Genomic DNA, 144,179 nt, shown 5'->3' on the forward strand with positions numbered 1-144,179 from the left:
CCCTCAGGTAAGGGGGGCTGTCATCACTTTTCTGTTACTTCTGTCTTCAGGAGTTGAAATGATACAGTAATTTTAAGTACTTTTGCCATCAAATTTGTCTGCTACCAAATCATTAAGAGGTAAAAAATTCTCAATTTGGGAAGGGAGATACATAGCAATAAAACCAGTGGATGAGTGAAAAAAAAAGTTTATGCACAATGAACATATTAAGATTTGTTTGGAGCTAGTATAGTGTACACATACACGCAAGAGATATAATCATGCAATTTTCAAAGGCAGTTTAGCTGAATATGTCTCTGAGACATATCTCAATTATTCCTCTTGCATAGTCTGGGCTATGCACTTATACTAGAGATTTTAGTTCAGCCTCATTTCCTAGAATATGAGAAACCTTAGATAGTGCTGCTGTTTAATCTATTTAGTATTATTCTCTTAAGATTTGGCTACCATCCCAGGAAAAGTACATAGATAAGGGAAATATTTGCAAAATGAAGGTGAAACTGTGGAGGAGTTCATTCAAATAAGCTAAACTGGGGTGTTTTCTACAGGAATATTACAAAATACAGTTGCATAGGTTCAAGCAACTTTAACATATAGAAATTGTTTTTACTGTAGGTATGACAGTACTACTTGCAAATAAGTCCATGGATAGTTTTTCAATTAGCTATCTGGATAACAGTAGCAGTGGAAACAACCCTTAAACATGATCAGATTGCCTGTACACAGGGCAATTGCATAGGCAGAATCCCTAGGCACTTTGTGTTCTGGTTCTTGGCTCACAGTGAAACCCAGACTACTAGATCTTTACTCTGCTGTTTTCCCTACTTGCAGTCATTCCTGAAGCTTCTTATCCAAACATACTCCAGATCTCCTCAGTGTTGTTACTTTTACAGTTACTTTCTTCTGGAGGGCAAGAAAAAATATCCTTATTTTTGCACTGTGTGCATATAGACTTGCAAAGATGTGCACTCCAGAATGGATGGTCATTAAAATGCAACTCCAAAGAAAAGTGCTAAACTTTTGTATAAGGCAAAAGACTTGAGGTAAAATCTCATAACTCAAAATAACTTTTACTTGTCGCTGTTTCCAGAGAAGACAGAATGAAGTATTCTGTATTTTCTGCAAATAAAGAATGGAAAAGAGAAACAGGTTTCGTTGTTCTTTTGAGGCCATATGTCCTATCACAAATTCCATTTAAACAGGCTACAAGAGCCCTGGTGTAATAGTCAGGGAGAAATGGAACCTTCAATCATCTCCTTTTCAATCAAACATTTTAATTTAGAAGCAGAAGACTGAAGTACAGGAATATACAGAAACTCATTCTGCTCCTGTATATCAGATAACTAATTTGTAAGGGTGCCACATCTGCTATATGCAGGAGGAAGAGGGAGTGTCATAAAGGCAGAGGAAGCTGTGAGTGTATTAACTAGCAAATTTCCATGGATGTTCTCAGATTTCTATCAATCTGCATATGTAGACTTCCTCTGAGCACAGCTTCTGACATTCAGATCAAAAATAATGGTCAAGAGAGGTAAATGAGACCACTTGCATTTATTTTCATCAGCAACAAGTGGATTTAAATTATCACAGTGTCACTGACATGCTAGGAAAACGTCTGAGACAATCAGGAAGTAACAGGAAGTAATCAGTAAATTGAGGGGGTCTAAAAAGTGAAAAAGAGGACAAGTTTAGCAGGGAGTGTGTGAAACTTGATATGAAGAACAATTCTCTCCTCAGATGCTCTCACTATTGGTATAAAAATATCTTATCAAAAGTTAGTTTCATCTACTTGACTACCCCTTAGGGTAGGAATAGGGCTTTCAGGCATGATTGAACTAACCATACCAACTAAAAACCATATAAACTGAACAAAAAAATTCCAAAATTTGCCTCACTGCTTCATTAGAACTTTGCTAAAAAGCACTAAGAGAAATCAGTCACCCAATAAATGTCAGAAGTACCACTTTGAATTGGAAAAAAAAAAGGCAGAATTTGTGATTATTGTATCTGAAGACAGATTCTTAGAACTCAAAGACAAAAAAATCCCCAACAAAAGAGGTTGCTGACTAAAGGAATATAGGTTAGAATGTAAACAAATGAAGAGTACAAAAACCATTGCATAGCCTCTTCTATTCTGTAGCATGGTAGAGCAATGGTAGAAAATGCCACATAGGAAGGGGATATTTCTAGCCTGAGATAGCAAAGACTGGAATGACATATTGTAAAAAATACCTTTCTTTCAAAAAGGAAGGGAATAGTCTGTTCTCCGTATTCAGCAGAGCTCAAATGCAAACAATGTGCCTCAGCTGTAGAAAGGGAGAGTTAAATTAAGCATCTGGGAAAATGTTTAAAATTAAGATGCTCTGCAATATGTTGCCTGGGACAACTGTGAAATCTCTAACACTGGAAATTCATTAGAAGCATGATAAAGTTCTCCATTTTCTTATCATGGCCTGTGGTTTGTGGATTCTAATTCTTGCTATTGCACAGACCTATTACATGGCACCAAACAAGGACCAAATCTTCTGCAAATATGGTGAAACATTTCTGTTGTTTCAGTTGTTCAAACACAGGGCCTTAAAGCCTTAGGCATCCAAAGAAGGTAAAAGAATGAAGGGTAGGGATAGAGCTTTGAATAAAGAAGCTTAAAACCTGGCAGATTAAAGAGGGGTTTTTTTTTTTTTGGAGATGCTAAAATATCACAACACTTGTTTACCCTATGCATATATGCTGCAATCTGAGGAGGTGTAAGCTCTGTTTGACACCTTCTCAGCTGATGGGGCATTCAGAGCATCATTCTCTTTGTGTGCCTCACTTGCTTTTCCTCCTGACCTGCTTTGGGTAGTATATATACCATGGTATATTTGGCTAACAGAAGGATTTGATGGCATGAGAAAAAGATGGAAAATGGAAAGAAAAAAAAGAAGGATCTTGCAGGTGTGGACTGAGAGAAGCTGAGGGAAAGAACAAGCTGACACAAGCAGTCAGCACAGAGCAAAATCTACCCTTGCAAAACTGCAGGAAGTTTCAAGGAAAATGCTTTATTTGTCAGAGCTTTTTCAGCTGAGGAAATGAGTGACTACCAAACAATTATTAGAGATAATAATCTGGGTACTTTCAATTTTAAATTGGTCTTCCTTAGGAGTATGTTATTATTTTGTAAACCAAAAAATGGTTCCTGGGCAATAACTTAAAGCAGAACACAGCACTGCATGAGTAGAATTGGCATTAGCACAGTTGGTGGTGAAAGCAAAGCAAAAAGCTAGTCACATTTCTTTGGACTATTTTGTAAAGTGAAATTAATTCTTGTGAAAAATGCCAGATAAAGAATCTAGAAACAATGTCTCCATTGATTTCAGTAGAGCAGAATCCATTCCTGAGTGAGAACCCAGCCAAATCCATCGTGGAGAGCCAAGGTGCCATGGATTGCTTGCCAAAAGAGTAATATCCCTGCCCAGGAGCCTAGGGCAGACTGATTGACTGACCTTTTCAGTCCTTGCCTCTCAAACAAGACTGCCAACAGCAATGATACCTAGGGACCAAAATATCCAACTACTGTGTGTGAGGCTGAGAAAAGCAGCTGTCTGGATGCTATTTACAAAGAAATGTGTTTAACTTAGAGGTAAGTATTTGCCCAAACGCAACAGCTCAGAGGAAGGGCTGCCACTTTCTGTTAGGGGTGGTGGTTATTTCATGCAAGAAGGGCACTGCCAATGCACTGTGAACAGAGTGCAAAAGAAGCATCACCCAGCAAACTACAGATACTTGCACTGAGATGGGCAGAAACTAGCTAGGCCTGTTTTGGCAAAGGGTTTGGAGACTGGATAGCATCTAGAGGCATCTTCCATGGTAAATTATTCTGTGAACCTCTGAACTGGTGGTTCTGGACAGCATTCTCTGTCTGCTTCTGGCCCTGGGGAGTACAGGCAGACCAAAGGACACCCAGAGGTTAATGGCCAGCAGTTGCTGCTACTGCAGCACCAAGGACTCTTCTGGACACTACACAGCATCTCCCTGATCATTGCACAGATGAGAACAATGGTGATTCCAGCCCTTTGAATGCTAAGAAACTTAGCACAGCAGCCACAATTCAGACCATCAGCTCATTGCCGCATTTAAGCAGATGAACAAACACAACTTTAAAGTTCTTTCATTTGAACTGTAACTACTCACTAATGAGACCAAACCTCTTTGGTGAGGAGGATTGCAGCAGCTCTAAGCAGTACTTGTAAACGTTATGTAATATGATTTTCATTTCTCCTCATGTGCATCATTTTCTTCTAAAGATATCAAAAAGTAAGGTTAATTTCTGTCAGATAAGACAAACAGAAAACACTGACAGCATTCTACAGCTTTAAAAGGGGGAATAGCTTTGAAAAACATTTCAAAAGATAACATTTGAAAACCAAGCCATCTTGCCTTTCTGGGAGCTTCTGCGTGTACCTAATAGGAAAACCACTTGAGTTCAGAAACTGCACCCTTGCTTGGAAAGAGTTGATTCTGCCCTTCCACCAAAGTTCCCTCTTATAGAAAGCTAGGCAGCCTGTGGAAAAGAATATTTCATTTAAAACATATGCCATTATTGTGCCTCTCAAAATCTTTGCATATTTGTATTTATTCTATTATCACATATAATTTCAAATAATTAAAATTGCAGGCACATATTAAGAGTGAAACTGTAGAAAAACAAAATACATCATAATGTATCTATTCCACAAAGTTGTTCTTAGACTTACTATTGCTCTTAAAAGTGTGCAGTGATGTGTTTCTTGTCTGGTTGGACATGAAACAGCTCTATAAACATAGGCTATATCAAAAAGCTTCTGACTATGTGGACTTGAAGAATGACTATGTCATTCTTTGTGTTCATGCTGTTTCTCCTACATCTAATAAAAAAATAAGACTGTGTTTGTCCACCTTGATGAGCAATGACTTTAATTATCCTAGAGAAATGTGACCTTTCATGTAATAAGCAGTGTATTGTGTAGGTATTGCTGCCAATAGATGTAGGGAAGGGATTGTATTCTTATTTCCTGGATTAAGCAAAAAGCTACTGAGAACATCCTCAAAAAGACATATTGTACTTGTGGTTTTGGCAGTATTTTCTGCCCAGGGGAAAGAAAACAGTAGTTTTCCACAGCTTGTACATGAAATTGGACGAAATAACTTTACTACTTCTTGAAGAATCTAAGAAAGTACTGTATTAGCCCAGTGTTAGTAACCTAAATCAAAACAACAGAAGATGCCAACTGTATTACTTGGAAATGCTGACCCTTCTCTCAATTAAAGCTCACTGAGCTTCTGTTCCCAGCGTGGGGACATCAGCAGGTCACACAAACAGTTCCTCTTCCATAGCTGTTGGAGAGGAGTCATCCAAACAACTGAAGATCCTCCACCTCCAGAGAAACTTTAGTCAAATATGTTAATCAAGAAGCTCTTTTCCCAACTTGATCTCTTTCTCTTGTTTAATTCAGCTGGCAAAATTGAGCTGGTTTGTTCTTCATGCCTAGCCCAACCTTCTCTTTGTTCTTCAATTTGTAAATGTGTCAAATATAATTAAAATGGACAGAGGCCAAGATTAAATCAAACAAAATGTAAACATTGTTTGTCTTATTTGGTTGATGCAAAGCTTTCACCACAACAGGCTTTTAGATAAATGAATTCAGCTATTAGAGTACTGCAGCACTGAAACCTTGCTCCAAGTGTTTGAACTTTTCAGGGACACTGTCAGGTCAGCTTAGATTCAAAGCCTAATACATGGCTGGGATTTGGAAATTGTCTAAGAGAATTAGGTACCTGACTTCTACTGAAAGTCAGTGTGTGGTGGGAAATGAATTGACTTCCAGCAGAAATTAAATGCCTTTGAAAAGTCTATTCATGTCCTTGCAAAAACAGTCCCATGTCCTTCACAGAGATAAATGAATTGTAGCTGCTTCACCTTTCTAGCTTTCACACCTACAAACCAGCAAAGTGTGATGCACACATTTTACAAAACCTAAACTAGCAAGAAAACCCTAAGAGCTACCTCTACTTATTTAATTGTATTTTGGTTAGCAGTAGATATTTCCTTTCAATGAGCAATAATTATACTGTTCAATAATAATATTTTTAAGTTGTGGTATAACTAAAAGGCTAAATTTCAACAGATTACTTCATTAGGGACTTGTAGTTTCAGCCTGCCAGGCTGCAACCTGCAGTTTAACCCACTGACTTTAGTGGTACTCCTGACCTCTTAAGTGTAGATTTAGAATCTCAATACATCCAAGGTTTTCCCCCAAACATTTTGCCTTAAAACCCCCACCCCCACATCTCAATATCCCCCATGAAAATTCATGGCAGGCAGTAGGGAAACTCAGTACATTTGAAATCAGGTTTCTCTCTTGTTGACTGAGATTTTAGAGTTAAGCAATACAGCATTAAAATTCACACAGCTTTGAAAATAGATCTCTATCTCCTTTAATTCCTCACTGCTGCTTTAAAAAGTAATGTTAGAAATGTGACATTATCTGTATTTTTATTGTAACTTACTTTTCACACAGGATGGGCATTTTTCACTCCTGTTTTAAATTCTGCTCTTGTTTTTGGTACATGTAAGTTTGTATCTCTACTTGTTTTACGAAGTTAATAACTTGATACCACATTATGAACAGCTTTTGGGGATTTCTCTCTTCAATGCCTTTAGGAAAAGCAACAGTAGTAGTACCATGGGACTGGAGTCACAATTTTTTCTCTCTGATCTTAAAAGTTTTATCTATCCACAGATGTTCTCTAAGAATTCTACTGGTCTGGTCTCCTTGGCAAAGCTACCTCATTCAATATTGAGTAGTGGCTGCCGTAAGGGGAACTCAATGACAAAGCCAGAGGTCCTTTAGGGACAAGATGACATCATGATACAAGATGGCACAGGAACAGAATACTCCAGTCCTTCATCTCTGGCAACTGACATCTGGATAGAGACCATTAGTGCAGCTATTCCCTCATTATCTTTAGTGGACATGAAATCCAGCCACAAAATCAGTGCAGAGATCTGGCATCTGGGCAGGCTTGGGTCATGAGGAAGGCAGTGCTTGAGTGAGCAGAAGGTCAGGGCTGATCAATGAAAACAGAGCTAGTGTACACCAAAGATCCCTCACAGCCTTGCCAAATCTCTTAGATAAAGACTATTTATTAGTCCCTTGCTTTCATAACCACAGATGTTTTTGACCTGTTGTTTCCTCTCTGGTGATTAACCGAGGCTTGTTACCAGAAAGAACAGGTGTTCTTTACAGAGCAACACAACTGTCTCATGTCTTGAAACCACGTGAAGACCCTCTTAATGATTGCTTAAGCAATGGATTATGTCCTATACTATTTCTGCTGGTTGGCAGAGGAACACATTAGTAACAATGATATCTTAGGGTTACAGGCAGTGAACAGAGGCATTTCTGAATAAATTTGGAAAGGAGGCTTCAGAGCAGTATTTTTCTCTTTTTATATCCAAGTATTTTTATTCAGTGAGATTGAGACAAAGAAGGCCTTGGGATTAAAAAAAAAAGGTGTAACAATATAATGTATCTTGGGTACTATAATTTCATCTAAAATAACTCAGTGGCAATTTTTGCCAATACATAGGCCCCCCACCCCCAATCAAATAAGATTGCTTTTTTCAGAAGTTAGGGTTCAGAAGCTGATTCAGATTTTACATGGATGCAAATATGAAGGAATACTGTTAAGGCTATTCCATTTCTGCACAGCTAAGTTGACTGGTATCAGAATTTGGACTAATGACTTCAGCTTGAAGCTTTTCTTGTAACTAAGGTCAGGAGGATTTGACTTTAAATCAAGATTTTTACCTCTAATAATGTCAAAAGAGCTTGCAATTTTTTTAAATGTTAAGTACATTTGTTGAATATCTGGGGTTAGTTTCTTATATGAAAGGATTCCAAGCTTTTGTTTTCAAATTCAAATATTGATAAGATGTGTATAAAAATGTTATTCTACAGTATTAGAAACCTAAGTATAACAACTTTTGGCCAGAATCAAGAAAAAGGACATGATATTAATTCCTAACAAAAATTAAACCAAAGAGGCTATCTGCATGGTTCTGTATGAGAGAAAATGCAAACTCCAGAATGGTATTCTAAATTTCCTAAAATTGCAGTATTCTGAAAGGCTTTCCAGCTGTGAGAAAACATTGAGTCACGATGTGCATACTATTCTTTTCAGGGGATCAGGTCCTTTGTGACCAATTCTGCTTATTTACACTCTCATATATTGTTTAGCTTTAATGCGCTGCATGGTTAAAGGGGAATGAGGAATTCAGCCCAGTCTTCCTTACATTCTTGCTAGACTGTATGTTAATTTAATCCCTTATTTCTCCAGCTACCTAATTCAAAGGATGATTTGACTGTCATTAAAGATTACTCCTTTCCCCATTTTCACGTTCTTCTCACTGTTATTATTCTTAACATTGAAATTTCCTTTCCAGTCATAATGAACACTCAGAGCATTTCATTGAGAAAAATGAGGAGTTAAAATATTTTCTATTTCCCCAATCAAGACCCTGTCATTATCATCACTGAAAACCAGAGGAAGAGGTGAAGAATGACAGAGTTACATGAAAGAGAAAAAGGACACTGCCAAAGTGATTCTGTGATCACAGTCATTTATAAAAACACACTGGATGCTGTAATGGCAATCTAATTGCATACTAAAGCCTGTTGTGTAAACTCAGTTACTGGTTGCATTACACAATCCTGATGCTTCAGTCACAATTAAGGCAAATATGAACAGAAATTTGGGAAGTCTTTGCTTGCCATGTGGAATAATTCATACCACTCATCAGTATGTCAATTTTCAATTTAATTTTATATTTTTGAAACAGAAAGCCACGGTGATTCAATTCTAGAAGAAAAATTATCCTTGAAAAAAATCATGTTTTGCAAATGAAGAAAAGAAAACAAAAGTAGGATAAATTTTTATTGTATCACTTTTGACAGTATCCTCTTACAGGGAAGACTAAATTAAATTCTAAAGGCAAAATTCTCTCCTCATTCACATTCACAATAGCTCCAGAATATACCTACCAAATTACATGCTATTTTCCATTAAATTAGATCTGCAATATCATGAAGGCTGATTCATCATTTGGTCTCAGATAAGTTATTTCCAGGAAACAGGCATGATGAGAGTAAGACAGAAAGCTTCAAACAATCTTTGAATTAAGAATGTGTTCAGTAGACACACTTGGTTTCCTCCCATCCCACAGATTTCTTATCCTGAAATCTGTATTTCACATAAATGGAGAAGAACAGGACATGGAAATTTGATCTGAAGGCTAAATTAAAATCCTCCTGCAGTAACCTGCTTGAGGAGCAGAAGGATGGGGAAGAAGGAAGGCCAGGACTGGTGCAAAGCAAAAACATTAAGTGACAGCCCCAAAAAAATGTCAAGAGATCCTCCATCAGGAGGTATGCCCTTCACATCCATCCCACCCTCCAGCTGCACTCTCTCTCTAGCTATTTCACTTGATTCACATGGTTTCAATACCTGTTGAAATGGTCCACACTGTTTCACTGTCATTACTGTTATTATTTTATCTCTCCACACTTGTCTCTGCCAGTCTATTGTTCATAATTGCTAGGGCTCCAACCCCACCAGAGAATCCATTTTGCTTTGAATTAGAGCTCATTTGCCTTGGATACCCATTAGCAGTTTCTGACAGCTGTTTCTGCATGATGGCCAGTGAGACTTTATTGGAGGCCAGGAAGTCTTTCATGGAGATCATCTCTCCTGACAGACGGCGTCCATCTGTGTCACTCTCGTTGACAACGTCTGTCTCGATGGAGATGTTTCTCCGGCTGCGCACATTTCCTGGCATTACCACATTCCTCCGTGAATGAAATAATCTTCTTTGGCATCTGTGGCAGCACTTGCAGGCCAACTTCTTTAATATCCAGTTTATTGACTGTTTGATGACGATAGATATCACATTAAATAAGGAGTAGATGCAGCACACCCCCATGAGTATGAAGACAAAGTTGCCAAAGCGATAAAGGCCTTGGCTCTCATACCTGACGTTCTGGCTACTGACCAGATCACCGAAACCAATGGTGCTGAAGGCCACAAAGCAGAAGTAAAGTGAGTCAAAGTAACTCCACCCTTCAATTGGTGTGTACATTGCAGAGGCACAGCAGGAAATGATGAGGGATGCTACACATAAAATCAGCATAACATAGTACACAGAGGGCTTCCAGCCCGCCAGGCTGTCCACCTCAGAGCTCCCTGAGCCCCGCCGGCCATCGTGAGGGAGAACCCCTTTCCTCCTCAGCTGTCTCTCATGGCAGGACTTCATGACGTAAGCTATGACAGTGATCAAGCGCTCCAGGAACAGGTTAAAGAACAAAATGGTCCCTGCACATCCTATAAGGCCGTAAAATATCAGAAAAATTTTGCCTCCAACGGTGGCTGGGGTGGTCATACCAAACCCTGGAAGACAAAACAAAACAGTTGAAAAAAATAAACCTCTAGGTACCACATTAGGATTTTCATCACATGCAAGACCGATGAACTGGTAGCAAATCCCTGTGCTTTAAGTAAAAGCTCAGATTTAAGTAAAAAACATTCTCCCCAGCTGTTACCCACTTGTAATTGACTATGTCTAAGCCATAAGGGGAAGGAACACATGCCAGCATTTGCTCCAGAATCAGAATGAAACAAAATGCAGAACAAAAAACACAGGAAGGAAAAGAGAGTTTAGATGAGGTCTGAATTTTGGTCTGGTTGCTAGGTTCACTCTTTCCTTCTTTGTGCCTCAGATTGCTTCTGGGCTTCAGGGTTATCGCACCCTCTTTGTTCTCTCTGATTCTGCTCTACACCATGGGTCTGTCCCAGGGGTGGCTCTTGCCTTCCAGAGATCCACCCACACCAAATATTTGTAACACCAGGTGAAATTTCTCTGAGGCTCACTTGACTCCTGCTGTTAGTGCAGGTGGCACATCACCCAGCACTCAGCACATGCTGTAGCCTGGCCATGGAAGCCCAGGCTGGGAGCACACACCAGAGGATGTAGCCCCTAACAGGATCAGCAGCTCCTCATGAGGGTCCCAGTAGGAGTTAAAGATGCCCTGCACCTGACGCTGCTGTCTCTCACCCATTATCAACTCATTATTTTAAAATCAGCATTGCTGAAGCTTTCCTGTTTCTCAGTATCCCACTCCACAGCTCAAGTCTGCATGTGGATCTTACCTAGAGTCTCCTCTGGTCTGATTCCCTGTCATGGGATTTCTCAGGCCAGAGGCGCTTCAATCTACTCTCAAACCCTTCCCATCCTAAAGCCTGAAAATAGTAATTTTGTTTTGGTTAAAGCTGTTAATAAGACAATCTTGCTTTAATAAGATATTACTAAAGAGCATGTCCAGGACATCATTGAACAAATTGGAGTAGCATTCATGATAAATCTTTGCCAGTGTTTTATTAGGATTAATAAAGGATTACATAACTGATGAACTAAGCAAAAACATTCTTGTTGTGAGGTCAGAAAAGAATCACAAGGGACACTGTTTTTCTTTCTGTTTGTAACTATGAGATGCCAATTATGAAATAAAGACATTAGGCTCTGAGAAATAAAGGAAAATGTAGTTAGTGTGATACACTTGTGCTTTGAAGATACTACAAGAGCAGTGTGAAAAGACTAAGCTTCCAGCAGTGCTGAACTGCACCCCCCTTCCCTTCACTGGCAACCTTCTACCTAGTCTAGCACAGCCTCCTCTCCAACACTGGTCCTGCCTCACACTGTGAAGGACAGCCCTCACCCTCACCCCTCCAGCATGACCCCCACTAACAACAGCTCCAAGTGTGGGCTCTCCGGGGCTGCTGCACTTCTGCCTGCATCCACAATCAAATGTCAAGTTTTGAGGTTTTTTGAGGAGGATCCAGCCTCCTCATTATATTTCTGTGCTAGAGAGAGCTGAACTGCAGCTCTGTGGTGTGGAAAACAACACAAGTGACAAACCACACAGACAAAACACTTTTCATGACAAGAACTTTTCGCTGTTGCTCCCTTTGGCACACAAATATTTCCTCTTGCTTTCTACCCTCCCTTTCTGTTCCAAGCCCTGATCCCTCTGTAATTCTAATTTTAATGCTTATTTTCTGTGCAGGCTGGCTTATATGCAAGTCATGACCTCCACCCTGTGGAGAGACACGTAAAAACAAATGGACAAAAGGAATCTCTCTGCAGCTGGTGGGATCTGCCCAAAGCACCTGTGGGGACAGAAGTGAGGGGCTGCTGCATTCCTGGCCCACCCTGTTCCTTGAAGACGAGAAGGAGCTGCAGGCTGGGCAGAGATGGAACGATGAGAAGGCAGGCCCTGTCACAGGGTGAACAGCATTAGGGACTTGCAGGCATCTCCCACAGCATAAAACAAGTGCCCTGGAAAATGAAATACAGTTAAGGCTCAGGGTGGCTTTATGCCTTTGGGATCCTGCTGCTGGTGTCAGTGCTACAGCCTGATCTCCTCGTGTTGGTTTGTTTCATTGACTCGATTTTGTTGCTAGGTCTGTTCTGTGACCCACTGGAAAAGGCTTTACAAAGACACGCAAAAGGCATTCTGGGGAATCAGGGTGAGCTGAATAAATGACTCAGCGAGCAATTAGGGCACCAACGTGTCCCACAGAGCACAACAGTGAAAGAGCAAGAAGTTACATTGCAGATTGGGACAATAGAAGAATGAAATGATGAAATCATATAAAAGTGGAAATAAAAGCAGTGGCTGACACTTGGAGACTATTTGAAAATACAAAATTGCTTCTTGTGATGAAGAAAAAACCAGGAAGCATCTGCAGGAAAAATACCAGTGATTTTATGGTATGAGAGAATGCTGATTAAGTTTAGTGAATTTTAATTTACAAGTTGGGTGATAGTTCTTGAAAGCACTGTTTCAAGTAGCAATTGAGATTATAGTTACTCAAGTGGAAATCAGATCAATCTGAGTTGGAAAAATAGAATATTTTTAAGGTACTAAAAAGTGTTTCAATCAATTTGTTAGACATATCTGCAGATATGGCATTCGACTATCACTGATAGAAATGCATGACAAATCCTAACATTACCAGCCCAGATATGAAGGCAGCCTTCTTAGTAAAAATTTCAGGGTCCTATTTTGGAATTCGTTTAATACTGATTTGCCTGTCCCATGATCCATTGACTATCATAAACTAGTGTAATCTTTCCTAATATTCAGCTGAACTGAGCAAGTATATTCCTTAACTTCAATTTTCCTTCAAATATCGTGAGGTTTTTTAACCTATTGCTTAAGCAATAATTCAGGGGGTTTTTTTGTGAATATTCGTATTAATTCTGAATTTCTCTGTAGCAGAGGTACTTTCTCAGAAGTTGGAGGAAACTTAAACTCCAAGTAGTATCATTAAAAGTTTTCTAAACACACCTCCTATGGGAAAAAAATTGATTTTGTTTTGGCAGCAAAATTTCTCTTATGAAGTCTGTTACAGCAAAGCACTCTAAAATTCACCTGTGTGTTCAGATTATATTGTGTGGATATTCCAAAAAGATACATTTATATAAAAACTAATTAAAAAGTGAAATCGACACATCGACAGTATAATATCATCGTGCTTCATTATTTCTTGAAGAAAGTACTGGGTGTAAATGGAGAAAAGCAAGCAGCTGTAATTCTTATCAACAGCCAGTTTGATAAGAAGGACTGAGGTCCAACAGGAAGTTCTCCTAAAGCAGAATGCTCCAAGAGACAGTAAACAGTGAAAAACATCAAGCAAATATTAATCTCAATTTAACAGTAAAATGATTGTATTGAAATCTAACAAGAGGAGACAGGAATCAACCTCCTATTCCAGGCCAATATTAGGTAATTTCATCTTTTCTGTTGCAAACTGCTCCAGTGCTAGCAACTGCTTTAAGTGTTTCTCCTGGGTCATTACCCACACTCATCTCCCTCTGCCTGGTGACACATGGTTCGGCATTTTATGTTTTAATTCTAGATGTCCTGACATTCACAGGTTTCATTAATGAAAATCTCAGTTTTTATTTCCTGGTGGACCTGGCACCATGAAAGAGTAGGAGAAATAGTTCATCAGTCATAATCCCTCACGAATGAAGCGTGGAGCACACCACATAGCGAGTGTGTAGGGACAGTGGGACAGACACAGATTTCACAGTTAATTTTAGATCATGCGATTGGGTCTTTCTATTGTTCTCCAAAATATCTCTCTTTTCTGAGAGGTCTCATTTCCTTTCTGAATGTTGCAGTTCACTGCTCCTGCCCTTCCCACAAAGAGGAAGTGGGTAGAAAGAGGGGGCAACACTATAGCAACAATAATGAGTCATTGTGATGTTAGAAATATAAATATCAACACAAAATAGAGTTCCAGTTTAGCCTACAATCAGAGCTCTTTGTGATGTGTCTGTATTCCTGATATATTTTATATTTGCTTCTTTTTCTCTGTCAGCTCTGTTTAAGACACAACTCACTGGGGAAATGATGAATTTCCATTGAAATAGGCACTGGATAATAACTGAGGTTCATGATAGGTGTGAACCAAACTAAATAGGACAAAGACTTTCAACTGCAGTGAAAAAAAATCAAGAAAATAGTAATTAGTAAAGAGAAATACAGGAAGTCTTAGATACCTGCAAAGATACTGACCCTCCTTCTCTCAGACACATTCTGTACTGAACTATCTACATAAGGTTGTTCTGTGCTACTAAAAGAGACAGAAGAAACAACTCTAACAGAAGCTGTACTTCAAGGACTTCACTGAGAAAATGTCCTGTATTTTGCACTGTTCCATTAGTGTGCAGACACCAATAATTTGGCAAAATTCACTTCTGCCATGATAGCCTACTCTGGAGCCCTCTAAGCCAAATAAGTAATCCTAACAAAACTACTTCTACTGGAATAATTCTCACCTGTAAGGACTCTTGTAGGCACAGCTAAAAGACTCTCAGATCTTGTCACATGCCTGCCCTTATGACACTGCTATGTCAGCAAGATTGTAAAAGTGTCCTGTTCCAGAAACAAAGAAGGATATTAAGTCCTTCTTTCCAGAAAGAGAAGAAAAAACTTAATTTCTGTGAATACTTCCACTCTATGAGAGGATATGTCCATGGAAGCAGGCATGGTGCTGTCATAGCTAGCTGACAGCAAACCTACACTTGGGTCCAATTTCTGATATGAAAAAAATCTCTAGTGTTGTTGATTTTGCTAAGTCTATGCAGAAAAACACACACACATGCACATGCATGCAGACACCTCTGACTTCCCACCAGTGGAAGAACAACATCTGAACTGTGGCTTGCTGGTGAGATATACAGCCATGCATGTTGTCTCAAACATTAATTTCAACATCTTGATCTTCTCTCTTATGAGGAGGGGAGAATGAGCAAGCCAGGAAGCTTTCCTTGACTGTTACAATTATTTGACAAAAGAATATTTTATCGGAACAGCCCTGGGGTGTGGTAGCATTAACTTAATTGCCAATGCTATTTTCTTGTGCAGATGGCTAAGTGGCAGAGAAAGGCTCTGCCTGCACAAGGAGTCAGGGATACATGGCTATAACAGCACTCCTTTGAGCTCTATGCTCTTCTGTTTCCAGATATGTCTGCCCAAGCAACCTCTGCACCTCCTGCCTGGCATCTCCAGCACTGCAGAACTGTAAAACCTGGAAATGTCTCCAGGGCTATTTGAGCTGAGTCATAACTGCAGACAGACTGCTATGATGTGTGCTCAGCTGCTTGGTGACCTGGGGCCTGCCCTGAGTGCTGCTGCTTCCATCTGTGCCAGTGAGCACCTGCTGTGTCATGCACAGGCAGGCTCAGAGAGATGGAATCTTCTGCAGACCTCCTGGCAGGGTTCAGTCCATTCCAAAAGGACAAACACGGATGCTGAAATTAATGGTGCAAGATGTCTTGGTGAAACAATACATATATGAGACTTTTCCCCCTCTCTAACTTGTCTGGAGACCCAACAGCACTCTTGACACTGTTTCAATGAGGCTGAAGGGCTGGTTGGAGATAATTCTTTGAGGACCGCATGAGTACCATGAATGGTCGGTGCCACCATGGGGACAGAAGGCATGTGTAAGAGATTGTGCATATCATTTCTTGCCCTCTGAGAAAAGGCTTCTGTAAACCCAACCCTGTGACACAGATGTAGGTTAGTGTCACACCAAGTGTGTGAATGGGACTTCACGGTTAAAAATAGCAAAACATTGGGTTTTCACTGATTCGTTCTGGAAAGCATGAGAAACTGGTTTTGTATTAAAGTGTGTGAGGCAATGTTTATATCTAGCACAGAAACATCACCTCACAGAGAGTCACTGTTAAACCCTGTCTGGAGAGCTGGATGCCTGTTACTGCCCTTCTCTCATTTCAAGTATAGAAACTGCATATTCTGCCTTGAACAGAAAAAGCTTCCAATGTTAAGGAATCTAAAAGACATAAGTAGAAAAAATGCTAAAGAGATAACATTAAATGAACAATGTCATTTACAAATGAGTTTTAATAGATGTCTTTACGGGTCTGTTGACACCTCTGTTATCATGTCTGTGTAGTCTTTAAATAATATATGACTCTTTGGGAGTCTTGAATTTCATTATTGCAAGATTTTCACATAAGGCAATTTATGGAAACCTTGCCATTCTATTTTATATAATTAAGATTTTATTTAAGGTTCACTCCAGGCCTTCTGTAAGAAATGTACACAGCCTTGTTACAGGTGCTGTGTGATCATAAATTCAATGTATAAAAGTTTCATGCCCACCTTCATGTTTCTATTTATAATGCTTATGTAGTTTTTGATGCTGAATGTGCTATGTCTAGTCCCTTTCCATCTCCCCTAGGTAGAATTGTACCTATGTACAGCTTTTGTGTTACTACAAGGATAGAACAGGGCTCAGTTTTAAAATACCTTACAACTGTTTTCAAACTTTATTGTAACTTGTTGAACAGTCATTTAAAGGTTTTTATTTAGCCTTAAAACATATAAACATTTATCTAATTAAATAATATACATTTTATTAATATTTGTACATAATATTTAATCACATTTTAGTTTTAATATGTCATATGAAAATGTACTTGTGCCTGCATGTGGCTGGCCCCAAGACAGCCTGAACTCCTGTGTTCAAATGTGCTTAACAGCCTCTGCCTTGGTAAGGGTAGGGTAATACTGATGAATGTTAGGTCTGTGGACAAGAATTGCATATATATATATATATATATGTATATATATATATATGCAAAACTGAAAAATGTACATAATTACAACTGAATCAGATACATATATGTGACTAGCACAGGTCTTTCTCGTGAGAACATTTTGCTGTGCTTTATAAACAAAGATAAAGTTTGGATGTTTTTGCAAACAGGGTCTCAAGACTTGAGCAGTTCAGGCCTGGCCAATTAGGCCTAGGGGGAGGTTTTTGACTGACCAATCTGGGTGACCTGTGAGAAGTCTATATATATAGAAATCAAAATAATAAATTCCCTTTTCTTGCCTGAGAACCTGGGTTTCTACTTCTCTGCTAGCGTCTCAACAGCGACACATATACATGTATAGAAACCTTTTTTTTTGTTGTTGTTGAATATAAACATTTCTTTTCTGTTGAATAGTCCATCTTCCTAACAAATTGCAGTAACTTCAAGCCATAATTCATCTTGGCAGGGTAATAGTTTATCTGAATCATGAATGCAATTAACACTGTTTCAAGGGTTTGTTTGCAGTCATTCAGTCTGTGTAAACACAGTAACTCCAGCTATCAAGGAACAGGAACATAATGTTCAGTAAGCTATAGGTTCATCTGCACTAAAATTTTCCTTTAAAACAGTATAAAGCTGCCTGTATTTTAAGAATTTTCAAAGCTTAGCTTAAATTTGCTGTTACTTTTATTGTTGGCATATACAGTTTTTCTCTGGAGCAAAGCTTTAGCACATCTTCTCATTTAGGAGTAAAACTGTGGGAAATAAGGAAGGCTTTTTGACCCCCTTCAGGGCTAAAAAAACAAGTGGTGCCTGCTTGAATCCTCTTGGTAACATGAGCTTGGGGACATATTGTGGGGGCATTTTAATGGAGGGGATTTTGTAAAATTAAAGTTCTTCCCTGGCTTTAAATACCAACAATTTTATGTAACGTCACTTGTGATTCACTAAAGCAAAAAGACCTCAGCTGTGAGTACTAAGCTCAAAAAAACAAAGCAAAGAAAAAAAATCTGCAGTATTACAGGCCATAAGGAAGTTGGACACAGATAAGAACTTATTTTTGGTAAGCTGAAGAAACAGTATATGCGCAGGTTTGTTTGTGTGTGATTTTCCTAATCAATTTCAAGCCTTTTCTTGATGTCAGAGAGGAAGTTTGGTAGCCATCACTAACAGAACCACTACATGCCAAGGGCCTCAGCATCCCTACCTCCCAGAAAACAAAAAGCTCATCCAGAAATTTAGGTTGGCCTGATGCTTGGATATATCCAACTGAAGGATAGATCAAAGGAGCATAGCATAAAAGACAGTACAGACAATGATTTAGTTTCTTGGTGACTGACAGAGAAGCCCAAAAAGCTAAGAATAAAGGGGAAAAAGTCATAGTTCCCAAGCAGGTGCTGCAGAACTACAAATACAAAGCAAAGTCCACGAGCTCACACTGTATAGGAAAGGGTGTTGGTATGGTGTGTAGTAAGGATTTTGAAATACTCCATATAAAAGCTGAAACAGATATTAATATTGTGATTAAAATTATCTGAACTGGCAGATTAATGACTGACAACATTTTCAGAGATTTCTGTGAATATTCGTCACTGGAGAACTGATGATGGAGAACTGACAAATCTGTGAGTGGCTGCGAGGAGCATACAATGATAAACCAGTTTTATCAACTCTGAGTTTCTTATCTGTTAATCTGGGTCTCAAAAGCTAGGAGTAATGAAGGGGGCAAAGGGTATTTCTCACTTTTTTTACATTTTGAAAGCAAAAACTTATGGGGCAGGGTCAGATGGATGGACACTTGGGGAAAAAATCTGAGTTTGTCAAGTAATCACAGAATTACAGAATGGTCTGGGTTGGAAGGGGCCTTCAAAGATCATCTCATCCAATCCCCCTGTAATGGGAATGACACCTTCTGCTAGAACAGGTTGCTCAACCTGAGAAATGTCAGGCTACTCCAAAGGCTATACCACCTACAAAAAAAGTATTTTGGCACCAGATGCAAAAATGTCAACATAAATTTAAGACACCATAAAGAAGAAAAAAAAAAAATCAAAGAAATGTGACAATGGTAGAAAGCACAGTGAATTTTGGCTCAGAGAAGAGAGTAAGTCATTGCTGAAACATTGTGCTGACTTCTACCCGCATAGCCATAAGGCATGTACCTTTGTTTTGAAATGTCTGGCTTTTTCAAAACATAAAAGGACTTGCTAAGTCCCTGGCTCATGGATGTCTTAAATGTAATGCATGTGTCCCTTCCTGTGAAGCCAGAGATGCTCTTTTAGTGACAGCTCTAGTGGCAAATGCCTGTAAGACAAACATAAATTCAGTGACCAGGTCTACTCACTTGATTTTAACAGGTCCAAACATTTATGTGAAACAGGACCTATATGTAAAATATGACAGGGAGGTTCAACACTGTGCTACTCCAAATCCTGCACAGCAACTTTGGCTTGCTGTCTAAGTGTTGTGACACTGCAAATGCAAAAACACCCACAACACAATACCTATTACAAGGGCTGAATTTCTTCTCACCTATCTGGGTGATGATCAATCCTGCTCTCTGTACTTCAGGAATATTCAAAATCTCAGCATTTGCCTTACCCACGCAAACAGTTAAACAAGGACAAGACAGGCATGCAGAGGCGGGGAGAACTGAATGAGATTACAGCAAGATGTTAAGGAGTAGTTAAAAGCTACAAAACTAGGCATTTTCTGATGTAACTGAAGAAGTGATGTACTAAGGGCATCCCAAAATCAGACGGTGGCTAAGGTTGGAAGGGACCTCTGGAGTGTGGTCAGTCCAGCCCCCTTTCTCAGCATGGTAGGTATCCAGTCAGATGGGAATTCATCTGGAGGATAAAAGGGATCTCTGGCTTTCCAGTCAGGTATTTATAGATTTGTGGAAATAAAATCATACTTTAATGATGTCTGGAAACAGAGATGTTCATATATGCAAAGATAAAACTGCAGTGAATTCTTTCAGAGGTAGAATTGTGAAACTGTTTCTGAAATACTTTTGATTTAATGTTAAATGACCCATAGCAGCCTTTGACAGACCCACAGAAACTCTTTATTTACTTTCCCTCTGCTTTATGAGGCTTTTCTCTGCAAGTGGGTTAACTGAATTAACAGCTTTTGTTTGTGAGCAAACACTGTACTGCTGTTGGAAGTGTCAACCATTCTAGAGGAGCTCTCCCCTCTACCCTGAGGTATCTGCAGCTACATGGCCCAACAAGGGAGATTTCCAACAGCGTATTTGAGAGCCTCCAGAGAAAGTGAGCTCTTCTCTGAGGACAACCCCTGAATGGAAATCATAAGGCTGAAAAATATAAGAGTAAAAACTTTGTGGCTGAAATGCCTGGCTGAACTTTGAAGAGGTTACATGCACTCTGGAGTGCAACATATCATGCAACTCATTTTCTTGAAGCCAGAAGGCTCCAACTTAGGGCCATGTCCTGGCCTTCATGCTAAGGAGCAAGGACTTCAAAAAGGCCCATCTTTTCCAACATCAGTGTTTAAAGAAGGAAACACATTTAAAAAAGCACAAAGAGAAATTTATGACAAGAATCATCCCAGTGATTTCAGATTATTTTGGAAGATAGATTTTCCCAGTCTTTTGGAAGCTGTTAAACCTGGAAGCAGGGAGGTTCAGTGGTTGGCAACTTGTGTATGACACTCAGCTTTGTAAATAGCTTTTTCACAGATGTGGTGTGGTTTACTTGATACTGTTAATGATGATCAGTTAAATAACAACATTTAATTAAAATTGCTTTTGACATTCTGCTTATGAAAATGGTGAAGCTGAGAAAGCTTTTACTAAATATGTTTATCCAAAACCACAGTAGTATCACCTATTTAATTCATTAAGTAGTCTTACAGAGGAAGAAAAAATTCCCAATTTACACCAAATACAATCTACTTGTGAATTTTAAAACCCTTGAAAAAATGACAAAGTAAAGTCCTGTCTCTTTCTAGAAGTTTTGAAGATGCCACCTGTGCTAGTAATAGGTTTAAAGGTGTCTAACCTCATCATTCACAGTAGTTATTACCCAGCTGAACAGCACATTTTTCTCTGAAAAAGAAGCACATAATTAAATAATAGGATTTCTTAGGACTCTAAGTGTCCAGTGGCTAACTATGTGAAAAGAAATTTGAAAGTTTTGAGGCCATTTATGAAGCCCTTTCTGCACTGAAAGGATCTTTTGTGTGATCTTTTGTCTCTCTATAATGGCTGCCTGGAAGCCAAGTCCAAAAGAGTTTGCCATACATGAAAAGGCAATAGCGCTTTGATACAGCATATAATGCACAAGTTGAAAAATAGGCACAAAATCCTGTGCCACAAAGGACACTCTTCTAAAATAAAAAGCCTGCTAGAGAAGTAGTTGAAGAGAGGGACCCTATCAGACTTGTGAAAGAAAGGGTTTTTTTAACTACACAGAAGAAAAATCACCCAGCCAGGAGCTGAAGAAATTAATGCTTTCAAAGTCACAGCAACTTTTTTAACAAGTAGAGAAATAAGTCACATTCTCCAAAAGAGTTTTAAATGAAGAGGAAAAGATTATGCTTCTATGCGGTTTTTCTAAAAATTCTCAACACTTATGATAAAGAGTGATGTAGACAGAGAAAAAATAATCCTGTTTCAGCAGCATAGGCAGACTCCCAAAAAAGTACAAAATATAGGAAAAAACCCCCCATAACAAAACCACAGCAGGCTGCTGTTAGGAGTATAATATGACTTAAACATATTTTGACATTAGAATGTTGAATGACCAAATTCGCTGGTCCAGTATAAAAATATTTTGTGAAATAACAAAAGGGATATGTAGACCAAAAATTGGCCAGTAATTATTCCAAAGTACTTGGCTTCATCAAGGCTATTAGAGATCCTGAGGTGATGATACTTTAATGAAAACTACGGTTGACCTGGCGATGCCATGTTTTGCTGTGTGCTAAGTGTTGCTGCCTTCCAGGATCTCTGGGAACACATGAAAATCTGTATCACACATTGGATTTGACAAAACCCACCACTGTCCTTTCCTTTCTGGCCTCCTATAAAACGAAAATTGGCTGAACTACTTTTTGCTCAGGATATTTGTATGTGTGTGTATATATAAATATTTCGTATATATTTAAAGATGGGATTTTAAAGTTCGACTTTGAGTAAAATTTTGTTTTTAAACTGTCACAACGAATGTTTTCTTAGAAATGGTTAGAGAAAAACTACCAAAAAAAAAAAAAAAACCAGCCACGAGCTGTCTTGCAGTTCCAAGAGCGATGTTTTGTTTACAAACATGACAATAACATTCTTCACCAGATGTATGTCTGGGCTGCTGCTAAAACATGTTTTTATATAATCTTGACATGTTTACAGCTTTATGTTTTATCTTTTTTCAAAATGCACTATTAATTGTTTTCCTAACAGAAGAACTGGAACAACAAGCTTTAGGTAATTCAGATGCCCACTTGAGAGGTGGATCTGTGCAAACCCTATGAAGTTCAACAAGGCCCAGTGCAAGGTCCTGCACAGACCAGGGGTTCCCAAGCAAAAATACAGGCTGGGCAGAGAATGGATCAATATTAGCCCTGGGGTGAGAGACCTGACGGTGTTTGTGGATGAAAAGCTCAACATGACCTGGCAGTGTGTGCTTGCAATCCAGAAAGGAAACCAGATCCTGGGCTGCATCAAAAGACACACAACCAGCAGGTTGAGGGAGGTACTTTTGCCTCTCTGCTCTTTTGAGACTCCTTCTGGAGTGCCGTGTAATTTTCAACCCAAACCATTTGCTGATTCTGTGAAATGATAAATCCTTTCCAACCCAAACCATTCACTGATTCTGTGAAATGATAAATCCTCCTGGTTAAGAAATAAAGCATCCAATGCTGTATGTACATGAGTAAAAAGCATTTAAAGTATCTAGTTCAAAATCAAACATAAAATCCACTCTTACTTGAACATTTAATGACAATTCTGGAAGAGCATGTATGGTTCAGGGAAAGAGGAATGAAGACGTCTTGATGAGTGAATGGCAAATTAAATCCCATCCATCTCTGTGAATGTGCACTGACAGATGAGCCCAAAGACATTAAGACACCTTACCACCCTGAAAGTTTTCTTCTGTGTGAGATCTGTTATCACCCATCTAGCACTGATGGTAAGGTGTCACAAGACAAGATCTGAATACACTTGAATGACCTTTGGCTAGCAATGGCAACTGTTTCATTTTCATGTTATAGCCAATTCATCTTCCTTCTATCTTCTGATCTGCAGTTTTCAATATCAGGATCTTTTCAACATCCATTTACAAGCCTCACAACTGACAGCATAATGTTTAAAGATGAAGGTGTCTCAGCAGACCTTCTACTGAAGACATAACTCACAAAAAACCTGACACCAATCTTTGAGAAGTACCTCAGGAATTGTACTGCCAATAACTGGTCCAGCTGCCTGACCATTTGTGAGTCCTTGCCGCATACCCCATGCAGTATTTGTCAGTGCAGAAGGCCTAGAAATTCCTCCACCTCCTTCCCAAATCCTGGCACAGGTGCAGCCTGTAGTTTATCATGCTTGGTTAGATCTTCACTGAGCAGGTGAGCCTATTGAAAGTCATATTAATTTCCATTTCCATGTCATTAGTAAACTTGTCTTGAAAAAGATCTGCTGGACCAAGCGTCCATGAGCAGAGAAGATACCTTCTAACATCCAATGAGTGTGGATGCTGAGGGAGTACAAGAATGGACTGATTACTTTGACCAGGCTTGCATCCCCAAATGGCATCACCTCCTGCTGCTGTTGGAACATGACACAGGAGTAAGGGGAGCATTTACCTGGCTTTGCTGGGAATTCTTGTTTCTGTAGAAGTCCTGCTTCCCTGCTTGCTCAGTCAGGATTTGCACATTATTCCTACTCTGCTGCACTTTCTGTCCTTCCTCCCTCCCATTCTCTCCCTTCATTTTGGGTGAGATGTCATAATTCTGTTGTGTTCCTTCGCAAAATATTAATTCAAGCTCAGAAAATCCTTTTTACCTCACTTCATTACTTAATAGAGCATGTATATTAGAAAATAGTGACAATGAAACATCTTAGAAACATCTCGGAAATATCTCATTAATTAGCTTCCAGCATTTCCTAGAGATTAAATGTGACATACTTACTAACACAATTAAAAACACAGAGGTGAGGGAGACTGGGCTGACTGACACAATGCACATGACTGAATTTTCGGTACCTCCTCCCAAACAAGTCTTGATGTGAGGAGCAATCTGTTCTTGTAAAATTATTCAGAGATATTAGCAAACTAGATTTACTTTACTGCATGTCAATTAAAATTTCAGAACAAGATTCTGTGGTTAAATACAGTTTGAATGGCAAATCACTGTATTGTCTCCATACATTATTAAGTTACATACTTCCCTTCAACACAGAATAATCATGACTACATGTATTTCAGATTTTGTTCACAACTCAATTATGAAAACACAGAGTGCTCTGTAGATTACCTCCTACATGTCTTGCCACAGCCGAGGCCTTGGAGCTTGTGGGGAAGAGGATGTGCAGTTCTTCCACTCTTGTCTTTCTACAAAACATTCACAATTTCAGTTGAACACTTTGCCATTTTTACCTTAGAACAATTCTGTCTGAGGAGACCTCTGATTATTTAGGCAAAGACACCATTTGCTTTGCAGCCCATTCAGCACGTGGAATGATTTTTTTCAGGGATGTTGCTCACCTCAGGTTTACTGAAAACATCAATGCTTAGGGTATATTACTTTTGGTACATTAGAAAATGCAACTTTAAAAAACCCCAAACTTCCAGCATTTATGTATCACCATAAAAAGCATCCTTTTAAGGAGACTTTACAGTTATGCTTCTTATAGTACAATTGAATATTGCTTTATTTGTTCTACTCCGTTGGTAAATGCTGAGGTTTTATTATGGTATCCTCCAATTAATTTTTTTTTAAATAGGCTGAAGTTACTGTTTTCAAACTCAGCAATGTGAGTACAGGTAATTCAGCATAATAACAACTTAGTGATTGTGAGCAGGTGTGAGGAAATAACAGATTTATTCCAATGCTGTATGAGTAAGCACATGCCATCACAGACTGCTCAAGGATGAGGTCTTCCACAACACACTGATACCGACTGATAGATATCTTTAAAAATGAAACATGCTTTACTGCTTTGGCTCGTAAAATGCTGACACATAGTTTTAAAACTTCTGCATTCCCTGTTTTACACAACCATTTGCAGCAACAGTTCTGTCTTTGGAGTGAGCCTAAGCATACAGTGCTGCCTGTTCTGATCCCCGAGAGCTGGATCAGGCATACAAACAATTTCACAGGCTGAACAAATTTAAAACCTTATACCATGGGTTGGCTGATTTGAGTAGGAAGGTGTCTATGACTAATTAAGCTTTTCTACCCACTGCACTAGCTAAGGAAAATCTAGGTTCTTGCTACCATTTCCACAAGCTTCTCTTCCAAGATTTACACACCTACTGTGTATATTCCAAGTCTCCCTAAAACCCATGCTCTACATGACCAATAGAAATTCACTTTCAGTTTGAAAAGCTGTAATATACTGGTATTTCACCATTTTTATTAGAGATCTTCCATACACGCTTCTTTTCTAATTTGTATTTGGGCATGAGAACAGCAATAGCTGTAAGCACAGGGATAATATCATTCCCTCCTATCAAGATAAAGTAAGTGTAATGCACACCAAATAAGAAAATGAAGGCATTATTACCATTGATAGGTAGTAGGGGGCAGGCTCGAGGACTCTGAAGCCTCAATGATCAGTTCTGAGCTGCACCACTATTCTGAGTTACAACATACCAACTTCAGCAGTTTTTGACCAGAGACCTCACCATATCCAGCCTTATTATTTGCTGTTGCAGTTCTGCAAGTTGGTTAAATGGAATTTGTGTAATCAGATGGATCAAAAGCTACAGATCCATGGTTTCACTTGGCAAGTGATGGCATATGTTGGAGATGAAGAAAGAAAAGAAAGAGAATACAGAAGGAGCTTGGAGTGAGGATAAATGACCTGATGTAGAGTGTATATCTGAGTCCAAATATCCCAACATTAATGTTGAGACTGGGACTTGGATCTCCAGGAACAGACTTGACATGTGCTGACTTTGTAAAAGCATTATGCATCTTATACCAAATCCTTTATACATTCAGGTGACAGCAAATTTGAGTGCAGAACTCCAGGGTAAGTGGATCCCATCTACCAAGTTCTGCTTGAGCCCCGTTGCTGCAGTTACACTAGCAATGCCACATAAATATAGAAGTTGCCAGCTGCACTGACAAAAAAATGTAGCTTTCTCAATTTACAACGAAACTTGATAGGCATTTATCTCAGTGGCAAGGGCAGCAGAAGCAGCTCTTGCCGATTTGACCCTGGCATTGGCTTTCTTGAGCCAGTGCAACTGCCTGTAGCCTTACGTTGATCCAGAGGAGAGGTTAAAAATCATAGAATCATATAATTACTTGGGTTGGAAGGGACTTTAAAGATCATCTCATTCCAATCCCCCTGCCATGGGCAGGGACACCTTTCACTAGACTGGGTTACTCAGAGCCCCTTCCAACCTGGCCTTGAATCCTTCCAGGGACAGGGCATCCACCACCTCTGGGCAACCTCTTTCAGGGCCTCACCACCCTCAGAGTAAACAATTTCTTCCTAATATCTAATCTAAACCTACTCTCTTCCAGTGTGAAAATGAACCTTTTGTCAGACTATTTTTAACCATTTGAGCCTCCTGATCCAGCAAATTTCAAAGTCCCACAAGAAGCAGGCAGGTGTGAGAGAGGAGGTGGTTCTGGTCATGGAAAGGGTTTGCAGCACTGACTCTGAAGAACATTAGGGATAGGGTGTTTCCACCAGACCAGCTCCTAGTAGGTAAGCGAGTTATCAAATGCTTTTGGTGTTGGATATGCTGCCTTCTCATTCCTGGAAACTGTTGTTTTCTGGAGGTATGATTTCTTCAGTCCTGCTCACCAGGGGAGGCTCAGAAAGCTGAGCTCTGCCAGTTCTGCTGCTGCTGGCACTGGCAGAGCTCCCGTCCTCCAGGGGAGATGACAGCACCAGGGGCCTTTTCAAATGGGTGTTGCTATGGGCAACTGTATATAGGAGAACGTAGGCAGAGGCTGAGAAACCCAGGGGGATGGAGCAGAGTAGAAACAACAGCCCAGAAGGAACAGCTCTCAGAGCAGGTTGTAAGTGCTGATAAAACAGCACCTCAAACAGTCTTTAGCAATTGCAAAAAACCCACAGCCAGTGCACCAATGGTCTAAAAGTTATTGCTCCTGGAAGTATATGTGAGCTTTCATCCTTCCTAAAATGAGGGTGCTGAGGATGGGGAGCAGATGGAGGTGCACAGCAACAGCAAAACAGTCAGCTCTGCACCTTCCTCTGCTGTCTTCTCTCCTCTCCTGAAAGATACAGAGGAGCTAAAACCTGCAGAGGGAGACTTCACCATCATTTACATCAATTTACTACCTTCCTCACATCTAACAGGGCACAAATTTTCTAAATTTTGGATTTTGGAACCATCAGGGAAATTCACTTTTAGGTTCTTTCAGAGAAATTTAGTTTCTCTTGCAGAGTGTCTGACAGACATTTGTACAAGCCAGTTTAACCTGAGAGTTCAGCTGTCTAGGAAAAGAGCAGGTTACTCTTCTGTGCAATCCTCCATTGAAGAAAAATTTTCATTCTTTCCATTACCACAAAAAGTAGCAGAAACAGCTATTATTCATCTAAGTATAAAAGCTGACTTTTACTTCCAGATGTTTTGCAACTGTATTTAGGATGTACAATGGACAACTCCATGCATGCCACCATGCCTGAGCTTTGTAACCTTCCCATGACTATGGCAGTGAGCCAGAAAGCACTGTGAAAGCAAGATATCAGATATGTCAATGCCACTGCTGGAAACCTGTGACAGTGTTTTTCCTCTGTCTCCCCCAGCTTGCCTTTTCCTGATGTCCTGATCCTTCCTTTGGATCCTGGCACAGGGGAACTGGGAGTGCAATACTGCTGTTCCCATATCAAAGGCCACCTAGACAATCAAGTAATTGGTTTTTCTTATATTAATATTTCATCTAATTGCTGTTTCCTTTCTTTTCCCGGATCCAAGATAAAGCATTAGCTTGCTTGCCTGTTTTATTTTTCCTTAGGCACTTTGCTGACAGAAGTTCAGACAGTTCAGGAGGAGGGGGATGACCTAGGATGTTACACAAATAGTGTCCTTTGAGACACACTTGTTCAGATTAGACTCCATCCACCTCTGTTTTATACAATGGCAGTTTAGCTAAATCACGCTTTTTTCAAGTATGGCAACTTACTTTTTAACACAAACCCAAGTAAGACTAAAGTTGCCTGGGATCTTATTCAGCCAAACATTATTCATGTGCAGCTTTGAGTTTCATGCTTTATGGTATTTATTTCTAAGGCAAGATATTGACTGCAAAGATAAACAAGAACTTATTCTGAAATTTGCAAGGAGGTCTTCAATATCATATAATTTATTTTATTGTTCTATTTCCCAGAGGATAGAAGAAAGCCCTCTGAAGAAGTCATAGTGAAATAGTCACTGACAGTTTATATTTCACTGCCATTTTTTCAATAAAGGATAATTTTATCCAAGTCAAACTTCAATAAATTGAACTAAATCACATCAGGAACTGCCACATCTTCAGGTCTCCAAATATTCCCCATCATCATTAAACAGATACAGTAAAAGTCTCCTAGTAGCTCACAGAAAAACCTGAGACAGCTTCTAAGTCAGTGTGATTCTACCTGAAGACAACATTCAGCTCTCCTGCTCCTGTTTTTTCTCTTCTCACATTTGGTACAGGCATAATCTGCTAAAAATTAACAAACTCACATTCTTCAGATTTTAAAATTCTATTCCCTACTATTTATGTGCACGTAAATTAACTGGAATATTGCAAGGGAGAATTACAGCTTCATAGAACAGAACAGGACAAGATTTCACTTCAAAGCATATGCACAGCACATGCCCATCCACAGATAAAGTACTGTGTTTTAGCACATTGGGTAAAATGCAATACTGACACCAATAATTAAGATGTAATTGCTACAGTTTGCTGCTGTACAACAAGAGAACAGTTCCATCAATACAAGCTTGGTCTTGCCAATTTAAAGTAACAAGATGCAGTAAATTGCAACATTTACTCTTCATAGAAAGCGAAGTATCTCTTAATGGGTGATGGTCACTTTTGAGTTCTTTTCAGACACTAAAAATTCTCCTCTTCTGACAAAACTTTCTCCTGCTTTCCAGGACGAATCCGACTGAGTGTCAATGAGCAATATTGTACTGCTATGGAGAGATGCTTCGTTTTAGCTTGACAGCTAGAAATTACAGCCTTTCAATGGAATGTGCACAGATGGTGTGTGGCTTATGCCTTGCAAAAAGTGAAGTGAAGACAGGAAACATGAACTTCAACTCTTTTAGAAAGAAAAACAGTTGATGATGGCATGTGCAGATAAGAAGTGAGTGTGCAATGTGCGCAGTAATGCTGAGCCTCAAAGACACAGACTCCCTTGACCTTCTCACCAAAATGTGAATGACTGAAAATATTGTCACTGCTTTGAAAAACTTGTATATTTGCTTAGTTTATCCCATGGTGAGAAACTGCAGGCTTGAAGCCATGATAAATTGAAGTGCATGGATCTTTGCTTAGAGAAATGAGTAAACTGATGGATGGCCATGCAATCTCACTGATGATTCTTCAGTGCACTTTCAATTACAATGGATGGATCTGAAATTTTCTTTCAGTGACACAGAAGTCTGATGTTCTGTGCTCTTTATTTTTTTTAATCGTTTAAACCGATCCTAATATAGTTATAATTGCTTCTCTCAGAGGGAACTTTTTTCTCTGCAATACAAATCAAAACCAACGCAAGCATTTATTTTTCTTCTTCAATGTTAATTATACAGTCATAGACTACTGAAATTGACAAAAACAACAAGAAGAAAGCATTTCAGTAATTGCCATCTGTGGCCCTTCTGAGGGTTTTTTTAGTTACTTGGCAGTTAGTGAAAACAAGTGAGTTCTGCTTTTACATCTGGGCGGATTCCTGGGCAGCAACATACAATGCCATAATATTTTGGCTGCAAACACTACAGAAAAGTGATGATTTAAAAACATTTCTATTAAATAATTACCATGTCTGCTACAATAATGTGTTCATCAGCATATGAAGTGGTAATTAAAGGCCAGATTAAAACATCAGACTAGCTTTCTTTCTATTATTTAGACTTCTATTTTAGAAGCTGGAGACAAATACATTCCAAAGAGCACCTTCTCATGTATTTTGATGCCTAGAATACAAAAAAATATGGGAAGAGTCACTTTTCTCCCTGTGTATCACATGAAGTTCAGAAAACATGACAAACAAAAAAAGCAAAAACTGTTCATGTCTGAAAGGCAACACATTATGTAAAATAGGAGATTATGTTTAAAGTGACAAAACTGTTTAGATTAAGAAAGTAATATTGTTCACTTGGAATTATATCAACACTTTTGGTGTCAATACTCCTTGACCTGGGAAAATAATGAAATTTTCAGCAGAAAAAAAAACCCCTTCTTCATATATTCTGAATGAGTGAATGAATCTCTGTCAGCGCTGATGGACAAATTCTCCAACATAACTCCAACAGCTAAAATGAAAGAAAAACTGAAAATCTAAGCTGGTCAAATGATACAAACCCAACAGCTAGACTGGATGTATCTAAAATCCCTTTTCTGTTTCTCATGCAGTCACAAAAGCATCACAGCCCCCTCCTTTTTCATAAATTAGAATGACCTCTAGACTTTCCTTAGAAAACAAATCTCATGATATCCTATTATTTCCATGACTTTCCCCTAAAAATTTTATCTTCTCTCTCTACTCTTTGAATGTAGTTTGAAGCAAGAAAGACAAAGCAAAACTTGACCAAGGGAGAGAAACCTGGTCTCTTTAATATCCTTCAGGTGTCCTATTGAAGAAACAAAAGGACAAAGTGAAAAAAACCAAGCAATGAAGCAGGATATTAAAGAGAGTCTGTCAGAAAATGACTCAGTGCCCCCTCATTACTTACTCTCAAACCAGGTGAAGCACAGAATTTACAAAGTATTTCCTGTGTTGGGTAACTAAAAAACCAATTTCATAGGGTTAAGTCTACAAAATACCCTGCATTTGGAGTAAAATCTTGGCTTGGCTGAAATCAGTGGCAAAGAATTACTTTGAAAAGTGCAGAAGCTAATGAAATGATGATTCACAAGGCTTTAACACTGGTATTTGCTTGTACTTTTAATAACTCATAAACTCAAATATTATATTCCATTATGTATGTGATTAAACTGAGTCTCGCTGCAGATGTATTAGATAATTAAGCATTTTGGTGGATTTGGTGGATGTTTAAAGCTAAGACATAGGAGAAGCAAAGTCGACCAGCTAGAGGCAAAACTTTGACTCCCTTTTCTTTTAACAACTTACAGCACTAATTCTTTGACTAAGCAGATGTTCCAGGAGTATAAAATAGGTGTGTATTAGAAAAGCATATAAAAGTACTAAATGCAACAAAACCACACTGCAACTCATAGCACCTAACAGATTGCCCACTGGCATAAGGCATCTGCACGGCTGACCTCTAACTAACTTCCCATGGACAAGTTATTCTACATTTGACTGCATGTACACCTCCATAGCTAAAGCTGCAGTACACTGTTGCTGTGGTGGCAGAAAGGATGTACTGCAAAAGGCCACGAACAGCAATGGCCTCACATCTTCTGAGCCTTTCCCACATTTCCAGTCTCCCTAACAAGGCAGCATGTTAACCCTCCAGCCCAGCCCAAGTTTGTTGGCCAGTTTCAGTGGCTGCCCAATCCTTGTATGCTGCTCCCCATTTAGCACCACCTCATTACTTCTGCACTTCTGAAAGAGATAAAGGTGCTGACAGTCAGCTACTCTGCCTGCTACACAGTACAAGGCAATAGGCTCAGCATGGCAGCCCTGGGTCCCAAGCTGGAGAAGGTTGAAAATGGCATGAAATAGAGGCAAAAGCATGTTTTTAGAATTGCACTCACTTCACCACTCTTGTGTTACTGTTTGGTTTACTAGGGAATACAGATATGGCATTATGGTGTTTGCATGCCCAATATGGGATTTTCTATCTGTGAAAATAACCAGGTAACTAGCTGTTGTAAAAGAAAGGGCTGCTGCCAATTGCCTATAAGACAATATACCTAAATCAGTTAGAGAGCGGTTTAGTCCCCAAGCGTAAGTATTTATACAGCTTATAAAAAAAATTAACTCTATTTGTGTATACTCTCCTCAGCCATGCACGGATGTTCACAGAGGAAAATTTTACACTAGCCAAAGAGTTTGGTCTGTCCTATGTCACTTCTTTCTTATGCCTTTGTAACTCCATTACAAAAAATCTGTTTACACCAGGGAAACACAATGAGTCAGACACCAAGATAGAAAATTCAGTGACATATAAATATGTTGTCAACAGCAGATGCAAAAATTTACACAAATGACTCAGTATCTAGAAAACAAAATAAATATTATCTCATAAGGCTGAAAAAAATTGGGGGAAAGCATCAAAACCTCCAAATCATTTCAATAGCCTAGTAGAGTAATAAGCTACACAATGTTTCAGCTGCATTACTTTTATATTACGCAGAAAAAATATGAAAATATTTAATATTCTGAAAGCTACATGTTGGGCATAGCTTTTCTGCTAAAATAAAGTTACATGGTATTCCTGAATTTCAAGTAGGATTCTTATTATATCAAGATTTCTAACTCACTGAAGTTATTAAATTGGCTAAAATATATCATGCAGTAAGATCTGCATAATTTCTAACAAAATATCCCTCATTGACTCATAACATCATCAAAAATCTTTTCCTGTGCAAGAAGAACATGTTACTGGAAGAGATGTTACATAGGTGTCTCTTCTGCTTATGACTGATCATGTCAGTTCCCTCAGCATTTGCAATTGTAGTCCATCTCATGCTCAGCTTGGCATAATTAAAAACTTGGAAGAAAATAATGAGAAAACATTCACAAAAATTTTAATTGACCTAAACATAACAGATAATCCTTAAACAGTAAAACACTTAACAGTAAGCATTTTCCAGACCTCTGCTGATTCAAAATCACAATCCGATAGCTAATGACGAATAAAATTTCCAACTTTTTTCCTGATATTTATCTTATACTTTTTCTTGCTTAATATTAGTCCGTTACTATTAATCATGCTTTTTTCATGCTAAGTAAATCCACTCCTCCCATACATTTTCAAACACCTGTAGATTGTCACCAGTTTATCCTGTATTATCAAATATTCACAGGCTGTTACATAGCTCTTACCATTGCTCTTACCATGCAATTAATATTTCCCTTTTTTAAATCACCTGTCATCTATTTGCACCTCAGGCTGCTGGAAATCAGTGTAGCTCTCCCTTAAGCTCCCTCCATTTGGTAACAATTTTGTTTACAAAAAAATAGCCCAAAAAAATCTTTTGTGTTTACCCAAACAAAGTCATGATAAAGCACTACAGGGCCCCAAAAGACTCCTCCACTTTGGCCAGGTGTGTGAGGGACTGGTTGAGGTGGGACCTGCCCCAGGCTCATTGCCCACCCTCTGGCACCATCTGTCTCTCCTCTGCCTGGCAGTGGACAGGGACAGTGTCAGATGACCTGTTTGCACCACTGCCAAACCCTGTGCAGCCCTTTGATATCTGAACGAGTTTCTAGGAAGCTTCAAGAGGCATTGAGCCAAGGGTTTTCTAGAGAGGCTCTGTGCTAGAGAGGCTGTAAAAGAGCTGGCACTACCCTGCTACCTAAATGAGGGAAGCAGAGCTCCCGACTGCAGACATCTGCAGAACAAGAAGAAGGACATCTTTCCTCTAGTTCCTTGTTCTCTCCACAAAACTCAGTGAACACACTAAGCAATAACTGAGTTTTCTGGTTTGTAGAAGTACTGTGCATGAAAAAACTGTATTTTCCTTGCTACTAATGCATTCATCATGAGAACATGCCATTAGTGCTTTTAGTGCCTGTGACTCAGAGAGGGAAGGGAATTGTTGGGTTCTATTTTAAAGAAAATACTTTCTTAGCAAAGTGTGGGTTTATTTTAAAAGTCTGTAAAAGTCACTTTGATTCCTCAGAGTTCTTTCAAAATTACTGGAACGTGTGATGTATTCATACATGAAGATATTTGTTAGGAAACTCATGCTGTCTGCAGCCTGATACTGTTATTTGCTCTAAAACTCATTTCTACTGATGTTCGTGTTCTGAACAATGAACTATTAGAGTTAATTCAGGGCAGCTCTAATGAGAATTTAGGAGAAAAGTCTGTACATAGGTCCCTGTTAAAGCTCGTGGTGATTCTCCAAAATCCAAACAGAGGTTCAGTGGTAAACAGTTAACAGTAAATTTATCCCTCCAAGAAGCCTGTGCTGTAGATTAAATGGAATTTTTTCAGGGTTTTTTTCTGATGAAGACAGACGGAATTAAAACTTTATTTCTAAGCATCGATTTCAAACCACCATTTATATTTATGTGCTATGACCACTATCAAGGGTTACTTAGACTCTACTTTCTGATTTCATTATATATTCTAGCCACGGGCAAAATTAAAAGGCATACAAAGTGCTAAAACGGCAATAATACTAAGTATAGAGAGGCTGAGTTAATTTTATCACTAGCAGTTTTGCTGTTACTATGGCAAGTATGAAAGCATTCCTATTATTTAAGGCATGATTTTGCAGTGCTACAAGTCCTCATATCACAGATGCTTCAACTCTTTTTTCATTTATTAATTACTTCTACCATCCACCTTTGGCTTTTCCCTTGTGGAAAAACATTGCCAGCCCATGACCTCACACATCAGGTTGCAGCTTTCAAGAGCTTCAGCACAGCATTTGGATCTGATTCTGTCTAAAACTACATACATGAACTGGCTCTCCTGGTTATATCCTTGGCCAGGGACATCACAATTGGACCTTGAATTTTGCCAAGGGATTAGTTCAGTAAAGAAACTCCCAGAAGAAAGAGAAATCATCAGACTATGGGGAAAAAAAAAAAGGAAACTATATGGAAGACGCCACATAAATTATAATATAAAAAAACTATTTTAATCCATTAAATTAGTGTATGTATATCTCTTAACTAGCTAGTGATTTCTTCAGCAAACTGTGCCCAGCTGTTTCCTGACAATTTAAGTCAAACCCCATCCTTTGTCTTCCAGGGGAACAATATATTTTTCCCCTAATTTTCTGTTGCACTTCTAAACTTCTACCTCATAATTTTCAGTGGATAACTTCACACTCTTTTTGTATTTCTGTCATTTTTAGGTTCCAACTGAGTAAGCAGTTATTTCTGACAAAGCAAGCAGGAAAGCGATCACAAGAGGTAAGAGACAAACCTCCAAATGCTCCAATTTTTCTCCCTACCTGTTGTTCAAGGGCATACTATGAAACAAAATTCTTCATCCTTGCATGGGAAGATGTGTGATGACAACCTCATGAGGGTGAGCATTTTTCTCCAGATTGCTTTTTACCCTGGCAGAATATCACAAATTATTTCAATTTGGTTAAAGAGCTTCTTAGGGAAGTAGGGATGGTTACACCAACAGACCATTAATCCTACTGCCATCCATTAAGGCCAGGGACTCAAATCAACAGCATTTATGCATGTTGCAAAACATGAAGAATGTGTGTATGACACTGTGGTAAGATAGGAAAAGGCGGGGGGGGCAACCTAGACCTTAATAAACTATAGCTGTGCCCCTAATCAAGTGAGATAAATAACTTTGTAAGAGAATGAAGCAGAGAATGCAAATGTGTATGACTCATTAAAAAGGCACCTGCAAATAATTTGCTAACTAACTGTAATGTAATAAAAACCACCTGATATGCATGTGAAGAAAGGGTCTAAAAAGGTGTACCAGGAAATAGTAGGTGTTGGTGCCTGCCACTGTGGTGGGTGTCAGCCATGAGTCCACCATCAAATAGTGACCCTGATGTGATAAGTGTTGAGAGAGTGGCTGGCGGTGGAGGGAGAGCCTGAAGAAGTCCAGATTGTTTAAGAAAGAATAAAATAAAAGAAACATCCAACCCCAGGTGAGTGGCCGGGAACATAGAAATGGGGGCCTCAAATGTCAGCAGAAGAAAACTTTCTTTTGGTCATTCTGCTGTGAATTTTAAAAAATGTTATTTGTGCAAAGTGTGAAAGTTTTGGTGGAAAGCGAGGAGCAATACAGAAATCTTCTGTGTGTAAAAGAAGAGGAATTTAAGCTATAGTTCAGCAAATTGAACCTGGCATGATGCAGCAAATACAAATTGTGTGTCCAGAATACGAAGACTAAGGTAAAAGAATAAATCCAAAAAAGGTTGTAAAAAAAAATTGTAGAAGTTCACATTGACAAAGCTATGAAAGATGAAATTGTAGAAGTTCACATTGACAAAGCTATGAAAGATGAAATTGTAGAAGTTCACATTGACAAAGCTATGAAAGATGGTCAGACAGGTTTTTAGTCACCTTTTCTAATCTGGAGCCTGGTGATGTTATAATTGTGCTTGATCAAAAGAATCACAGTATCTTTCAAAGATGAGGGCATGACTTAATCACAAAACTGAGAATTTAACTCTTCAAAGCTTTATGTAGTTTCTAAAAGACAATTGAAACTCGAGGCAACAAAGTTCTTGTCTATCTGCCAGGCAAAGTAATGAAACATAGTAACCTAAAGTGTATCTACAATAGACAAATGCCTGTCTACAAATCTCCAAGGGAGTAAACCAGCCTGATTACACAAATTTTGGTTCTGTTTCCAGAGTACTACTAGCTTCCAAGGGAAAAACTGGTAGAAATAGATGTTGTTTGTAATTAAAAAACAAAAAGGGGGAAGTGTGGTAAGATAGGAAAAGGCTGGGGGCAACGTAGACCTTAATAAGCTACAGCTGTGTCCCTAAACAAGAGAGATAAATAACTTTGTAAGAGAATAAAGCAGAGGATGTGAATGTGTATGACTAATTAAAAAAGGCACCTGTGAATAATTTTCGAACTGTAATGTAATAAGAAACACCTGATATGCATGTGAAGAAAGGGTATAAAAAGGTGTACCAGGAAATAGTAGGAGCTGATGCCTGCCACTGTGGTGGGCGTCAGCCATGAGTCCACTGTCGTAACACCAATGTGCTCACCCCTCACAGATATATCATAAACTCTATATACACATATATATGTATACTATCTTACGTATCTCTTATATATTATTCCTTAAAATTATACAAGCATCTTACTCCTGCTACATTTCTGTAAGGCCAGAAGGCAAAAAATGCTTTTTCTCATGCTGAGAAGACACATTAGGCCAGGGCTTCTTCTATTTATGCATGGTTGCTGTGAAGGTGGGATGTGAAGATCCCACAGCATTTAAAAGGTGTGGGGAAGTCCTGCAGTCCTACCCATATGCCCACCTTCCTGTCAGCCAAGGCACTCATTGCTTTCACTCTGAGAACGGGATGCCCCAAATATCACTGTAGCATGAGATCAAATTTGGAAATACAGGAAGAGCTGCAGGAAAACATCACTTCAATGATAACTCAACACTAATTTTCAGCAGCTGGCAAATCATCCTTGACTTATATAAATGCAAACTGTAAGCAGCAACATCTTGGCTGCCACATCTGCTTAAGTGTGAGAATTAATTTTGGGGTCTAGCCTCCTGCACTGAGATAATCAAGTCCATATAGTCCAAAAGGGAAATTTAATTCTACTTTTCTACTGAAAATATCTTGTTAAGGGAGGCATCTTTGCAAGATGATGCTGTTTACAGTATCGTAAAGATCTCAATCAAGTCACACCTTTGAGCAATACCTGGCAAGTGTAGCTTGCTGATTTTGTGGTATTGTTTCCCATTTCAAAGCACTGAGCCAATCTTAAGATATTTCAGGACTAAATACAATACAAATAACCACAACTAACACAACTGGATGCATCAGCACGAAAACATTAAATTACCCATTCCTTAAATATATTTCTTTCCTTCCAGATACGTGTTTATTTTTTAAGAACAAAGCACCATTTCTCAAAGAATATATCAAGTAATACAGAGTTTGGAATAAAGAAAAAAATACATAATCCAAACTCACGTAGGTGAGAAACTGAGATATCATTTTTCTCCTTCCCTATTATAAACTGCCTACCAAGAAATAAAAGTGTTGCTGAGTTCTCAAATTCAGGACTTTCTAGGCTTAGGTAATTACCATCGGGCTCTAATCTAGGACAACAGACTTGTGGCTCAGAACACACTCAGTTCCCAGCAACAATCAGTGGCACTGCCTCTATAAGAGAGGCACTAGAATCACCATTAACAGCAAATTTCATATCCCATCACACTAAGCAAAAACATTACCACTGTAAAATGTGCAATTGCTATTTTTTTCCTAATGGCAGAGCAACTAACTTCACTGCAATACAGCTCCTGAAGACAGAAGTCTTAGGATGATTTGCATTTCAATATGGAAACAAGAACCTGAGAGCTGCAAACTCAGCTTCACACACTCATATTATTAGCACTGCATTAGCAGTGATCTTTTCCTAGCAACTGACAAAATTACAAGGACAGCAGACTTTCTTGTCTATGCCTGACATACTGTTCTTTCTAGCTGCTATTTTATGTTGGTTAGAAATTATGGTTCCATATTTTTAAAACTATGAACACCTGAGTGAATCAGTGAATTTTTCTCCATTCTTTACATTTCAAGGCTTATTTGTCCTGGATTTTCCCTACTGGGTACTGAAAGTTCTGATAATTTATGAGCCCCAGGTTTCTACTGGGGGATGGAAGAGTGAAAACCTCCCCCACATAATTTCCTTCAACTGACTCAAAAGCTGCTTTCTCCAGTAACTCTTTTCTTACAACTGCTAAGGAAGATCATTGTGCTCTTGATTTTCATTAAATGTGATCATGAGCAATGTGTAAGAGTCAAAGATGATTCACTGGATTTCATGGGGGAGAGAAACACAGCTGCTCCATTTTTACCCAGCAAGTTTTTTCACAGTCCCATAACAATAAGGAGAATTGGCATTTTTCAGCAGAAGAAACGATGGAGGCAACAATGTACTAGTGTCTAAATGATGAAAGTAAAGTTTCATCTCACTCATTTTCATAAAAGATTTCAATTTTGTCTTACCCATTTCCATTTCTAGCTCAGAAGTTGCTCAAGTTTTGATCCGAGTATGTGTGAATGTCCAGTCTATATCCTTCCTTCTTAGCCTTTATTTTCTAGTGTATTTAGACTATTATTCAGAGAGCAAAAGTACTTTTAGACAAAGATCATGGTTTCCCTGCCTAATTCTGTTATGAGAAGCCCTCTATAATTCTGTTCAACCTGTGTGTGTACATTTACCTACTACATGTGAATGCAAACCTATTCTTCTCATGCCTAGCTTGGTATTAGAACAAAGTAATAACACCCACAAATATGTTGTGAAGCTCAAAGCTTTCAAAAATCTAAAGAAAAAGTTAGCATAAGAAAATCCAGGAGTGATGGCATTAAAAAAAAAAGCATATCTGTAGTATTACTTGGGCTTTGCAATAAAATGAAGCTTATGTGCCCACTTGCCCCCATATTTCTGATTATTTGTCAGTCATACTCTGCTTCAGTAATTTTTGGAGTTGTTGATCAGTCTCTGTCAAATCTGAAAATGGGCTAGAAATCTTCAAGATAATTATGATCCTCCACATTTTCTGACAATATGAGTTTGGGTGACAGACAGAGATGCTAATTCATGTCATTCTAAAACAAGAGTAGTCTGATAAAACTTCTATATATTATGTTTGACAGAGACCAGCATATTCACATTGCCCAGCATATAGCAATGTAGTTTCATGAGACACAGCATGTGCTGACTTTTGGGAAATGAAGGGGATCAGAAAGTACTTAACAGTTTCCAAAGAGTGGGTTGGTGAAGGAATAAAAGGAATAAATTAAAGGAAACTGAGTTCAAGTAAAACTTAAACACAAAAAGAAATCTGATAGAATTGATACAATCTTAATCAAATTTCGGTAGATCCTCACAAACACCAGGCCATTTAGAATGTTAACACATTCACAGTCCAGCTGAAATGTAAGTTATAACCCTTGCTTTGTTTCTGAGAGTTATTACCATATGTGTGAGTGCACCAGGTACAGATAGAACCAAAATCACCCCTAAACTCAGCTCCTCTACATCGATGTGATAGTCATCACTGGTCTCCCTATGACTTTGATCAAGTACATACATTTTGATGTTCAGTACAGGGATATTACTCTGGCATTTTGATTGCCTAACAAACACAGAAGTAAGCTACAAGATATATATCTGGTTTCTAGGTGAAAACATCCTATCTGAAAACAGGAAAATCCCATGTCAAATACTAATAAATCTGAGGGAAAATTTCCAGGTTTGGTTCATTTTTATGTATTATTCAACTTTTTTGTGGAGGTGTGTAAATGAATACAGGTCTTCTACGCGGTATGTGTCAAATACACATTCACACAGAGGTGTCACAACAGCCTGGGCATCCTTCTCTGTAACTTCAGCAAGGAAGCCACCTGTAAGATTAGAAATTTTCATTTCTAAGTGCTGATGCACTGAAAAATGTAGTTTCTGCCCAAAACGAAGCCAATATCTCAGCCTTGCACCTGCAGATTAGCACAGTCTGCAGGCACGATGGCCCTGGCACTCTGACTCCCAGTGACACATCTGGACAACCCTTGGCAATGTGGCACCTTGTGCTGAGACCTCGTGGCATAGTGACAGAAAGGCTCCCAGTTTAGGGTTCACACTTCAGGCACAGAGTTTTACTAATGACCATGAAATTGTTATTGCCATGGTTCATTATGTTATGTCAAAGGGGACAATGACTGTTTTTCCAACAAAATTCTCTTAATTTAATGAAACTAAACTGGTTTCAATTGCAATCCAGAAAGGTTCAAAGGAGATAATAATCTCTAAAATGCTGCAGGGTTATTGTTTTTATTGTTAATTTGTGCATGTTTTGACAGTAATCACTGAACCCTGTGATGGTCCCAGAGGTTCCCACGGTGCTGCTATGAGAAGTTTTGGCAGATTCTGCAGTCCTCAGATCAACACTAGGAGGATTTACTCAAGAGCACATACTGGGTTTGTTCCTTTACTCTTAAAGCCTATATATTTTTGTCACTATGCTTTGAAAATTTTGAATGTAAAATTAAATGGACACTAAAGACTTGAAATCTGATAAATCTAAAAAATAGCTACTTTTTTGTCCTGAGATGGAGGTTTTACAGAACACTTCACTTCCTCTTCTGTTTCACCTTGCTGTAAGAAATGGCCCTATGAAGAAAAAAAGCTATACTTCATTATCCTGTGAAGAAATTATTGGGGAAAAAAAGGCAAAAGAGAAATTTTAACTACATTTATTATATGTTTTGTGTGCAGATGCAGAAGGAAAAATTAAAACTTATTTCTGCAGGCCTGTTTATATGTTTTACTTGCCCCAAGTAAGAAAGCAAGTAGTTCTGTTACTTCAGGATCATTACTAAGGATGCATAAGATTAAGCATTTGCATAAACTTTGACTGTATTTCAGACTGTATTTCATTGTTCTTTTGCAAATTACCCAAAGCACCTAAATATCAGTTGCTATGAATACAACACAGCAATTCAGCCAGACCACCCAAATCTTGCGTTCTAGGAATCGTGTAGAGAGATGTCCAAAGTCTCTTTGTATCCTTTACTACGCATTGGCAATTAAGAATTTTGTTCAAAATCATGCGTGGTGTTGCCGGATTTTATTGTACACAGTGGGCAAGGACTGAAAGAACCAAACAGCTGGGAAGTCAGAAGCTTCAACTCGAAGTCCTGCTTGGCCACAGGGAGGCTTCAAGCATTGCTTTCATTCCTCAAAGCAGTACCTAAACCAACCAACTTTAACACAAAGCTGGGACTGAGCCTTTTCTGTTGCTTCGTAGGGAACCTGTGCCATGGAGCATGGACATAGAGCTACCAGGGAAGATAATGATTGTGTTGCCTCCTCTTTCATTTTACTAGTATAGCAAAGTTCTGACACTGACTGTCACCACTTACAAATCCTGTTAAGGGGTCATCTTTCATCCCTGCCCTAAGAAAATGAGGTTCTCACATGAACCTCCTTCTGGAACAAACAGTCCTGTCAGCCCCCTAGCTTATCTCACAAGACAGCTGGCTCAGGTAAAAGCCAGAGGGAGCTTCTCCAGACCTCTGTCCTAGAAAAGCACTCTTCAGAGAAGCCAAGATCCAGCTCAACACAGCCTGACCCTCAGTCATGCCTGTGTTGTCATCAGGGGCAAGGTAATGATCAGGAAAAAAAGAATAAGTAAACAATGAAGAGGACAAAAGGAAGATCGGGTGCAAAGTCTGTGGTTGTTGAAACCAATTTCATATAAAGTGCAAAAACTGTTCATAGCAGTGTCTGGTGAACTTCAACTGACTTCAGACCCCACAGCTTTACTGAGTCCTGAAACAAAGAACAAGACCCAGGAAGGCTCTGAGAGATCTCCTTCTCTGAACAAACTAGTAGGCAACATGACATTCTCCATTTTAGAAAAAAACTTCTGAAATTAAAAACCCTGCTGATATTGCTGCTATTTAACATGAAACTGAATTCATTATTTCAGAATCCAAAACCTAACCAGATCATGTTGCTTCTTAGTCTGATCTAGTGTTTGATTATGCATCTACTCTGCTGGGTATCTTTTTATTCTACATTTCTTAGTTTTGCAGTATCTTGCATAGATTTACTTCTTTGGATTTCCTCTGAAAGGTTAAGTGCTAAAGACACTGGTTATAAATGGCTATAATGGCTATAAAATCAGTATTCGTATGTTTCAAAAGTATTTGTCATTCTTTTGATACGGCAAGTACATAAAAGCTGTCTGATGTAAGTGAGGCTTTTTCTTCTCTCTATATACATCTCTGATCACCTCCTAATTAATGCAGTAATGATAACCAATTACATTTACATCTAACACAAAGCATATTGTTAAAGTTTGTCATTACCACTTTCCTTTCTTGCATGCTAACACAGTGTTGTAACCTTAACATTTTCTGCCTCACTGCTGCTGGGAGTATTAATCAGTAAAGCTATTTATTACATTTTAACATTTTTATTAATTAGCAATTATGTATGAAGAGTTGAAATGTTTGCATAACTCATGACTCAGGGATGCTTCTTTCAAGCCAAAATACTTAAAATGCATCAGGATGCTATTGTTTTGCTCTGGACAAAGCCTCACTAAAGCTATGAAAGGGAGCTACACACCTCTGTTCAGGTCTACGTCCATGTTTTATCACTAGTTTGAAATATCTGGTCTCTGAGTCAGAGCCCTGCAAGAGCACAAGCCTCAGAAATGGTGGGGAAGGCTGACTCCATTTTCTTATGTTCATGTTGATCAGCGCTGTTGGGGTTTTTGCCAAGGAGAATTTGAACTAGGTTCTGTAGTTAAGATGTCAGAGGTTTCTGACATCCTCTATGGAACAAAAAAGTTTGTTTTCTTTTCTCTGGATTTAAGCAGGATTCTGTAGGCCACCATACATGAACTTCACCAGGCAGAACAAACTGACCTCTTACTAAGTCCCATAATAGTTCCTTGACGTGAAGAAAAGCCCATGTTGCCAGAGGCTCAATTCATTTCTAATGTTAAAAACAGAGCATCTTTGAAAAATTAAAACCAGTAAGGGACCAAAGAAAGAAAATTATTTATATTCCAATTGTTTCTACTGTGTAGTAGAATTAACTAGGAATTTTCTAACAAAACATTTTTTCATGGGACATAACAAAGCATGAAACCCAAGCGATCCACAGAAACATTTTGGTTTTGACATATTTTTCCCAAAACAGAAATGGGATTCTGACAATGGGGCAGCCATCATCCTTAGTGGTCTGCTAAAGAGCCCTGGTTTCTTTGCATGTGGCTCAGGGATAGCCCTGCTCTGTGGCTTGTGCAGTCACAAGTAACTCATAACCCCAACACAAGTTTGTCACAGAGCCAAAGCTCCATTACAGCCCAACTGTGGTGGCAGTTCTCAGACAGCACTTCTCATGCTCCCTTTGGCATGGAGAGGAACTACCCTTATTCCAGAAAAAGGTCCCCAACTGTCCCAATACCAGAAAGGTTCCAGAAACCACTCTCTTTTTTAGACTCAGCAGGTGGAGTCTTTGGAGCACTTGGCAGCGCACAGAACCCCAGGCATTATATATCTCTCCGCTCCATGCTGCTTTGAAAAATGAGAAAAAAACAAATATTCCTGCAGATAACTTTTTTGTGTATAATCTGTAGAAAATTTGGAGTCTCTGTGCAAATGGTATCTTGAGCCTGAACTAGATCCATGAGGTCACCTGCTTCCCATAACTCCTTTGAAGACGGTGCTGTTGCAAACTGTCCTCTAGCACTCTGAGCACCACCACTGTGCCCTGGAACAGTTGCAGAGTTGAGGGGTTTACTGGGCCAGTTACTGATTACCAGACAGCTCCTTTCTCAGTAAGTTGAGTGTCTGCTTTGTAAGCAGTTCTGCTAAGAAACACACTTCCAATTGATACCTTGGTCTGTATTATGCAGCTGTGCTTCAGAAATGAAATCACACATACTCCGCAGCCTAATTTACCATTAAAGGGTGGCAAAAATGATGATGAAATGTTTGGATTTACAAGAGATAAAAAGTAATACTCTTTATTCCATGTCAGAAAGTTAAATTCAGCTGGTGTCAGGAGTAGATTGCCCCATAACACCCACCTCTTTGTAGCTGGTTACCTGCATCCACAATTTTGGCATTACAGCAGAACAAAGGGCCAGGGCCCCCTAAGCATTACATGGAAAATAAGACTTGCAGAACAGAACCAAAGTATGAAGAAGAAAGTATTTTTGCCAAAACCAAGTCCATCTTCAGCTACAAGAGGCATAATTCCCAGTCAGTGAGGGAACAGTGGGCTGGATACTGGGAGCCAGTAAGATAGATCCCATGTAACCATCCCTGGTTACAGAAGACTCTTACAGAGACAGTATTAGATAAATGCTTTTACATACTTCTTTACTGAGAGCAACTTCCTTCTCACAAATCCCAGGCATCAATCAAGGTAAAAGGGTTCAGTTTTTCCAGTTATACAGTTTGGGCACAACTTCAATTAGTAGATAGGACAAAACAGCAGAGGGTGAGGAGAAAGAAGGGAGACTGCATTTGCAATCAAGGTGCTATTTAACATGAATGGTAAATAAATTATGTGATTTTAATGCTTCAGCCCAATCAGAGAAGTCTCCCCTGCTATAGATACTCATTGTTCTCCTGTAAATTTTGCCTAGCAAGGCAAAATCTGGCTTCTGATCCTCAGAGCCTCCTCACTGCAGAGAGCTGTACCTCTGACCATTGGCCTGCACTTTGCCTCTGCACATTGGCCTCAGGAGCATGTCCTGAGAAGTGCTTACGGAGGTCAGAGCAGGGCTTCTGCTCACCCATATTCCTTGCTTTCATTTCTCTTTATGCTGATAAGGTGCTAATTCTCTGTCAACTCAAAAATATCTCAAACTAATACTTAAACATGTTTCACACTTTTTTTTTTTAAATTACTCATTATGTCAGGAGTTGACATGATTTTGTCAGGATTGCAAACACTTGCCAATGCTCCCCTTTTAATCTGCTGGGGAGGTAATTCAAGGTATGAGACTGTTGTAACTCACAGCTCCAGCAGCAAATAAACACATAGAAAAATGAGCTGGTATTTTGGTATGTTTTTGAGATGCTCATTTCCATGCTAGATTTGGACTACTCCCTATTACTTTGTTCTTGTGAAACATGTTCTGTCATGAAAAAATCATCTGTTTGCAATTGAAAATGCTGCTGACATTACTCCAAGAAAAGGAAAAAAATATATGAAAAAACACTGCTTTAGTCATTTACTCTAACCAGCACCTGATTTACCCTAGTATGGACAGTTACAGATGGTCAGAGAGATTTGTCTACTGCAAGGGAATTTTCCCAAGAAGCTGAGTGGGGTGTGGGTGTGTGTATGGGTACATGTGGGTGTGCGTGAATGGCAGCAGGATCATCCCAGGGACCTCACTGAATCAGAGCAGTTTTGAATTCCAGCTAGGACTGCACAAGAGACTCTGACAAAGGATGCCCCAAAAGTATGCAGAATCAGTGATAATTAGCACACTTGTGCCCTTTCTTCATCGGCTTTGGTGACTCTAAAATACCAATCTGGCTGTCTCAGAGCTGAGTGACTCCTTAGCCTGGTGGAAAATCTCCTGCCATCAAGATGAATTTTGTCAGTGGCACTCATGGTGCAGCTGTAGCAATGTGAGCTGTATCTCTGTGACATAGATTGTACAGAAATCTGCATAATTTTCTACATCCTCAGGAAGGTTCTCAGCATGTTTGGGACAGCACAGGAGAAGGTCTGAGCAGGAATGCCAGGCTGAAGCTGAGACATGAGGGAAGTGATATATATATAGAGAGACCATTTTTATCCTAAATATGTTCCTAGATCACGTTAGTTCCTTGTTCAAGAAATTCTTACAATGGCCATAGGATGGGTCCCTCCCCTATCCATACATGTAGATGAAGTTTTAAATTCAGAGCTCTTGTCTACGATGAGATTATGCCAATTTTAAGCCTTTGCCACAGTCAAAGAAAACACACACCATACCCACTCCAAGTGACGATATTTTCTGCAAATGCTCTAAGGGATTAAAATACTTCCCACTGAAATGGTGAGAAGAAAAACAGGCATTTCCTGTGTGAAATAAATGGACAGACATCATTAATGAATGGATCCTTTAATTTTGTTAAAGGTCTTTTCCTCTTCAGGAAGTTAGCAGCAAAGCCGCAAGCTCTAAGTCATTAATAAAGAAATTAAATGCTGTAGGAACAAGCACCTGTGTGACGCCCTAATTGTCATGTGTAAAGGACAAAATCTATCTTAGGACAGATTATAGAATCACAGAATCATTTGGTTGGAAAAGACCTATAAGATCATTGAGTCTAATTGTTAACCAAACACTGCCAAGTGTGCCATTACACCATTAATGCAAGTAGTCCAGGGATACACAAGGCAAGAGATTTTGGAGCACAGCTTCATTGCTGAAAGGCAAGTGTTTACATTGAACATGCTCTTTATCCAGACCTATGTCTTCAAAATATCTGAAGCAACAATGAGGGCCAAAGATATGTAGCCTGGATAATATTCAGTGGCACTAAAAGACAGCTGGATCACTTCAGTTTTAGCAAGGGATAGTGAATACCTGTCCTACTGCTGTAGGTCAGCAGGTGACTCTAAGCTTGTGAGCTTTGTTCTGAACACCTGCCTGCCTACTGGCCCATTACAGGGAGGTCCTTTTTGTCTGCAATTGCCTTGATCACTTCTACTGGCCCTTCCCTCCTCATTTCTGCCAGCTTGCTGCCCAGGCATCTGCTTTAAAAAGAGTGATATCCAGATGCCTGCAGCTCTGCCTTTAAAATGGACAGATGATTGAAAGTAGGATTTACGTATTCTTTTACGATGTGATATTTAGGTCGATGAACCTCAGCGATAATGGGAAAGAACTTTAGGAAGAGCAAATACATGAACTAGTATTAATGGATGATATTTGATGTTTTTTATTTAATGGGAACAAAATTAAAAGTGCAAGTTTGTTATAAAACATTACTGTAAAATAATCTAGTAAACAAAGCAGATCTGTGTGTATTTTGAGTCATATAATGTTTTCTTTAGGGTGAGGAGGCTCTGCAGACAGGTTGTATGAAACACAGTATTTATCCCTTTGAATGACAGTAAGATTTGAAAAAAAAATCTTAAAATTATATGCAACAACCTCAATGCAAAAGCGTTCCAAGATAAGACATAGACTTGTAGACTAAATAAAATTTTACTTCCAAACTCAGTATTTTGTCCTTGAGTTGAATAGCATAATACTTTGCAATCTTTATAGAAATAAAGTGCAAAATACAACTTTTAAAGTGATTGAAAACTCACCCATCTTGTTATTTACATGCTCAATTTTAAACACATCAGGAAAATAGCTCAAAAGTTTCTACAATAAAATCTCATCCAGTTAATTTCCTTTTCCAGTACTCTCCTGAATCAGATCCTGAGGCAGGAGATAACTCATTCTAGGGGAGCAACAGAAAAAAAAACATCTCTAGTAGGAATATTTCTCCTTTAAGAGGACAATTTGCAAAGCTCTTTTTTATGCAGCTTCCGCTGCATAAATTACAAAATATTTAGTACTTTGTTATGCAACAAGCCTGTGACAAGCCTGCTACCTACTACCTTCTCTTTTCTGCTCTTTTGGATTCCAGACAAAGAAATTGGAAGGAATAAATGTAGGAGCATTGAAATTGTCACCAATGGCCCTCAAGTGTAACTAAGGACACCCCTGAGTAAGTTTTATTTCTTTCTGCAATATTTCAATGCTATAACTTCTGAACGTTTACCCCTGTGGGGTGTCAGGGAGCAGCCAGAATACAGTGTCCAGCTGAAAACATGGGGAAAATTCCTTTTGAGTATCTTTACGAGGAGCATAAAAATTAAAATATGGGTAAGGCTAAAGTCTTACATATGGTGCCAGGACTGTTCTAATGTTGCAGGCTTTTGGTTTACAGCTTGTCTGAAAGGCAGTAACTCCTTCAGCACAAGGGTGTGTAAATTTGCAGTGAAAGAGGAAGGAATGGCCAGTAATACTCCCCGGAGCACGCAGACAGTCTCAAGAACTTTCTCATTAAGCCACAAGCCAAACTTGAGCCTGCTGACTCAATGAACTAGGAATATTGCAGCCTGAGAGGGATGAGGCAGACTCTAGCTCTTTGAGCTGATGAGAATTCCTATTTAAAGGTTTATACATGAAAAATGAAAGGAAGAAAAGCAGCCTGTATAACAAAATTAACTCCTACTAAAGAGAAAAATAAGAGAAACTGGCCATTATGAACTATTTTTCTTAGAACAAACAGCAAACAGTGCCAGTTCATAGCATACAGGGAATGGAAAAGGGTTGTGATGTAGAAAGACTACAAAAGGAAGGTATATTAAAAAAAGGAATTATTCTGCAATATGAAAGAAAAGTTGCATGTATAGAGAAGATTTTACCCAAAAAGCACTGTCCTATTTATATTTTTATAGCAAGAACATTGGAAAAAAATATTTCTGTTTCTGATTAGACTCTAACATTTCCTTTTTTCAAAGCAATTCATGGAACATGCTGGTTTTGCTCTAAGTAAGTTGTTTTAGATTTTTGACCTTGACTACATAAATCACTTTATGTGTGTGCATAAGAACACAGAAATCAGTATCATGCCTGTTTGGTAGGCATTATCCTCTACAAGAGAGAATCAGCAAAGCTCAGCTGTCCTTACAGGCAGGTATGAATGAGAGAATCACAAGCACAGATGTACCCAAGGAACAGTCTATTTTAGCAAGAAGGCTGGACAGCTGTTCCTGTGGATTTCTGACTAATTACCACAAAAGAGTCTTGCAGAAAAGTACAAAATGGATACAAATACATGCTTAAAATAGAAAACTGGGGGTTTTTTTTAGCCTGCATGTTTTTTAAATTCAGTGTTTTGCTACTTGTATTGAGGTTTTTTTAAATAATGTTACATTTTTACACTGAAGGAATATACACTTTCCACTTCTTTAGTTTTCTAATAACTGGTAACTATCAGATTTTCAGCAGAACTGCTTCTTATTAAAAACAGTCACACTTAAAATAGGCATGATTAGTTCTGTGCGAATAAAATCACATTTAGGTTCTTATTAATATTCTCACTGTGAGAACAAAACCACCTCAAACTCAAAATTGGTTAGAGGTTGTAGAAAGCCTGGGCTATATTTGCAATCAACAGCACCTACTGATATATTGAATTTTCACTTGTCAAGAAGTCTGAAACACTTCCACAAGCCATATTCTGCCTTCAAGGATGGCAGTGTGAAATCAATGGAACACTGAAGTCTCATGAATGCTTTAAATATCTCCATGTTACAGTAATAAATATTTTCCCTGGAAATTTACACTATAGCATAGTATTTCACTATTTAGCTACAAAAGTTCTCTTTTTTCATTTTTAATATTGAAACAATTCTGGTTTTAAGTATTTTTAACTTACTGAAAAAGCTTTAATATGCTAACTGTTGATATACCAGTCACCTGAGCCTTTAACAGCAGAAATAATTCCACCGGACAAACATTACTATCCATGAGTAAATATAAATAGTAACAAAGTGTTTATTTTCAGTAATTTATATCTTGACCAAACTATACTAAAATTCAGTTAAAACAGTCAGCTAATGCTGGGATTTAAGTTTGCAAGCATTCCCCCAGAATTTATGGTAAAATTCAGAACAAATTTCTCCCTCTTTGTATACTTGGGTTAATCCCAGTCAAAATAACTATTTTGTATTAATAATTATAATACATGTAATTATTTTAACTGACTAGTTATTAATCACCTAAGTCAATACAGTCTTTTTAGCAGCCTCACTATTCAGCATACCCAGACCCTCTTTATTCCTAGAATTCAACCACAGGTCAAATGAAGACTGCTCCCATAACCAGCAACTAATTTGTTTAAATTAGTGTTTTTCTTTTCTCTGTCCAACTTATCCCACTTCATGGCATGTCTAATCTTCTCAGCCCTGATTCTGCTTTCAATTAAAAATGCAAATTTTCCTCCAGGAAATAGGAAAACTTGTACTACCACTCTAGTCAGAAAACTCTTATATGCTGAGTGCTACAGTCTATAGAACTGATCTCCAGCTCAGCCTCAAGCAGGCTCCTCAGGAAACTTCTGGCTTGGAAAATTAGAGATGCCTTAGAAGTGAGTATTAGGCAGAAGTAGTAGGATAATAGCAGGGCTATCAGTTCACAAGGTGAGTAGGCTGGAGAGTGGCCTGGCTGGGGAATAGATTCATTCTCCAGTTGGCCCATTTGGAGGAAGGCAACACCTACTGGAGCTTTCCTCAGCCTGATGTTTGTATGCCCAGGCTGCCAGGGAGCTGCGAAGGCCCTGATCTCCTCACCCTTCTGCAAAGGGCTGCAGTGCACTAGCCTGGGGATGGAGGCTTCCTCCCATGTTCACCCAGAGAACTGGCATCATTTCATTCAGAAACACAGGGCTCCTACGTGGTCCCTGCCGCATGTCACCTGAAGGACTACATTCCATTTTCAGCAGTGTTTTGTGCAAAAAATGCACAATGACAGCACTTTCCTCGTGCTGTTTGTCTCCAAGTCATACCAGTATATCAAACACAAGTAGAAGGAGGTACAGCTGCCAAAAGAGACTTCCAGCAAAGTACTTAACATCTTGCAGGACCAAGTTCTTCAAAAAATCGGTCTGTTTACTTTTAACTAGATTTCTTGATGACTGTTTTTTCATCCAGGTTTTTTTTTCATTGGAGCAGCAGTAAAGATATTGTTACATCTGATTTCACTGCTTTAATTAAGTAAGCGCTTCTCAGTCCATGATCAGCTCTATTTTGGGCTAGTTTAAAGTTTATTTAATTTGAGATGTATACCAAGGAGGGTAGCATAATTGCACATCTCAAAGCCTGCTTAATCCTAATACTAAAATGTTGTTTTATTTCCCAAAGGTTTAAAAAAAAAATCTGAGAACTTCAGTGTTAATATGTCGAAAAATTCTTTTTATCTTCGCTCTAAAAATACAAGCAAAAAATTGCCAAAGAACAAGACTCTATAAGCACTGTGATTAACACCTTGCCTTTTTTTTTTTTTGAAGATAACAGGAATAATGAATACATACTACCACAGAACCTGGGGAAAAAAGCCCTGGCAGAGGCAGAAAAAGGTCACCTCATCCATTCACTGCACAATGAGGGAATTAAGGATTCTGGCATAATTCTTGTGGGGTGTCTGGTTAACATGAGTGTAAAGGACTCTGGTGAGGAAGTCTCTATGTCATTCCTAGGGAGACTGCACAATTGCTTCACTTCATTTAGAAAACCCTTTCTCATATACAACCTGAATCTTCTTTCTTGCAATTTAAGCCCATTCTTTTTTTATTTCTTCCTCTCATCATTCCTTTTCTAAAGGCTGGAAAAATGTTTGTCATTTTAAGTTGCCTGGAATTTCAAACACTTCTATGAGTTGCCAACGTGCTCATTATTGCTTTAGTAATTTCTCTGAATATTCTGAATGTGGTTGATTTGGCTTAAATGATTTTAAAAGATCTGACACATTTAGGGATTCTAACCCATTCTTTTACTTTCCCCTTTCTTACAAGTGTTAATTGTACCACACATCAGTTCAGAGTTGACCTTTAGAAGACTGAAACAGAAAAGGCCATTACATATTTCAGCCTTCTTGGAATAATTTGTTGAGAGCTCTTCCTCTTTTCTATACAGAAAACCAGTGTTTTTCTTAGTCTTTCTTATCAGTATTGTGCTGATGAATCAGTTCATATCAGCCTTGACACCCCTTGCTAATGGCATAATTTTGTATCTGTTCCTGTATTGCCATTTTATTTCTCTTATTTGTCTTCACTGATCTACTTTTCTATCCATTTTCTATATGCTTCCTTCTTGTGATAGAAATTAACTTTAAATTTATATGTTTGTCTTTTACTATAGTTCCTGCCCTCCTACATTTCACATTTGAATCTCTTGAGGTGGCATCATTCATATCTTTTGTCCAGGAAACTGATAGACTGCCTTAACTCATTTTTCTTTAGTTTTGGTTCCTCTGAGATTCCAAACTGCAGATCTGTATTTAAAGTTTTGCTCTCAAAATCCCCTGGTTTGCTGTACTTCTTCCTTTCCCTCTAAAGCATAATGAACTCTGCCACTCCATGGTCACAGAAGTTGCCTTCTACACTTACTAGGTTAAAGTCAAATCCAGAAAGATTTTTTCTCAAGTTGCTTATATGTTTCAAAAACTTAGCAGGGAACTTGTGGTCAGGTCCCAGCATATCCACCAGCAAATAGGGAAATTCCCCCATTATGATAAAGTCGTGCTCTGACTCCCCACACAAAACCTAATCCCAATCTTCCCAAATGAGTGTAACTGATAATGTTATTTCCTTTACAGAGTTCAGAGTGCTTTTAACTACTTACTGATCTCACTTAAAAGAGAGAGAGAGACGACCTGTGGCAGAGAAATTACAGTCAGTATTGCCAACAGTGGAGTGCTGATCTGGTTCTGCTACTGCCTGGGTCCCCATCTGTACATTGCTAGGGTGGGATTTATTTCCCCAAAATTTCAACACTAATAGTAGAAGTATCAACCTTTGCACTTGGCAGATCAGTTATTTTATTCCAGTTAGGGAACAGGCACATTAGGACATATTAATTAATCTAATTTATTTTAGATATCTTCTGTAAAATTGGATGACTGTCACTAAGAGAAGTAAAAAAATATACATGTGAGAATGGACCTGGCCTTTTCCCGTAATCTTGTGGGTTAAAACCATGTAGTTTAATTTGTATTTTAACCAGTGTCCAAGAGAGAATATGCTAAACTATCACGCCTGTATGTTTTTTACATCTTGCTTATAAAAGCAAGATTTCCAGGTTGATTTAATTTTATACTTCCTTTCTATTACAAGGTTTGCTTCGAGTTTTCTACTTTGTTCTGTGTATAGCAGAAACTGGTGACAGTCTCTATCATTATAACCAATGTTCTCTTTCACATTTTCCCTACATTTTTGCTTTACACAGATCTGTCATATATAATAGAAAGCTTTTGGTAAAGTTAAGAGTAAACCATTCACTTGAGCATGTCTTTCAAAGGTGGGCAATGTTCTAGTTTATCAACAGATGCAGGCCAAGGCTGGTTGGCAATTACAACTTCAGTGAGTTGACAACTACATGGTAGTCTCTGTAAGGCAAGTAAATGGCCTCAGTTTACCTGCAACTTCTCTAAAAAGCCTTTTGCTCTAGAGATGCCTTTCCTGCTCTGATTAAGGCTCAATGGCTAAAGCAGATAGTTTTGAATTATTAAAGCTGTTTGTGGCATAAACAATATTTAAAGACGAAGATGTAAGTTAGGAGAACAAGGCACCTTGTGCAGTAGAAATTCAAATAAGCACAGCTTTGCCAACCAGTTGAGGGAGGGGATTGTCCTGCTCTGCTCTGCACTAGTGTGACCTCACTTCGAGTCTTGTGTGCAGTTTTGGGCACCACAATATAAAAAAGACATTAAGCTGTTAGAGGGCATCCAAAGGAAGACCATGCATATCATCAAGGACCTTGAGGGGAACTATACAAGGAGCAGCTGAGGTCACTGGGTTGTGGTTGGGCACTGGAACGGGCTCCCCAGGGAAGTGGTCACAGCATCAAGCCTGACAGAATTCAAGACGTGTTTGGACAATGCTCTCAAGGACATGGTGTGACTCTTGGGGTGTCCTGTGCAGCGTCTGGAGTTGGACTCGATGATCCTTGTGGATCCCTTCGAACTCATGATGTTCTACAATCCTATGATTCTAAATACTTCAGACACTATACTGTTAAGTAATGTCACATCATTTGGTCTCTGTGACACCAGGAGGAAGCTTGGCCGTGGCCCCAGGTGGAGAATTTAGTGCAGCTGACACCCTTTGCTCAGTCTATATACAGGAAAGACAGGATGATCTCAAGGCTACAAGCAGTAGTGCAGCTCCCTGGGTTTAATGACCTTGGTGGTTTGCTGGGCATTATCACACACACTTTTCTTTGCACAGCTGTAACTCCACTTAACAGACACTGTGCTGACAGGTGAAAATGAGGAAACAGGCACTTTCTGATACTGATCAGAACTTCCTTCACTCCATGACAGGGCTGTAACATGGACAGTGCAGCTGTTTCACCTCATGCAGACTTCCCCATTAGCAAACAACACTTCCGTGAGCAACCCTTTCTAAGAGGCTGCTTAAAGAAGATGCTGGGACTCTTTCTACCCCTTCTGTACAATATACCATGTGGTTGCTCATCACTCTCTATGGTAAAAATCTAAGCCTTCACTCCAGGCAATTTTACCTTTTGGACCTCAGGTAATGCATCAGTTGACAGATCTCTTTCCTCACCTTGTACCAAGGTTTTATATCTCCAGCCCAATTTGTTGCTGCTTTTTTGCAGAGAGGAAGGATGCAAATTTTGACAATTTTTCCAGAAAATATATTTCATTTTGTGAAGATGATATAATTTCCTCCTTTGTCTCACTGCTCACACAGCTCACACAGAGAAGACAAGAAGCAATAGGTACAAATTGAAACACAGGAAATTCCATTTGAATGGGAGAAAAAGACCCTCTTTTAATGTGAGGTTGGTCAAACACTGGCACAGGTTGTCCTGAGAGATTATGGAGTCTCCATCCACAGGGATATCCAAACTCCAACAGGACACAGCCCTGAGCAGATGGCTGTCACTGACCCTGCTTGGAGTTTGGGAGCTGAACCAGACAATCTCCAGAGATCCCCTCCAATTTCCAGCAGCCTGTGAAAAGGGCAGGGATATCATAAGTTAATTTGAGACGTTGCTTCAGGTTATGCCTTTTTAAAAAGATACATTTTATTCCATTTACAGTTAAAATGAACAGGTTCTGATCAAGATCATAATATGGGCTGGGCTGGACATAGGTATTTTGTGGGCTTTTTCTTTAAATAAAAAGGAAATGAAGTTCTTTCAATTTTCTGAAGTTATGGAAAGAAAAACAGCCGCACATGAGATGAGGGTATCTTGATGCATTGATAAATTCTTCCCTTGATGCAACTGAAGTCAACAGCAGTTTATTTCCAATGGTTTCAAGGAACAGAGGAGGAACCAGATGCTGCAAATACCCCAGCGTGCTAACTCTCTGTATCATTCAGGGACAATAATGTCCACCTATTTATATTGGAATTCCAGTGGAACTGAGGCTGCCCAGGTGTATGTCACAAAAGATAAGCATAAAGATCCAATGCATAGATGTTCAAATACCTGGTCAGCCACACCTTACTTCTTGGAGGCACTACTGTGCCAAAGTACCACAGGGGTCCTTGGACATCAGAGCACCTGCTGATGCCTGTGACCCTACAGTGTTCTGCTGTGTCTCTGAATAAAACACATAAATATTCACTGAAGTGCAAATTGGGACTTTAACCTTTTTTTTATTTTCTGGTCTGCAGAATATTTTATTAGGCTATGCAAAGTGGAATAGTTTCAACAAAAAACATTGAGAGTCCCAGCTTAAAATGATTCCCCGGATCAGTCATCAGAGCACTCTGCTGAGACATGAGAATTGCTCCAAGTCCTGATGGAGAAAGATGTTGCTTTGGTCTCTCACATCCTGAGACATTACTACTACCACTTATTTCTAGGCAAAAGGGACACTACATTATGTGACAAAGGGCTGATGAAAATCAAAGTGGGCTTTTGGAGAGCCCACTGCACATGTGTGGATTAGTTAGGCACCTGTGTTCATGGGACAGAACGGCTTTGACTCCACCTAATTCTTTGGGATCACTTCCTGGACAGTCTAGATAGTCTCCTAGTTAGGCAGGTATTTATGGTTATGTTCTTTCAGTTCTAATATTTCCACTTACTGCAAAGGAAACCTTATTGCTGGGTCACGCTGCACACATCACTGTGCAAAAGACACATCAAGATTAGGAGTTACAGGCTGAGCACTGATAGGAATAAACACTTTTATGGAACAAACTCTTAAATTAGTAAACTGAGAAAAGACAAATATGTTATTTTTTACTAGTTCAGCTCTGTTTAGCTTTGTATTTTCTCGACAAATTAAAACAGGCTGGTTATATTTAATTTTGACCTCTTGATGCACTGATACCATGTTCTGAAACCCATGTGACAAATATTTTAGACAAATCTTAATTAAAAAGACAGGATTATTCCCTTAGTTACTGCAAAAAACTCTCTTCTTTGCTCTGAAATACATGATGGTATTTCTTTCTAAATAAAGTACAGGAAGCAGTTGATGCTACAAGTAATGTTTGAGTAATGCTTTAGCAGTATATCAGAATTACTAGGTTCACTTTCATTACTGCAGAGAAATAAATTTATTCTGGTGGAGTAACAAAATAATTCCCATTACAGAAAAGAGAAAAAAAATATATAAAGTTTACAAAAGAAATAAAATTATTGGTTTTACAGCAACTTACCTGCTAAATATAAAGCTCCTATACCAGCACATAGTACTGAGCGTAGAAGGTGAGCTGATAGTAAGAATATGTCCTAAGCACCTATTCCTAAAAGACTGCTTTTAACTGAAGGCACCAAATTTTGTTTAGCTGTAGGAATGTACATAGCCGCCAGAAGTATAGACTGGAAAACACATGAAATAAGCCTTCTCCTTTCCTCAGAAGTAGCAAAGCTGCAGCTAGAGTAACACATTAACTTTGGGGTACTGTATTGGGGCATGAAAGAAGATGTGGACCATTTGGAAAGGGCTGAGAAGAGAGACAAAATACTGATTTTAGATGTGTAAAACAAAATCTATTGTTAGGATGCCAACATGGTTGATAAAAATGAGTATGTGGTTGCAGAGCCTGCAGGAAAACACTCCTGAGAGGCACATCTGAGGGAACTTGGTCGAAGCAGGATCCTGAGAATGCCTGGAGAGCCCAGCCCGCAGCACAAGCTAAGTTAAAGCATTGAAATGCAGTCTCACAAAGCTGAAGTTCCACTGAGAAGATTAAAACAGAGACATGCCACTGATAGGGTGAAAGAGTGCAATGCTGCTGACTAGATTAAGAAAGAATGATGCAATTCACAAAACACACTCAGAAAGTGCCATCATTGATAAGATTGAGAAAAGCAATGTCAGCTCAAAGGAAGGGACAGGATGTAAATTGCCAAAGCCTACAAACCCTACACAGTCTGAAGGACAAAGGAGTCTTGAGGACATTTCTGTAGAGACATTGAGAGACCTGTAAAATTTGGTCAATGGAAATCAGCAAGTCATAGGATTTACCAAAAAGTGTGAGTGGATAAGTGGATACTTGTGTTTGTACAAACATTTATCACAAAAAAAAGAAGTCATGTATAACTGACCTCCTCTAGGAATAGAGGCAAAGCAGGTGGACTTTTGAGATCTGGTCCCAGCTCTTTTCACTATGATTTTATGGCTGTAGCAAATGTTGGCATACACACTGCTTATTTATTTTGATCATAGAAGAAACACACTTCAAGGGAGATGTTACAATGGCAAATAAACCACAGCAATCCAGAAAACTGGGCTTAACAACATTATAAGTTACTTTAAATTACCAATTCAGTGGAACACTGAAGCAAAATTCTTGGGTCTTAGAGACTTTAGGTCTAAGGACACAAACCACCCAAATCTTGAAACCCTGAGGAAATACAAAATCAGCCCAATGACACCTTTGACAACAGAATAACCCGAGACCTAAAAAACCTCAGTATTAGGGAGGCGTGTGCTGCAGGACAGTGGAAACTCTTATACATCCCACATAAAGCAAGGCATCTCTAATCTTCTCTTCAGGAAAAAACTTATAATGGAGATTTCCTAAAAAAGTAAACAATCATACCTCAGTGTATATTTCACTTGTGGAGGGAGACTGATGTGAATTGAATATACCATTACTAAGATTTAGTGATCTCATTTGTCACAGTGATAAGTGCACACAGATTGCCTGTCTTTAACTAAAGCAAGCTCCATTCCTCCGAGGCTTTTAGCTGTCTGCAGCTGCCTGAATGAAGCCTTTCTGATGACACCCGTGGGCTCCCTGGGGTGCTTATGTCAATTCCTGGTGCTATCCCATTTCATCTTAATGTACACCTGTCAGACTCCTCAGAATTTCTGTTCAGTATCACCTTCCCCCAAAGGCTCCTTCATCCTGAAGAAACTTGGGTTTATTCACAAGTGAAATAAGCTATGCCCACCGACTGGATGGTTCTGCCTTGGAAAGACAGAAGAACGAAAACCGGAGTGGTTTAAAACCCAGTCTTTCCAACTTGTACACTTCACAGCTGGACACCACAAAATCTATTTAATGGTTCTTGCTAAGACCAGACGACCTCAGAAAGGGCTCTTCTGACCATATAGCCTATGAAACCTCCAGATCTAAAATGTACTATAGGATTTCCCAGAATTTAAAGACATACAGAGATTGTTTAAAGCTTTCGGCTTTGGATGCGACTGGTCTCTCACAAAGTCTGCCACTGCATCCCGAGGACAAGTTGATCCGCGCAGGCAAACGACACCGGCGGAGAGCATCCCGCCGTCCGCTGCCCTGCCCGCCCGGAGCTCGGCCCCCAGCGCCGCCCGGGCTGCCCGCTGCTTCTGGGGCACTCGCACAGCTGAGCGCTTCCCGCAGGTGGTGCGCCCGCGGCAGCGCCTCTTTGGCAGGAAAAAGGCAAAAAAAAAGGAGCAGCGAGGAGACAGGACCATGTCCAGCACCGCCACGAGCCCGCTGTGAGCCGGGGAGCTGGCGAGGAGGAGTGGAACCGCGCATCCCCGGGCCCCCAGCCTTGGCCCCGCCGCAGCCCCTCCCGGTCCCCGCCTGTCCCGCCGCTCACCGATAGTAGAAACGACGGTGCCCACGAAGTAGAAAGCGCCGGTGAAATCCCATCGGGGCCGGATGTCATCGACGCGGATGCCGGCCACGCTCGCCTCCTCGTATTCCCGGAGGAAGTGCCTGAGCTCGGCACGGCTGAGGTTGTGGCGCCGGGTGAAGTTCTCCAGCCGTTCCTCCCAGCGCTCCTTAGCCTCGCGCTCCGTGGGCAGCTCGATGGCCGAGAAGACGGCGGCGCCGCACAGCATGTACAGCACGATCAGCACCGCCAGCAGGAGGAACCGCGCGTTGTCCGCGTTCAGGCGACCCGCGCTGGAGCAGCAGCAGCCGCCGCGACACGCCATCCTCCGCCCGCGGGACCGGGCTGCCGCGCCGCCACGCTACGTCGGGGCCCTGCCGCCGCCGCCGGGCATCACGGCGCCGTCCGCCAGCCGTACGCGGGGCCGCGGGGCTCAGGGCGCCGCGGAGCCCGGTGGCGGCGAGCGGCGCTCCCGGCAGCCGGCCGGCACCTTCGCCCCGGGGCCAGGGCGCGGCCCCGCCGCACCGGGCACGGCCCCGCGGCGGCCGCGCTTCGGGCTGCGGTGCATCCTGCGGGCGAGGGAGCCGCCCGTCCCGTCCCGTCTCGCTGAGCCCCTCAGCCCCACCGCCCGCCGCGCGGGGCTCCCGTCCCCGCCAGTTTCATATCCCTTTCCTGCCCCCGCCCCGAGCACGTCGGAGCGGGGCGCAGGGACTGGCATCGCCAGGCGCCTCCTGCCTGCCGAGGGTGGGGGCGAGGCGGGACCGGCGGCAGCTGGCCCGCCGCCCTCCCCCGCCACCGCGGGGCTCCGCCGCCCGGTCCTGAGGGCCGCCCGCACCATGGCCTCCGGAGAGCCGCGGGCCGAGCCGGGCCGCTCCCCCGAGGGCAGCTCCCCCCAGCAGAGGTGCGGCCGCCTCCCCCGAAGCTTAGTGCCGGCAGCTGGCAGGGCGGGCCGGCGGAGGGCAGCTGCCCCGCGGCCTCCACCCCTCACAGGAGTAGGGGGCTGCCCCCTTCCCGCCCTCAGGTACGCGGCCCCGGGCTGTGGGACCTCTTACAGAGACCGGGCGTGAAACCCTACCAAAGCCACAATTGCCGCCCTTTGCCAAAAGAGGGCACCTCCGGCTCCACACGTCTGGTTACCCATCGCCTTCCCGACAATGTGTTACATCTCCGTCGTCCAGCGCTTGCCAGTCGAAGGGAAATGGTGTAGGGAAGACAGAAGCTGCTCTCCAGCTGCAACGTGGTTTAAGAATGCATTATTTGCAGGTTCAAAGAACAGAGGTCTCGATCCAGATCCTCTGGAAATATCATTCTCACTATAAGAAGGAAAAAGCTAAACTCTGCACTACCTGGTGGTTGCTACAGTGCTGAATTCCACTTTTAAACAATTGCAGGCTGGAATCTATCTGCTACACCTAATAGTACTATACAAGCACATTCTTTCCAGTGAAAGACAACCTATGTATATTTTTTAAGAAAGCAGGTTAATGAGCTATAACATCTACTTCCCCTCCCTCCCCCCCCCCCCCCATTTTCTAATAATTGTGTTGCAGTCAAAATGCAATGGAATGAACACTAAGATCTTAGCAATTAGAAATCTCCCTTAATGGTGGATAATTGTACACTCAGTGTAAGAGACAGCGATGGTCTCACAGCCTGAGGTATATTTAGGTATTGGTCTGAGCCCAACAGTGCACTGTGGGCAGTTCCAATGCCACTGTTTGAGAGAGGATCACCACCTGTGTGGAAACGACTCCTGGAGCAGCAGGCACAGGGAAAAGACAAGTCCTTTTCTCATGTTGCACAGTAAACCCACAGCCAGGGATGAATGGGAGTCATGTTTTGTTTGTTCCTATTTGTTGTTGTTCATAGGTGATACATCATGTTGCAGGTTTTTATCCCTTCTTAACTAGTCTTTAGCATAGACTTTAGGATGGAAATTAAAATTAGCAATACTGTGGAACATTAAATAGCCAAAAATAGGAAAATTAGATGCGAGCCAAACTAACCAGACTCTGTGCCAAGTGCTAAAGGTAATCACACGCTTCCATAAAAAACATGCCGGTGTATTTTTAAAGTTATTGGCAGTTCCTATTAGAGGAAAAAACCCAACAACCCAGCCTCTACTTCCCTGCTTTGCCAGTCTTTGCCAGTGAGAAAGATGGCAGAACTCAATCAGTGCACTCCCAACCAGCACAGGCACAACTGAGTGAGCACCCTCTATCCCCACCGATGGCTCCATCCATCAAAGCTATTTAAGGCTGGCTTGGATTAGCACAGTGGGAAAAAGAGGCGTTAGCTGCTTGCAACATCATTGTGATTGCCCAAAGATGAATAACAATCACAGTATTCAAAGGATTATCCATGGCAAATTATGCAAGGTTATTGAGTTCCTCCTTATTTTGTTAATGTGGAATAGTTATTTTTGTGTTTGTGTCAGGCATGGAGATAGTTATTACATTAATGCAGGTGAGATCATCTGGCACCATTTTGAAAGACAAGTGTCCTCCTGTCACTGGTCATCAGAAATTGCAAATTCCCATAATTTGTCAAATTTGACCTTGGCAGTGATTTAATCATCTCCTGAGAAAGCAGCTTTTAAAATACATGCTCCCTATCAAAGGATAGAACAAGAGCTAGTTGATACTGACTGGAATCTTGAAAATGATGACAAGTATCAACGGTGTCACACCTTTTATTGTTTTAAGCTCCTTTTTTCCCTTTACTTCCCATTTTAATTAAGGTACTTATTCTAAAGAATACTTTCTTGTAAAACAGGTCACTGTTCCCACTGCTCTTGGGTAAATAGCTGGAAAAACTGGACTGTGTGGAGAGCATAAACAGTGTAAGGAGAGTCACCCATACAGAACATCTAAGCAAGGTTGAATGAAGAAATGCAGTGTGTTCACTGGTATAAACAAAAAAATAACTAACTTTTAGTTTTAGGTTAAAAAAAATTATTAAACATATTGCTGACATTTAAATTAACCCCACATCAAAGTTAACATCTTGTGAGCCTGAGCATGAAGCAATGCCATTAATCTCAGTACAGTCACTTGTGCATCATTATCAGGAAACCTGCTGTGTTCTCTACCCCTCAGCACCAGAAGCACACACCTCCCTGGTGTCTGTGTGTGGGGGCATCTAGTGATAACAGACTGGTGGTGGTGAGGCTTAGCACAATTGTAAAGTAATAGGAAAAAAAAATCAATGTATTTACCAGTTCTGCTGATAGAGTGGAACAACAACCCTGTAATTAAGAAAGCTACAGTCACTGAGTACCCTAATAATGATTACTAACAAGTGTCTGGTCAGAATAGAATTATTATTAATACATCATCAAATTACTTGGAACACTCATGCAGAGGTTTGGTTACTCTCATCAACAGTGTCAGTACTTTTTAATTAGACATCTCCTTTGGAAGTGATAAACTGGTACATTTAACCAAAACTCACTGCTTATCTTTGGTGAAGCTATGGAACGGCTGCAATTTACTCCTGAGCAAACTTCATACATAATGAAATACCCCGACAGAGAAGCACATAGATCAGCCTTCCATTACCTTTGATACTGAACAAAAATTCTTCTGGACATAACAACTGTGACACTAACAAACTAATTTGAACAAAAAGAACACAAAACTTCATGAACATGTGACACAGTGCATCTAAAGCAGGCTAAGCTTTTCAACATCCCTATTGCTTTTCTGGGAGTTTCAAAGAGATTGCACCTTTGTGAGATTCTCCTTCTGAATTTGAAGTAGGGAATCATAGAAGTATTTAAGATCATTTTGTCCAAACATTAACACTACCAAGTCTACCACTAACCCATATCCCTAAGTGCTACATCCACACATCTCTTAATACCCCCAGGGAATGGTGACTCCCTGGGCAATCTGCTCCTGAAAACGTTTCAATGCCTGAAAACCCTCAGTGAAGAATTTTTTCCCTAATATAACCAATCTAAACCTTTCCTGGTGAAAGTTAAAGCTCCTCTTGTCCTCTCACTTGTTACCTGTGAGAAGAGGCTGATGCCGACCTGGCTACCACCTCCTTGCAGGTAGCTGTCGAGAGCAGTAAGATCTCCCCTGAGACTCCTTTTCTCCAGGCTGAACATTCCTAGCTACTTCAGTTGCTCCTCAGAAGACATGTGCTATAGAATCTTCCCCAGCTCCGTTGCCCTTCTCTGGACACACTTCAACACCTCAATGTCTTTTTTGCAGTGAAGGGCCCAAAACTGGACACAGCACTCGAGGTGTGGCCTCACCAGTGCCAAGTAAAGAGGGACAGTCACTGCCCTGGTCCTGCTGGCCACACTATCTATTTCTGATATAAGCAGTATGTTCCCTTACTGGGATGCTGTTGATTTTATAAAACACCCGGTAATACACTTGCAAGATACAAGCTCCAGCCCAATCTGAAATGTACACATTTAGAAGAAGACAGAAGAAAGGATATATTAACAAGATTGCCTTTATTTTTATTTAAATGTTATATATAGTAACTTTTATTCCAGCTACTGGGGTCAACTGACAGTCTCACAAAACAGTAATTTCAAAATTAATTACAGCTGAAAATGCAGAGAGACTCTCTGACAACAGTTCTCATCTTGAAAACCATATTAGGAACCACAGTAAAGAAAAAGCATATAAAAAGGTATTAAAAAACGCAGGTTCACTTGTAATAATATGGTTCTAGATTCTCCAAGAATCTCTCCCTTATTAATATTTTAATGTTTCTTTCAACTACAAATTAGCCATTACAGCAGACATTATACCTTACAGAATAGAAAAAAGCAGTTTTGCAAGTAGGATGGCAGGCTCAGTGTCAGCAACTGTAATGTCACAGAGGACTGGAAACATTTATGATGGAACCCACATATTTCCATGTGTATCAGGGGCATCAGTGTAAGGAATATTCCAAATCCACGGTTGATCTGTAAACCAAAACAAAAACATACTCGTGACAAATTCATTTATCAAACAAAAAGTTTTGCTCCTCTTCCTCTTTTCCCTTTAGAGAAAGAGAAAGTTCAAAATTCCCAGTGATTTTCAGATAACATCACGTGCAATTTCAGTTTCGTGGAAATTTTTGTTTAGGTTTTTTTTTAAGCTGTAAGATACAGAGTTTTCAAAAGGCTTTGCTTTCCCCCCAAGTACTATTTTAAACATACCCAAACATGCTCCTCTCCAGCTGTACAAGAACTGTGTTTCAGACAATATACAAGAACAAAATTGCAGCCAAATTTGGTGTGGCCCTGTAGCAGCGAGATTTGTGCTGCATCTCTCTTAATCCAATGAAATTCTAAGTAAGCACTGTAACATATTATTTTTCACAGGGACACTAAGAATTCAGTATCTAAGAATGGTGCTGCCTGACCTTGGAAAAATTCACATTTACCCCTCACTTCAAACACCACATCTTCAGATGAGCAACAGGTTTGCACCACACAGTTCCCTCCCTCCCACTTAGAATACAGAAGCTCTTCCCACTCTTGGGAAAGAGAAAAGGCAACACACCAGGAGTTAACTGGCTAGCTCTGCAACCTGCTCTATGCTCTTCCTCCTACCATACATGTGGCAGAAATGCAGCTGTTCTATGAATCCAAGTTACTATTCTGCATCTCTCAGGCCACTCCTACTGAAATAGAGAAAAATCCTTCAACCCTTTTCTCAGTGAGTTTCTCAATTAAGAAATTTATATAAATCTAGCCTGCTTCTTCTCTCCATCTAAAAATGAGCCCTGAAGGAATACAGCAACATTAATCTGTACAATGCATAAATTAAACTGAATTGTACCAAGGATGACAAGAATAGGTATTGATTATGATTACTGTTGTCCAATTTTAAGTTTACAGGATCCAATGACAACTCAGACAATACAGGAAGTGAGAATTACTGTAGCAAAGAGAATAAGCAAGTGACAAAAATAGCAATGAAGGGTTACATAAATTACCCAACAGCACACTGTGACAAGTACCACAGCAATTAAACATGCAGAGAGACCATTGCTACGAAGTACTCATTATTACTTGCTATTAGTGTCCTTAACTCTCGTACTGTAGTTCCATATGTTGCAGTGAAACATATCCCAGCTATGCAAATGTTTTTAAAAGTGTCTGTTTACATCAGAAACGGGGCAATAGGGTAGCTGGTTGGTTTTTTGTTATAATGGACAGGTGATTTGAAAGCATATAAAAAATAAAAGGCATCAGAAACTGGAAGAAACTACAACACTTAACTCACAGTGCACTGCCAAAAAAAGCTCTCCAGGTTTCTGGCTCAACTGCAGGATATCTAGACTTTGAGTGATCTCTTAAAAAGAAAAAGTAGCACCATTATTTCCCTAAGCTTCTTCTATCAGTCTTCTGCTGGAGAGCCATGTGTACCTTTTGTATTTTAGGTGAATACCTTGCCACACAGTAAACATTAACTGTTAAAAAAAATAGGTACAGAATAAAGCAAACGTTGGGAAAAGCACTGAGGATTTCAAACATACATACCGATTTGAACTCTGACCTCTATCTATGACATCAGAATAAATGCAATCCCACTCAAGCAATGGAATCAGTCACTCAGAGTATATTATGCAGCTTGGACCTATCCATCTTCCCTATTTCCATACCATCTGGCAGTTACTCTGCTTAATTCAGCAAAACATGCAGGCAAAGGAAGACTTAAGATGTACAGAAATAACTTCAGTCACCCCCTTAAAGCATGCTGAGAGGCCACAATACCTAATTTAGTTCTAATTGTGGCAATCTAAACAGAATTTTCTCAAGATAGCTATTAATGTACTTGGAACTCTGTTCTGTTAATGGGATACTGCTGATTTTATAAAACACTTGATAGGATTTTAATAAGTCATGTGTAGAACTATTGCTGATATAAATTATAATTCAGTTACTTTTTAAGAAGTCAGATCCAATTTAAAATTATTCATCACTTTTAATAGGAGCTGTATCAACAAGAGAAAGACAATGACTGTGTACAAATACTGCATGACTGTAGCTGCTCACTGTTGCACACAAAAATAACTGCCAAACTTCTCAAAGTTAATTCCTTCGATCTTCTTGGGGGGAGGAAATAAAACCCCCGTTTAATATTTTTTAAAGTGTCCTTAACATACCTACCTTCCACACATTTCAAGTTCAGTGCTTCATTTCTGATATCCCAACTTTCTCTCAACAGTACCTCACTGGAGTTAGTGTTTTCTACTAGGCTGGATTGAGTTTTAGAATGAAACCACTGACTAATGAGGCAAACTAGGACAAGACTTCTGTATCTTTTTCCTCCCTGTTACATGGGTGTGAGAAAAGTGGGACAGGGACCAAATTATTTCATTGTCGTTGAACTTAAAGGACTTTAAAAGGCTGTGGATCAACCTCATTAATTATTATGGCTGAAATTATTTACATCACTTACTGATAAGTTTATCATTGTATGTCATGAGATATATTTTATTACTTTTCAAGATGCTTATATTTCACTGTAACAGTTTTCATGCTTAAGTCCTGTCCAATATGATAAACACCAATTCATATGACAGAAAGCCTTTGTGACAGAATGAAAAAGCATCTCTGCAATTAAATTATTTCCACTAACTAGGAAACTGCTTTTCTTTCATTTTGTTACTTTATATAATAATGGAATTCTCTATCTGATCCATGATTAGAAAGTTGTACAAGTACAGGAAAAAATAATGTATTTTTTTTTAATTTTGGAATCTTCTAAGCAGAACTTTACATGGCAAATGCATGGCCCTGTTACTGACCATCCCTTCACTACTCCCCCCACTACTTCTTCCTGCTCCAAACAGGATTCTTCTGATTATATGACAGTGACATGTACTTTGTTTTCCCATGGTTAGAGAATCTGAGTTCACAGAAAATCCCCCAGAGCCTTTTCTCCTTCAATTATAAGGATCAGTCAATATGGTTTCTTTGGGGAAAGGATAATTACTTGCAATTTTGCTTCTCAAGACTTTATTAAAATAAATCTATTTATATCACTCTCCAGATAGTTTGGGAGTTGACAACTGTATTGTTAAGGACAGATTATTTTGAGTCCATCCCTCAACATGGGAATTCTTTAAACATCTTTTTCACCAGGAGGCTGACAAATTGCAACAGTTTATTCAGGAAAGAGATGTGAAAAGGCACAGGCAGCTGACTTCACTTCCACTGCCAAAGCCTAAACAACCTGAATTCTGACACCTGTGGGTATCACAGGAGAAAGCTAAGACCCAAAACCTGAACAACAGTCAAACCAGTTCTCTAGAGACATAAGTTTTCCAGGCAAAAATTGAAAAAAATTCTTTGGAAAAAAATCTTTACATTTAGTTGAAATACACATAAAACTCACTGACACAACAGATTAAATGTTGGAATTAAACCAAGGGCAATATTAACTATATGAATATACTTTTGCACAAGGAAGATAGTATATGAAATATTTGAGAATAAACATGGATTCTGTTAATCTTTGTTTTCAAATTTCCAAAAATCTAAGTGTGATATCTTAGTAAAACCTAGTTTGAGCATTAGTTAACAAGCAGTCTGTGCATATATATTCCAGAGCACAACAGCTACTTCATTTAGCTGTAGTACATTCTTACCCAGCAGTTTGCTCAAAACCTTGGCACAATCCCTGCCACAGCTCCCTGACATGACAGTAACAGTACTCAAACATGCAGCATGTTTTACAATGAATCAAACAGCATAACAGTTTGTATTATCATTTCTACACTGGACCAGTGTTTTTCTCTGGGAAAAAAGAAATACCACTTAAGAGGTCTTTTAGGTAAGTAGTAAGCTCTTGAGAGCAGGACAATCATCTTTCCAAGTTACAGAAGTTACAGAACATGCATCACATTGAAGAGGTGAATGCCTGGCTGTGTAGCTGTTGCTATATTTAAGGTTTGGACTTGTATAATCACGGGTCTACTGGTGGGAAGCTAGGCTTGTTGTAAGCTGAAGGGATTCACCTGAGCAAGTGAGGCATGAGCATCTTTGCCGACAAGCTGGCCAGAACTTTAGGTAGGGCTTTAGTCTAGACTTAGTAGTGGAAGAGGATGGAGCAAGAGGTAAGAGCCAAGGGCTCCTGCTGCATTAGAAACCAACAGGAAAACACCTGTGAAATGCTGCAAAGCGATTAGAGCTTGTTCCTCTAAAAGAGTGACATGGTCAACAGCCCAGCTGACGTGGCTCTACACCAATGCATGCAGCCAGGGTAATAAACAGGAGCTAGGAGCCACTGTACAGCTAGAAAGCTGTGATCCAATCAGCGTCACTGAAACTTGGTGGGCTGAATCACCACTGGAGCACTGCAATCAGTGGCTATAAACTTCAGAAGGAAGGAAGATGGGGATTTCTGCTAGATAAAAACAAGTGGAGTGACTGCACAGAGCTGTGTTTGAAAAGCAGTAATGAGTGAAAGTGCACAGGTAAAAAAACAGAGGTCAAGCCAATAGAGGAAACCTCATGGCTGTTGTTTACTACAGGTCACTTAATGAAGAACATGCTGGTGAAGCAATCTGATCAGCTCAGAGTTTGACCCTGCAGGGGAGCTACAATCACCCTGTGCCTTCACTTTTATTTAATACGTAACACTCTTATTATAAAGTCTATTGACTTCTTAGCTTTTAAATGTTCTCTCTCCACATCATTTGTTAGTTCAAAGATTTACTGAAACATTTGAGTTTCTAGAAACTGTGTTACACCTATTTCAAGCTCTGCTCTAGATGCTGTCTTTCCTAGATCAAGGCTTCTCAAAAACAAAGTTAGTTACAATCTTTTACCATTAGTTTTAAGAACAAAAATTAAAATATTTACTCTTCGCAAATACTGCAGGTTGCACATCATTATCCTCAATATATTTTTATATTTTTCAGCCATCACCCCACATCCGCACTTACTTATCACTTTCCTAATTTGCATGTTCTAGATAGTCTTAGAAACTGACAGTTGAGATTTTGTACACCCCTTCAAGTGTTATGAAATATAACCTATGAAATATAGATCAAAAGCAACTCTTATTTCTTCTGATTTACAGCAATTCTTTCACACATGCTCTATAGTATTTCTTTCACACTCCACTTCCAGAGGACTGTTTTTAGCTCACACCTGCTCTCTTCTAAACATTCCCTTTTCAACACTCCTTCCCCTATTAGTTCTGCAAAAAACCATTTCAATTCCATAAAGAATATCTATTTTCCTAATGCATGTTAAGAATCCCAGAAGAGGAATAAAAACTAGCATTGAAGTTACTGATCTAAAGTTTAAGCAAAAAAGAAAAAAATTAGAGCAAAGAACCTTATAGTTACTTTCTTTGAAGTCACAAGCAGAATGTGGAACTGAAATCATATCACATATAAACACACCACAAAAAGGTTAAAATAAATTTAGCAGTATTCAACTGACTCAGTTACTCAGATTAGCTTGTTTCATGCAGAATAAGCCCACTTTTCTTCTGAAGTCACCCTTACCTTTGCTTCCATAATGTTCTGGTGGCAGGTCATAAGGTACAGGAAAATATGTTGCTGAATCTTTCCCTTCTGGAAGCTTTTTCCCACCTACATGAAAGTAACCTTTGTCCAGTCCCTATGAAAGAAGGGAAACATACAGAAGACTTCTTAGTTTTTTGGGGGAAAGACACAATCTACAATAGATGCTTTCTCAGTGAGTTACTTCAATGCACAAAATGTTTTGCCTCCTTTACTGAGATTAGATACTTCTAGAAGCACCTTCATGTCTTAAAAACTCAGCTTCTCTTACTTCTATTTCATCTCTTCTCTTTCTATTACATCCATTGGCTTGGCCTCACATGTGGGTCCATATTGGATATATTCTGCCTTCTCAGGGCCTTGCACATATACCCATTTACTTGTTCACTAGGTGAACACTTTTGGTGTTTAATATTTAACTGAAGTGAAAAGTTTTTAAAAATTTCTCCTTGCTGCTTAGTTTCATCCTGACCACATTAATTGGATGCTCAGTATCTCTCATGAACTGAACTAGAAATCACTTTGTTTTACAGAAGCAAGTTTTCAAATCTGTACCTTTCAGACATCTTGGGTAACATCATCCCAAGATGTTGAACACAAAAAAAAAAAAGAACAAAGACTTGAAACTGCTTGCACAAAAGTTTCGAAGACTACACTTATATTAGAATGATAGCATTACTGTCAAACAAGGTTAAGGACAATAAAAAGAAAAAAGCTATAATGAAATACAGTACAAAGGCAGAGAGATTTAAAGTGATTCAAGTAACTTGGGCAGATGGTATTGCTCAGCCACTTCTCCAGAGAAATGGGATCCCAACTGTAGTGAGTTACACAAAAGCAAAATCTCTTAGTTCTGAGATTTTCAAATACCTTACTGTCAATCAAGTAATTTGATTAGAACAGACTAGAAGTTTAAAGCCTATCAAATTTTTAAATTTATTTATAAGGTATTATTGACAACTATTTTTCTTTCTAAAATCATATAATACTTTGGGTTGGAAGGAACCTTCAAGTGCCATCCAGTTCAATCCCTGTGCACTGAGCAGGGACATCTTCCACTAGTAGCAGGTTGCTCAGAGCCCTATCCAACCCGACCCTGAATGTTTCCAGGGGTGGGGCATTTACCATCTCTCAGGGCAACCTGTGCCAATGTTTCACCACCCTCACAGTAAAGAATATCTTCCTTAGGTTTAGTTTAAATCTACCCTCTTCTAGTTTAGAACCACTGCCCCTTGTCCTGCCCCTACAGGTCCCATTAGAAAGTCTGCCCCCAACTCTCATATAAGCCCCCTTTAGGTACTGAAAGGCTGCAATAAAATTTCCTTGGAGCCTCCTCCTCTCCAGGCTGAACAGCCCCAACTTTCTCTGTCGTTCCTCACAGGAGAGGTGCTCCAGGTCTCCAGACCATTTCTGTAGCTCTTCTCTGGACTCACTCCAACAGGTCTTCCCTATGCTGAGGACCCCATAGCTGGATGCAGCACTCCAGGTGGGGTCTCACCAGAGCAGAGGGGTAGAATTCCCTCCTTGCCCTGCTGCCCATGCTACTTTGGATGTAGCCCAGGTTACAATTAGTTCTCTGGGCTGTGAGTGCACATTGCCAGCTTATGTCTGAATATTAATCTATACTTTATTCACGCTCTACAGCCCATCAGTCTAAGTTTTACTGCATTTCTGTGTTGTGATAGTATAAGCAAGCATCCCAATTACCACTACAAAATCCCATTGTATTCAAACACATATGCTGGCTGAATTGAGAGTCCCATCTATATACAGTACTGCAAGTCTTTCTTCACTGAAGTTTTACACCATCAAATGTTATAATTTTATGTTGGAGATAGAAACATCAGCATGACCACACAAAGCATGTGAATCAGTGCAGCCCCATACCTTTTTCTTTAATATTCAAGAAGAATAGTAACCTAGAAAAAGGAGAGCTGCCAAAGACAATGTCAGTGTGTTACAGCAGTTCTAACCAGTCAGTTCAAGAATCTCTTTTAGAATACAAATGCTTCTTTTGTCTCATGACCCAAAGTAAGAGCAAACTACTGGTTATGACATAAGAAACACTATGCATTATTTCAAGGACTAGGCAAAAGCCACTGCCTTTTAAATGAAAGAACAGAAGAAACAAGGTCGACGCTAAAGGACTGTGTGAATGAAAATTCATTTTGAACTTCCCTTTCTTGTACCATTTAAGTCAGGTATTTTGATAAATCTTCATTAAAACTGGGCTACAGCATTTTGTGGAGCTTAGCCTTGAGGTAACAAGTGATATGTTCTAAACAAACCAGTGTAAATATGCAAGATTATTTTTAAAAGCTCATGAACATCTAAGGGTTTGAAACTGACTGAAGAAAATTTGTAATTACTGAGACAAAATGCAACAATCAAGTTGTATAGCCTTATTTCCAATGATTTTGAATCACTCAGGGATTGGTAGAAACTTCATGTAAAAACGCAAATAACCATACTTCTGTTTGTATTAGAAAGAATGTGAAATATGCCAGGGATTCTACAGCTCACAAACAACAGGAACTGCATAAGTGCTGGTGGAGAATTATTTTTGTAACTCACAGTAGTCCGCTTGCAGTTGGTGGAGGGCTGGGAGGTATGTATTGCTACTCACAAGATGACATTTAAATTGTCAGCATGTAAGTGGCACATACGAGGTTTGATTGCCCCAACATTCTGTGAGCTTCTCTTGTCTTCTACATGCACACATGGGACAAATGTGGAATGGCAGAGAAGGTGTCTCTGCTGTATCATGAGACGGTTCTTAGTCTACAACAAACTTTGCATGCCTGATCAACAGCACCAAAATAACAAAGCTACTGCCTGGCACCATCTGAGTTGGACATTTGTGAAACCCTTGTTATCACAAAGCACAGTATAGAACACAACCTGCTTCAGCCTCTACATACAAAACAAGGAGATTTTTAATCTCTTTTTTCCCCCCCTATTATCCATCTTTTTCTTCAACCTAGCATTTCTTCTAAACCCCATGCCCTGTTATAACTTCAGCATCTTTCTTTTCAAGGATTTTGCTTCCTTCTCTTGTTCTACAGCTTTGCTTTCCTCTGCCTTGTTCTTCCTCAGTACTCAGCAATTGTATTTTCCTCTCCGCTGAGAGCCTTATTTCTGCTCTGATGCTATCCTCCAATGCTGCCTGACTCCACCAGTTCATCCCAATGCTGTTTTATTTATCTGTCAGAATTTAACTGATGGAGATCTTCCATTCAGGAAATATTCATCTAAGAAAATACATTTAGTTTTCCTCAAAGCACCCTGGAGTACAGTCTAATTCTTTAGCAAGGCTCTCTGAGGAGATTCACATGCTTTTAAAAATAACTCATGTGTCTATCTTCACACAGAAATTGAAGTAAGTCACACATGTTTTCTGTTTTGAGCATTTCCTGAATGCTGACAGCTCTCATTGCTGTTTCCAAAAAACAAACCGGCAGGATCTTGCCTAAAATAATTTTGTCTGACTTGTAAATTTTCCTCAGTCATATTCTATTCTTTCAGAATTTTTCCCTCTGCAGCTTTATTTTGCTCTTTGACTGCTGCTTACAGCAATACATTGTGAAATGTTAATAGATACATGTCTCAACTGGGAAAGAATTTTTTTTGTACTTATAAAACTTTAGGCTTCTATTATTGTGTTAAGGCATCTATTAGTGCCTTAGCATCATACATTGTAAAAGTAGTCATTGGGAAGAAGAATGGGAAAATGAAGTATAACAGCTTTTAAAATTCTGCCTTCCAGTTGTTTAGGGTTTTTTTTGCTCCAAACACAAGACAGATTGAAGGCTATAAAAAAGAAATCACCTAAGATAAAGGTAAGAATTGCTAGCTCTACTGAAGTGGGAATTAAGACTGGTATCATCATAGCATTTTGATCTTACTGAAGTAATGTCTAACAGGAGACAACTGATTTTTCCACTGGATGATTATGGGACTATTGCTTCCAATGCCAGTAAACAGAAGAACAGTCCTCTCTTTCTCAAAACTATTTAAAAACTTGGTAGTTTGGGCAGCAAAGAATTAAGGATGCACAGAAACTTTACAGTGGCCATGCTCATCTGGCCAGCAGAATACACAGCAAAATCCCTCCTCAACACTGGGCACATTTATCACATTTATTCAAAAAAGAGCTTTATTCAACTGTACCAGAATGTTTTGTTTCGTTTGATTTTTTTTAGTAAGAAGCTCACCATGACAAATTCAGGTATCTAAAGTCAAAGTTTCTTGGTTTGGAAAGTATGTGTCTGTGTGTCTATAACACTGGAATTTGAAAAACTTGTGGCAGTTCTGTGAACACTTAAAGCAAGGCTTAACATCCTTAAGTCTACATATAAAATCTTGGTTTACTTACATTCTATTAGCTTTCCCACTCCCACTCTATTTGACATGGTATCCCATCAGACTTCATCTAAAACTAGAGATACCAAAGAAGAAAGTGGTACTACATTACCTTGGAAGTTAATGTTACAGTCAAAGATCTTAACTGACTCAACTTTGGTTCTGCTCTAAGTTGAGCTATGACTGAAGGTGCCTGGTTCAGTTATTGAAACTCAACAAAAATTTAAGCAATTCAGTTCTGAAAAATCACACATATATTGCCTGGCTGCTCTCTCATCCAGATTCAGCTCATACACCCAGCTCCACAGGCAACTACAAAAGAGTACTTCACTCATTACCAGTGAGTATTCACCATAAATACAGCACTTTGGAATCTGAAATAGTTAGTTGTCTGGGTTTGATTATCTGGATATAGCTAATACTTGGACTTGATAGCACTAGGTAGGCAATTATGGCTAAGTTCTCAGTTTAATAGCAACTGTTGTATTTCTCTGAGCTTGTATTTCCAAAAGCTGACTGGGCTAGTACCATATTCAACAAACTTTTAAAAATATTTAAGTATTCCACAAACTTGTACTGTTTTACATGTCAAGCTCAATTTATCTCAGAATCTTATCACACACAGAAGTTGTAAGGAGGACCTATGTACTTAAAAGGCTTTTCATTAGTCACTTCTAGGATTTTTCAAACAAACTAATTACTGAAATATGCTTCCCAGCACTCCATGCTTTCTGGTAATTGCATTCTCACTCTACACATTTTACCTGTTAAAGATGTACTTTATTTCAGCCTCTGGAAAGGAATCCCCAGCAGATGAAAGAGCAAGTTGAAAAAGAGAGTGTACATGTAGGAGGTGAGAAACAGAGATGAAGATGGAAAGAGAAATGTAGTTCAAACACAGGACATAATCTTTCTCATAAACATTATTTTTCACTCAATAGAAGCTTGTGATCTAATGCCAGCATCAGCTGATTTTTCCCTAAACACTAAAACTGTAAATGGTAACAGCTGCTGCTATATTGAGAACAACCATTCAACATATTTCTGAGAGTCTCTATTAGCACACCAGGCCAAGACCCAACCTCAAAGCATAATTTTGGAAGTACTTTTAAAAAAAGACAAAAACTAGCAGTCAACTGATAGCAAGTGAGGAACGATCCACTTCCAAATTTGTATTCAGCAGAAAATAGAAGGCACAGACTGCAGAGCTAGAGGAGTTCTTAAGATAAGTGACATGAAGTGTGTGCTGTACAAGTACACCAGGGTAGCATGGCCAAGCAGTCCAAGGTGCTGGATTAAGGCTCCGATCTCTTCAGGGACATGGGTTCAACTCACATCACTTGAGGGATACTTTAATGGTTGGACCCTATGATCTTAAAGGTCTTTTTCTAGACTACATGATTCTGTGATTCTACGATGCTAAGTCTTAATTTCTACTAGAATATGTGTCATGAACTTTATGTGTCATAAAACTGTGTGAAATAACCTAAAGAAACAGAATTTTCAAAACCTGGCAGCATTAAATCAGCATTCCAATAGCCAGAGCATGGCGAGTCCCTCAAGGCCTAGGATTCCTCAGAGATCCTATCACTAAAAATATATTGCAAAATACCATCAGGCTAAAACAGCCTTAGAGTGAGTTATCTTAAGTTAGGAATGTAAAATTAAATCTCATCTGCAGACATTTGGAACCACCTTTTTGAAATACTGACTCCTAAAGCGCATAAAGGAAAAACTTTGCCGAAAGCGCTGCTGTCTACTAAAACATTGCAAATGTAATTAATAAAAGACATGTAATGAAAGACTGTAATGAAAGACTGTAATGACAGCTTGTACAGATACGCCTGAGGAAGCCTTAAACTAATGTGGACACTGCTAACACAGTAATCAAAACATGATACTCATTGCAGTTCTATATTAACTCCAGTTCTTGCAGTTTGGAATATCTGCACTAAATTCTACTGCTACTAATGTCATCTACCTAGACTTCTGTAAGGCCATTGATACAGTTCCACACAACATCCTTGTCTCTAAACTGATTTCAAGAGTGGACTCTTAGGAAGATAAGGAACTGGCTGGATGGACGCAGCCAGAAAACTGTAGTCAATGGCTCTCTGTCCAGGTGGAGGCAGGTGACAAGTGATTCCCCTCAGTGCTCTGTCCTGGGACCGGTGCTTTTCAACAGCTTCACCAACGACACAGACAGCAGGACTGAGTGCTCCCTCAGCAGTCTGTCAATGACACCAAGCTGAGTGGTGCAGTTGACACAGCTGAAGGATGGAATGCCATCTACAGGAAACTGCACAAGCTCAAGAAATGGGCCCACAAGAACTTCATAAGCTTCAAAAGAACCTGGGTCAGGGCAATCCCAGACATGAGCACAGACTGAGAGAAGTCACTGAGACCAGCCCAGTGGAGGAGGACTTGGGGGTGCTGGTGGATGAGAGGCTGGACATGACATGGCCACGTGCACTCGCAGCCCAGAAAGCCAAACATGTCCTGGGCTGCATCCAAAGCAGTGTGAGCAGCAGGGCCAGGGAGGGGATTCTGCCCCTCTGCTCTGATGAGACCTCACCTGCAGGGCTGCACCCAGCTCTGGAGTCCCCAGTGTGGACCTGTTACAGCAAGTCCACAAAAGGGCCACCAACATCATCAGAGGGCTGGAGAACCTCTCCTACAAAAACAGGCTGAGAAAGTTGGGATTGTTCAGCCTGGAAAAGGGAAGGCTCCTCATTTCAGCCTTCCAGTACTTAAAGGGAGTTTATAAAAAAGCAGATGGAGAGGATCCTGTGTAGAATGCAAGATTCAGGATAGAATGCAAGCCAAATGTTTCTTATGGGAGTTTGGAGGAGGGGGTAGTAGTGGGAGGGTTTTTTGCTGTTTGATGGGTTTTTTAAAGTGAAAAGTTTGCAGGTTTTTAAGATCTAAAACAGGTATGGTCATTCTTGGCAAAAAGACTAACTCAAATATTCCTAATTTGCTACCCATTTGAAATATGTTTCCCAAAATTAACAATGCATAGATAAGCCAGAGTAAGAACAAGAACATTCAAATTACGTTACATGACCATGTAATCTGGTAATCAGCTATGTTTATAAAAAAACCTATCATTTACTAGGTACAGATATACCAGTCCCATAAATTCTTTGCTTGGCAACACCTGTAGATAACAGTACCCAACTTCCAAGAACATTACTTTATCCCTTTAAGGTCAGTTGCTGTTAAAAGTCAAATTTTTATATAATTTTGTTTGCCTAATGTTTCATTATTTTGTTTTTAACAGTTGTTTACATGAGCAGTCTTTGCTTTTTTAGAGCTCAGTGATATAAAAAACCAATGCTTTCTACTGAAGCTGTAGGATTTTTCTTATTTCACTCTCTGTTATACATGTTTTCTCTGAAAGTTTCCTTCCACATAAAGCATGCTGGGGAATAACATCTCTAAGGTTCACAATATCAGAGACCTCACTACTATGCAAACTCATAATAAATGTCAAGAGTGAGATACAGGAGCTCTTTAGCTGCAGTCAGAAACCATCAAGCTAAATACGCAATCTCAGGAGACTACAATTATTCAGTTATGGTAGGCAAACATTTTTACAATGTCATAATATTAGCAAGTATTCATTTGGGACCACATCACTAATCAGCAGAAATGACAGAACATTATGTGATCATCTGTGAGCATTAGGAAATAAATACCCTTCACCAGCAAAATATTTCCAAGTACTTATAGCAAAATACTTTTTCAGAGAAACTTACAATTCCTTCCCTGGAAAGAAGAAATTTCACACAGGAAGAAGTCTGAATGGTTTGTCATCACAGACTAACTACTGTTGAGAACATTTTGGTACTATCAGGTTCACCAGGGACAAAGAGGAATTAGGAATCAGCCACATAAACTTGCATCTCCCCCTATCAGGTGATAGATCTAAAGACAGAACCCAATCTAAACAAAGAGAAGTTTTTTTCTTCAATACAATGTACAATTAAGTCACAGGATTCACTACTGCAGCATTTTGTAGAGGGCTACAAACCAGCAAGTGTAGTTCAATAAAGAACCTGCTGTGTTAAGAGACAGTCACATGACTGCAAATGCATTTCAGAAAATGAGCAAGAACAGCGATCAGAGCAATATTAGAAATTGTTTCTCAAGTTACAATGCATACATCTTACTTCAGCGTGAATATGCACTCACAGCCTTGTTTTAAAAAGCATGGAAGAGGAGATTTGGTCATCCTTTCCAGTAACATTTGAAGTATATGTTATAATTTAAAAATATTATTGCCTGTCAGTAACAGGACAAAAGTCACAGCAATATCAAATCCATACCTGCTGTGTAGGAAAACAAGATTCTATTAATACCTCACATAAACTCCATTTCCTACTTACTTTCTAATCTGGAAATACAGAACCTACTGATTAGATTATTTATAAGTATTTGCAGATTTTCATCATATCCCAGGATTTGTGTTTGAACTATGAACTTACAAATGCTGAAGGCAAGAAAAGAACTCCAAGTTCGTAAGAACGGATCATGAGTTGGCTGCCATTTTTCTCCAGAGCTCCCCAAGCTGCTTTAGATAGATTGGCACTGTGAAGAGAAACAAAGCATATCAGTGAGGCACAACCTTCAGGGCAGAAAACACTTAAATAACATAGCTGTAGCAATGCCCTTCTAGCAGGAGAACTTAAATTCCATCAGAATAGTCTTCTCACAAAAAGTGACTTGGGTGTTATTCTTTATTGCTATTTTTACAGCACAGTGGGAGCAACAGAGACAATATGTAGAAAGGCACTCTTACAACACATGCGGATAATTATACAAGCCTATTTCTGTCATACAGACCTACAAGACAAATTCAGCCTTTTGAATCTTCTCTGCACATTTCAGAAAGGAATTTGGTACTGGTAAATAGCTTCAATTTGATGACTTAAGAAGATTAAGGGCTAGCTCAATTATGACTTGTTACAATACATTTAGTACAGAGTGGGTTTGCATTCTACGTTTTAGTACAGTGTTAAACAGTATCTTTTGCTCTTGGCATTTTTTCTTTGATCTATTTATGAGAACAAATACTTATCAAAAAGGTATTTTTGTTTCAATTTGCTATTCAGCATCATGTTGTAGTTAATCTTTCATCAGTATCTGCTATGAAGAAGAAGAAGAATTTGGGAGTCAAAAAATAAATGCAATTCTGTTGTCAAAACCTACTTCTACAGCACATTAAAAAACTTACACAGTATGTTTCAAGTAATGGACATACTGGATGCTGATGGTAACAGCAAATGGTGGAACAGAAGAAACATGAGAAGAAAATAAAGCACCCTGATTTTCTGTATTTGGTGGAGTGAGCATCACATTTAACTGACTGAAAACCTTTTAAAAGCACTTTAATCACTACCACTGTTGCAGGCAACAGTATCAGTGAGTCATGAAATTTAAAGAGACCAAATATAAAGAGAAAAAAATATTAAAGTAACTGAGCATTTAAGAGTAAGGACACAAAGACCACAATCTCTAGAATGCAGGGTTGCATAAAAAAAACAGTTCTGGCAAAACTGAAACATATCTATTTTTCATTCACAAGACATTCTCCCTTCAAGTCAAGAAATGTCTTGATTCCTCTGTGGCTTCTTTAAAAACTAAACAGAAGAAATATAAAACACATACTTCAATGCAGACTGCTGAACAACTGAATCTGACAAAAGTTCAGGTTCCAAATTCTAGGTACCTGTATGTTTTATAACAATAGGGCAGCCCAAGGATAACTTCAGTTTAACCTATATTTGTTTTGTAGAAACCAGCACATTCATACCATACCACAGCATGTCTTAAAGCAACTTAACCCAAGATTTAAAAATACTTACCGCTTTAGTTGGTGTTGAACCCCAAAACTGACAGTCACAACTCAGACAAGATTTTGGTGCAATTACCAACAGTTCCTGACATAATCATTTCAATCTGCAGCCTCAAATGGGGCAATGCAATGAAGAAACAACAAATACGGACAAAAATGCATATCACTAATTGAAGCTTTATGAGGGTTATGGCAGTAACTCACCTGGGCCTGCAGTTGACAAAAAAAGTCATATATAAAGTTCTTAAGTGAGAGCTGTATTGGTTAGTTGTTTACCTTGTTACTAGGAACCATGCAATCTTCTGGAAGTCAGGAGAGAGTCTCATGTATGTCTTAATGTGAGGTATAGCATGAGTCCGACCTGTGACTTCTGCTGACCATTTGCTAGAAAAACAAAACAAATTCTTTTCATATATGGATTTATTTTGAGGTCTAAAAAATACTATACTACAGTGCCATGTTTTCAGTAACACTACTTGTCATGTTCAGTACTTATTTCCCCTAGAGAAAAATCTTAAAATGCCATATTTAACTGAACTGTTAATCCTGAATTTCAATTCTACTAGCAGTCAGAAGGATAAGGCTTTTTTTCTGTCCTTACACCTAACCCAGAGAAATATTCTTCTCAATGTGTCAGGTCCTCCTAACAAGTTTTTCCATTCCTCCTTTCCAGATAGCACTCCAGAAACTAAGTCTAAACTTCTGGCCAATATATCTTCTTTGAAGAATATCAATGGTTGACTTTAGGCAACTGAGTTTGGCACCAAACTACACCTCAAAAAATTCCCAAAGTTTATTACAATTTGTAATCCACCACACAGAGGCAGGGAGCAACTGGTTTGGTTGGTTTTTTGGATTTTCTTTTCAGCTCTGATAGAATCCCTAGTTTCCTGCTGGTTTCATACTATTTTCCAGTATGAAGAGGAATTTTCTAAATTCCTCTAATCCCTCCACTGCCCAGATTTGCATTATAGCAAGTCTTTAAAACAGCTCATCTTGTATTTACATCTATTGAAACCTATTCTTTTCTGTGTGCCCCAGCTTCCATGGGTAAGAAACTACTGTCTGTCACCTGCACGGTGGTAAGAGCTTACATGCAAGCTCTCCTCAAGGGCTAGTGTCCTGCATTATTGCAGGGTAAGGACCTCCATCTGGGTAGTCACTACAGAGCAATTATCCAGCACCACTGCCATCTGCAGCCAATTTGACAGATGAACTTGAAACACCCCTTTTGCTGTCAGAGCAGGACCCTGTATGCCCAATGAGACAGGTATGTGGGCATTTTCTCATTGAAAAGGAATAAATCAATGAATTATATCATTACTATGTAATGTTCTGTGTACTAAGTAAGAGACTAACTGAAAAAAGGTTACATCTTTCTTCTAATAAGATTCTCATGAGGTGTATGCCTACAGAAACTGAATTAAGACTTCACAAACACTCCTAGATTTATGATCTTCTTGCTTTTTGGATCATGACTGAACTATCTTGAAAGCTTCAAGTTGATAGCAGCTTTCTTCCTTCGCTGAATGTGTTCAGAGGACACACCGTAAAGGCAGGACACAAAGCCTCATAAGCTTTCTGCCTGAGTTCCATTCCTTAGACACTCACCAGCAAGGCTCACAACAGCCATCACCTCCACTTCAGAATGGAGGATGCTCTGCAACTAGCAAGTCTATTTCAGTGCCCAACTTCATCCTACCAAACTTAACACAATCTTACTTAGTAAATCTTAGCAGAGCAACTTCAGCCTGGACGAGTTAAAAGTTTCTGATGAAAGGAATGGGAAGTTGTGGTCTTGTAAGAGGTTACAAGTTCTATTAATTTTTTTTGATCTTTGCAAAACAACTTTTTCCATTGTTCTCAAAACATGCATAAGTCTTTAAAGATTCAGCCTGAGGGAGACAACTGGCATGGAATGTGACAGGCTGTTAGAATTTGGCACAAGTAGTAGCACATGGAAATAGAATTTCTTAATAGAAAATGTCAGGGATCTTTAACAAAAGATATTGCCAGAAGGGATTGAGAATTTTTGCAGCAGGACTGCTGCACTTAGAAGAAAAAATAAAGCAACTGCCAAAAAAAGCCTTCCTAATCCTGTTGTGGCTCAGTCGAAATTCTATTAATACAGAGGCACAAGTGGGGAAAGTGAAATACAACTGTAAGTTAAAAAAAAAAAAAGGAGTAACATTCCAGTTCAGAGAAAGAAACCTTAAATAAAAGTTTACAGAAACCTAAATCCAGTAGCAATATTATCCCATATAATTTTATAGGTAAACGGCATGTTTTCGACTAACTTTTGGAGATAAGACCCAGCAGATAAGGAACTAAAGGCCTTTACTTTAAGGAGTTTAAGAATATCATGCTTGTAACCACTTCCACTTAATTTGCTTTTAACACTTAAAATATTAGATCATTGTAACTTTAAACATACAATCTGAAAAAAACCACCACAGAATTGAGTTCTACTTACTGAAAATAGGAATGCAACCACAGCTGTTTCTGTGCTGTCTGTATACTGTATGGAAGTGAGCCACCAGCTGAAGGGAAAAAATAGAACATGTACATTTATTTTTTTGAAAGACATTCTAAAAGCAGCAAGTATCTTGGTGAAGAAGCTGTCTGTCCTGCCTTTGTGAGTTACTTTCAGGAAATTGTTATCATGCCTTAAGAATTTCTAGTTTTATTCTTCATGTAGCTATTGCTTTGGTGTAGTTCTGGGCCTCATATAGAATGCTAAAACCTCTGTTCCCAGCACCTTTAGCCAAAACATTTCCTCTGAGTAAGAATCCAAGGACACATTTGTTGCCCTAGAGCCCAAAAGGATGTGAATAACAGTGAACTGGGGGGTGAGCAGGCCTGGGGTGGTTAACATCATCACCTAAGGGTATGATTAGAGCATTAAGGGCCAACAGGATAATATGACACAATTTATAAAAGGTGAGGAGCTCGTGATCCAGTGTCCATTTTGGATGTAGCCTCATGAGGGGGCTTTGTTTGCCCTGGATGTACCTAAAGGCCTTTAAAAACTTTGTCTTTTTACTCTCCTAACTCTGTCTGGCCTGTTTCAGGTAGCCTCTTTTAGGCATCAGTTAAATCTTCCAGTAGTATGAAATGGTATATACTTGCTGGGTTTTTTTCCATTCTTATAATTTAGCAAGTTCTTAAACACTACACAGCACATTTACACCAGGGAAAAAAAGAAACTGTATACAGGGAGAATTACAAGTTTTACAGCCCCAAACAATGTTATTTTAAAAAGCAAGAACTTCTATGATTAAATTATATTTGTATTGATTTGGCCTTTGGCTAATGCACATTGCAATTTCTTGAAATAGATTTAACAAAGAAGAATCAGCCAGGCATACAGAATTATACTAGTGTTGTGTACTAAAAGTATGATGCAAAGCCTACTGTATTCAACACATTCTAGAAGATGCCATAAGAAGCCATTACTGTCAGGAATGCCCTAACTGCAGGAATCCACAGAACCGTTCATTTGCACAAACAAAGAGTAATGTAATTCACCAAGTTATTTCACAATATGAAAGAAATTACAGTAAGAAGTCACTGGGTTGTAGATACCCAGATGTATATAAAGACACCCTAACTTAATTCTGATTCTGGGAACCAGAGATACCTATAAATTCTCTGGCTGCAATTTCTACGTATGTCCAAACACTAATCAGAGGAAAGACAAAAGCTGCTGAAAACATTCACACTAGCTCCATGTTCAAAATGCACCTGCTGTTAGAAGAATTCAACAGCTACTCTCCTGCACAGGTGCATAGGTATCCAGCATGGAACACTTAATGATTCAGCAAAGCCAAAAAATCACTGAATCACTGAAGGTGAAAGCACCCTCTGGAGATCATCTAGAATAACTCCGTGCTCAAAGCAGGGTTGAACAGAGCACACTGTTCAGTAGTGTCCTGTATGTTCAAAAACAGGAATTCTACAGCCTCTGTGAGCAACCCATTCCATTTAAACATCAGAAAACAATTTTGCTGTAAGGATAAATTGAGATACAGGAGATTCCCATGTATATCCACTACCTTTTGTTCTTTCCCTGGTCACCATGCAAAGCATCTTCCTCTATTTTGCATCTTCCTATAATTTACAGTTATACACACTTATAAGATCTCCCAGGAAAGCATTCTTCTCCAAGTTCCAAGAATTATCCAGCTCTCTCAGCCTCTCCTTTTACAACAGATGCTCCAATCCCTTACTCATTGTGCCTTTTTTGCAATACGTGGTTCAGTATGTCCATATCTGTATTGTAGTGGGAAGTCAACAACTGGACACAGCACCTTAGATGTGGTCTTACTGGTGCTAACCAGAAAGAATAGGTCACTTCCTGGCAATGGGCTTCCTAATGCAGTCCAGGATTCTGCTGCCCTTCTCGCTACAAGGGTGCATTGCTGGTTCATCTTCAGCTTAGCGACCGTGAGCATTCCCTGGTCTTTTTCTGCAAAGCTATTTACCCCTGGTCAACCCCCAGCATGCACTTGTGCCTGGGGTTACTTTTGCCCCAGCACAGTACTTTGCTCTGTCCTCTGTTGCACTGCATGAGGTTGCTGTCTGCCCCTTTCTCCAGCCTGCACAATACCACTGACTGGCTGCACAATCATCCAATACATTGATCTCTCCTCCCTGGTTTGCATTATTTGGAAACTTCCTACGGGTGTGCTCTGCCCCACCATCCAGGTCACTGATGAACACACTAAAGCAGGACCCCAGTACCAGTGCTTGGCACATGCTACCACTAGTGACTGACCTCCTGCTGGCCTTCGTGCCAACACTCAAAGCCTCTGAGGCCTGGCAGCTCAGCCAGTTTCCAATCTGCCCCACCTTCCATTCATCCAGCCTGTACTTATCATTGTAATGATGTTAGAGAAGACAGTGTTGGAAGACAAAGTTAAGATAAACAACATCTACATACACTCCTCATTTGTCAAGCCACTGATCTCATTGTAGAAGGACATCTGGTTAATTAGGCATAATTTTTCCTTAAAAAATATATACTGACTATTCCAAACCACCTTCTTTGTCCATCTTATGTTTGGAAATTGCATCCAAGATTCCTGGTTCCATCACTTTCCAAGGGATCAAGGTGAGGCTGGCAGGCCTCTAGGTCCCCAGATCCTCCTCCTTACCCTTTCTAAAGACAGGAAAGAATCCATTTCTTTCAGTCCTTGTGAGTCTCTTCCAATTGCCTTGACCTTTTGAAAACTTGTTTTTGAGTAACAGAAGCTTCACTGTATCAGAATACTACAGTACCAGCTCCTGTTTCAGGTTGGCTGGGGCTATGCTTTTCAAATATAATGACTTCATGAAAATAAACATGGAAATACTGAACAGAATGGCTGTATATTACAATATTAAAAAAAAAAGACCAATAACACTTGAGCCTTCCCTGTATCTAAATGTGCAGAATGACATTGCAATCAAAACACAAAAACTTGACAAACTCAAACCTGAATTTTCTGCCAAAATGAAATTAGGACCGGATTAAGAGCAGTAGGTAAGAGTTGTTGTTTTCCTATACAGTAACATATAAACATGGCTAGGACAGACAAACATTACATACCAGTGCCCACAGAGCCTTTTCTATTCAATCACAATAGGATAACTGGAGTCAGAGCTTGAGTAAAAGCAATAAGATTTTACTACCACCTATTCTGTCACATTCTCAGCAAGATTAGAACTTCATGTTCGTTTAACATCAACCATTAAAGTGATTTTGCAGGACATTATGACCACAAAAAGCAAATAAATGGGGATTCATCTGCTTACCAGGATAGCCTTCCAGACTTTGCCTCACATTGTTCACAGTAGGATAAACCTTCATGAAGGTAGAAAAAACGTAACTTTAATAACACAGCTCTAAATAGACAAGCTGTCAATTTTCAAACACCTTAAAAAATACTTGAGAAAAAATAAACATTAAAAGCTTCATTTTTCAAAATTAATAAAATTACACTGCAGCTTAAAACTACATTTGTGCCAGTACTAAAGCAAATCTAATATTTTTACCACTCTTACAGAACTAACCAAAATTACCTAGCAAGTCTCAAGTAATATTGCTTCAGCCACTTCTGCAGCAATCAAAGCTAGTTCTTAACATTATTTTATGAGATTTTAGTCTCACACTCCAAATAAGAGTATGCAGGAGCAGTTAAAACATGGTAAAGGCATAGTTTGATCATAATTTTTCCTTGATTTAACAAGCTCCTGCCATAAACTTTTCTGCTCCTCCCCTTAATTGTGCTAATAACCAAAGGTATTAATGACTAAAGATTCAGTTTCATCTCAGTAGGAAAAACAGATGCATCTACAAGACCCATCAGAAGACAAGCTATAGAATGAGGAGATAATTTTGATGAGATAATATATTCTTTAGTGTCACATAGATGGAAATTATGGTACATTTTTACAGCGAATCATATACAGCTAAGCATCACTAAACGGCATACATGTAATTTCATGAAAACTCTGTTACTGTCTTCTGAAAGTTAAAAGCAAACCAGTGACTAATATTTCCAAACCAAATGATAAAGTGTTAAATAAAGGTCAGCAGCACCTAAAAGACATACCAAATGAATTGGGACATCACATTTAAGTAAAGTTGTCACACGGCTGCCTGCAGCCACCAGGCTCTCCTGAAACTCAGAGCACAGCCACTTGGACCCATCAGCTCCCATTGAACCAATGCTTGAGAACTGTCCAACAAGAGGCCAGGACTCCTGTGCTGGTATTGACAATGCATGCTCCTTCAAAAGCTAGTGAGGGGAATTAAAACACTGTTAGACTTCAACAGGCAAAGAATATCTTCATCAGTTTGACATCACCTCTGATCTAATATACCCTCTATAATTCACTTCTGATCATGAAAGAGATTAACATTCATACTACATATTTAACTTTGCAATAAAAAAAAAAAGAAAATCAGGCTTTTCCAATAAACTCACTTCAACAGAAGATTAAACATCACAAGTTTTAATCAAAAGCACCAAAGCCAACCATTAAATAACGAGTGAAAAGGATGTTAGCAGCCCTTCCTAAAACATGAAACATTAGCTTCAGAAGTCACAATAAATTAAACAACTAAATATTTTTCATATTTGGTAGTTGTTGGCTGTAAAAGTCCTCTTGTATCCGAAAGCCATGAGATCCAGCTACAATAGAAGCCTACAATAAGAGGGGGAAAAAAGAACAATTGACGAGAAAACTGAAATTTTCCTTTTAGAGGAGTTCTTCAGCTGTGAATGGAATTTAAAGTCACATTAAAAACAGATGGATATAGACACAAATTATATGTAGTCGCCAACTTTACCCCACTCTAGAGCAAACATACAATCTAATGGTTTCAGTCATCAATGTAGTATCATCAGGTGTATCTGCACTGTCACTAAAAACCTTTTTAAATCACAGAAACATTTGCCACAAGACCATCTCTCTCCCTTACAAGTTTTTTCTACTTTTTCTTCGTTCTTTTGTCTAGGCAAAAAACACCAGACAACATGTACTAGAAAGGACAATCTCTTAATGAGCAAAGGGATGTCTACAAGAGTAACCTAATGTTGAAAAGCAACATGATACATAAATATTCTGTATGTCACAGAAGTTTGCCATAGACAGCTTTAGAACTCCATGTAAAATTCATTACAGTATTTGAAATAATGCCACTTTAGCAGGAGGTGCAGGTTAAAAATTCTCCAATTATGAGAAGCATTTAATAGACGACATGAAATACCTCCAATTCTGGGAAAAAAAAGCCCAAAAAAATGACCAACCAAACAAGAATGGTCCCTACAAAGTTGATATATATAACCTTGAAGATTTACCATTATGGTATACCTAAATACACAAGACCTCTAAAGGCAATAGAGTTCAATTCAATAGGGTCATTAACAAAACACTGTCATATTCACCCCTAAGCCATGTTCCTAAGTCCCAAATCTACACGTCTTAAGTATCTTCAAGGATGGTGACACCACCACTTCACTTGGTGACACCACCAAGCCTATTCAATGCTTGATAGACTTTGAAGGAACTTTTCTCAATATCCAAACTATACCTCCCCTGGCACAACTTGAGGCCATTTCCTCTTGTCCTATCACTTGTTACTTGGGAGAAGAGACCAAACCCCACTCAGCTACAGCCTCCTTTCAAGCAGCTGTAGAGAGCAATAAGATCTTCCCTGAGCCCTCTTTTCTCCAAGCTAAATGACTCCAACTCCCTGAGCTGCGCCTTATCAGAACCTCCACCAGCTCGGCTGCCTTTCTCTGGACTTGCTCCAGTCCCTCAGTGCCTTTCTTGTTATAAGGGACCCAAAACTGACACAACACTTGAGGTGTAAGCCTCACCAGTACTGAGTGCCTGGGAACTAAGCAGTCACAGAAGGAGACCAGGCTAGCCAAAAGACCTGCCTTTCTCATGCTACCTGGGTCTAATGACCTGGCTATCCTGTACATTTGAGATTTCTGCTTCATAACCTTCCCTGGCACCAAGGTCAGACTTAAAGGCATGTAGCTCCCTGCATCTTCCCTCCAACCCTCCTCTTAAATTGGTGTCAGATTTGCCAACCTCCAGTCACCTGGGACTTTCCCTGTTAGCCAGAACTGCCGATAAATGATTTAAAGTGGCACAATAAGGGCTTCTACCAGATCCCTCAGTGGATCCCATTTGGGCCCATGGACTTGTGTACATTTCAGTGTTGCAGCAGGTGGCTGACCTGTTCCCCTTGGGTTATGGGGAGGGTTTATTCTGCTCCCCGTCCCTGTCTTCCAGCTTGGAGAGCTGGATACAAGTCTTGCTATTAAAGACAGAGGCAAAGAAGGCATCAGGCACCTCAGCCTTTGCCTCATCCTTTGTCACTATGTCTCCCCCTGCATCCAATACATTATGGAGAATCTCATTAGTCTCTTTTTGTTGCTAACTTACTTACAAAAACATTTTTATTGTCTTTTTCAGCAGTAGACAAATTAAGTTCTAAATTGCAAGCTTATGCAATTTATATTTATATATGTTACTACTAACTTTAACTGTATTAAAAGACTGATGATGACAGCTGGAAAAATTGGAAGGAACTAAATAGTGCTCTCTGAAATTCTATTTACATTTTAAAGGACATTAACAAAAAAGGTTATATTTTTGGTACCTTTCTGAGCCTAAGATGACCCCACTTTTCTTTATCACTGCCTTGATATCGTCCAGGGGTAGAACCAAGCAGATACACTCTAAAGAAATAAAAGAATAATAATTTTTGTAGATCTGGAGTGTTTTGATTTGTAAAGTAGCAAGGTATTTAAGTAAAACTTACTAGCAAGATTGAACACACAAGTGCAACCAGAAATATTTGATCTTTCTCATTGGATTTACAATACAAAGTGGATTTTCAGCTGTATAATTTATTATCAGTACCCTATATAGCTGATATATAGGCTGTTCTACAGCAGAGACAAGAACTACAGCTATCTCAGTGTACAAAAGTGCAGAAGATAGATGATGCTAGCAATACACACAAATAGCTCATCTGGCACATAACTGGATGTATAATTTTGAGTAAAGCTAATCTACTGCTACAAAGCAGCAGATTCAGGTATGAGTTTTCATTTGGGCACCTAACAGTTCAGATTCAAAGTACAGGTTTTTCAACAGTCTTCCTAATAATGAATTTAGTAACCTATTTGGGCAGGTCTCATGCCCATTTCCAGGGCAAAGTCAAAGTCACAACAAACAGATGCCTTAATGAGCTGTTCCTTACTGCATGCATCTCATGCCTAACTTTATCCATGACTGAATGTCCCCCACAGTACATCAAATGGCAAGGAAACCAACCTTATCCTAGCTTTCCTAGTCCATGCATAAACTCCTATCAGCTAGGGCTCAACTCACCTGTTTAAGATCATGCTGATATCAATTCAATCAGAGCAGGAGCTCAGGCTGTTAGCCCACCTGATTATAAAGTACATACTTTTTTTTACCCTCTTCAATCTTTTAGGACTCCACGTAAAGATAAAAGCACTTTTTAATGTATAAACTAGACAAGGTTTCAGCTTCTATTTCCACTGCAGTATATGATGATTTTCAGCTTTTCTTTTTGACAGTTTTTGTCAGATTATAAACCAACAATTAAGTTGCCAGGGAGATTTACACTTTCTGAAGTCAATACCCATATTTAAATGGAACTACTTATTGGAAGTAAATCAAGCATCCTGAATTATTTTTAAATACTATCAGCCATTTGATATTAGAGAAGACTGTTCCAAGACCAATTAGATACAACACTGCTCACCAAAACCAAACCATGCCTGTTACAGGCAAGTTCTATAGATTTGTATGTGGATTAAACTTTGCCTTACAAACACAGGAGCTTATTCTGAATAAAATCCCCATTCCAGTATTTGCTTATATGATCGCTCTTATATGACAAACCCAATACAAGATAGTTTTTTCCACTGGTAATTTTACTGGAGTAAATACTTGAGCCAGACTGGCTCAGGTGAAACCAAGTCCATATTACTTTACAGCTACCTTCTGTGAAGTTACTGCTGGTGCATCTTTCTTTCTTCTTTTAAAATGCATGCTTACAGAACTAGAAGTTGGTGAATTTGACATAATCTACCTAAGATAAATTTTTTAAAATTGCATGAAGTTCAAGTCATGTTTCAACACTTAAGTCTGAAGCAAGTTTAGCTTACAAAACAAATACAAGGTCTAGCAGATCCTAACACAGATACTTAAATTATAGAGAAAAAAACCAAACCCCACATGTGCAAATTACAAAACCCACAAGATTATAAATACCTTGTCTCCGATAAATCATGTTCTTGAATCAGATCTATCCATTCCTTGAGTGCAGGAGAATTATAAGCTGACAAGTAACTTATTAGGTCAGATTTAAAATTAGTTGCAGATTCACCAGCAGAACCAGATGCTCCCTTAGGTAGTCTTGGATATAAAGGGCTTAACCATATTCTAAAAAGAAAAAGATCAGCCATATAAACAAGGACACCATGCATTAATAACACATGGGTTTAGTACATGAGTAAAGTACATCTGAAGGTCCTAAAAGAAACACTTGACAGATTCATTGGGATACTAACCATAGATAACTTGTCATAACATCTACAGAATTGGCTCATATATTTGAAATCATAAAACTAATACTTTCAAATGAAAACAACATTCTCATAATTTATCCACACACATTTACAGCTTTCACCACTGTTAAATTGGCCAAACTCAGATTTACTAAACGTAAGTACTTTCATCAACATTTTCTGCAGGAATAGAACACTGCAATGCATTCTGCTAAACCACTGGTTTGTGCAACTGCATAGAAAACCACCAATTAAAGCATCTGAAAGGTTTCCATAGTTTGAAATGTAGCCCACAATGATAAGCTGCCTCTCAAGAACCTCCATCAGAGTAAAACAGGATGAGCATTATGCAGGGAAACACACAGTATTTCTTTCCAGTCACACATTATTGTAGCCATGGGAACCAGAGATTCTGCATTATCAACTTTACAATGTGTTGATACTATCCTTTGAAATTCAGAACCACCATATTGTGATACTGCATAACACTGCAGTATGCAAAAGCTAAAAAAGAAAAATATTTCCCATGTTTGACAAGTAGGAGAACTTTTCAAGTATCCCAAGTAGGTCTTTTCATGCCTTCTGAGCTTTCTGAAAAGCTAACTGCCGTAAGATACTAAAGCCATCCATAGATTTAAAGGCAAAAAAATCAGTGGATACTGAAAGAGCTTGTCTCAGACAAGTAAAGTCTCAAAACCCTGCCATATTTAATGGCAGGGAAACAGATGTCAAAGTGATAGTAACTTTGTCATCATCATCGTAACTTCAAACTTCCACTAGTTTGAAGAAATTTTATACCCTGATTTATTGTGGCCATCTAACTAGAAAAAATGCTCCCATAAAAATAGCCAAAAAGCCCAAGAGGTTGAGGACCTTTATATTAACATGCCACTTAATCCTACTTTTTGTGCTCTCAACAAAACTGTGTCCCAAACTGGTCATTAAATTTAAAAAAATTTACCAAGAAAATGAAACAGGAAGAAAATTCCTTCCCAGGAAAGGATACTGGGCAAATACTAGGTCATCTACTATATTATGAAAACAACAGAACCCAACATTTATTAGACTACATTCTAGATACAGCCACAGCAAAACCAGAACATTTGCACATCTACATTATTCTTGCAGTATTAAGATAATTTTTAAATAGCTGCTTCAGATCTATATAAACAGTACTTTATAGCTAAGAAGTTTTTTCATAAAGAAAGAGCACAACATAACAAAATTTTATGCAGACCGATTTTAAGCCATCAGCCAGTTGGGAACATAGTTTATTTACAGGAGAAAGCAAGCAGAGTTCAGACTTAGATAGCTACCAGCATTCTAAGTCCAATTTTAAATTTTTCTTTAATAGATCTGTCTTAGGAGGGTAAGGCTTGCAACAGCAGGTCACCTGACTAATATCCCATATCCAGCAGTAGCAAATACCATGGAAAATGTTAAACATACACCTGCTAGACATTGTTGCTTACCCCTGAGTTTTCTGGTGCCAATCTTCAGCAATAAGATTGGATGTATGTATCACAACTCGAAGACCTTCTTCATATAACAACAACATCATTTTCCTTTAAAAAGAAGATATATAACTCTTCATCTGTTTTAAGTATGCTGAGATAAATTAGCATGATTAGGTGATAAATTAGCAATTCATTAAAAAGCTTCATGGTAATTATTTTCAAAAATTTGTTCTGCATCATGCAAGCACTTACACTTCAACCCATGTGCATGCCAACCTCACACGGCAGTCATTAGACTATTCCCATATATTTTATTCCAGAGTACAGTTTAACATCTCATGCAACTAATTACCCACAGCAAAATGAATACTTGCAGAACACTTCCTATACTTGCACAGTTCTTCAGATAAACTTATCTCTTTGCAGATAGTTAGAAAAAGACTTAAGGAACACTGAAAGACCTCTACTTATAGCTGAATTTATTAAAACCTAGTTACTTCCTTTTAAACTGCCAACTTTTACTTTAAAAGAAGGTATGCATGGAGCTAAGGATTCATTGTGGTGACAAAAAAGCTATCTATTTATCATAACTCTTTACTCAAGCTACAGCACAAAGTAATTTTAAAACTAGTAACTGAGATAAAAATAAATGTCTATTTTTTTTACAAAATTGCTCAAATTTTCATATACAAGTTTTCAATTGTGGTGTAAAGACAGCATATCTATGTGATCCCAAAGGATCAGATGGTTTCCATAGAACCACATGTTCAAGAATGAAATCCATTAGGAAAAACATTCTTAATTTCACTGCTGTCCCATGGCAAGATAATGCTACACATGCCGTATCAGGTGTGAATTTAGACAAATATTTATTCAGTAAATTCTGCTTTTTATGTTACCTGCACATACTTTCTTGTGCTTACTGCACAGTCTGCACAATATGCAAGACCACATAATAATAAAATAGTCCCCCACATCTGTGTTATGCCTTATCTAAGCACAGCTGAAACTGACAGTATTTTACAGCAAAATAAAAGTGCAAGATTTATGTATATAAAAGTAGTAACTGACCAAAACACCACCATCTCAAAAAATAAAAGTCACTGACATAATGTTTTACATCATAGAACAGGAATTACATTAATTTAACCCTTTATATTTGATGGGATGAAATCTGTTAAGTATCTCTTCAATCAAAATTGTTTCATTACCCACCAGGATCCAATTTACTACTCTGCTAATGACTTACTGTGTTCCACCTGCAGTGGAACTTACATCCAGACATACACTACCCAGAATAATCCTTTAAAATACAGGGTTAAAAACGTGTAGCATTTAACACCACAATTTATCTCAAATTGTAATTGAAGAAAAAAAACCAAAACTAAAGTTAAGCATACAAAGAATGACAGCTGTTGCTTACACTTGCTGAAGTGTAAATAACCTAAAGCTTTAAAAATTACCTATTTGATAAACAGTCTCATTCTATATCCCTCACCAAACCTGCAGGAAGCAAGACTCCTTTATAAAATGCTGATTTCTTTCCTTTATCTGTATATTTTTCTCCAAACAGGCAATGAGTTTGTCAGTATTTCTTCTGCCAGAAAAACCAGCATTTCAGATCGATGTTTTAATTTGATGTCGTGTTTTATAAAAAAAGTTATGCAAAAGGTTAATTGATCAAATACACTGCAGTATTTTTTACTGAAATCTAAACTGAACACAAAAGATCTTTGCTAAAATATAAGATAAATTCTCTTCTTATCTGTACCCTTCTTGCTACAAAATTCCCTTTGCAACACTTCTATAATATCCAATTCAAGTTTTTTCTTTCAGAAAACCTCACATTCGCTAGTTATTTCCAGATCCCTCACATTAACTGAAAAACATGATCAGTAAATCAGTGTTGTGTCTGCCCTGCCTAAAACTGATCAAGTCTGCATTACAGTTTTGGTATTAAGGCATGAGTTAAGAGGTAAAACCTGCAGTTCACCTGTCTTAGACCAGTTCAACTTCAACTGTTTAACTTTCACATCTCATATCTACTCACTAGCTAATTTGTCTCCTTAAACTAGAACAATTCTGTCATCTCTAAATATAAGATGTTCATGAAAACTTTAAGACTCAACAATTTCTGTGAAACCCAGTTTTGTGGCAGACCTTTCTGCTTCATAGTGTTACTTACGTATGGTGAGTTCCAAATGCAATATCCAGTTTAGCCTACAAAATTAAGAAGTTGATCATTAAAAATTCCTATTGCGCATTGCTTCTTAATTTTGTTTCATTTCACTGCTCTCTAGTGGACAGATCACAAAATACATTATTGTCCCTCTCAATACTTTAAATGCACTCTCCACTTTCTACAAGCTAGACTTTAAATGGTAATGCAATTCTTGCTGGAACTGTTGCAGTAGAATTTGTGCCTCTACTACTAGCAGCACTTTTAGAAATAGCAGAAAATAACTCAAGGTTCCTGCTGGACACCAAGCTGAACAGATACCAGCAACTTCTAGCGAGAGAATTAAAACTGAGCTATGGGTATTAAAATACTTTTAGCCAGTGATAGGTCCAACATTGTGCCGAGTTAACATGGGTGTAGAAAAGATTAAAATACTTACTCTTCTTTTTGGGGTACTAACATAATGAGATGCATATGGACTACCAGAAGAATCTGAAGCAATATATGCAAATAGGAGAATCATCACAAACACTGTTTTCCCTGGTCCTTATTACTAACTACACTAACAAGTTTACCCTCTGGGACACACTGCATTCAAATTCTTGGTGTGTATGAAAAGGATCCTGTGATCCTGGTACAGATATTTCTTACAGCATAACGATAAACTTCCCACACGAGGTATGTCTTTTCATCAGTAACAAGACTCTGAGTGTAACAGATGGCTTAACTTCAACCAAAGGATGATACAAATGTTATTTACCTGACAAAAGCTAATATTCTCATAAGGCCGTGCTTGTGCCATCAGTTCAGCTTTGGATTCTCTCTTCTCACCGTGAACTATCAGCAATGGCTTCTTCCTTAAACAAAAGGAGATTACCATTAAAACATCAAGTGAATTATCAAAATCAGTCTAAACCATTCCTTTGTGCAGCTGTGACATCTGGCCCCTAAATATGACAGCCCAGCAGAAAGATGGCACTGAAATCCATATGACTTATTAACTAACTGAAAATAGCAGTAACTACAATTCCTGCAGTACAGGGAACAGGAGGAGCTGGAGATCTGTGTGCAGTCACAGGGCTTTGATCTCATGGCAATTACAGAGACATGGTGGGATAGCTCACACGACTGGAATATTGTCATGAAGGGCTACCTTCTGTTTAGGAAAGACAGGAAAGTGCTGTAGTGGAGTTACCCTCTGCATGAGGCAACACTTGGAACGGAGCAATCAAGACACTATGGGTTAGGATAAAAGAGCAGACAGTAAGGGTGACAGTGTTGTGGGTGCTTGCTGCAGGTCATCTGATCAGGACTAAGTGGATGAGGTCTTCTACAGGCAGCAGTAAAAGCACCCTCAGAGTCACAGACCCAGGTTCTCGTGGGGGTCTAACTGCCCTGACACGTGCTGGAGAAACAACACAGCAAAGCATGAACAGTACAGGAAGTTCCTCAAAAGCACTGATCACAGCTTTCTGACACATGTAGTGGAGGATCCCACAAAGAATAGTGTGCTGCTCAACCCAATGTGGTCCCTTCAACCTTACCCACCCTGTGATTCTATGAACTCTGGTTCTATTGCACTTCCACTACTGCACTAAAATGAAAAAAAAAAGCAAGCATACTATATGCTCCCTTCATCTGCAGGAGTTTGCAACAATCAGAAAGGAATTTCAAGCAAACAAGAACTGTTTTCGTGACAATATCGACCACCTTACTGTATCATATCCGTCACATCATTCTGATCCTTTTCATACAGTTTTCTTGTGACATTCTCTCCTTTCTCTTGCACTATCTGGCTCTTGATTAAGTAAACCATATCGCAAAAAAACCTTCTTATTCCATCTTTACAGGTCATCTACCACTTAAATAGCTTCCTACTTAAAATCAGAAACCAGCTGTCCTGAACTCTGACCATTTAGCAGTCTTGAAAAGGGCCAAGAAATCAACAGAACTACAACTGTGGAGTAAGAGTAAAAAGAAAACTAAGAGCCTATGTGTATCCAATTGGCAACAATCATCTGCAACTGCAAACAAGTGCTTATCATTAACTTACAATAGGAACTTGTACGAACAGAATGATCTGGAAATTGCATCGTTTCACCTTTGCAAAACAAACATACCTGAATTCCTGCGGGTACTGTCTTACAAGCCATCCCACATCTATACAGTAGTTAAACTTGTATATAAGAAAAAGAAAACAGACTCATTAAGAAGAAAAGACAGTTTGCTAGATCAGCAAAACTACAGCAACTACAGAACTACAGCAAAAACGGTTCTGATGTAAAGTCATCACACATTAGTGCTTACACCATATACAGCATATTCCAAAAACAGATGTATTTTTGACTTTCACATCCTTTATTTTTAACAACGTAAAATTTAAAGTTTCACAAAAGTGCACATTTCTCAAAAGTGTGCTCATAAAATTTACCATCCAGGAAAAAAATCACATGCACATAATGTAAAAGCTTAGTTTCATGGATCATCTCTTTGTCATATGTTTATACCATGAATGATAGCAAAAGCTTCTAGGTAATAACAAAGATATCATTCCTAGGTTGCAAGGCATTTTTTACTTTCAAAAGACCTCATTTATATGAACATAAATACACAATTTCAGTAGCACATTCCTCAAAAACAGGAGAAAGTAGTCTTATAATTGCCTGAATTCTACAGCAGAACATAGGATTGTTTTCATATTCCAATAAGTTGTTGAACAGTTGAAAACATTTAGAATTCCCTGTGTATTTTAAAAAGGCTCCCTGCTAATATCAGCTATGTGGCACAAGCCTGGATGATCAAATTTAAGGTTAATAAAGTGAAACAAGCAAGTGAAATCAATTTGGCAAACAGGAAACTCACCTGGGCAGAAGATATGAGAGTTCCAAAAAGAGGAGACAAAATATCTATTAAAAATATTAAAGCATAATTAAATTTAAAAAAATGTTCAAGTAAACATTTTGCATCTTGAACAACTTGATAACTACCACAGCACAAGGGCCAGATGGTTCATAGACTTGATGTAACAGAGGCATTCACAGGTAAGTTTACTGTTCGTAGTATTCAAGTCACTGACTCTCCCCTGAATCACTTAGGGTCATATGTTTATAAGAAGTATTAATCCTCTCAAAGTAGAAAACAAGTTTTAAAAGCTGATTAGAACAAAGTCCAAGATCACACTGAGAAAGGGACATTAAATTACTCTCTCCCCTATTGAGTGGGCTTGAAAAACTGTGGCAGAGTAGCAACAGTAAGGGCATAGCTAATGCTTATTTATCTGTTGTAGACTGATTATAGGATATGTGTATCCATAGTTCAATCATGATAACACAGAAAACTAATCCAGCTGGGGACTTACAACCTCAACAACTGAAGCATAGCATCAACTTGAAAACATACCCTACAAGTAACTTCTAGGATGCACACACTATTTAATGCCCTAGCTCTACAGAAATCTGTTTTTGCAGGTTAAACAAACAAAAAATACTGTCTGTCCACTGGCTCAACTAGTCACCTAGCAGGACCTCTAAGAGAGGACAGGCCAAAAGCCACAAACTCACAAAGCATGTAAAAACATACAGCAGTCAAGGAACTGAGGTCTCTGACACCAGCTTACATCAGTAATCAGTGGTCACAGGCATGAGGAAAAGTTACAATCTAATTGTATAGGTCTAGAGTAATTTCTTCTCCCTCAAAAAATGACAATTTTTTCTGCCTTATTTTATTATATTTCTATACATAATTCTCGTATTAATACTTGTTTCTGATTCTGTCTTGTGATGGGTAAGATTTTATTTCTAACTAAGGGGACGTTTACAGGTGCACAAAGCTCTTCTCCCTTACATCAAACTACAACTACAGCATTCCTAAAGCATCAGTATTGTACACCAAAGACTTCACTCCATCTCGACTGATGGACAGCTCTCACCCAGCTGAATTTAAACAGACCCATGAATTCCAGCCATGGAACTTCAGAAGTACTGCATCAAATAATAGTGAATTACTAGTTCCAAACCACTCAGCAGCATGAAGGCAAGTGCAAACAACAACTCAGGGAGTTATGCACGCAAGAAAAGCACCCTTTTAAGTGCCACAAAGTCAAGTGGTTTTCCACAGATTAGCTCAAAGTGAAAGCAGCAATAAGAAGCACCATGACTTGCCTTGGCTAAACACACATTAGATTTCCGCAACCTAACTCAAGTTACAACAAAGTATCAGCAAATAGTGTTTTATACACTATACTTCTAAAAGAGAAAGGTCCAGATAACGGAACCAGTTTCTACAAACCTGCACATTTAGAATATGAAACCTCAGCTACATCAAGAAATACATGCATTTAAAAATACCCACAAACTAAAAATAAGCATTCTCCCAAAACCCCACTTCTGTAGAAGCCACTTGTTCACCTTTTATGTGAAGAGCTCCAGAATTATAGCTCTGTTCAATTCCGCTGACTTTAGTGAGAAAAAACCTGAAAGGATTCCCTCCATTCAACAAATCCCAGGTATCTTGGGCTTCACTGGGTGCTTCATTATACTCCTCTTCTTTCAGGTTCTCTGAGAGTTTGTCATCTTTGCAAAGATTCAGAGGCTGGCCTTTGGACGTATCGTATTTTTCTTCTTTCACTGTTTCTTTGTGGGCATGCTTTTGCTGCTCTTCAGGCTCTTCATCACTACTGGACAGACACCAGCCTGAGCCTTCTTGGCTTGGTCTCTGTTTTACTGCTGGAGGCGTTTCTGTAGAAAGACTTTTATCAGTGAGCTTGAGGGGAGAAGCTTTCCTCTTGTGAGCAGCTTTCCTAGCCTCAGAGCACGGATATTGTGGTCCACTTGTTCCACCCTTTGCAGCATCCGATAGTGAAGATGTACATGGTTTTTCACTGTCAGAATTTTCCTCGGCACTTTCATCGCTGCTAGATACTGTCCATTTACCGTGTGCACCTTCCTGAAGCATGTTCCTAGGGATTAAAAAACAATACACCAAACAAAAATTGTACCGTTTTGCTATGCTCAATTCTGTTCCCCTTACTGGTTCTCATTTGTTTATTACTCAGGAACTGTGCTTTTGTATTTAGCAGAACCTCCGGGGAAACTTCACAGTGTGCAAGGCTTGTTTCTGTGCCCAAGAAACAAAGAAACACGTGCAACGGGGGCAACCATCAAACGGGATGTGAAAATCAGCACATGGAAAGCGGGCTAGGATAGGGACTCCTATAGGAAAGCATTCCAAAATTGCGAGGTGTGATTTGCACGATACGGATGTTTCCCCTCAGGCTGAGCGATCCAGCGCGCTCTGCTGAGAGGATTCAGGAGCACGGGGCCGAGCCGAGGCCGCGCTGTCCGGCAGCCTCGGCGGGAGCACTCCGGGACCGCAGCCTCCCTCCGTCACCCCCGTGCCCCCGGTGAGCCCCCGCGCCGCGCCTCCCCTAACCCGCGGGCGGCAGAGCCCGGCCAGCGCCGCCGCCGAGGGCCGAGGGGCCGCGACCGCTGCTCCCGCCGCCGCCCCGTGCTGAAGGCAGCCCCGCGGCCGGGGCAGGCGCCGCTCGAGCCACGGCGCCGCAGGGCCCCAGCGGCTGCTCCGACCCCGCAGCCCGGCGGGCTCCCCACCCTCAGCCCCGCCGCCCGCTCTGCCCGCCGCGCTCCGCGGCCACCTCCGCTCACTCACACACTGCCTCACTCACCACTCACCGCCCGCCCGGCGCGCCAGCAGCGCCCGCGATGGGGAGCGAGAGCAGGCCTGGGCCCGCCTGCCTGGGCCCGCCCCGCCTCCCGAGCCGCTGCCGCTGCCGCTTGAGGTGATCGAGCGGCTGTGGGGGGCTGCGCGGGTAGAGGTGGAGCGTCTCGGAGAGCTGAATTACTGTAACGAGCTTTTATTTGACCTTAGTGTTAGTTACGGGTAGGTGCGGCATTTGCATAATGGTTCGTTCGGCGCGGGGTTAATTACCGTGTCTGAAGTGCCCCGCTAATGAGATAAACACTAGCGCAGGACTTGGGGAAGGAGCGGAGGAGAGCAGGTGTGAAGTTAATCAAAGGAGTGCCGCGGGCCGCGTAAAGCGCACTGTGGCTGCTGCTGTGAGCTGAGGGCTTGCTTCTCGTCACTCATTTATTGTAAGCTTACGGCTGCCGTTAATAAATTCCCTTAGTGCCAGTGTGCAATGAAATCGGCAGGCTGCTCTTGGAAAAGCATTCCTGAAAATGCAGCTGGTTTGTGTGATTTTTGCAGTGGTTGTCCGCAGAGTTCTGTATAATGCTTTTTCCTGAAATGCTCTGTGGATATACCCTTCGCTACTGTAATACTGGATTATCAACTCTTGCTGATGGTCTGCTATGGGTAAAGCTCTTAAGAACGTTGGATGGATTTGTATGTTGTTTGCATTGTCTCGCCTCTAAGTATAGACTCTGGAAACGCTTGTTTTCTACACGTACTGCAGAAAATTTGATGACTTCTGACTCTGCTGGCATTGCACTCTCTCCTCATAGTTCCTGTTTATGTAGTGTCTTAACTGAGAATTAAAGCTACCTGGCGTTTTTCAGGAAAAAAAATTAAGATCTTGTAGAAGCAAATTTAATGTAATATGTTTTCTAGAAGTCTGTACTATGTATTCTAAGTTTGCAAAAAGCTTTTTCATCATAAACACTTAAAATGTAGAAGTATGAAAAATTTTATTTTAATTTAAAAATCCCAAAATGAATGGACTCAGCCCATTTTCAATTTTACTGGAACAAAGTAGATGAATAGCGTTTATTTGACAAGTGCCTATTTTATTTTTCGTCTAACAGTTACACAAAGTAAAAATCCTACGTTAGGTTAATTGGTTTTTAATGCAAATCACTTTATTTCTGTAGGTTTTTGAAGCGTGCAGTGAAGATAGCAAAGGCTGTTTAAGCAGAGAAGACTCTACAGTAGGTCTAGTAATGTTTTTTTTCTAGAAATCCTTAAAGCTCACATGCTTCTTAATTTCTGTTTAATTTCTGTGTTGAAGATCCAGCTTTTAGATGTCTCACTATTCAGAACACTGTGTACTGACTGGTCTGCACTAATTGGAGGGGATTGCTCTAGGTGAGGTGAACAGAAGTACCTGCAGATCCATACCTACAGATCCTAAAACTAATTTGCTGATCTGCAGGTATTTATTTCAAATTAAAATAATCAAACCCCTGCCTTTTCTACTGAAGACTGTGATGAACAGAAGGATGTACTGTATTTTGTATGTGTACAAGACATATGAATTAATTACTTACTGAGCTTGATACTAGTTTTTATTAGTGGTACACTCAATTTCTTTATTCAGTGGTTTCAGTAAATGTGAAACTGCTGCATATCCTAATAATAAACATGTATTCTAAAAATATATCTGGTTTTAGTTTCAAGTAATAGTTGGGCATTTTTAGCCCTGACTTCTCTAATGTAAATCTACAGCTCTACAATAATCTTGACAAAAGAAGGATTAATTGAGAAAATTAATTTCTTTGCATATTCACTGGAAGATGCAGGATAAATTTTATGGCTTGATGTAGTTTTGGAAGTTATGTTTTTACTCGAGTAAGTACAAGTGAATTAAAAAAGAGTATGAAGAGCACACAAGATCTCAGAATAAACACAGTGTGTCTGTAACTCTCTTTCTCATGGCATGTCAGTACAAATGAGGCCCATCTACTATAAAGTATATTATATATAAAGTATGGAAATTTTGAATCATCTTTCTTATCCAGCTTGAGCAATCTTCTTCCCCAAGGACCACCTGGGACTAATTATTTTTTTTTAATGAAATACATATTTTACAAAAATTGTCTTGACAAGGTCATAAATAAAATTGTGTCTATTGTAATTTAGAGTAAAACACACAAAAATGTTTTATTAAACCATGAAAGTAGTAATTTCTGATCCATTTCACCTGTGGATAAACATTTTCTCAATGAACTATGGCCAGATCTAAAAATCTTTGAGGCTTCTAACATGAGTCTTAACTGCTGAATTATGAATCTAAAATGCTCAGCTTCTTCCTTATCTATCTTCTCCTAGCTATTTATACCATATAAAAATTAAGTGTTCTGTCAAATTCCCTGGATGTCTCTTCCAGCAGGAGTACTCAAAACATGCTTAAGGCATTTAAACCAGAGCAGGTTCTGTGCATGAGTCACTGATTGCATCTCCTTGGAAAGAGAATAGAAGTAGAGGACTCCTGGGAAGACAGGAGATGCAGGTTTAGTTATTTCTTCCTGAAAAGGTGCCAAGTCACACCTGCTGTGGCTTTAGGCACTACTGTGACCACCTGTTAGACCATTTTGTCTGTGCAGCTGCACAAAAATTAATTAAGAAACCTATGTTCTGGGACTGATTCTGACATCTAGTGGTTTTGCTAGCTCCTTAAGTGGGCCCAATTCCAGCAACTGTTGCCCTTTACCCAATTACTGCTCATTGTGAAGATCCCTGAAAGGTCCTTGGAGAGGCAGATACTTTTTTTGGTGGCTTTTGCTAGCGTGTATTATGTAGGGTTTGTGGCACAGCCACGTTTTGCTTTTGCTGCTGGCTAGGTCCTGTGTGTTTTCCTTTCAACATGTGTGTGGTTTTTAATCTACTTCTGAGAAACACAACTTTTTATGTGCGCCAGAGGGGAGCCAAATACAGATGTTGCAATCTTAGAAGTTGATTTTTAGGATCCAGTTCTTGAGCATATTATTGTGTATATTGTTTCATTGTCAAAAATCTCAAAATCCTGGGCTATAGGAATATCGCTTGTATTTTTCTGGAAACTACTAAGAACAGCACTGGCAAGGTGAGTCCTTTCAATTGCTCTCCAAGACATGGCAATAGTGTGCATGCATTACTTTTTAAGGTGAAACTGTTTCTTCAACTACACTACATACTAACATAGTTTTTTTCAGTAGAAGTGGCAATTACTTAGCATCATCAATTGCAATCAAGCAACTGAATTTTTAGTTAATTGTTGCTGCTTTTTTTTTTTTTGGTCATGTTTGCATTTAGTCTATAAATTAAAAGTAATACTAACTTTACCCACTAGATGTCAGGAGTGAACTCTTCAATGGAAAAGATGAAGTAAGAATTTGAATCACATTCCTACCCCACTTCCTTTTTCAAAATAATTTCTTATAACAATGCTATATTATTTTTTAAATGTTATTTTAGTGTGGTTATTCATAGAAACTTTGAACTTTACTGAATGTCAATGTTTAAAATAAGGCCTTCTGAGGCAAATAATTGGGAAAAATAAAAACAGAGATTGACCTGATTGTTGGACTGATACTGTATATATATTTGCATAAAAACATTGTCATTTCTGGGAACTAGAAACATTGTGGGAATCATGTCTATGCGACTTCTTTTTTTCTTTCTCTGACAGTTTGGTTCTGTGATCCTCTTTCCCCCAAAATTATTTGAAGTGATCTAAAATGCTCTTACATTTCAGCAACCATTCAGCTAACTAGATGCTGGCATTTAATGTTTCAAATGAAAAAGGGACTGCAAGAACAGTAGTCATGAAAATATGACATTTCCCAAGATGAAGTTTCGTTCCTGGTTCTGTTACATTTAGATCTAACTGGTAGCACTCTCTACACTGTTCATGGGAAGCCAGGCCCCCAGTGCCCAGTGTTTTCCTTGACCCAATGCTCTACCTTCACAGGAGGACACCAGTAGGTCAGCTGCTGCTGAACAAGATGCCAACACCCTGACATCCAGAGTAGAGAAGGGCAGTCTGAGCTCAAGGCTGCTTACAACTTCCAGCTGCTCTCCTGGCACACCTTATCAAAGCTTTCTAAACAGGATTCACTAGTCTGTTTATATACCTGACATAGTCACGGGGAAGTGTTGCAGGCCAGGTGGAACATACAGCCTTAGCTTAACTGGTCATGGCATGTTTGCCTTGTCCCTTCTCCAGAGTTGAATAAGCTTAGGTTGTTCTGCAATCTGCTCACATGTGGTCTCCTCTCAGGTGGCTGTCCCAGTGCTACAGCTATGTGCTCCTTGTACTCTGATAACACAGATGCAAGAATTTAGACTTATGAGCACTCAGTCATGTCAAAAAACTTTATAAATATAGCTCAAAGGGGACCTCTATCCTTTACTTGGCTGTATACTCCCTTTCTGTTCCTTACATTGTTCAGAGAGCTTTTGCAGGGATCTCTTGGTCACCTCCTAAATCAGTTCTGAAAAATCTTTTTTTTTTTTGATTGTTTACATCATGTAATTCAGGAAATTGCTTTTGTACTATTATTGATTCTTGTTAACACACTAATATTAGTGAGTATTAGTGAATCTTGGAAATTTGCTAATCAACTTGTAATTGTCATTCCAGTGTTCCTTTGAGACAAAGTTGTGAGGTAAGAGCCTATTCAAAGACATTAAAGGAAATGTATAGTTCATAAAATGAGATGGGTTTCAGAAAAGCTGTAGAAGCATAAATGATGCAAATACATGTTTTCCATTTCCTCCTCATTTTTTATTCTCCTTTTATTGATTTTTAAATGTTAGACAGATTTACCAAATTAATTTTGATCCAGCTAGTTTTCATTAAATATGGTTTCCAATCTGAATATTAAATCAGAAATTTCTTTCATTGTTTAGAAGAAATAACAGATGTGGCTGCTGATGCTCCAGAAGTTAGGTTTGAATATTAGTTCCTTTGTGTGTAAAGAACTCAAATTTGTATAAAGTTAAGCATGTTTGTTTAAACATACTGAGTTTAAGTTTTGGATATTGATTAGGACTCTGTTAGAACTACATATATACTTCATTTATTGGATTAAAAGGTGGTTTTATTTGAATTAGAATAAAATATTTTATTACTTAAATGCCAGATGCTACTGTTGTATAATATGTATGAATCATGAAGCTGATGAAAGGTCTGGAGAGTCAGTCATATGAGGAACATCTGAGGGAACTGGGGTTGTTTAGCCTGGAGAAAAGGAAGCTCAGGGAGGATGTTATCACTCTCTACAACCACCTGAAAGGAGGTTATAGCCAGGTGGGAGTCAGTCTCTTCTCCCAGTAACGAGCAAGAATCCAAGAGGAAATGGCCTCAAGTTGCACCAGAGGAGGTTTAAATTGGATAGTCGGAAAAATTTCTTCACCGAAAAGTCTGTAAAGCACTGGAACAGGCTGCCTAGGGAGGTGGTGGAAGTTCTGGAGTATTTAACATACCTGTGGTATGTGGTGCCTAGGGACATAGTTTAGTGGTGAACATGGCAGTGCTGGGTTAACAGTTGGACTAAATTGTCTTGAGTCTTTTCCAACCCAAATGATGCTGTGATTCTAATCTGTGATTCAATAAATGAGCTGACCATGGCTATTAAAGAGATTTCATTTAGTTTTGTAGTACTTTTCATGCTTCTATGTTGCATTTAGCTTGCACTTATTCTTGCCTCTCAAAGTGGCACTCCTTAATAGCAACATTATATTGATTAATGACAGAGAAAAGTATTTAGCAATCTTTAGTGTTCAAATTGGTAAGTGATGAAAATTTCTATGAGTTTTTTGATAATGATACACTATTAACTTGGGAAAATACCAGAATCCTACACCATAATTCAATAAATAAGCTTCTCATTTATATAGTCCTGCTTGGTTTTTGTTGTCCTTTACCTTACCAATTACACCTGAAGTTCTGTTTGTGGGGTCATGTGGCAAGTCTTATTGCATAAATTATTCATATAAAAAATGAAGTGGCAAAAAACTGAGGTTGCTTTTTCTGATCAATTCCCTCTTCCCTTTTTCCACATGGTTCCACAGATATTTGTATCAATATATTTGAAAGGCATTGTGGAAGTTGGTTCTGTTTATTCCAGTGTTGATGCCAGAACACATGCTCATTAAGCCACACCCTTACTTGCAAGCCTTAATTTAGGCAACAAATGCAAAGAAAAATTGTTTGGTTTAGTTTTTTTTCCAAGAGAAAAACCATATGAATGTCTGAACCACAAGTAGTGAACTAAGATACAAAGATAGATTATGGATTTGTTAATACCTAATGGCTTTTATAATTTTTCAGTTGTCCTTTTTTTGTGTTGACATAGCTTCACAGCCTGTTCTAGTACTAGGCACATGAATCGGCAGCTCTCAAGATCAATGAATAGGCGGGACTCCATTACAGGAGTCATTCTATAAAAGGAAAATTGTATACTGTAATTTTCTGGGCTCTTATGTTACTCTGAAAGAGAAAGAATAAATGGATGGAAAGCTTATACTGATTTTTATCATTTCACTTCCATAGTTATCCAGTTGAATGGAAAGCTGCTCATGCAGGCAAGTTCAGCATGTTTGGGCAACCTCTGTTATTATAGAAATGGTGCATGTACAGAACCTAGCAGTTGAAAGCAGCAAGACTCTGTAATCCTGGAAACTGAGACGGTAATAGTTCTTAATATATGATTTTCCAGGAAGAAATAAGCAAAGAGGCACTGGAAACCTGTACACTGGTACACAGATTTGAATTGAGACAGCAGGTGGAGCTAAAGGAGTTGTGCTTTTGAGCCACTGCAGAAAGGATATGAATGAATCAAAAGAAAAAGGAGTGCAGAGCTTTTGTTATGTTATTAGATAAAGGAAAAATTCCTGTAGGATAAAGTCATCTTGCCTTCTCAAGAAAACTAACTTGTCTTAAATGAGCCTAAGTCATATATCAGAAATTATGAGAAAAGAGTATTCATCTTTGTTTAAATATTGAGCTGAAGTGGGATCCCTTTTCCAACATGCATCTGCGGAATTTTTGTATCAGGATTTTTGCATGTTTAATGGAGAGGCCTCAACTTTTAAGGGTCAGATGTTTGTTTCTTTATTTTTATGTTTGATTTTAGACGAAATGGTCAATTAAGAACTTACAAACTAGATTTACATTTTAATTTCATTCATTTTCTTCTCGTTAGAAAGATAAGATAAATGTGCAAGTAAAGACTTTAATATACAGAAGGAATAGCCAATTCAGTTTTACATTCAATTTTATTATGAGTTTCACAGGAATCTGTAGCTGAGGTTATACATTATTTCAGACTTTGCTTCTGGGAATGATGCCAGATAGATTGTTTATGCAGCATGGATCTTTATCCATGGCATGCAAATGCTCTTGGCTTAGAAAATTCCAGGTTTCTCTCCACTGTAAAGAAACATGAGATGGCAGGTAACAAGAAAAAAGTAGAGGTAAACAGAAGCATTACACTGAAGTATAGAAAATATGTGAGAAAAATTAAACTATAACAAAATGTTTTCATGCTTATACTCTAACTGTGAAGGTTATTAATTCACTTTTATTTTTGCTTATTTATATAAGTAAAACTATTCATAATCAGTAGACCATAGTTGTACATACTTTTAAGGAGAAAAAAGAAACTGTTTTTTTTGGTTTTTGGTTTGTTTTTTTTTTGCAGGGAGATTTATTTATATTTTACTTTTTTCTAGGTCCATTATTTGAAAAGTTTGTTAAATCTCATGAGTGCAAAGAAGGTTGCACAGTTACACGGTAAAGAAACAAGTAAGTATTTACAGCTCTTGATATGCAGCATAAGGACTTTTTCTCCTTAATATTTGGAATATTAATTTAATTCTGAAACAATTAAAGAGAACAAAACACCTGAAGGAAATAAAAAGATTAGATATTCTGGATGCTGCAAAGTTAAATAAAGCAGTACTAGACTAATAAAGATGATGATGATGTTATTATAATAAAGTCAGGGACATTGGACTGCCGTGTTCCAGACTGTTGCTCTCTGTCTGTGGTAGTAGGAGCTCCTCCAGCTGTTAAAGGAAATCTCTAGCTATTCACCCCACCCATTTGCTGTTACTGCCTCTCATTATGTCTGTATTACTCATATTTCTCCATTCAAATATGCCACAGGTTTTACCAATTTCCTTGCTTGTGGCTATAGATCTTTTTTACTTCTTGTGACAGACCAAGGAAGGGAAACCAAAGCAACAAGGGTTTTTCTCTCATTCTTGTTGGGAAGTAGATATGGAGATTTTCTCATTCCTGTTAAACAGCAGAGGAAGGCCTCATCACCAAAGTGAAAAAAGGTAAACTTTATCAGGAACCTCTGAGTGGATGGACTTTCAGATCATCTGCCTATTTCTTCCTGATCTCAGACAGGGCTATGGTCCTTGAAAAGAGGGAAAGTTAAACATATGGCAGATCAGATGCTGGGATGATCTGATAAGCATGCATTCAGCTTTTTGCCATGAACTAAAAGTAGCTTTTGAAGTGTTATTTTTAGTGAGTTGTTTCAAAGGACTTAACTGTTTCAAACACTGTGCTTTTGTTTGTCTTGCTGTTTGCTGCCCACGGTCTACAGTGGCCCTATTTGAGAAGTTTTATTTTCCAGATGAATCTGGGAGTGAATTCATAACCTAAGTGGTTGATCAGCTGATATTGCTCTGATATAATGCATTCAGCAGGACTAAACTCAACTAATAATTTGAATAACTGGATTGCAACATTTGTGAAAAAAATTTTTTGAAACATGATGTTCAAAGTACCTAAGTTGTCAATTAAACAGGTAGATATGAAAAGTAATTTTGCATATCTTATAGTCTATATTTTCATAGCGTTGCAGATTTGAAATTTTCAAGTTGAAATTGTTTGGTCAGTTTTTCAAAAGGTCTACTTTTGAAAGAAAAACTTAAATAAGAGAGTTGTACATGTTGTAGTCACATTGCTTTTGAACAGAGTTCACAGTGACAGAAAGGAATAGTCAACATAAAATCTGTTTTAGACTGTACATCTTTATATTGTAGCCTTTCAAAACATTTTTCTAATGCAGTAACTTATAGTGTATCATTATTTCAGAACTAGGAATGGATTACCTTACATGCAACCATTGTATTAAGCAGTTTTTAAAAACCCCATAATTTACATTATTTTTCTTTTGCCTAATCTTGATCTAAAAGATAGAGGATTTTTGACTTTTGAAGACTTCAATAGAGCTTTCAATTCTGTTTCTCCTAAGTTATCTAAAAAAAAAAAAAATCTGAAGCCATCACGTGAGATTAACAAATTGATCCATATTCCTGGATAGCAGTCTTTTTCTTGTTTCAGTTAATTGAATTTATTAGATTCTATCATGCAGCTGAAGATAAAAGCTTCAGCACCATTACCATTTCAGTGCCTTTATTAATAAAGATTATACACAAATTAATGTGTAAATAATGTAATAAATAATATAAATTTTATAAACAGGATTTATAAAAATAATAACTAAATAATAAATATTACCAGGTCCAGAAGGTAATTTGCTGCCTGTAATGTTTCTTAGGAGGCTTAAAACTGTTTGCTTTTACGTTTTCCTCCTGTAATCAGGAAATCCACGTTCAAGAGCTGTCTCAAAAAAATTTAGTTAAGCAGTAGTGCATATTGCAAGGTAGCAGTGGTGAGATTTCTTGCAAGGTGGGATGAGCTCAGAGGTGTGGATGGTGAGCATTATTTAGGGAAACAAAGTTAAGACTTGTGTTCAAAATTGATCTGTACAATTGGATTAAGACTGTGTGAAAAGAGAACCATGGGAAATATTTTGAACACAGATATTTGTCAAAAGCTTCATGTATTTTTGACACAAAATCTGTGTTACAATAGATTGCTTTAACAAACAAAGCATATATAATTTCATATTTGTAGATCCGTTTCTTGTTCGTCCCTCTTTCTACCACAGAGGTCAAAATAAATTTTGGGACTGAACATAATTTTAAAATATTTCTCTTTAAGGAGAATAACGTACAATATGTATACATGTAAGATCTTAAGAGTTTTTAAATATGGTGACTGATCAAATGTGAGTTCTAAATTTATGTGTGTATTAGCAATTAATACTGCTCACAGGGGTCAGTTCTGTAGAGCAAGAAGTTTATGATGGAGACCCAGTATCTGTATTGAGGGAGTTACTTGGCCTAATTCTAGTCTGGTCAACAGACTGAATGATTCCTAGAAGTTGGAGTCTTTTGGGTGCATGCCAGGAGCATATCCTTCAGTTTAATTTCATCTGGAAGAAATGTGGTTTGTATACTATGACCACTGTGATGTTCCCCATAGCACAGTCAGTGATGAATACTGTGAAATTCAACTCAAAAAAGCATTCCAAATCTAAAGTAAAACATAGGCAAATACTTAGACAAGGCTTAATTTGTATATTTCAGAAGTCTGTGATTTTGTTAAATGAAAAGGGGTTTTTATATTTATAAAATTTTCTCCTAGGTGGAAATGCTGTCTTCAAACCTTGTCAGCTGCTGGTTCCTTTAATTTGGAATGCATTATTGCATGCATTATTTTCTTGTACTTCAAGTAAAATGTTGCAGAATAAGCAAAGTCTGTGACTATTTTCACAAAGGTGGAAAGGGAAGGAAAGGGAAGTAGGAAAAAAGTTCAAGGCCCATACATAATATTTAGCTTCTCTACTTAGCATACAGGGCAGGGAATTTTCTGCTATGGAGTGTAATTCTCAACATACTCTGAGACATAAAATTGAAAACAAGTGTATTCAAGCTATGCAGAACACAAGGAAGTAATAATACCAGTAATTGATTTATGTGAAGAATGAAGGGCCCCACCAGAGTCATTTAGCTTTCAGAGAAAGTAGACTTGATTTGTAGGTATGTAAAATGCTCATAATAAGGCATCCATGCATGTAGAACTGATTTGAACAAACTTGAGGCTTGAAAATGGAATTATTTTATTTATCATTCATATATATGTATTATTAATATCAAAATAGTCTTAAAATGTTCAATATAATATAGCAAGAACCTAAAGAAGAATGTATTATTCTTCTAAGCTACCTGTAAACAGCTGCTATGCTCAAAATCTTTACATGGCTACAAAGGAGACCCACCTGATACTTAAAGCAAATTTTTATCTTTACTATATACTAAAATCTTAGCAATCTAATAAAATAAATATTTTTAGTACAGATTTAATAATATTTAAAAATACTATGCAGCAAAATGTCTCAATGCAGTTAATTATGTAATGCACCTCCTAATATCTACCCCTTTCTTTGTAGTTACTCTCAGTCTTCCACTGTCCCTCTCAGTCCAGATGCTGACAGGTTCAGGGCAGGCATGGTAGAGTGAATTACCACTATCCCAACTTCACCAGAAGGAGTATAATATTCATGTTTTCTTCTCTCTCTAGCATCTACTTTGGGTCATTTAAGTATGTTTGCCCACCCAGTTTACACCTTCTTTATTCTTCTTAGGTCTGCAAGTCCACATTGCATTCTAATTTACTAGTATGGCACATATTATATATTTCAGATATTTGTTCTTTGCTCTGTCATCTATAATAATACTTTTTTCCAGCTCCTGTGTCTGCATGTCTTTGACTGACCGTAAGTGAGTTGTTTAGTCTTGGTCTTCCAGTTGTTAGTCTGTGCCCTGTGTCTTAACATCCCATGCCTTTACCACTTCTTATGCCATGTCTTTACATTTGCTATCATGCCAGGTCTATATTTCTCCACATAAATATATCATTTTACATAGAAGAAATTCTTGTTACTACTGTCTGAGTAAAGCTATGTTTATCCTGGATAAAGTTAAGGAGAACAAATTAGACATAGCCACCAGGTCCTTGAAAGAACTGTTGTAATAGATAAAGCAAGTAAAATCTGCAGGGCAGATCAAACAAGTTCAGACACAGTAAGACTGTCTTCAGACCTTGCAAATGCACTACAGAGTTTTTGGCCTGTTATTAGCAGTGGCTGTACTGAATTTACTGAAATCTCTTGAGGACCATTTCTAATATCATCTCACACTGATAAAATAATGTTCAGTGTAGGTGTTTTTTCTCCTCTGGGTTTTTTTTTTATACAAATGTCAGTAATACACTGCACACAGCTGTTGCTAAAGTTTGGAGAATGTAGACAAGTTTTCAGTTTATATTTGATTGTATTGACTGACTGTAGTCTTGCCTGAACAGTAGAGTAACATTTCTTGTTTCTGATCTGATATTACAGTCATAACGAACAAAATGATCAAGGGTTTCTCATGCACCTAGTGTGCACCTGATTAAAATGCTATTGTACCATAAAAATTCAATGTTCTTGACACAGGAGTTGCAGAAGTGTCTGCTAAGGTGAATGGTGTGATGATATGTTCTTTCATGATGGGGTTCTCTGGAATGGGTAGCACACAGAAGAGTTTCTTTATACTAGTGCTGCTGATCTTCATATAGCTACATGTATGTGAAGTGTGTGAAGTCCTTTGCAACACTAATCTCTGATGAATCTCTGTAAGTGAACATGTTGTCTTTTAAAATAGGATTCGAATTCTTAAAAAACTATTTTAAGTAATGTTTTCCTTCTTTGTTGTGAATAGGAATGTCATATTCAAATTATGCAATATTATTAATTACAGATGCTGAAAAAATATTTGTCTTACTTGTCACATTTTCTCAGAAAAAATAGTTTATTTGTATGCTAAAGCCTCAGAGCATGATAATGGAAATAGTGACAGAAGTAAGCAGAAAACCAGCCACATATGGATGAACCTATAAGTGATGAAAAATATCTTACCAACCAAAAGTGGACAGCAAAGTCTCATACAGCTTTTAAAGCTAGCAAGCATAATTCAGATCTTAAGGAAGAAAAGAAGGCATTCATAATCTGCTTTTTATGGTGCTGTCCCTTTAGATTGATGGTATCACAGAGTAGAGGTATATTAGTACTTTTGTATGTATTGGTACTTTCCATACAAAAAATGACCTAATTGTCTCGTATTTCTTTCATGTAATTATCTAGTAATGAGAAAATAACCTGTTTTTTGGAGTCACCCCATGGAAGAAATCTTATGCTCTTTTATGCAAGTTTGATTTATAGACATGTACTGCAGAGCACAGTGAATATGAGACATTCATCTCCCTATGGCTAGTTGCTATGGAAACATAGTACACAGTACAATGTCATTCCAGCTCTGGTGATGCCTGCAGTAGTTTATCCCTTTGTTGTTCTTGTTTCTTAAGCAACTGTCTTGCAGCCTTTCATATTATCACACTTCATCACCTATACCAGTCTTTTTCCTTATCTCTTGAGAACCATATCTAATAGAAAAGATCCATTTTTTTGTCTATGCATGTCAGTGTACTTTTTTTTTTTTTCAATCATGGGTTAAAAGCTTGTCCCATTCCAAGAAATAACATACCATTGCCCTAACATTGGTAAAAGGAGATGCAAACCAGACTGCACATCTGAATGTAAAGGACCTGTCTCAGCATCTTTTTTTACCATTTCCTGTAAGGGACTAGAGTTAGGAATGATTTTCTCTAACCAGTATCCCACCAAAGAAAGACAAAGGAAAATTAATCAGACTCTCCTACCTGTCCTTACCTGGCATTTGTGAAGTGGACAAAATCCAATGGCTGTCTTAAAATACCCACTCTGTTTCACCCTTCTGAGGGAGGAATTGGGGAAGAAAAAGGAGATCCTCATAATTTATCTAAAAAAATGCTAAGGGTGTTATGGGGAACAAGAACCAAATTGGCTGTTTTTATATTGAGAAGCTGTACCCTAACACAAGTTCTTTTTTGAGGCATACCTGTTTTATAATTCATTGCACAGGGAACCAACACATTAATTAAGGGTGTATTTGTCCCAGGTTCTGCCTAAGTGGGGTGATACTTTGCAAGAAAACATTTTGAGTTAACACCTAAAGATAGATAATATCTTTTGGGTAGTAGTAGTACTAATGAATTTTGTTTTGCTTTTCCTATCTCGAACTCTGTTGCCAATTCTGTCATCCAATCACTTAACAACATACTTTGCTATTTGTGGTGGGTTGACCCCAGCCAGTGACTCACTGACTGCCCCCACAATGGGGTTCAGCAGAGAATCAGGAGAGTGAGAGCAAGAAAACTCTTGGGTTGTGATGAGGACACTTCAACGAGGGAAGCAAAGCTGCACATGCAAGTAAAGCAAAATACAGAATTTTTTCACTACTTCTCATCAGCAGGCAGATGTTTAGCTGCTTCCTGGAAAGCAGCACAGCTAATGGTTGCTTGGGAAGATAAACTCCATAACCACAAAATTCCCTTCCTTCCTTCCTCGTCCTTTCCCCAAACTTTTATTGTAAAGCATCATGTCAAAGAATCATAGAATGGTTTAGGATGAAAGGGACCTTTAAGGATTGTTTAGTCCAACCAACACCTTCCACTAGACCAGGTTGATCAGAGCCTTGAGCATTTCCAGATGTGGAGTATCCATAACTTCTCTGTGCAGCCTGTTGCAGTGTCTCACAAGCCTCAATGTAAAAATTCTTCCTTGCAGCTGATTTAAATCTACCCTCTTTTATTTTAAAACTATTGCCCCTGTCCTGTCACTACAGGCCTTGGTGGAAATGTCTCTGTCTTTCTTGTAAGCCCCCTTTATATATTGCAACGCTGCAAAATTATCTCCCTGGAGCCTTCTCTGGGCTGAATGGCCCCAACTCTCAGCCTTATTTTAATTGCAACTATAGTGATATAAGCCACTTTACAGCTTCAGCCACGAATTTCATATGGTAGGGAACATGCCCTTGGTCAGTTTGTGTAAGCTTTCCCAGCCATGTCCCTACCCACCTCCAGCCTACTCACTAGGGGAACAGAGTGGGAAAAATGAAAACCTGGAGGATTTGCAAGCAACTGCTTGGCAGTAGCCAAAACAGTTGTATGTTATCAATACTGTCCTAGTCACAGATCGAAAAGACAGAACCACTTACGCTACTGTGAAGAAAATTCAATCCATCCCAACCAGGCCTGCATATTACTGCAAATTCAAGTAATTAATTCTAACCTTTTTCTAGAAAAAATCATCACTAGCTAAATCCTACAGGAACTGGGCATACTGTTCCTATGGAGCAGCAAGCCATTATACATCTGTGTCACATCCAGTGAAAGCATGGATCTTTTACTATGGATTAATCTGACACCAAATCATCCTAACAAAAATTTCAAATAGAATTTTTAGCAGATATAACCTAAGTCTATCTGTTATCGCAATCCTGCAGAAAATTCATTAAAAAATTTGAACTTTTTTGCTTTTCACTTCTTCTAAAGAGAATTTTACATAAGCTCAGGTGTGTATTTTTTCATGTTTGAAAGCAAAACCTAGCATGCAAGTTTTATACAAGGTGGCACATATACATTTATTCCTTCTAAATAGATTAACATATATTATTCTAATTTCAGCAAATTTACTGCATGGAATAAATATTTCAATATTTTAAGTTATTAATTTAAGTTTATATTTAAATTAAAAATTATGCCTTTTCTATTTTTGAGGGTATGTCCAAATAAGTATTTAAAATTATGTTAGCAAATTTAAATAAGTCACTGGTTCCTAGCTCTTAGTTATCATTCCTGCTTTTCACAGTGAACTTTTTTCATTAGTCCTTGAGGTGCAGACTAAATTGTTTAAACAAAGACCATTCTTATTTAACATGAATCCTTTTTATTTGGTATTGATGTAAGTGGGGATATGCATGTGGTCAGTTGCCATAATACATTCATGGTAATACAACTTATTAAAATGTGTTAATGTCCTGGTAGGTGTGCTTAGCTGATCATATCCTTAGGACTCTTCTTTCAAGATATTTTCTTTCAGATGGGATAAAACTGTGACATGTAATAAAGCTATTAAAATGTGGCAGCTATAAAATAGACCTCAAAGATTATTTTTTTTTATTATGATTAACATCTGTGGTAATAGCAGTACACCTGCCAACATGCCTCAAATGTGAATCAGTTCTTTTAGCAATAGCTTATATTTATTCATTTTGGTGATCTCTTTACAGGGACTACCCACACAGATGTTGATGATTTTTAAATTGCATTGGATGATAGAAACTGGGAAAAAGACTGACCCAACCAAACTCATTTTAAATAAACTATTAAACAGCCTTTAGATGACAACAATTCATGTTCATTTTTATCCAAAGCTGAAACCCTGAAAAAATTATTGCTTAAGCTCTTTCAGAGCTTACATTTTATTAAAAGCAGATTTTTCTCCAGAATGAAGAACAAGAGATTTTTTTCAAAATAAACTGCATCTTCTATTTGAAGTGCAATCTATGATGTATGCTGATAAACTGAAAACCTGATAAGTTTGAATTTGTTTTACTTTAATCAATAGGATAGAATAGAGTATTTCAGTTGAAAGGGACCTACAATGTTCATCTAGCCCAAATGCTTGACCAGTCCAGGGCTGACCAAAAGTTAAAGCATTGTTGTTAAGAGCTTTGGCCAAATGTTTCTTAAATATTGACGTGCTGAAGGCATTAATCACCTCTCTATGAAGCCCATTGCTTCCTAGACAATGCCCATGGACAACTTGACTAGAAGAGAGCTATGAGGGACAGTATAAACGGCCTTATTAAAATCCAGAAAAACTGTACCCACTGCTTCCTCTTCATCCACTAGGTGGGTGGCCTTAACATAGAGGGGTATCAAGTTGTTTAAATAAGGCTTTCCCCTTGTGAACTCGCACTGACTGTGCCTGATGACTGCCGTATTCTTTAAATACCTTTCAGTATCACCCAGTATGATGATTTCAATAATTTTTCCAGGAACTGAGGTTAGTCTAACTAGTTTCCTGCATCTTTCCTCACAGTCTTTTTATAGATGGGAATAACATTGGCTAGCATTCGGTCAGCAGGGACCTCCCAAGACTCCCAAGACCCTTGGCAGATGACAGAGCAGAATCCCTCCATAACACCTGCTAGTTCCTTTAGAACTCTGGGATGAATCCTGTCAGGCCCCATGTACCTGCGAGCATTCAGCTAATACAGCTGATCCTTTACAAATTTAGTGTCCACAACTGGAAAGTCACTGTTCCCACACTCATGGTTGTCCAGCTCAAAGACCTGAGCAGTCTAAGATCTAGCAGTGTTATTAAAGACTGAGACAAAAACCCACATAGAATACAGAAGAATAACATGTTATAAAAAATATGAATAATATAAATAGCAATAACTCCTTTTGCAAGAGCAAAGAAGTATTTGCAAAGGCTAGGGTCCCTTTATAGTAGGAAAAAAACACGACAAAAATAAAAATGAGCCAGTTTATGGCATAATAAAAGAATAGTCTTATGTCAAATAGTTAACCAGTTTTCTTTGGATTTAGATTTTTTTCTTTTCTCTTACAGTCTGTGCTGCATTTTGAGAAAATGAATCAGCATCAGAAATGCAACACAATTAAAAAGGGGATATTGTAATACTATTTGTAATACTATTTAATTTAATAGATTTAAGTGGCAGCATGTACTCCTTATAATACAGCTGCACACTGTCCATCTTCAGTATTTTGCTTAAATTAAGGGTAAGATGTTATTAATAACATTTAAATTATGTATGTGCTCTTAGCAATCCTTATGTTCCTGAATTGGACAAAGTTTATTAAAACATTCCTATTTCAACTTTACAAGAATTTCTGTGGGATTTTCAACTGTCTTCTTAGGAGGCTTACAGAATAATGGGTGTTCACTCACTGATACCTGCGGAGCTTACGGGCTGGTTTCAGTGAACTGTGCAAAGAGATGAGATCAAAGAAATAATTTGACATCTGCAATTTTTATAAAAATGGGTGAACAAAGAAGAAGAAAGAGATGCTGTAAGTGCCGCAACAGAGGAAAGGGATGTTATGTGAGTTGATGAATCTTAACAGGCACTACAGAGTCTGCACAGAAGCAAGACCTCTTGACAACCCAACTGTGAGGAAGCTTCACACAAAGATTTCATCACAGACTCTTAAGTTAGGCAGTCATAACATAGAAATGTACAAGAAATCAGGAATTGTTAGTTCAAGTGTTCCCAGGATTATTTGTTTGATATGATCTATAACTTTGTATTTTTTTCTTGCAATATTTCCCAGAACTGAAAAGCGTAATGCCATAAATTCTGAAAGTTTAAGACAATTTCTGAATTTTTTAAAAGTATCCACTGATTTTTTTCCTCCAAATCTCTTGTACCTTGAGCAAATTTTCTTAAAATAAATTTTTTGTCAGGAGAAGATTCCCTTTTAATCATGGATTCCTAGAAAAAATAAGATTACATTTATACTTGAGCATACACTGCATCTTGTGTTTTGGTACATGGATGATACTACAGAAGAGAAGTCTTCCATACATGATGATGCACCACGACAAGAGGCAATGTGTACACATTTTGTCGGGCAGAATTCTGGCTGAATGTGAGAAAAAAATCTTCAGTGTTGAGAATAGCCCCACTCTAGATTTCTTTCAGATGGGAGCAGAAGTGGTGTCTTCAGATTTCTTCAGTGTGCTTGTACACTAAGTCATTGTGGGAAAGGCAGTTGATTCGCGCTAAATTCTCTATTCCTTTGCAAAAAAGGTCTGTCATGGCAATTTCTCACCCTATTGATCTTTGGTTTCTAATAACTTAAAATTTTTTAGTTCTTTATCCCATCCCACCCTCTCACTATGAATTCACAACTATTTTTACCATATTTATTTCTTTGTCCATGTTGGCTATTAACTAGGAATGGGAAGAAAACTTGTAAAAGTGTTCCATAATTATTCTTTATTTGGAACATCTGATGATGCCTACTGTGATAGGCTGGTAATGGAGGAGGAAATTACTTACTCATCAGATATCCTGTTGTTATTGCTATGTTGCTGTTGAAAAACATTGTTTTTCCCTAGTTTCTCAAAATTCCATTTCAACCAGGAACTGTCCCTGTTAAGGTTCTGTATCCTAGAAATGAGCAACAGCTGTAATTGTATTCTCTGCATAGACCCTTCTAAATCTATTCTTTTAATTTGTTTATTTTTGGACCCTGCTGATGCTGTTGAAGGTTTAAGTTTCCAATTCTATCATCACACGATATGGCATGGGAATAACCTGATGTGACCTCATTACTTATATTTGGACCCAGATAGATATTAACAAGACAAAACGAGCCTTTTGTCAAAATCTGATGTACCACCAATGCTCTAGGTCCTCTCTCAGGAGTACTTGACATGATATAATCTTTCTCTCTTGGTATGGGATATGCCGTGTATATGCTGTATGAGTATTGCAGGTGTATTCCTGCAATACGTACCTGTGTAACAAACTCTAAATGTTGACAAATCCATTCAACAATTTGGATCTGGTTTTTTTTATCTTTCAGAATGTTTTCCTCTAAGATAATAATAAAGTACCAATAGGCTTACAGTTTTAAGGCACATTGCTGATACCCAGACTGTTGGTTAGCTTAGAAGCAGAGATTCCCCTCTTTTTTTCCTTCTCCAGTTCCAACTTGCTGCTAACAATCTATAATTCACCTAGAATTCTTTGATAAATAGGGTTGTGGCTTTTATCCATTGTGGAGTCTGTTATACCAGTTGAAGTGTTTTCTTTACAGAATTTAATTATAAGAATTACAGAATAACTGGTTTGGGAAATTTAAATCAATTTCAGGAAACCCAAAGTTTTATTTTCCATGTTTCAATCAATTACTTGATTGACTGCCTGTTGAAAGCCTGTTGTCAGACTCATCTAAGTAGAAGGCACTAGAATATGTGTGCACTGTTCAAGTGGTAGAAAACTCTGCTGAGGTTGCTCAGACACATGCAGAGGTTGTATTTCTTACACTCAAAAATGCATATGAAGACAAATTCTGATCTTACTATGAAGACAACTCAACAGGTAAAGAAATTATTTCAAGTTCTTCATGATTCGAAGTCTTATTCTCCGAGCTACTTATGAATCTTGCTGAAAGCAAGCCAATTCCCATACTCAGAATGCAGTTTTGCTGTTGAGAAAGCAATCAATGATCTCTGTAATTTAACTAGTATGTACATTTACCAAGGCAAAATAATGATTTTTTGTAACTACCTTGTATTAAGGATTTTTATTTTTTATTTTTAGAATATTCTTAGTCAGTCTGTCTATTGTGTTTTAAGTGTTTTTCTTTGTCCGCTGATTATAAACTCCTAGTACTGTTAATCTCTTTTGGAATCAAATAATTCTAGGAAATGAGCAAATTAACAGCCCTTGTTTTCTTGACAGATAGCTTTGATTTGTCTTGTCTACTGCAACTGTGTGTCGTGCTTAATCTAATAAATACTAAGCTCTTTGTCTTATACATCTAAATCACACACTTGGCAGCAAATTTTTCTTCCTTCTATTGGTTTTTATCTGCTGGGTTTTTCTCCCCTGAGTAACATTAATATGGTATATGCACTACAATGCCAAATGCAGTGTTAATTCTTTACCTGAGTTAGTGAATGTAAGTACATAGGGACATTGTCTCCTGCTTATGCATAAATATACATAATACATTATGACTAGAATTTTTGAGTATGAGTGTTATTCCAAATTAAGGATCTAATTGATTTTTTCTTGTATTAATTTTATAGTGAAAAATTATTCTGAAAAAAGTAGCATTTTAGTGTAATTTTAAAGGGCATGGTATGTTTTATTTGAAAGAAAGGGAAGATCTACTCTGTTCTTTTCTTCCTGGCTTCTTATGTTGGAAGGTTATTATGTTTTTCAGACAAACATTTTCATGCTGACAAACTGTGCTTCATAAACACTTCAAACGGAGTCATGTCTGGAGTCATCTAGTAAAATGGTCAGTAAGGGGTTGAAGATGCATTTCAACGAGAACACTGTAATTAACTAATTTCTTCTCTGGCCCTCACCTTGGTGGTGTTCTTTTTTCTAAAGATTTATCTTAGGAAATGTGTGGTATGCTTGTTTTCGTATACGTACGTAGCACAGCCATACTGTTTTACAGACTCATTCCTCTGTTTCTCATGCTTTTAAAGTCCTGTCTTTTTGGGACTGCAGGATATTCACAGCCCTTTCTCTTAGTGAATTTCCTTTTGCTCATGTCCATTATTTAGAAGAGAGTTAACAATAGCTATACCTCACGTATATGCCTACAGGTAGCTTGGGAGGGTATGAATTTTAGTGACTGTAGCTTCTGAAATCAAGTGACTAATATGATCAGTGTGCAAAGATCACTGATTTCCCCTGAGCAGAGTCTGTAGTTAGACTTCAATGGGTTTGGAAAATACTGTTCTTACATTTTAACTGTTCTTCATAGTAATGGCTTGTAATAGTGGACATTTTTGTATTCTATCTTGCTTCATGCTTTCGCTTTTAGGAGTGGAATACCAACACAAAAGTTGAAAATAACTTCTTCCTATTCTTCTGTTAATTTTGTTTTTGGTAAAAACAAATGCAAATTTAATTCTAGAACTCAGTAATTAATGTCAAGGATTATGATGGCAATGCCATAAAACATTATCAAAAGGTTTTAATGAAATTTGATTAGGATTTTTTTACTGGCATGAATTGAAATGATGTTATCTTGCTGAACTGAATGCAAAATGAAGCCTACAGAGGCACATATATACATTTATTGCTTATTTAGTTCATACGCTCTTTCATTTTAAAATCTTCATGAGCTTTTAATGTAGTAAGGTACACATACAGACTTCTAGTCTCATGTGATCTCCTTTGTAGTCTTGTGACTTGATAACTGTCATGGTTTAATCCCAGCTGGAACCTAAGTACCTCACAGCTACTTGGTCACTCCACCCCTAGTGGGGAGATGAATCAGTTTTAAAATTGAAAAAAAGTAAAATAATTATAGTAATAATGAAAAGGAGAGAGAGAGGAGTAACACCAGAGAGGAGCAAGTGATGCACAGCACCATTGCTCACCACTGAGTGATGCCAAGCCTGTTCTCCAGCAACGATTGCCCCTCCCAGCCAATCCTTCCCAGTTTATATACTGGGCATGTCGTTCTATGGTATGGAATATCCCTTTGGCCAGTTCAGGTCACCTGTCCTGCCATGCTCCCTTCTGGCTTCTTATGCACTTACTGTCAGAGCACAGGAAACTGCAAAGCCCTTCACTTAGGGCAAGCACTTCACAGCAACAACTGAAACATCAGCGTATAACCAACATAATTCGTATACTGAATCCAAAACAAAGCAATGTACCAGCTACTAGGAAAAAAATTATCTCTGTCAAAACCAGGACAATAGCATAAGGCCTTTTAGATGTTAAAGAAAATATTATCTACGACTGCAGCTTTTACAGGGAATCATAGGCATTCTTGATAGTTTTTAGATTCTTTTAGACTCAGTTGGTTCAAACTTCTGAAAATTCAGGAAAATCCAGCATGGTGGCAGATGTCCAGCCACAACCAGCTGTGATTTACCTTTGGTGATCAGAGATATGGGGTCTTTGATTTGACTGGCTTGTATGCTGAGGCTGGTGCTGCCAAACCATGCTCATATATGAATGATACCCCCTATTAGAGAAAATCTTAGGAGAAATTGTATTGATGGAACTTTCAGTTTCTGCTCCCTTCTTCCTCAGCCCTTTTAATGTTTTAATGTTTCTTAGTCCTAGGAAGACATGTATAAGGTGGGACAGGACAAAATTTTTTGAATTAGTAGAAAAACTACATTAAGGTGAAGTTCCATGCCAAAGAATAAAGCTTTCTTCTTTGTGTCAAAAGAGTGATTCAAGACTGACATATCATATAACTGCAATTTATTAAAGATCTTGTGCATTGCCTGTGGATGGTGACATTTGGCATACTTTCACAAAGGGATACAGAATATTTTTGTCAGTGCTTGAATATAGTATTGATTTAAGAGGTCAATCTTTATTGTATAATTCAGCACCAAGTTAAAGGCAAAGTTAAAAGCCTTGTGAAAGTGCTGTGTATGTACTGACATGTAGAAGATAGACTTAAGAACAGGTAGCTGGAGCAGATTACAACATGCTGCCTACTCTGGAGTAGGGAGACACTTTGGCTTTTCATTCTATATGGTGATTTTTGATCAATACTAGCTCTGGGTTTTTTTCCACTGTATACAATTTGGTTTTCTAGGAAAGTAATCCTAATGTGTTCACACTTTCTGCCTATCCTGCCTTAATTATTTTTAACACATTGTCCAGTTGCAACCAAACTACAGACAAATAGAAGCTAAACCCTCCTTAGCTTCTATAATTTAAAATTTGGCAACATGTGTTGTTTTCCAGCTGAGGCAGAAATTCATTCTGAGAAATAGAAGCAAATTATCTGTTAAGCCTGTATTTACTAATTTCTTGCATATATGTAATTTTTAAACATACCTAAAGCTTCAATCAGTTATTACATATAGTGTCTCTTACTCGGGCAAACAATGAAGAAAAAGAAAAGGGTGAGAAGCATAAGAGAATCAGAAATACTGTTAAGTGAGAAGTCACTGAGGAATCAGGTTATTGTGGCAGGTAGATGAAGCAAGTCTATGGAAGGCTAGATTCATTATTTCTCTACTCATTAAACAACTTGTTTCTGCTCCTCTAAGTATTTTTTTTTCCTAGAAGAGAAAATTGGATTGATGCTGACAGCATCTGTTATTTGGCAAGGCTAATTCCTTAGGACCTTATTAACCCCTTTCTACCCTACTATAGTCCTGACTGGCTTTTTGAAGAGTATTTATTAAAATATTCCATGACTCTGAAAGACAGTCAGAAAACAAAAATGAATAGAGTTAGGGGAGACTGAAGGGTGACAGGTGATTGCATATCTTTCATTTTCTATAATAGTTTATGGCCAAGTTTATTCAATTTTTAATGTTAGTATGAATGCGTGAAAGTAGACACCTGTGATGTCTCTATAGGAAGTCTTAACAGTGTTCCAGAGAAAGCTTACTTAAGTTATCCTGCTTGCTATTCTACATATCTTCCAAGAAACATACACTACCAAAGTGTTCTGTTTCCTAGTGGATGAAGTAATTGGTTCATCCAAGACATCCTGCATTTTAAGTCCTACATATGCTCCTGTGTCTTAACTACATCAGATTTACACTTCTCTCTACCTCCAAGACCCTGTCATATTTATGAAACAAGGTCCATCTTTGGGTGCTGGCTCATGGTGTCTTCTGCCCTTCCTGCAGGTCTGTATTTGAAGGATTTTCTCTTTTTTGTATTCATGACTTTGCACCTCTGTCTAAGTTAACATATACATTTCTTCATACAGAATATTTTGTGCATTGCCTTTCTTTTTTGATTAAATAGAGAATAAAATTTTTAAAATGCCATCAACACTGGGCATTAAAACTATATTGGGTGTTTAGGAATTATTTTTAAAATTCTATGGATATTCTTAGGCAAGTTACTCTGAACAAGGTGTGAAAAAATGTGGAAATAACAGCAGGATGGAATGGGATAAAATATTGGAAAAGAATGACACAAATAGGAAGTAGAATGTGTTCAAAGATAAATGAATGTATATCCTAATGTTATGCATGTTGCTTAGCAACAGGCAGTAAAAGTGTGGATGAACAAGTAAGTAGAAAAAGTAATTAAAGGAAAAAGGCATGTGCATGGCATGCTACGGATAATAACCAAGAATACAAAAAAGATGAGAAAAGCGAAGATGGAGAAAAAAAGCAGATTTAAAGAATGTTAAGAGAAATACTGAAACTTTTTTAATTCTTTGTAGACTGATTTTTTTTTCCCTGTAACATTAGCTAGGAAAAAAAAATACCCCAGGCAGCATCTTCCTCTGTAATAGTGTCTCACTATAATATAGCTTACTCTAAGGAAAAATAAATTTTAAAATGTGAATTGACTATAAATGTAAAACACTCCCACAAAATAATAAATGGAAAATACAATAAATGTTTATTTGGCAATGAAGAATTATCACGGAATTTTAATTACTTCAGTTACTTCGAAGATGAGCATTTGAAATAATACCATTCTTTTTTAGCAAGAATCCAATTTGCCTGTCTCTGAATTGCTTCTCTAAAGATTGTGTCCATGTTTTTTCTTCTAAAGCCTTATTTTCTAATGCCTAGACAAAATATCATATAGTACAGTTATTCACTTAACTGTCTGCAAATGTGATTAAGAATTTTTTATAAAAATCTGTTAATGAGCCTTTTATCTTTAAACATTAGTTGAAGATGGAATATTTTTTAATAAAAGGTAAAATAAGATGCAGTCATGGAAACTTCGTAAATACCTGATTAGTATATAGTACTTCTCATCAGCACATCACAAAGCCCTTTGTATAAGAGTGTCATTCTTTCATTTCATAGGTGTAAAATATGGTGATCTCATGGTAAAATATCTGTCATCTTTTAAGTGTTCTTTAAATGAAAAAAGTATTTTCTTTTGCTTTGGTTTTTTTTCTCTTCATTCTTGTTTGCCGTTTTTGGAAGATATAGGAATGTTACGCTATGAATGTTGAAACAAAGTTTCTCTGTATTTAAGGACCATAAAAAATCTTTGAGTTGGGAGCTAGCTTTCATGGGTATTGTAAGAGAATTGCCAAATGGCAGCACTGACATAGATGAGACAGGGTTCTAAATAGTATTTTCTATAGAAAACTTGATGCACTTGGAAAAACTGAAGGTTTTCAGATGTAACAGCTTTTATTGAGGTCAGAAAGCCAAGCTTTTCTTTATCAGTCATGTGTATAAATTCAATCTTTATCTGAATTTGTGCCAGAATTTATCAGTTGTAAATGGGTATCTAGTTGCTTAGGCTGAGGTACCAAACCTTAGCCATCTCACACTCATGTTTTTTGCCTAGAGAAAATAGCAAGCAGAAAACTGTTCTACCATAATGACTATCTAGTTTGGATTTGGCTTTTGATCTTGACTCTTCGATCTTTTTTGAAATCTTGTACAAATATATATTCCAGTTGTAGGCCTGTCTGTAGGTAAATCAGTGATGCACTCTTCACTGAGATCTATTGATTTTAACAGCTGCACTTCAGCATGACAACTGATACTTCAGTATATGCACAAGAATCAATTGATTAACAAATATTGCTCTGAACTGGGCATTAGAAACACAGGCAAGACTTCATTTTCACAGGTACTCAATAAAATGTGCAAAGTTTTGTCTTAGATTTAAGGTAAAAATTCTGTAAAGTATTAGTTCTATAGAGCTCATAAGAGGAATTTGGAGTTAAAGCAATTCCAAATCCTCACATCCTATTTAATTTTATTTCCTTGGTAATATATTTTTATAAATAGTAAAAATCTTTCCAAAAGTAACAAACTACCTGTTGAAGAAACAGAAGTTCTAAACTTCTAAGGAAAAAGATTCCTTAAAAGTATGTTTGTTAAAGTAGACATAGCCATGTGCTTTGCTTGGAGGGAGTAATCAATCTTGTAATTGCAGCTAATAAAATTCCTGAGCAAAGACAGAATAAATAGTACTGTGATGCTTCAGGGTCCATTCCTGGACCCATGTGATGGCTAATTTTTCTGCTTTTGGATCAGAAAGTAGCCAGTGAAGTGTTGGGTTTTGAATGGGAACCCAATTTGATATTGCTCCCAGAGGGTTATTTCAGTAAAATATTATCTTGAAGAACTCTGCCACATACATAGTATATCAGGTTCAAAGGGACCTCAAGGATCATCTGGTCCAACCTTTTATTGGCAAAAGCACAGTCCAGGTAACATGTTCTAACACCCTGTCTATCTGGATCTTTCAAGTAAGGGAATTCCATGGGGAATCCACCACTTCCTTGGGAAAATTATTCCAAGGGCTGATTTTTCTCATTGTGAAAATTTTCCTTTGTGACCAATTGGAATCTCCTTAGTAGTAACTTGTACCCATTACCCCTCATCTGTTCTATGTAACTTCTTGTAAAAACAGTCTCCATCTTGTTTGCAGCCATCCTCTATACACTGGAACATAGTAAAGAGGTCTCCTCTAAGCCTTCTTTTCTCAAGGCTGAGCAAACCCAGTTTTATCAGCCTTTCCTCATGTGGCCAGTTGTTCCAGTAGTAGAAAGCAAGTAATTATGTTCTTGTTGCTTTTAGAAACACTTGTCATTAGTCAGATTAGCGTATTAATCTCTGTGATAACCCTCAGACAGCCTATATGGATGTGTGTAATGGTGGACCCAGCTACTAAGCACATCCATAGGCATGGCTCACCATTCTCAGAGAATGTCTTCAGGATACTCCTCAGGCTGTTGTTGCAGGCTCACAGGATGATGTAGACATATAGCCAAGACCTATTGTAGCAGCAGCACTGTAAGTGATGCTCGTGAGGCAGTCCAGTGAGATTCAAATGTATCATATCTAGATCTGGGTCAAAACCAACCATCTGCTTTAAATTCAGGGTCCCATACCAATAATGAAGCATAAGGTGCCATTGAGAGTTCCCATCTTATGTAGCTTGGACAAAAGGAATGACATTTAATTATAGTTTTAATAATGCTGTTTGGTTAACAATTTTCTGAAGTGTCTTGTATTCTTTGGCGTAAAACTGAGCTTTCTGGACCATTGCAAAGTGCCATTAGGATTCCTCTGTAAGTTACAGGGAAGACCATGCTTTTTATGGCTACCATTTAGAGGTAATATGAACTATCAGGCAGTATATCCAGGCTCTTCACTTTGTTAGGTTCTCAAATAGAATTATGCCAAAGCCGAGGGAAATAAGAAGTGAAATAAATATCGGGTTTTATTCTCATTTGACAGATCAAAAACTGAATCACAGAAATGAGACATACAGAAGATAATGTATAAAATCTGTAGGTTAAACACAAACTGAACACAGAGACAGGTACAGGGACCCCAAAGTCATTCTCTTTTCCTTGGACAAATCTTTTTCCCCTCTGTTTAAGCAACCATTACAACACCCAGTTTAGAAGACATTCAGTATCATAGTTCTATTATTCAGTATCATAGTTCTATTATTCAGTGTGCATCGGTCTATGTCCTTTAGCAAAAAACCCACAAATCCAGAGCTATTGCATGGCTCCTGCCATCTTTTCGAAATAATTACATGGGGTTTTGTATTTTGCCTCGGGTTCTGTGTGTGCCTCACCTTCATTAACTCTGCTCAGAAAGCAAAGTAAAGTGCAAACTGAAATTACTGCACCATAGCTGCTAAAATTAGGCAAAAATTTTGTCATTGGAGACCCGGTACTAACCTGCAGTTAGTTTTGCTATGCAATTACATAAAGGTGGGCACTGGAAAAACCTAGGAACACTGAGGACCAGCAGAAAAGGAAATAATTACCTGGCTTTTATGCTAACTTTGAAGAAGAAATAGAGCTAAAGCCAGCTGCCTTCTCCTTCCATCTTCTTCTCTCTACACCAATTAGCAATAAAACACAATTCTCTCCAGAGAGTCCTGAGTCTTAAAACATGCTTTGGCAGGGTTATAGGTGATATGATAATTATTTAAAGATGAATCAATTATGGACACTGAAGCTGTAGGCAACATGTCACTTTGACTCATATTTCAGAATTTGCCCAATTTTCATTAAAACAATTGGTCATATAATGCTCATGATATGAATAGATTCCAGAGTTTTTTAACAAGAAGTAAAACTGTGATAAGTTGATCTTTGAGCTCTCGAGGTCAAAAATGTAACCTTTTTATAGAGCTCATTAAAATGAACATGATAGATATGTGCAACTATAGAAGAAGTTCAGAAGACTCTGTCAGTAAAAAGACTTTCTTTAACTAGAAGCCCCTACCTGCCCTATGTGTGTATTTTTTAATGATTATTTGACAATACTAATTATCTTACCCACATCTTCTCTTTCATAAAGATACATACTCAGTAGCAGGAGTCCTGTATGATACCTAAGAAAAATATGGAGCCCAAAGCAGTTTCTTTTAAATGTACTGGGTATGGTTGTGGATCTTAAGTTTATTATGTGAAATTTCTTGTCCACAAAGGCCCATTAATACCTTGCATTTGTGGGGGGTTTTTTCCCTGTAAAATAATTTCTGTGAATATTAACGTTCCCCAGAAGCATTACAATTGAATTTTTTAAGTGGTTAAAACTGTAGAACTTGTACGGAATCTGCAGATCCTGATAACAACTTGAAATTCTGTGCTCCAGTTTTGAAAATTAAAAGCCTAATGTCATTAAAGATCAGAAGAAGGTGTTTCAAAACCATGTTCCTGCTATACTTTCCCTCAGACATTAGTAATATATAAAAGCTTATTGGCTAATTGTTAAAATGGAGTAATATTTTATCATAGGGATCACAAAGTTGTTAGGGTTGGAAGGGACCACTGGAGATCTAATAGAACCAAGGCAGTGTCACCTAGAGCAGGAATTCATCCAGGTGGGCTTTGAAATCTCCAGGGAGGGAGGCTCCATGGCCCTGGGCAGCCTGTTCCAGTGCTCTGCCACTCTCAATGGAAGCAAGTTTGTCTACAGGGGCAACTTCTTGTATTTTCGTTTCTGGCCATTGCTACTTGTCCTGTTGCTGGGCACCACTGAAAAGAGTCTGGCACCACCCTGTTAGCACCCACCTTTGAGATATCTATATTTAAATTTAAGGTGGAGTCTTCTGTCCAATTATAAATCTCTTTGAATAAAGCCCCGTTCCTCCAAATATACTGTTGTTCAAAGTACTTACTAACATGTAGAGCAGGGAAAAAAGGCAGAAATTCCATACTTTGTTGCATTTAAGTTTCTTTGATCAAAACTGTGTTATTATACACAGCAATTTGATAATTTTTTGCTGTTGGAACAGCCAATATGAACACATAGAAGTTGTTACATGTGAAGAAGCATGTGCACAGCTATTTCCATCATAATTATTAATTCCTATTGTATTTGTAGGACAGGATTTACTCCAAAGACATGAAATGGACTTATAATTTGATCACTTGTGTTCTCAGTAACATCTCTTTAGATAAGCTTGAGAAGATCATTCCAATTTATTGTTGTTTTAATTCCTATGACAGTTTCTAGTGCTTCTGAAGTCAGCTGACAAGAGGGTCTTTCATGCTGAAAATCATGATTAGTGGAGCAAAATGAGCGTGTTCTCAACAAAATCTCTTGAGCTCTTAGGGGTTTTTTGGACTTCCTTTTCGACTTCCTTTTACCAGAAATGAAAATTATGTACCATAAGTACTTCCTTTTGGTGCAAGTTCCACTTAGATATTTCATTATGTAAGTCTTGATTCATAAAAGAACCCTACATATTTTTACTATATAGTTGAAATTATTTGGTCTAGTTTATACAACCTTTTACTTTCTTTGTGTTCTTCTATTTAATTTTATTTACTTAGTCCCACAGATCTTGAGATTTGGCAGGTTTTTTCCTTAAAAATTAATGCAAACTGTTCTTGTATCATCTGAGTGAGTGGTCTATCAAAAGCTCTGAACAGCTAAGAATATATGCCTACAAAAGTAGATTTGTCTATTCTCCTGCTCAAAGGCAAGAGACTAGTCACCACATTCACTATACCACATTTATAAAAATATATCCACAAAACAGGCCCATTCTGCTACTGGTGCATTCTGTGTCTTCCTTGATCGGAGATTTCTCTAAGCAGTTGAATTTGTGCAAGACGAGCAATGGACTTATGTACTATAATGCCTAGAATAGTCTATGTAAGTTCATTTCCTAAAATCCTGTCTCATGAATGGTTAAAAAGAGGAAGCATGCAGTTCCCCAGCATTCCTAAACTTATTGAAAGTATTGCTTTGCTAAAATTGTTGTTTACTATAAAATCAGTGAACTCATGTTTCTGGTGAAGCGCAGCTATCTAAATATAGAAGGATTGGCACATGGCTAATACAGATATGCTACAGTTTGATTCTCTTCCTGAAGAAGCTGTCAATATTAATATCCTCAGAATTTACATAAACAGATACAGGAGTTCTGACTCTTATCCCTGCATATGTAATCGCAATCATATTTTCTGTTATTTCAAATGTGTACGAGAAAGTAATGGCAGAGTGTTAATTTTATTTGTACAGACATAACTCTAAAAAGCTGGGCTGGAATTCAGTTTTTGATACATTAAGAACTTGAAATCATTTATGTTAACAAATCTTATGAGGATTTGAACATGTAATTCATTGCCAATAGCTCACTGTTTTTCTTATACTTGAAACTGTTTTCTTACATATTCTGTTACACACATGAAATTTAATTTTCAGAGTGTGTGATTCTTACAGCATGCTGCTTTCCATGCCTTCCTCATATTTACATCAAAAGTTTTCCCTGACTTGGGTGTTATCAGCCATTTATGACTAGGTTGGGGTTTTTTCCTTACTTTAAAACGCAAGCAACCTGTTTCTCCTGGAAAACATATTTAGTGAAATTACAGTCTTGTTTGCCATATGGTGCATCATACAGATGGATGATTACTATGCAAATCTTTTGATTAGTGAGTTTCTCCCATTCTAGGAATCATTTGCTTTATGTGTGTTGGCTTTGTACACAATTAGTTCCATTCTTAGGATGCTCTGGGACTGTGCCAAATCTTTGATACAGTTTTTTACAACTTTTTACTTTTTCTTGTATTTATGGTTTGTTCTATTTTCTTTGTTCATCAGGCAAAAGAAGTAACTTTTACTTCAATTTACCATATGAGAGATATAATGCAAGAAACATCATGCCACGCTGAATGAAATCAGTAGCAAAATTTCCATCTTTCCATCATAGACTCTGCTTCCATGGCTATAGGCATGTAAGACTGATGAGGGGAGCAGTCAAGTAAAATATATAATTTCATATGCAAGCAAAATCTGATCTGATGATTCCTACTCGTTTTTCTCCAATGAGCAAGTTTTGTAGTTAAGCTCTGGACAGTTTGGTGCTAAGAGTTTGGGTTTTTTTCATTTCTACATGGTTCATAAAGATTCTGGGTAGGAATCGCATCTTTAGTTGTTCATCTATAAACACAGAATATGAAAATTATATGAAAAATATGAAATATGAATATGAAAATTGTATGTGAAATGAAAATGTTACTTTTTGTAGGTAGGCCTGAAGCTAACCTGTAGCTGTTAAATTTAGATTCCTTAGTTACAAGGGGCTAAGGTCTGTGAGGGATGGAATGCATTCAGTATATGTTTAAGTCCCTTACTAACTTAATATACTCTGTATTGCAATTTGTTATGGCTCATGGAAAAATCTGAGTTTTTTCCACTCTCTCAAGCAGGCATAATATTAATAAAAATTAAAAAGCTTTCCTAAATGATACAGTTGATGTGCATGAACAGGAGCATCAGATTTCTTATTTCTTTGGAGAGGTAAAAAGTAGCCCTTACTGCCGCTGAGACTCAAGGAGGTATGGGAGTTGTCATTTGTGCTCTCCCCCTCAATGGTAAACTGCACATCACAGGATGTGTTCCAGGAGTGGATTTTTGTAAATTAAGCTAATCTTTTTTCTTTGTCACAAAACTTTCTAATGAGTGAGTCACCTATACTGAAATTTAGGTTTTTAAATGTTTCATTACTTGCAATATATTGATGTTGTGGAAATATCTCAGACATAAACAGTATAAAATGGTACTGTTGTAACTTAACAGTATAAAATGTAATAAAGTGATATTCCTTAACTATATAATTCAAGGTTATAGTGAAGGAGATAGTTTCTAAGTAAAACAGTGTTTTATGATCAAAGCCATTGCCTTTCATCTATTTATCTAAATCAGCTCATTAAAACATTTAATGAATATATAGATACCTATCCCATAAAAAGCAGCTCTTATTTCTTCAAAGCTTGCTGAAAATAAAGCAGTTTTATCTAAGGTAAAAACCAGAACTGTCTAGCTGTAAAGCTAAAACCGCATAATTTTCTTCATCAGAGGCATTACTGGTTGGAAATTTCCGGGGCTTAGATAGTTACAGCAAGCCATTTTAGTTTTAATCTCATTAATCTATTATTCATCTGTCTTTAACCAGTTGACTTTTAGATTTTTTAAGCCACTGCAAGGTAAAGAATAATTCCACTATTGGCAGACAGGGAATCACTTGAAACATTATGTTTCTGCAGTTTGAAAAAATGGATGTAGGTCATTGTGCTTATGTGAAATAATGCTCTTAATTTGGTTCTGAAAATGTGTCTTAATTCAGTTCTGAAAATGTGTTTAAATACCTGGTAATCTAAATAATTGAAGTGTTCCAGAAGTGGGTCCTATATTGAGAGAAAATAAAACTGTCTTTGGACCTTCTATTTCAGTCTGATTTTGTATGTCAAGAATTTTATCACCTAATGCTGAATATTTATCACTTTTCTCTCTGTCTTGAATTTTGACTGTCTCAAAATGAGGTATTTGTTTTAATAAGGATCTTCTAAATAGCCTATCCAAACAGAAAGCATATAGGGCAACAACTGATAAATAAATAAACCAAATCTCTTGCTAAAATGTTCAATATCAAATCGCTTAGAATTCGGAGAATTTCTTCAGTAGAGAAGTACACAGGCTGGATGGCTCTCAGCTGATGAGTGTCTCAGTTTCTTCTCTGAACCTTTTAGATACATGATTTCTTAGCACTCCTGGTTGCAAATCTGAGTTCTGCTGTCAGTTTCTCTTGAATCCTCCTGACAGTTCTATCAGTGAGTGTCGTGACCCTCAGTTCTGGTGTGATGTGTGTCCTACACTCATGTATTATAGCACTACTCTGTGGTTCCTGACAAGACTTACCTATAATACTGTGTAGTGATGATTGCAGGGAACGCCATTAGTAACTGAGAATTTTCCCAGCATCAAGATCCTCCTAATAATATCCTTCATCAGAATCTTCTGAAATGGAAAAAGGCGAGGCAAGGCAAGGCAAGGCAAGGGAGGCAGGCAGGCAGGCAGGCAGGCAGGCAAATGTTTTTTTGAATAGCATTGAAGATTTAAGCAATAGTGTAAAAAGAAGAATACTAATGTAGAGAAAGGAAAAAATTCAAGAATGAAAATGGGAATTGGGCTACAAATGCCATTTTGTGAATGGAAGAGAAGCAGATAACATATTTCTTCAAACTATGATGAAATTTTGAACTGATTTATTTTTTTATTAGTTTCCATATTTGCTTTCTGGCCCATTCATACATGAGAAAGATTGTTTGTCTTTCTCTAAAATAATTCATGCAAAAGATTATTATTTAAACAATGTTATCTGCACAGAAGTACTTAGTAAGTACAGGAAGTATTGGAAAATATGGTGAACCTAGGACTTGTGAAAAATCTACTAATCAATGAGGTCACAGCAAAGGATGAACAGGTTTTTTTTTTGTTTATATCTTAGCATGTATATGAATTTAGTTTCATTGTTTTCTTTCATAGTTATCAGGTTAAATGTGTATTGTGATGCCACTATTACTAAAGTTTCAAAAGGCAGAACTTTCCCTTCATTACAAACAAATTTATTGCTTCATTGGTTTGCATAATAAAAATGTGAGGATCTACAAATTAAAAGTATGACTCTCCTCTATAACAAAAATGGTTGGATAGAATGAAGGTAAATACCATTTACTGCAAATGTATAATGTTTGTATTGCATAATTATCCACCTGAATTCATGGACAGCTATACACTTTTCAGCACTTTAATGTTTTGTTCTATTGGACTGATGATCTTTGAAAGTGTAATTTCTAAAACACTAAATGCACTGTGCTCTTCACAAATGGATAAAGCTAGTCAGATGCAATGAAGAAAATTATTTTTGTAGAATGAAGGTAAGGAAATATTTTTCCTTCAAACATTCCACCACTATTGTCACATATTGATGAAATAAAAATTCAAATGTAATTTCTTCATAGAAATTGAGAATTAGCATCTTTATTAGCTCTTGTAAGAGTTGAATAAGTCATATATAGTAGATCTTTTAACATTTAGACCATTATTTCTCATTGGTTTTCACTGTAGCTAAGCATTTTATGTGTCTTAGCTGTTTAGATGTGACACTTAAAAGAAGTTTCAATGATGGCCTCCAAATGTGCTAAACTCTAGCATGTGCTACTTTTATCTTTAAAATTTGTTTATTTTGTTAAAACTCCCTTCATCTTACTTCTATTTAAATCATGATCTTTAAATTCTATTTAAATTATGATCTTGACTTTCATGTTTTGCTTGTGTGTGTGTGTGTGTGTGTGTGTGTGTAAAACAGAATTAATTTAAATAAAAGAAACAAGATTTGGAGAACTTGTATGCCTGAAATGTGGCCTGATTTTTCCAGCTGTCTGATGAAAGATACTACTTTTTCCCATAACGTTTTCAGGTTTTGAACTATCTCAGTTGAGACAATATTATACTGATTTTATCATAACTGATCTCGTGAAATGAGTAAGTTCTTTGTCTTACAGCAACTGGATGTTGGAGTTCCAAATTACAGAACTATCTACTCATTTGGAAATGCATGGGAAACTGTTCTTCTACAGACATGAAATTCCCTTCACAATGTGTCTAACTTTCCCAGGAGAATTAAGCAGCCTAGCCACTCTATATTTACATATACTGCCTTTCAAAAAAAATCAGAGTGTGCGAAAGCTGCATTAATTTTCTATAAATACCTTCCCTTTTTGTCATTGAAAACAATGATGAGCAGTTTCTTCTGTGATCACAAGAAACTTACCTATGGAATTCAGAAAGTTAGTTTTCTTACATTTTTAATGCTAAGATTAGGCTAATTCAGGCTATTGAGTTATGAATCACCTTCGTGTTGAGTGTCATAAATTTTTTAGGAATGTTTATATCCTCAGGCTATGATCTGAGTACCTTTCAGCCATTCCTAATGTGTATAATGAGAGGGGTTTGGGGAGTTAAGGGTTGCATTCTCTCTGTGTTGTAAACAAGAAGGTTCAAACAGAGAATGGGTGAAATGGCCTGGCCAGTGTCACACATGGAACAAATAGAAGCACCAGTAACTGAACACAGACCTCCAGTTCTAGACTAGACCATCTGCTTGCCAGCCAGATATCTTCTTTATGATTCTGTCTATGATCAGTTATTAAATTCATGTATTAGTTTTTTAAAGGGAATGACACATTTCACTGCTTATGCAGTGCCTTTCCAATTCTATTATTTCCTTTGAGAAGCAGAAATGTAACTTATTTACAGAGGAACTACAGGCCTTCATGGGAAAGAATATAATATTTATATCTAACTAGTAAAATAGACATTAGTTAATACTCTTCTTTCGTTTTATTTTCTCTTTTGCTTATAGAGCTGTTGACAATTGTTTGCAGTATTTCAGCATAAAATAAATTGTTTCATCTGATCAAAGAGACTTTTTGTCATTGAGAAAACGAAATTCTAATAAAGAAGTATAATTATAAATAAATTTACATATAAACTAATAATACAGTGTAGTGGAAGATTTACTAAATTTTCTAAAACATTGATCATTTGTGATGTCCCACTCTTAAGGGGATGGGAGCACCTAAGATTCGTAAGTGCTCATTATGTGCTCAGACAAAAGTCTGAGGGTCCACAAAAACTCGCAAAGTTTTATTAGTAAATTACAAGCTCAGCATAGAATGTTAGTCCCTGACCTCATGTATTAGCATATGCCAGTGGACTTTGGATAAAGGGGTAAGGGGAGAGAGAGAGAGAGAGAGAGAGAGAGTAATAAAAAGTGGAAGAGAAGGAAGGGAAGGAAGGAAGGGAAGGAAGGGAAGGAAGGGAAGAAAGGGGAGGGAGGGGAGGCAGGGAGGGAGGGAGGCAATCACCAGTCCTGGCTCCAGTGTTAATCCAGCTGATGGGATGTCCAGAGAGCACTGCCCAGGCTTGGTGGGGGGTGCCATTTTAGAGACAGGTTTTCCCTGCCCTAGACAGAAGTTTCTTGCTTTCTATGCAGATTAGTTATCATGTGTAGTCCATTATTTTAGACCTGTCTGGAAACGGGCAGAGGTCTTCGGGACTCTTGTGTGGTCTTGATCCCCCCCACAGTCTACGCCAACTTCTCTATCACATTCCTGTGCTTCCACTGGACTGTGTTGTGCTTATCTCCAGGAACAAGAACAAGGACATTTGCCCTGGAGAAGTGCTGCCCACCTCCACGTGGCACCTTCTACAGCTACATCTTCTTTCCCGCAACAATCCTTGGTTATTATCAACAGTCCTTGGTTGTTATTACCAACAGTCCATGGTTGGCTTCACAGCCACACAACTATTGGCATCTGGGACATCCACATCAGCCTCTTATCTTCTGGGCTTCTACACCATTGCAGATTGTCTGCCTCCTTTTTCACATGTTCTTTTTGCATCTACACTGAATAATGGGCTCTCATTACTTTGGACTTTTGGGTATGGGGAAGCCAGTGTACCTAACTGCTTTTATGTATTTAATTTAAATTAGTTTTTACTTGGCCTTGGCAGGTGTAGAAGAAGAAGAAGAAGCACACTTACATTCAGAAGGGGACTTCAGGGTAGAAAAAATATGTTTCTTTCTGCAAAGATGCTGGAGATCCTCTCTGGACATTTTACTTTTTGCTCCATTCAAGGTTCCACTTTGATCAGAGCTTTGGGCATGATCAGGATTAGGACTAATGATAGATGATCAGGATTAGGACTGTCTGGAGTGTCTATGTCTGAAAAACATAAGAGTACACCCATGAGACTTGAATAGTAGGATTGCATTTTATTAAATCCTTCATTTTTAATGTAAATTTATTAAAGGAGGAGAGTAATGAACACTGCTTAATAAGGAATGTCAGATAATATATTCTGGTTGAGACTGTGTGAGTCTATCAAGATACCTAATGGAAACTTCAATGCAAAGGAAATCGTTAGCCCAATGCAAGATGAACACCATTACCTACAGAATTAATTTTTATACATAGTCAAGGCTTGCAATGGTCATGTACATTCTCAATTCTAAATTAATTCAGCAACTCTCAATGAAATCACCTCCATACCATCATAGATGTGTCATTTAATATTTCTGCTTGTATTCAGCGATATCAGAAACATATGGAGATGTTGGGAAGTAAAACGAGCAACAAAAACCACAATATTTGAATATTTGTAGTACAGTGTTGTGAATTGTTATTCCTTTCCTTTGGTTGCTCCATGTGATTCAACAGAAACAGATGGTCTCACCTCTCATCTTCTTTTAAGAATTATTTACAGGGAATGATTAATCCCACCTACTGTAGATGCCTGTGGCAGAATGGGATCACTCCCTCTCAGAAAGTTCCTCTCCCTCTCTTCAGCGGCTAGATAAAACCAAGATAACTGGTTTCATCTAGACAGAACTTTTTGATGAAAATGTAGACCACATGAATTCTACCTCCTGGCTTGGAAGGGCTTTGTTTTTAATGGAAAAATTACAGAAATAGGCAAAAAGTATTATAGATAAGGGCAAACTTGCATGTGAGGAGAAATTGGAAAGACTGGGATCAGTTATCTTAAATAAGAGATGAATAAGAACAGGCATGATTAAAAGAAACAAAAGAGAGGATGTTAAAAAGTCTAGGAACTCCAAAGTAATATCTTCTATTATCTTCTCTTGTAATAAAACTACAAACACCATGTGAAAAAAATGCAATGAGGCTTGCACAAACATAGAACATGTTGTATAAATTTAAAATTCAATAGTAATCAGAAGAGGCTCAGGTCTTTTACTCCTTTGAGTACAGGAAGTTATATTACTTAGATTTTTACTTAGGTGAGAAAATAGGAACGCTTAGAGTATAAGGGAAGCACATACCAATGAGCATTGGGAAGAACAGTCCTCTCTAAATACCTGTTTCAATTCTCAGAAGATATACTAGTATCTTTTCTTGAAGTATCTGCTATTGATAAGTGTCAAAGGCTGGTACCATCTAAAACAGCAATTTGATCTAGCATGACAATATTTGTATTTATGTCCTTCATTTCTAATATGAAAACATAAGGTTAAAGGGAGAGCTAATTCATTTCAGATGCTATGCAAATGGATGAGGTTTTGCATTAAATCTTCTTATGGTGTTAGAGGATGCAGTTGTACCAGAACATCTATCCATAAAATGTGAAGTAGCTTTCCATAGACTGCTGTAGGAATGCATGAATTTTGCAAAATTCTGAAGTGCCAGTGAAAACTTATACTAAGTTTAACCAAAGTCTGGTTTTGACAACATCATCTTGTTATTTTTACTCTGTCCCACTACCTTTCATATCTATTAGAGTCATAGTTATTAAAACCCAAATACACAACAAATGACAAGATCTCATATGAATGCCAATGTTTTAAAAAGAGCTCCTATTTTACTTTTTCTGGTAGTGCATATAAGAAAATGGTGACATTCTTCCTTCTATAAAGCAAAAGTTCTGTGTCTGAAACTCTAAACTGAATCTTTAAAATAGTATTACAGTTCATGCATAGTTTAAGAAATCAGTTATGTAAATCTTAAGGTAGAAGATGCAATGTGATAGGTTTACCAAGTGCAGTATTAATAGAAATCTATTATAACTGTGTCTCTGTGCTTCAGTCAAGAGGTATGTACTAATTCCAGCTGCTGTTAACACATGGCAATATTAGGAACCTGAGCTCTAGGATGTATACTGTTTCCTTAATGCAGCACAGCAACTGATACTAGTTCCTATTTTTTCCATTGGTTTTGTTTTATTTTGTTCTTTAAGGAAATTGTGTTGTGCTGTGGTTTGAAAAGGATACTGTCAGTTGAATGTTGTCCTCCCTAGACCACATACAATATTATAAAAGGAAGCTGGCTATAAATATTTGGTAACAATAAAAAATATTGTATTCTTACAATGTATACAGAGCAGATCTTACAAGTCCAGCTTAATCAAATATTGCTGTGCTAGTTGCTTTAGAGGAATTTTTACTAGTTTTCTTCTTCAAACTAGTATTTTTGACTGCAGGCAAATTTGATTAAATTGCAATGGTAGTTCTGTGTTTATTCAACCACTAAGGAGCATCTGGTTAAAACATTTTATAACATTTCACAGTAGTAGACAAGTTTCTCCAAATTATTTCAAATTTGAAATTGAAAATGTGAAGCGGTCTCAGCAAAAATTACTTGGTAGGAAGGTTATACAGTCATTGTCATGGTCTTTTAAATTGTAGAAATGGGAATTCCCTGTAGTGAGCTATTTCTGAAGTGTGTTCTGCTGCTCACCATGGAGGAAGTGGTGTTAATGTTCCGTGGGAACAGCACTTACCGATCCTGCAGACCTCAGGACATGCCAGACCTGCCTTTTCTCCTGGGCTCCATCACAGTCTGTGAGCAGTAAGGAACTCCAGCAAGACGACAGGAAGCTTGTGCTTAGCCCAGGATCCTCAATGGGTCCTTGAAACTCCCTCTTGAGCAATTCCACTGCTTTTTTCTGCAGTCCATATCAGAGCTGCTTGGGTATTCATGTGTCCTGCTGCACCTTCAGTGGGGGGATCACAGCTAGGATTTCATTTGAACATACCAGTGATTGTGCAGTCAGTACCAGTCCTGTGTGCATCTGTCCTCAGCATCCAGCACTGGCAAAGAGATATTAATCTCTGCATTGAGATTGGAAGCTACAAATCCTTACTACACTCTTCGCTGCCAAAGACTGCATCGACACACTCATCTAATACTCTATGATCTGTTAAAGTGGTCAGTTTTCCTGTGTTATTTCTTCTGTAAGACTTCATGTTACTGTGAAAGTTCTGTTGCTGGCAACATGATTTTCCTCATCGTTATACTTCTTTTCTAGTTGGATTTTAATGTACTGGAATACCGTTGTGGACAAAGTGAAAAGCTCTTCAGAATAGCTGTTCTTAAGGGATTAAATGATTATCATCTCTGTCACGTTTCTTTCATCTTATAATCAACTTCAAGATGGTACTGGATAACTCAGTTTGAAGTGATTATATATTTGAAATAGAAAGTATTTGATCTTTTTGGTATCACTGTGTTTAAACAGGTGGATTTCTTTCCATTAATGTTAATATACTTATGATTCTGTGTAACTGTTCCCTTACTTGAATATTTGAGTGGCACTTTGAGTATAAATCTAACAGGAACTGATATGCTAGGGGTAAGATTTTAAACTCTCTTATTTACGTTGATACTAATGAATACAATTCAGAAACTACAAAATGTTTCTGTACCTGAATTAGGTATAGAGAATGGGAGCTTGATGCCTCAGAGAAGGTTTAATGGGAGACAGAACCTTTCACTTGAATAATCACCAGTTTTGAAAAGCTTTTATTACATTGTGATTATATAATTGTTAGTATTCCTAACATGAATTGATTACAGAACAGTTTTTATTGATAAAACCAGTATTTTACTTAATATTGTAAGGCTTCCATTTTGGTAATTTGTACAGAGTAGCTAAGATCCATATGTCCCTGAAGAAATTTTCATTTATATTCTTTCTTTGCTGAATACAGTGTTTCTGGGTTTTCAGTCCTTTTAAAAATTTAATCTTTGCACATGAGATGTGACATAAGAAATTCAGTTTTTTCTATAATCTTAAATATATTACTGTCTAATAAAAATTAAATGGTATTATTAAAAATGCCTAACACATTACTTTCTTGGTCTGTTAGGCATTTACAGTTCTGTCTCACTGAAAACAAATTGCACTTTGGTCCTCAAGCTTTTTAAGTGTTTTGGAAATTTTTACATCACTTCGTAATATTTTGGGGTTTTTTCCTGAGGGTTTCTAAAACATGTTGCTCTCATTTGTGGGATTTTTTTTTTTTACAATTAGATTAATCATCACTGACCTGGAATATCCAGGTTCATGTAAGACATGCAGAGCCACTACGTTTCGAGGAAATGGTGAATACTCTTATACTCAGATATTTTTATGTACTTTATTATTTTTGTAGCTGAGCCATTTTTCAGAACAAATAGAGGTAACACTTAAGTGTAATTCTGTTGTCCTTCATTGGCTTCTATTATGGGAAGCAAGAACCTGCTATATTTTTGTGAATTTGTTCCAGACTGCTGTGTTGTTATTATTACTGCAAAAGAACTAGTTATTTAGATTAAGATCGGAAAAAAGTACATCTTGTACTCAATAGCAAGAGGTGATGCTTTGGATGTTAGGCACATTTTCAATATTCAGCTGCTTTAACTATTCTCTCAGAAATCTCTACAGCCTAAAATAAGTTTTGTCCTTAATGGGACAGAACTCCAGGTGCTCAGTTGAACCTTTAGCTATTCTGCCCCTGGATTATTTGACACCTTAAAGATAATGACAAAGACATAAAACTTGGCTCAGTATTGATAGGAGCTAGTGCAGAAGATGAAAGCAGATTTGATGTGCTTATAGTACCCTGGGTTGCAGAGGAAATGCGCTGCAGTGTTCTGTACTATTTTTCGAGTTTCCCAAGGGCTAATGGCTTCGTGCCCGAGATATTGCATTGCTCTAAGTCCAGCTGAAAGGTGACAAAAGCATGTACTACAGAGGCCAAATCATCAACAGTAAAGATGGGATGAATTCTTGCACCTATTTCATTGTCAGAGAGAGATGACCAGGACCAGTTCTAAATTACAGACTGCCTTGTCTAAATGGGGTTGTGTAACATCAGCCAATAGGTACTGTGCCCAAGCTCCTTGAAGTGTTTCTTTGCTGCCAAGTGTAACTTATCTTTTCCTGAGTTTCTGCTTCCACTTTCTGCTTTTTATCCATGAGGTCAAGTATTGAGGCAGTCTACATACTGTTTTCAGTGGAGATCATGACACCTTTCTAGTTCTTTTAGTCTTTGTATCTGTAATTTAAAGAAGTTTGAAGAAAAAGGGAACCATGAGGAACATTTTTCTACTGCTCCTCTCTAGGTATGATTGTCTTGAAATAAAATAAACTTTCAAAACAGTCAGCCTTTTTTACATGCAGTTCATAGTTCATTGGCTATGTCAAATGTTGTAGAGAGGCTGAAAAAAAAGGAGTGCAAAGACTCCAGTGCTCATAATGTGGATTGTCTGACAGTGACAGTAATGGCCTTTCTATCCCATGTCCTGAAATAAATTCAGATCATGACAGGTGATTGGTAGTACCCAGTTGAAAGTGTAGGCAACAAGAATATAATAATCGAGATCTAGCAAGAATATATTTTGAATGCGACATTGCGTTCAGAAATGTGCTTATAGTGCTGACTTAACTTGTGAAGCTCAAAGCATAAACTCTGCTGCAACATGGCAGCTGCACAGAGATGAGCAGATGTGCATTTGAAAGCATGAGAGCTAAGCAGGCTGTTAACAAAAGATAAACATTTAAGGCAGCGAGAAAATTGCATCATTCATCAAAGAGGACATTTGCCACTTCTTTCTATGTTTGCACCACAGGTTTGTGGCCTTGG

General features: G+C 38.2%; 2 protein-coding genes, 1 long non-coding RNA gene and 1 pseudogene across 4 annotated transcripts; 2 read left to right on the plus strand and 2 right to left on the minus strand.

Moving 5' to 3' along the window:
• Positions 1–8,190: 8,190 nt before the first annotated feature.
• KCNK13 (potassium two pore domain channel subfamily K member 13) lies at positions 8,191–60,566 on the minus strand. 2 transcript variants are annotated; one of them, XM_085061572.1, is made up of 3 exons: positions 59,769–59,956; positions 24,713–24,789; positions 8,191–10,467 (listed from the first exon to the last, which is right to left on the minus strand). In XM_085061572.1, the coding sequence occupies exons 1-3, from the start codon at positions 59,819–59,821 to the stop codon at positions 9,575–9,577; spliced, it is 1,023 nt and encodes a 340-aa protein (XP_084917698.1). In that variant the 5' UTR covers positions 59,822–59,956; the 3' UTR covers positions 8,191–9,574. The 2 variants fall into 2 exon arrangements, with proteins under 2 accessions (XP_084917698.1, XP_084917697.1); XM_085061571.1 differs by lacking the exon at positions 24,713–24,789 and having other exon boundaries at positions 59,769–60,566.
• Positions 27,385–42,874, plus strand: LOC146436059 (uncharacterized). Its single transcript, XR_014852877.1, has 5 exons — positions 27,385–27,541; positions 28,191–28,293; positions 29,527–29,738; positions 35,600–35,657; positions 41,297–42,874. It is a non-coding gene; the product is annotated as an uncharacterized LOC146436059 (long non-coding RNA).
• Positions 36,454–37,193, plus strand: LOC146436060 (dnaJ homolog subfamily A member 4 pseudogene; annotated as a pseudogene).
• Positions 60,567–64,235: 3,669 nt separating the features above from the next.
• On the minus strand, positions 64,236–101,013 carry TDP1 (tyrosyl-DNA phosphodiesterase 1). Its single transcript, XM_085061574.1, has 16 exons — positions 100,937–101,013; positions 99,656–100,206; positions 98,112–98,155; positions 97,370–97,425; positions 96,010–96,106; positions 95,256–95,290; positions 93,086–93,178; positions 91,318–91,488; positions 89,669–89,747; positions 87,102–87,287; positions 86,302–86,350; positions 82,979–83,045; positions 80,782–80,889; positions 79,136–79,238; positions 70,266–70,380; positions 64,236–64,716 (listed from the first exon to the last, which is right to left on the minus strand). Exons 2-16 carry the CDS (start codon positions 100,200–100,202, stop codon positions 64,643–64,645), a joined length of 1,824 nt encoding a protein of 607 aa, XP_084917700.1. The 5' UTR covers positions 100,203–100,206; positions 100,937–101,013; the 3' UTR covers positions 64,236–64,642.
• Positions 101,014–144,179: the final 43,166 nt, after the last annotated feature.

The sequence above is a fragment of the Lichenostomus cassidix genome, chromosome 5 (genome assembly GCF_008360975.1).
Source record: "Lichenostomus cassidix isolate B80296 chromosome 5, HeHo_3.0, whole genome shotgun sequence".
Classification (NCBI taxonomy): Eukaryota; Metazoa; Chordata; class Aves; order Passeriformes; family Meliphagidae; genus Lichenostomus; species Lichenostomus cassidix.

What these genes read in the sequence shown, in the direction of transcription:
- KCNK13 (XM_085061571.1), bottom strand. Translation starts at nt 60,108, where the DNA reads ATGGCGTGTCGCGGCGGCTGCTGCTGCTCCAGCGCGGGTCGCCTGAAC. An exon ending in CACCGTCGTTTCTACTATCG is followed by an intron (nt 10,468 to 59,768) that starts GTGAGCGGCGGG and finishes TTTGTCTTCCAG; the next exon opens with GGTTTGGTATGACCACCCCA.
- TDP1 (XM_085061574.1), bottom strand. Translation starts at nt 100,202, where the DNA reads ATGCTTCAGGAAGGTGCACACGGTAAATGGACAGTATCTAGCAGCGAT. An exon ending in CAGTACCCGCAGGAATTCAG is followed by an intron (nt 96,107 to 97,369) that starts GTATGTTTGTTT and finishes CTTTTGTTTAAG; the next exon opens with GAAGAAGCCATTGCTGATAG. An exon ending in AAGTCTGGAAGGCTATCCTG is followed by an intron (nt 83,046 to 86,301) that starts GTAAGCAGATGA and finishes TTTTCCCTTCAG; the next exon opens with CTGGTGGCTCACTTCCATAC.